Source organism: Thalia democratica, chromosome 2 (assembly GCF_965202585.1).
Source record: "Thalia democratica chromosome 2, ktThaDemo2.hap1.1, whole genome shotgun sequence".
NCBI classification, from domain to species: Eukaryota; Metazoa; Chordata; class Thaliacea; order Salpida; family Salpidae; genus Thalia; species Thalia democratica.
In genome coordinates, this window is record NC_139166.1 from 34840264 (window position 1) to 34984442 (window position 144179).

Consider the following 144179-nt stretch of genomic DNA (forward strand, 5'->3'; position numbering starts at 1 on the left):
TGCTATATATTATTGTTATTATTGTTTTACGATTCAGTGGTTAAAATGGTAAAACCTTAATTGTGTGAAAACAAAAATTAAACTCAATTAGTGTTAATTTAAACTACGTATGTTAAATAAATTGTGTTTTTACATTAAAATAGTTGTTGTATTATAGCTGTTTAGTTAAATCTTGTACCGCTTTGATTAAGGTTTTTCCTGACAAAAATTGATGAAACAATTTTGAAAATTTAATTGAAGTTGTTTACTTATTTATCTAAAAAAATGGTCTGTAGTTAATACTTAAAAAAATATTTATTATATTTAAGTTTGATAAGTTTTAGAGTTTTATTTTTTTTAATAGTTGCATTTTTATCTACTGATGAATATAATTAATTTTCTATTTAAAACAGTTCTAGTACGAGTTTGACTAAACTAATTTGAACTTAGTATTAAATATTTTTTTGATTTTATTTTGTTTTAATCGAAAACACTTTTCGTTAAAATAATAATGTTGATAATACATTATTTGAATAATAATTCAATGAATATTTGAAGATAAAGTTTCGATATAGTGGAAATGTCGAATGTAGTTAAAGTGTCACTAGTGTAGTTACAGTTATCTGTCTTTGCTTTATAGAGCTTGTCTTCGTCTCTGATAACTCCTGTAAAAAGTTTATAAATATTTAGTTTTAAATATGTATCTCATATCAATTATAAACAGTTAGAAAAAAATTAAAACAAATAGTGCGTACCTAACGCGGATGCCTACCTCTCAAAGTGCGTACCTTACCAATGTCTTTACTATTTAAAATATTTATTTGGACCTGTTAGTAAACATATATTGAATATAATATAAAATAAAAAAAAGTTCCTGCAAATAATGTTGAAAAGCGTGTGCCGTGTGTAAAACCGTCTATTGAATATGATAACTAGCTATGTAGCTACAAGAAAATAAACCTAATTTCGAAATTAATTATTAATCAAAAATATGACTAAAAAAATTAAAGTTATTATATCAAATAATACTGGGTTTTACACACGAATCGGGGCACACGCTTTTTAGCATTATTTGCAGGAACTTTTTTTCTATTTATAAGATTATGCAATATACATTTACTAACAGGTCCAAATTTCTGTGATTTCAAAAAGTAAAGACGTCGTAAGGTACGCATTTTGAGAGGTACGCACCCGCGTAAGGTTCGCACTATTAAAAAGAAATTTTTAACTCTTCATAATTGGTTTGAGATACTTATTAAATACTTAACATTTAAAAACTTTTTGCAGGTATTATCACAGACGAAGACAAGCTCTTAAAAGCAAAGATAGAAAACTGTAACTACTAGTGACATTTCAACTACGTTTGACATTTTTACTATATCAAAACTTTATCGTCAAATAAATAAATGTTATTACTTTCATTAAACATGTTTTTTATTAAAAGCAAATAAAAAAAAAGTTGATAATAAGTTTAAATTAGTCTAAGATAAGATTTTTATTTATTTATCAGTAGACAAAAATGCAAATATTTAAAGAAATGAAACTCTAAAATTTATCAAACTTGAATAAAATATAATAACTTTTTAATTTTAAACTACAGACCATTTTTTAAATAAATAACAACTTAATTTAATTTCAAATTTGATTCATCAGTTTTTGACAGAAAAGAACCTTGATTAAAACGGTACAAGTTTAACTAAAAAACTATAATACAACAACTGATCTAATGTAGAAACACAAATTTATTTAACATAAGTATTTTAAAAACTAACACAAAATGAGTTTAGTTGTTGTTTTTTGTTTTTACACAGTTAAGGTTTTACAATTTTAACCACTGAATCGTAAAACAAGTGAAATTAAACAATGATATATAGCATAAATTGTTAAGAATTATTATAATAGGTTTAACATATGTTTTAAACCAGTTAACAGTAAACTTAAACATATTTAACTGTACATCTGTATCAAGACTTCATTCGGGGTACACATGCTTAACTGTAATCAAACAATATATACACCTATTTGGGCACGACTGTTTTTTTTAACTCTTATTTGATTTCAATGTTGTTAGAAAAGTTTTGGTATACATTTTGTTTGTAATTTACCAAGTAAATATAGTATTCAGAATTTTTGTTTGTGTTAACCGTTAAAGATAAAAAAAATATTTTATTATATCGTAATATAGGGTTGGGAAACGTACAGCCCGCGAGCTGAATCCGGCCCGCAGAGTGAAAATGACCGGCCCCCGACCGTTTTTTAAACTTAATTGGAATCCGGCCCCAAATGAAAATGACCGACCCGCGACCGCGAGCGAAGTGACAGGCCCGAAAAGGGTGTAACAAATTTATTAACAATATATTAACTAAATTATTAACAATATAATATTACAATATAATAATAATATAACAATTTTTTTATAAAAATATGTGTCATATTTTTACAAAACAAAATTATAAGAATCTCACTTTAAAAAAATGCTAAAAAATTATTTTATAAATTAATATGTACTAATAATTACACTATTTTGCCCTAATATTTTTTGTTGTTCTAACTTAGTTGGAATATATTTTTGTTAAATTACCCTAAGCAATTTTTTTTTAAGTACAATGTTTTACATACGTACCTTTGTCAATTACAATGTCAACTCTATTTTTTAGACATTATCTATAATCTGACATGTCTCAATCTACATCTAAAGTTCTTAGACTTGGGAAATTTTGTAAAAATGAAGGATTAAAAAAAGCGATCAACTGTTTACATAAAATTAGATTCCGGCCGGTTCCAATACTTTTATTTAAATTAGAACCCGAGTCATTATTCGGCTGGATACGGATATGGATCTGGTTAATCGCTAGTTTAAAATGCTCCGGTCAGCAAAAGTCTAATTTTTTCTAGATCCGGCCCGTTGATTGAAAAACGTAAGCATGTTGTGTACGACTCGATAAGCAAAAGGTTTGATCTTACTCCAGGTATTTAGACCAAGTTTTTTAAGCGTTTCATATCGTTAGGTAAACAATATTATAAAGTATAAGCTTCAGCCGAATTTCTAAGCTAAGTAAAAAACTAACAAACGATAATAAATATAAATCTTTATTTATTTCAAAATGAACTATTACTTGTATCAGAAAATTAGCCTCAAAAATACTTTAACTTTAACCTTTTTTGTTTGAAAACAGCTTCTGTCCATAAATACTTGTTTTGGAAACTTAAGATTACATTTTAAGCGTAACTACTATATTGACTGACTTGACTTTAGCAAAACATAATATTTATTCTAAAGTAGTTAAAAAACTAAAAGTAGTATGAAAGTAGCTTGAAAGCTTGAAAGTAAAATTGAAAGTTTTATCGTATTATTAAGCACATACATACTGTGTGCAATAGTTTTTTTAATATGTTTAAACTATTTATCGAAGTTTTAGTTTAAATAAACAAGAAATTTTACGCATGCATAAACTTTTAGAGAAAATAAAATAAGTTAGTCTAATTTTATTGTTATATAAAGCAAAAAATAGCAATCTCTATAGTGGATTTTTTTTAATACACGTTTTTAATATTGTTAACATCAATGTTTTACTTTTGTTTCGAATAAAAAACTAAAAAGAGCGTAGCAGTCGCCTCTTAATTGCCATGAAACAGCTTTTTATAGCTAAGCTTTACTTAAATAATCATATTTAAGAAAATAATTTCGAAATTTCCAGGTTTAACTTTTAAGAAATGTTCAAATTATTTAAAACTAGTTTGACTTGAAACTATTTTAATACTCTTAAAACCTTAATTGTATTAAAACGATCTAATATTTTTAAAATTTAATTTTCGGCAAACAAAGCAAACGAAAAAAGAAACAAAATTAAACAAAAAATTTGAGTAGTAACTTTGTTATAAAAATATAGTATATTTGTTATACTTAATTAGCTTTAATTATTAATTTCAAGTTGTTTTTATATTTATTTAAAAAAATGGTCTGTAGTTTAAGCTTAAAAAGTTATTTAAACTTAGTTAGTTAAAACTTAAAAAGTTTGATAAATTTTAGAGTTTAATTTATTTTGAATAGTTGCATTCTTATTTTTATCTACTGATAATAAAAATTATTTTTTTTTTAAACAGTTCTACTACAAGTTTGACTAAACGTTGGTTTCACTAAATACATTACTAAACTTTTTTTAAATAATTTATTTGGTTTAAGTCAATTACATGCTTCATAAAAATAACGATAAAATTTTGATATAATAAAAATGTCAAACGTAGTTGAAATGTCACTAGTAGTTACAGTTTTCTATCTTTGCTTTTAAGAGCTTGTCTTCGTCTGTGATAATACCTGCAAAAAGTTTTTAAATGTTAAGTATTTAATAAGTATCTCAAACCAATTATGAAGAGTTAAAAATTTCTTTTTAATAGTGCGAACCTTACGCGGGTGCGTACCTCTCAAAATGCGTACCTTACGACGTCTTTACTTTTTGAAATCACAGAAATTTGGACCTGTTAGTAAATGTATATTGCATAATCTTATAAATAGAAAAAAAGTTCCTGCAAATAATGCTAAAAAGCGTGTGCCCCGATTCGTGTGTAAAACCGATTCGTGTGCCCCGATTCGTGTGGTTTTACACACGAATTGGGGCACACGCTTTTTAGCATTATTTGCAGGAACTTTTTTTTCTATTTTATAAGATATGCAATATATATTTACTAACAGGTCCAAATTTCTGTGATTTCAAAAAGTAAAGACGTCGTAAGGTACGCACTTTTAGAGGTACGCACCCGCGTAAGGTACGCACTATTAAAAAAAAAAGTTTCACTCTTCATAATTGGTTTGAGATACTTATTAAAAACTTAACATTAAAAAACTTTTTGCAGGTATTATCAGAGACGAAGACAAGCTCTTTAAAGCAAAGATAGAAAACTGTAACTACTAGTGACATTTCAACTACGTTTGACATTTTTACTATATCAAAACTTTATCGTTATTTTTATGAAACAATGTAATTGACTTAAACCAAACAAATTGAAAAAAAAAAAGTTTAGTAATATATTTAGTGAAATCAAAGTTTAGTCCAACTTGTACTAGAACTGTTAAAAAAAAAAATTATTATTATCAGTAGATAAAAATAAGAATGCAACTATCCAAAATAAATTACAAAAAAATTATATACGAAACAAAAATAAAACATTGGTGTTAACAATATTAAAAACGTGTATTAAAAAAAGCCGCTACAGAGGTTGCTATTGTTTGCTTAATATAACAATAAAGTTAGTTTAACTTGTTTTATTTTCTCTAAAAGTTTATGCACGCGTAAAATTTCTTGTTTATTTAAACTAAAACTTCAATAAATAGTTTAAATATATCAAATAAAATATTGCATACAGTATGTATGTGCTTAATAATACAATAAAACTTTCAATTTTACTTTTAAGCTTTCAAACTACTTTCATACTACTTTTAGTTTTTTAGCTACTTTAGAATAAATGTTATGTTTTGCTAAAGTCAAGTCAGTCAATATAGTAGTTACGCTTTAAATGTAATCTTAAGTTTCAAAAACAAGTATTTATGGATAGAAGCTGTTTTTAAACAAAAAAGGTTAAAGTTAAAGTATTTTTGAGGCTAAGTTTCTGATAAAAATAATAGTTCATTTAGAAATAAATAAACATTTATATTTAAGATTGTTTGTTAGTTTTTTATTTAGCTTAGAAATTCGGCTGAAGCTTATACTTTATAATATTATTTACCTAACGATATGAAACGCCTAAAAAACTTGGTCTAAATACCTGGTGTAAAATCAAACCTTTTGGTTATCGAGTCGTACACAACATGCTTACGTTTTTCAATCAACGGGCCGGATCTGGAAAAAATTAGCCTTTTGCGCACCGGAGCATTTCAAACTAGCGATTAACCGGATCCAACATCCGTATCCAGCCGAATAATGACTCGGATTCTAATCTAAATAAAAGTTTTGGAACCGGCCGGAATCTAAATTTATGGAAAAGTTGATCGCTTTTCTTAATCCTTCAACTTTACAAAATTTCCCAAGTCTAAGAACTTTAGATTGAACCATGTAAGATGTTAAAATAATGTCTACAAAATAGAACTGACATTGTAATTGACAAAGGTACGTATGTAAAATATTGTACTTAAAAAAAACTTTGCTTGGGATAATTTAACAAAAAGATATTCCAACTAAGTTAGAACAACAAAAATATTAGGACAAAATAGTGTAGTTATTAGTACACATTAATTTATAAAATAATTTTTTAGCATGTTTTTTAAGTGAGATTCTTATAATTTTGTTTTGTAAAAATATGACACATATTTTTATAAAAAATTTGTTATACTGTTATTATTTTGTAATATTATATTGTTAATAATTTAGTTAATCTAGTGTTAATAAATTTGTTATACCCTTTTCGGGCCTGTCGCTTCGCTCGCGGGTCGGATCCAGCCTGCGGGCCGTACGTTGCCCTTCCTTATATTACGATATAATAAAATATTTTTTTTATTTTTAACGGATAACACAAACAAAAATTCTGAATACTATATTTACTTAGTAAATTACAAACAAAATGTATACCAAAACTTTTCTAACAAAATTAAAATCAAAATAAGAGTTAAAAAAACAGTCGTGCCCAAATAGGTGTATATATTGTTTGATTACAGTTAAGTATGTGTACCCCGACTGAAGTCTTGATACAGATGTACAGTTAAATATGTTTTAGTTTACTGTTTTCTGGTTTAAAACATATGTTAAATAATTCTAAACAATTTATGCTATATATTATTGTTTAATTTCACTTGTTTTACGATTCAGTGGTTAAAATTGTAAAACCTTAACTATGTAAAAAAGAAAAAACAACAACTTAACACATTTTGTGTTAATTTTTAAAATACATATGTTAAATAAACTTATGTTTATATATTAAATCAGTTGTTGTATTATAGTTGTTTAGTTAAACTTGTACCGCTTTTTTCTGTCAAATTTGAAAATTAAATTCAAGTTATTTATTTATTTAAAACATGGTCTGTAGTTTAAACTTTAAAGTTATTATTTTTATTTAAGTTTGATAAATTTTAGAGTTTCATTTCTTTAAGTATTTGCATTTTTGTCTACTGATAAATAAAAAAAAAATCTTATCTTAAACTAATTTAAACTTATTATTTTAATTTTTTGATTTTATTTGCTTTTAATAAAATACATGTTTAATGAAAGTAATATTTATTTGTTTGTCGTTAAAGTTTTGATATAGTAAAAATGTCAAACGTAGTTGAAATGTCACTAGTAGTTACAGTTTTCTATCTTTGCTTTAAAGAGCTTGTCTTCGTCTCTGATAATACCTGCAAAAAGTTTTTAAATGTTAAGTTTTTAATAAGTATCTTAAACCAATTATGATTTTTTTATAATAGTGCGTACCTTACGCGGGTGCGTACCTCTAAAAGTGCGTACCTTAGGACGTCTTTACTTTTTGAAATCACAGAAATTTGGACCTGTTAGTAAATGTATATTGCATATCTTATAAAATAGAAAAAAAGTTCCTGCAAATAATGCTAAAAAGCGTGTGCCCCGATTCGTGTGTAAAACCGAATTTTAATTAGTATATCATTATAAAATTACTGTTGTTCTATTTATATTTATATAGGTGTTTGTTACTTTTCAGAAGTTTTGTGCATGCATGCATGAATATACTGTATTTATATAATTAAAAATACTTAGGTTTTATTAAGCTGTAAAAATTATATGGTAGACAAAATAAAAATGCACAATTTTAAATACTCAATTAAACTATTGAAACAAAAAATTGTTTAATTAGGAATGAATTATATGTTGTTTTTTAACTATATAATTTTTACACTAAGAAATGATTTATATACTGAATGTAAAACTTTAGTCAGTCCAGAGCACAGCCAATTTTTTTTTTGTGATTTTTCTATAATATATTTTTCACCATTTTAAACTTAGTTGCATAAATGTGTTTTAGTTCTATTAGTTTAATGAGGTTGCTGTGCAATAAAATTTTGTAGATTTTTCAAAACTATCAATTGAATTTTTAAATAATGTTTACTTTAAATAATGCTTATCATAAAATTAATAGATCAAGTTAGAAAGTAAAATAAAATTTTAAATAAGAAAATTGTTATATTAAAAAATGTATATAAAAGTCTCATAATAGATATTGAATACAAACATCTTAGTTTTTGTCTTTTAATTGCAGCAAAAATAAAAGCATAAGTATGACTTCTTATGTAAACAAAATAAAGAAACTGATGATTTCTTCTGTAGCAACAAATGAGGTTTGATTGTTTTATAAAAAATATGTTTATAGTTATAACAACAATTTATTTGCTTTTATATGCTTCTGTGTTAGACACAGTTCCATGGAGTTGATTCAAAACATTTCTGATTCATTTAGTTGGATCTTTTTAAATAAACATATTCTATTTAAGGGCATAGGGGGAAAAACTTTTTTTTGAAATTTGATTTTATTTTATGTAGTTTTTACTAAGCTACAAGATACTTTTTACAGATTTCAAAAATTCAAAATAATTTTTGAGATATAGCTGGTCAAAGTCGGAGGCAACAACAGGTTCCTAATGGGAGGCGCAAACTAAGGCAAATAAGTAGAAATCACTAACAATCTATTTTCTCCTAGGTTTTTTGAGATAACTACCTCAAATTTTCAGGAAATGTTCCTTGCAGTATTTAGAAAATTCTGTCAGGACAAATTAAAAAAAAAAAAAATTTATAACAAAAAAAAAATGTTTTTTTTGTTTATTTTTTATATAAAACTTTTACTTTTCAACTTTTTAAAGTTTTGTTCTAACAAAATTTTCTAAATATATCAAGGAACTCTTCCTGAAATTTTGAGGTAGCTATCTCAAAAAACATAGGAGAAGATATATTTTTAGTAAAATAGTCTATATTCGCTGTTTTAGTTTGCGCCTCCCATAAGGAACCTGTTATTGCCTCCGACTTTGATGGCCTATATCTCAAAAACTATTTTGAATTTTTTAAATCTGTAAAAAGCATCTTGTAGCTTAGTAAAAACTATAAAATAAGATCAATTTAAAAATAAAGTGTTTTACCCCCCATCCTATGCCCTTAAATTAGTATCTTCTTTGATTTTTCAAATTTTGGAACTTAACTGACCAGTAATTATACAATAAGACATACAAGACACACAAATTCAATAAAACTAAATGTATTTCGAACATTTCTCATCAGTAGAGTACAAAGCTAACAAGAGATAAAATTTTACAAACTTGTATAGTAACCAAGTAATCATAAAGTAATCAAAAGAGTAATAAAAGACAAAAGCAATTAGTAAGAAATAAAATCATTGATGTTTACTTATATTTATCATTAACTTTACTTTAAGGGCATAGAAGGAGGGTCCATCTTGATTTTTACAAGTTGATCTTATTTTTTATAGTTTTATCTGAGCTATCAGAAATTTTTAACTGCTTGAAAAAATTCAAAGTAATTTTTGAAATATAAGCAATCAAAGTTGGTGACCTCAATAGGTTCCTAATAGAAGGCACAAACCAAAAACGCAAAAAAAGACTATTTCATTAAATATCTATATTTTCCTTCATTTTTTCTAATCTTCTTCAAATTTTCACAGAAAGTCTATAATTAAATTTTAAAAAGATTGAATGCATGAATTTTTTTAATTTTGGAAAAAAAAATCATATAAAAAAACATATGTATTTCTTTCCATTAAAAACCCAGTTGAAGTGTGTTGATTTGTTAACACACAGAAACATATGTAGGTACAATAGAGGAAGATTACTGTATAATTTGTTTTTATTTAAATTCCAGTGAACTTGTTTCACTAGGATCTTTTGTTAGCAAACGATTAAATCTATATTTTGAACAGTTATAAAAAATTGCCTACTTTTTTTGTTTTTTTATCTAAATAAAAGATTGAGGTAACTGTAAAAGGAGATAAAATTGCACCAAGGCTCACTTTTGCACGAGCAGACAATTTTGCAATTTAAAAAAAAAACAATTTTTTTGTTAATATTTCTTTTATAAATATTTTTTTATGTTTTATTTTTTTACTACCACTGTTACCCCTAATCCTTACCCTTGTTTGGTAGCTTTTTTTAATTACTTTTTTTAAATAAATTTTTTAATTTTTTTTTATAATAATTTTTATTAGCTATTTTTATTTCTATTTTTACTATCACTGTTACCCCTAATCCTTGGTCAGTAACTTTTATTTATTTATTAATTTATCTTCTTTTTTTTTGTTTTTTTTACTCTCGTGCAAAATTCTTCCAGCTTGTGCAAAATTGATCCATGGCGCAAAATTGTCTTTGTGCAATTTTATCCCCTTGTGCAATTTAGTAACCTTGTGCAATTTTGTCTTTGTGCAATTTAGACCTGTTCCTAAAAGATTCAGTGATTCTACATTTATTCTAAAACTACAGTTTTGCAGTGGTAGTGCTCATCAGTCAAAACAAACATGCAAAACTACTACAAATAGCTGTATTTATATTGAAAACTGGAAATCTAATTAGGCATGTTGATTGTTTTAAGTAAAGTTAATTAGTTTGCTTCTGGCAATTAATATAAGTAAAATGGGTAGTTGTCTAAATTGCGCGAGTGCCCAAATTGCACAAGGAGACAAAATTGCACAAGTTCACAAAATTGCACGAAGATACTTTTGCACAAAGGCAATTTTGCACAAGCAGACATATTTGCACGGAGACAATTTTGCACAGGTTAAATATTTTTTTTTAATGTTTTTTATTAATTTTTTATTTATTTATTATTATTTTTTTTAATTACTATCACCTTTAACCCTAACCCTCGGTTGGTAAGTTTTTTTTTTTATTAGTTTTTTTTTTTAATTTAAATTTTTTTTTTTTTTTATTTGTTTATTTTTTTTACTATTACTGTTACCCCTAACCTTTACCCTTGGTCAGAAGCTTCTTTATTTTCTAATTAATTTTTTTTTAATATTTTTTTTTAATTATAGTTTTTTAGCTATTTTTTATTTTTACTATCACTGTTACCCCTAACCCTTACCCTCGGTCGGTAGCTTTTTTTTTTAATTAATTTATTTTATTTTTTATATTTTTTAAACTATAATTTTTATTAGCAATTTTTTATTTTTACTATCACTATTTCCCCTAACCCTTACCCTCGGTCAGTAACTTTTTTTTTTAAATTTTTTTTTTTTTTTTTTTTGGTTTAATTTTTATTTTCATTTTACTTTATTTTTTTACTCACGTGCCAAAATGTAATTGTGCAAAATTGTCTAAGTGCATTTTTGTACACTTGTGCAATTCTGTTCTCGTGCAATTTAGTTGCCTTGCGCAATTTAATAACCTTGTGCATTTTTGTCTTTGTGCAATTTAGACCCGTTCCCAAGTAAAATAGATTAGTAGATAACATAAACAAAATTCATGGTAAAAACTATAAGTATTAAAAATTTAACATAAATTAAATTTTGAAATATCAAAGAGAAATTTTTGGTACAAAAACATAAAAATAAGTACAACAAACATTACAAATTATATAGAGCACTTTGCTTTTGTTTATTCCAGTTTTTAAGTAAATATTTTGCTTGATGTCTACATGTGTTCATGGGTATACTATCAAAATCCACCCGCAACCCGCGTTTAAAATACACCCAATTTTTTTAAATTTTCTTTATCAAAAAATTTACTGATGCTAGGATAAAAGTTGATAAATTCAAATTTAAGCAGTTTATATTTTCCTTTTTTTTAAATTTCTGAACCAGGTTAAGACCTTGTTAGAGCTTATCCAATGATTAAATACTTTTTTGCATTTATTTTTTTGTTTACATTGTCAATTGTTCTCTTAGCAATAATTCTAATTTCTGAGCCTGTTGAGTTTATCAGTCTTGTTTGCATTTTGCGGTTGAAGTCATTCTTATGGTCTTTCAAGGTGACGTAACATTGTTTCAATGGGAGGATGCTTATTCTATCATCTAGCTTAAGTTTTTTAGCAATTTCAAAAGCCTTTGTATTTATTTTGTCAATTATGCTATTATTGCATTTTTTGTATTCCTCTTTTATTTTATTTATTAGCGTTATGTTGTAATCATGTTTTAGAATTTGGTAGAAGTTTGTGGTTTTGTCAGCTTTAACAAGAATGTCTTTTGATATTGTTATATTTTTTATGTATACCTCTATTTTCTTCTAAAACTCATTGTTAACTTTTCTGTATTTTAAGTTTTTGGCTACATTAAACATGTTGCTTTCAGATTCCTTCAGCTAGTTTGATAGTTTGGGGAGTAAATCTAGAATTAAATCCGTTTGTTTCCTTAAAGTTTTCAATGCATTGGCTTTATTTTTTGGTACAAAAAATATTTTTAGCCCGACCCTTCTACAGAATTTTTGTACTTGCTCTATCAATTAAACTTGTATTCATGTCTGTTGCTTACTGGAATATTCTTGCCTGAGTACCTCAAATTGATTTTTTTGTATGCCATATTTGTATTAGCTAGAAGGAGCTATGTTTATGTTCAATCACTTAAAAATAAGCTAATAACTCTGCTCAGTTTAAAAACTTTTTAAAAGCTTTAGATAAAAAATTCAGTGATTCTAGTTTATTCAAAAGCTAGGTTTTTTCTAAGTTTTTTTAAGTAAAAGTTATATTTTTTATATTTAAAACCTTTAAAATTCAAAGTTTCTTAAACTATAAAAGGAACGTTTCCTGAAAGTTTGAGGTCTCTAGCTCAAAGAATGAAGGAGAATTTAGATTTTAGTAATTTTTAAAATTTCTGAGAAAATTGACACCAAAAAATTTGCATTTGTATTAGAACTTTTTACAAAAATTATAATATATCAAAAGTTAAATACAGTTTTTTAATTCTATAAAAACTTGCTTCTAGTTTGTACTTAAAGCTTTTATATAAGCGACAATGTTATTTTTAGTAAAAAATGTTGAACATCTCCCTATGCCCTTCATATAATGACAATAATACGCCCTATAAAGTATTACGAAAATAAAAAAACAGTATAATCAAAATATTTTTGCTTACGTCAAACAGGTTTCCTTAAAAAAATACTATAGCTTCTAGTTTAATCTAATCGAAAACATTATTACAAGTTTTAATAGTTTTAAATCTATTCAGACTTTAACTATTTGCACATGTTGAGTCATTTACCAAATGTTCTGTAATGGACGAACATTTAGATGTATTTAAAACTTTGACCTGTGTATCATCCTTTTTTTCTGAAAATCAAAAATTATCTACTCTCTTCGGGACATGCTCTTTTATCCTTTTCCTTAGATGTCTTGTTGTCAATTCAATATAGCTTGCTTTACAATAGAAGTTGAATTGGTAAACTACCATACTGTTGTAAAGCAATCTATATTGGATTGACAACAAGACATCTAAGGAAAAGGATAAAGAGCATGTCCGAAGAGAGTAGAGAATTTTTGATTTTCAGAAAAGAAGGATGATACACAGGTCAAAGTTTTAAATACATCTAAACATTTGTCCATTACAGAACATTTGGTAAATGCCTCAACATGTGCAAACAGTTAAAGTCTGAATAGATTTAAAACTATTAAAACTTGTAATAATGTTTTTGATTTGATAAACTAGAAGCTATTTGTACCATATTAAGGAAACCTGTTTGAAGTAAACAAAAGTATTTTGATTATTCTGTTTCTTTATTTTCCTAATATTTTATAAGGTGTGTTATTGTCATTATATTAATGCATAGTTAATAATGATGTATTTTAACTTAAATGATTTTAATTGTTGCTAATTGCTTTTGTCTTTTATAACTTTTTTGACCATTTTATGATTACTTGGTTACTATATAAGTTTGTAAAGTCTTATCTCTTGTTAGGTTTGTACTCTATGATAAGAACTGCTCGAAATATATTTAACTTTACTGAATTTGTTTGTCTTGTATATCGTATTGCATAATCTTATTTTATTACAACAAGTTTAAATTATTTGATAATAATTTTTTATATTTTGAAATAACGTCAACTTATTGTGTTGCTTCAGAGTTGCCCAAAAAACCTGGAATCCTAGAAAAACCTGGAGTTTGACAACTTAGGCAAAGAAAACATGGAACTTAAGAAAAAAAAACCCTAGAATTTCCAACAAAAATCACTAAAAAATCTGGAAACACCTAGAATTTATAATTAATTTTATGCAAAGTAATGAAATTTCTTGTAGATGCAAAAAAATCTATCAAATAGAAAACTTTTTTTGTATCTGTAAATTTGTTTTTAAAAAACACATTTTAAGGCTTTAAGCATCTTTTCAATATTTTTTTTAATTTTTAAGAGAGCTTTGTACTTAAGATTTAATTTTGTTCTAAAAATGGACCAAAAAATTTATTTTTTTAAAAACCTGTAAAAAGTTAAGAAAACATGGAATTAAAAAAAACCTGTAACAACCCTGTATAGTATCAATAAAATATCTACCAAAAACACCTTTTTTAACTTGAGACTTACTTATAACTAAAAATTGTCAAAAAACTATGTACCAAGGAATAAGTTCTGAATAACCTGGAAGATGTTTTAAGTACCTGGAAGAAATTTAGAAAACATGAACAAAGTTAAAAAAGTATTTGGCAACCCTGTTGCTTTGTTTTCGTATTATTTTTGATTGTTTTATTGATCTTTACAGTAATAAATGTTTTAATAAAAGTTCCAATTGTTAAAACACGAAATTCAGACATATAGAAAAAATGTATAGCTTACTTTTGTAACTTCTGTTTTTTTTTAATTAGTGAAGTACAAGTGAACATCTCAGAAGGTCAATATAAAATGTACCCATTACTGTAACCCAGAAACAATTGAACAAATGATTAAAACAAAGTTTAAAACAGTTAAGCTTTTGAAATAAGACTTATACTAAAAATAGTGGCAAAAACTAAACCAATCAACTATCATTGGTCCTAATAAAGATGAAACTAGTTGTTTTTCCTCTCAGGTGCTGTTGTTGTTGATAGTGTGGTGAAGTTCATTGTTTATTATTGATGGCGAGAAACATCTTAGCTTTGTTGATTATGGCTGAAATAAATATAAAAGCTAATAACATTAGTTTTTGTAAAAATGTTTGAACTCTCCTATGTACTTGACAGTTACTTAGGATTTTTAAGAACTTAGAATAAAACTTTTATTTAGATGGTCTCTTTTGAATCTTTGTGGGCAGAAAATGATGTTGTATTTTACTTTTTGAGAAGATTTGGTTGTCCTCTTTGTAGATGGATCTCAAATGAGCTGAACAGTATAAATAGTGTTTTAGCTCAAAATAACACTAAACTGGTTGGAATTGCACCAGAAAAATTTGGTTTAGAAGAATTTCAACAAGGAAAATATTTTACTGGAGGTTTTTTTTCAATGTAATATAAATGTTTTTTGTACTGTAGAGATTTTTAAATTAACTAAACTGTAATTTTATTCCTAAAGGGCCTAGAGTAGCAACTACCTTTAATTGAGGGAAGTCCCCATTTTTAAGCTTTAAGCGTTTAGCTCTTAAGGCTTTTACTGAATTTACCTTACTCATTAGGTTTAACTTAGTAACTAATAAATATGTAATAAACTTAATATGTATATTTTCTTCAATTAAGTGAGTTTATTGAAAAAGTTGTATTAATAGAAAGTAGAAGTGATAAAGCAGCTAAATATATCAGTAGTTAAAACTGTGAAAATAAACACAACAACTATACACAAAACTCTACAAATAAAAATGTTCTTAAAATGTTTGAATGTCACAATCTTTATTACAAAAATAGGTCTTCTTAATAATTAATAGTCTTAGTATATGTTGTGCTTCATGCACAACAATGGCTAAACTGAGCATAATACAATAATACAAATAAACATAAAGTTCTTATGTAATGAAAATCATAAAAGAAGTTCTTAAATTCAATTAGTGTCTTAAAGCTGATTTGCCTTCCACACGGTCTTATGGCTAAGTGTGGCTAATGAGCATAATGACAAACATTGTTAAAGTTTTATTATGTGATTTGATAAACAATTGTCTTACGCCCCCTGGCGGTTATTTAAAAAACAAGAAAATATACATCTGCTACATAATGAATGTTTTAGTGAACCTAATAAAATATTTTCAATTTTAAGTTACATATACTTTAGTTTGTTTTAACTGTTTTACTAAGATAAATAAGATTAAATCTAGTATTTCTGATAATCTTTAAGATTTAAGTTTGGATGAAAAGTTTCCTATACCATATATTGCAATTGTTTAATAACAACTCACAAATATTTTTAATTTACAACATTCTAATTGTAGGCTACTATAAATAATTTTTGAAATTGATTTATTTCATGCAGTAGTCAAAAAATTATGATAGAAAACTTTTTTGTAATCATTATAAGCAGAGCATGGCTACAACAACTACTAAAACTGTTTTATTGTTTTTTTTTTATAAAATTTTCATAATTAAGTTTTTTAAGATTCTTTCCGAACGAATTTTCTAAATTTTCCAAGGAACATTTCCTGAAAGTTTGAGAGAGATTTTTAGTGAAGTAGTCTTTATTTGCCGTTTTAGTTTGCGTCTGCCATAAGAAACCTATTGAAAGCTCCAACTTTGACCTGCTATATCTCAAAAATTATTTAGAATTTTTGGAATCTGTAAAATGCATCTTATAGCTTAGTTAAAACTCTATAAAATATGATCAAATTGTGAAAAAAGTATTAACCCCCTATGCCCTTAATTACATAAAACTTTGTGAAATATTAAAACGTCCATTATTTGTGTAATAACTTGGTTTATGATCAGTTTTTAAACTTACAATAAAAACAATTAAATCAGTTTCTAGTTTATACAAGTTGTTGTTAATGTTTATTGCACAAAGAGGTTTTTGTTAGGCAGAGAAATATTTTTAATGAAAATATTATAGGTAAACAGCACATTTTATTAAATTATAAATAAAGCCCTTAGAAACATTGTTATATAAAAAATTCACAAAAACTTAATACTTGTAAGTATTATGAAATTAAAAGCATAGTTTATAATTGTAAAAGTTTATACTATTTTTGGGGATTTTAAAACTTTAAAAAACTGAAGATGTTTCAAACATGTGTTTTACTAACTGACTTAAACAAATAGACAACCATGCTCAAGTAGTCCACATATATAAGTCTACATATATAATTTTTTTAAGAAGTATAACTTATAAATAGTTTTTGTTGACTCTTAGTTTGTATGACAATTGAAAGAAAATAATTAATTTTACAAGTGAAAAGCTATTTGGTTATTTTTTTTAAATATGTAAAGTAGGAAATATAAATTTTAAGTTTAGAAAATTAAATAAACTAATATAAAGATTTGTATTTGGACGAATCAAAAAAATCTTATGTTGAACTTGGCTTTACAAGATTTTCATTTTTTGGTTCATTGGGAGCTGCTATTGCAAGCAGCACAAGAAGTATGGTAAATGAAGCAAAAATAAATGGAATAAGTGGAAATATACAGGGTGATACAAGGCAATTGGGTGGAATGCTTATAGTTAAAAAAGGTGAGCCTGTTTACATTTATTTATACAGGTTTATCTGTGAAATATTCAAATTACAGTAGTTAATTTTTTTATAATATTTTTAATTTTTTTATAATAGTATCTAAATTTATTATATATATTTTTTACATAAATTTGTTGCCATACTCTGAATTTTTATGTACTATTAGCAATATAACAAGAAATAAGTTAAATTTTGAACAAAAACGAACTTTTAAGATTTATTCTAATATAGAAAGAAAAATAAGGTTTTTATATAGTTATACTATTTCAAATATAATAAAATGCATAAAATCCAAGTAAAATGTATTAATAACAACCTTTATTTAAGAATGTTTCATACAACAAATTCAAATTTTCAAAAGTTTGTCTAATACAGATTTAACTTGATTAACATTTGAAAAAATAACTTATGCAGGTGGAGAACAGATTTTTTATTTTAAACAAGTAGAAGCAGCTGATTATGTTAAGAATAGTGAAATTTTAAAAGTTCTTGGTATTGAGCAAGAAGTGAAAGACTCAGAACAAGCTTCTAAAGTAGTAAGTTAAATAATTAGTTATATTAACTGTTATACAGACACATCTAGCAATATAATGTATGATTTTTAAGCAATCTTTTTTTTAATATATTTGGTTAAGTTTGTTCAAATAATTAAAAAATGGTTGTTAAACTTTTAAAATATAGTATTTGAAGACTAGTGTTAGTTTACTTCTAAATAAATACCTTATAACCCTCATTTCTAAAATAAATACATAAAAGTGGTTAAACCAAATTATATTTTAAAGATATTTAGGATATTCTTTTTCATTAAATATCGACTTTGAGTTTTCATTTGTTTTAAGTTATTCATAAAAATTAAATTTTACCATGTAAGTTTTAGCTCTGATTTATTATAGGGTTTACAGCCAAAATAAAATAAAGTATTTTACTTCAAATGATTCTGAAAAAAAAAATTATTAAAAAGGAACATATAAAAACAGGTTTGCCACACACTCTTAGACTATTTTAAAGTTTTTGAAAAATTAAGGTCAAAACTTCTTAGTTTAAATTTTTGGAACCTTGTTGAAAAACTCATGCTGACTCAGGCTGGTTAAGAGATGTTTTTAGAAACTAAACTTAGTTTTTTCATTAAAGTAAAATTTTTAAATTTTATATGTATATAGTTTATTGCAAATTGTCAAAAAGAAAAAACATTAAACTTGCTTCATAAAGCTAAATGATATAGTCTGGAGCTGTTTAGATTTCAAAATGAATAACATTAGTCTACAAATTACGTGAAAAAACATTTTGACTTAATTATGAAACTTTGAACAGAATGCAACTATTGCGAAAATTCAACTTTGTTCGAAATATACTAGAAATATAATAAAAAAACTACAAATATGTGAAATAAAATTTAGAAATTTAGATGTTTTTAAACTATTGAGAAGCTTTTTTATATGTAGGCAAGACGGTATGAATTCGCTTCTGTTGTTTAAGCAACCCTCTTTTTTCAACGCATACATAACGGCAGTTGATTATTTTAAGCACTGCCTACACACAGGGTTATTACGATATGTGCTCTTTTTATCACCTCCAAGTTATTCTAAAATCTATGTTCTTGCGATAAAGGGCCATAAAAATAATTTAAAAGCTAAGTTTCAATACCATGTACACTATCTCTAAAAGATTTTTATGGTTAGCATATCTGAATCTAAACTGAGTTGAGCATAAGCCGATGTAAAAACTTTTATAAGGTCAGAGTTAACTGTTGCCTTGTAAATGATATTCTCCGAACGGCAATTGCCTCCTTTCAAATCATATTTGCAGCCACCATCGAAATTACGAATATATTTCTTAAAATTTTTTTGCTATGAGCTTTTATTAATCTCTCCAAATTCGCCGTACATGATTAACTAATTCGCACATTATGCCTGTTGAAAATTTTTGACATTAGGTAGTTTTTGTTAAAATGTTTTTATACTAAACTTAAAAATTCTCTGCCGATGTTTGTTTTAACTGAACTGCTTAATGGGGGATTATACCAAATTATATTTTGTTTTCTTTTTTTGTTATTGTTCGTTAAAGTTTTTTGCTCAGGTTTTTCAATTTTAAGTTTATTATTGTATCCACATTGTTTAAATATTAATTCGTTATCAATTTTTGGTCTTTAAGAAATTATCTTCTTTACTTGATATTTTCTTTAAACGTTGATTTAATACATTTGCTATATTAAAATAAATGTTTTTTGGATGACTAGAGTTTTGTTAAAATACATAATTTTTGCGTTTTGCTTTTTATAAGGCATATAGGAAAGATCATACAAGCTTTGCTTCACATCTAGGTAGTCAGTTGTCACCATTGGTGATTCAACGGTGACTAGTAACCCCATAGACTAAAAGAAGGTATGCGTTTGTTTTTATAACCTTTCAATTATAAAGTTATAAAAATTAAACAATACTGCTAGACCATCGTCACTGTACAACCCAACTGTTTCTAACCCAAAAGTATATTTTAACCCGTCTAACAAGAAAAGTCCTACCAGTCCGCATAACTCTGTATCCATAAACGATCCCTGCGCTACATCATAATGACAGCTGGTGTTATTTGCTCTCCTTTTTCGCAACATATTTCCTTGTTCATAGAATACTGATTTAAGGCGATTTTTATTAGACTTCAATCTTCATAAGGTATGCTAGTATAATTACTAGCGAGTTTTAAATGATTTATGTTTATATAAACAATTCTTCACTGCTTTAAAGATAAAAGTCTAGTCGACAAACTTAAAAAAACTGTACGTTTGTTTTTCCAAACCAGTAAACTTTAAGACTTTTTTAAGACTTTGTCTGTATCAGTTCACTGCATAAGTTTAGATTTTAAACACACAGGTTTTACCTGAGCTGGTAATTATACTAGCTAGCGTACCTAATGAAGACTTAATTCTAATAAAAAATGCATGTAAATCAGTACTCTATGATTAACGAAATCTGTGGCGCAAAAGGAGAGCAAATAACACCAGCTGTCATTATGATGTAGCGCAGGGATCATTTATGGATACAGAGTTATGCGGACTGGTAGGACTTTTCTTGTTAGACGGGTTAAAAAATACTTTTGGGTTAGAAATAGTTGGGTTGTACAGTGACGATGGTCTAGCTGTATTGTTTAATTTTTATAGCTTTATAATTGAAAGGTTATAAAAACAAACGCATACCTTCTTTTAGTCTATCTTTTTGATGCAGCGCAGGGATCGTCTATGGGTGAAGAGTTATGCAAACTGGTACTGGTAGGACTTTTTCGCTGCCAAAAAAAAAACCGAAAGAACCTGAAATTTAAGAAATTTTGAAAAAATCTGGAGTTTCAAAAAAAATCATTAGAAAAACCCAGAAAAACCTTGAATTTTAAACTACTTTTACATATAAAGTAACAAAAATTCGATTAGATACAAAAAATCTTTTTTTATTATAATTGAAGTATATTCATTAAAAAACACGTTTATAGTAGCTTTAAAATATATTTTCAATCTTGTATTTTAAATAGTTTTATTACCTTAAGTTTAATTTAGACTAAAAATTGACCAAAAAATATTGAGAATGAAAGAAATTGAGAAAACCTGAAAGAAATTTGCAAAAAAATCTTTGGCAACCCTGTAAAAAGAGCATAGCCTATAGCCGATGGTAATAATCCGGTGTGTAGGCTGTGCTTAAAATAATCAACTGCTGTTATGTTGCGTTGAAACAAGAGGATTGCTTAAATAAGAGAAGCAAATTCATATCATCTTGCCGACCTTTAAAAAGCTTCTCTTAAAGTGCAATTAATATCTAATGATATAGTTACATATTTGTAAATGTAAATGTTTTGTAAATGCAGTTGTATTTGTCGAACAAAGTTGAATTTTGCACTAATTGCGTTTTGTACAAAGTTTCATGATTAAGTTATATTGTTCATTTTTCTGTAATTTGTGCACTAATGTTATTCATTTAGAAATCTAAACAGCTGTGTATAAGTATCATTAGGCTATATGAAATATATGCACTGTTCATTTTAAACTTAACTATTTGAAATAAATTATAAAAGTGCATAAAGTGAAAATTAACTCAGTTGGTTTATTTCTATAAATTATATATATATTTATTTTACTACAAATATAATTTATTGAACACAGACTTTTTAAAACGTTTATTGTACTTTGATAATTTTATTTTTAGACTAAACAACTTTCAATGGTTTTAAAACCATTTTCTTTCTGCTTTTTTATTTTTTATTATTTTTTGCATTCTAATAATTTGCCTTTGTAGATAGGCCTACAGAAGTGACAAGTACACTGTTGCGTTTTTCTTTAAATAAGAAGATTTAAGTTTAGTTTTCAAAGTACAATAACCTGCCAACTAGGAACGCATTTTGAACACAACGCAAAAGAGCGTACCCAAGCGACAGTGCCTACCTAGGAAAATTCGGTTTTTATTTACCTACATTGAGCCTAATGCAGACATGTTAGAAGCGGCTAAAATTTTAAAATTACTGTTAAAGCAAAATCCCCCAAAACAGAAACTTTCACCAGAAAACAAAACATATTTTTTAATGTATATTATAAGTCTTAAGTTTTTAACTAATATCAGGGTTGCCAAAAAACATAAAAACCTAGAAAATCCTGGAATTTGACAATTTATGCTAAAAAAAACCTGGAAAAACCTGGAGTTTAAGAAAAAAAAAACTTGGAATTTTTAACAATTTTAACATGTTTAGTAGTAAAAATTCGATGTGGCACAAAAAATCTATCATATAGATAAAAGTTTGTTGTCATCATTAAATTTTTTTTTATTGAAAAACACATTTAAAGTAGCTTTACACTATCTTTTTAATGTTGTTATACTATTAACACTATTTCTTACCTTAAACTTAACTTTAAACTAAAAATAGAACCAAATATGTGTACTTTTTAAAACCTGGAGAAATTTTTGAAAACCTGGAGAAAATTTGCCAGAGACATTTAGAAACCCTGTAATATATGTTTTTCTATCGTATATTTTGTTTATGTATATTTTACAATAAGGTGTACAATACACACACTTTCAGTAAAACTAAGTATGTTTCGAGCAGCTCTCATCAGTAGAGTACACAGCTAACAAGAGATAACATTTAACAAACTTATATAGTAACCAAGTATTTATAAAGTAATAAAAACAAAATCAATTAGTGAAATATAAAAAAATTAAGTTTACTTACGTTATAATTAGCCTACAGTTAAAGTATAAATTAATATAATCACAATAACACGCCCCATAAAGTATTACGAATATAAAGAAACAGTGTAATCAAAATATTTTTGCTTACATCAAACAGGTTTCCTTAATAAAATACAAATAACTTCTAGTTTAATTAAGTCAAAAAAAATAGAACAACTTTTAGTTGTATTAAATCTATTTCGGGTTTAATTGTTTGCACATGTTGAGTTATTTACCAAATGTTCTGCAATGGACGAACGTTAAGATGTATTTACAACTTTGACCGGTGTATCATCCTTCTTTTCTGAAAAGTCAAAGTTCTCTACACTCTTCGGGACATGCTCTTTTATCCTTTTCCTTAGATGTCTTGTTGTCAATCCGATATAGTTTGCTTTACAAAAGAAGTTGTATTGTTAAATTACTATACTTTTATTTAAGTTATATTGGATCTTTACCACTTGGTATTAAAAGTGGTTTTGACGTGAAGACAGTCCTTGGATTTGCTGCATAATAAGTGCTTCTTATTAATTGTCTAATTTATTTTTTAAACTTAAATTAATGAATGGGAGTTTTAAAGTAAATACACTTTTTTCAGGTCCTAGTATTTTTATTTATCCAACTTTTCAAATTTAATTTAATTGTTTTGTTAACTAACTGTTGTGGGTACTCATTTTAATTAATAGTAACTTGATCTAGTACTATTAACTAGTTTGATTTCACTTAGTGGCAACTCTAAGGAACAAATTTTATTCTATCTCCTGTTAGCTTTGTACTCTACTGATGAGAATTGCTCGAAATATATCTAGTTTTACTGAATTCGGGTGTCTTGTATTTCTTATTGTATAATTACTGGTCAGTTGTGTATATTTATGTTCAATCGACAACGTTTTTTACTCTATTTTATATTTCCTTCTACGTTTAAAATTAACATAGTACATATAACTTTGAGCTATTTACTTAATCTCAAGATAACTTTTATGACTTTAAAATTTTTATTTTTCTTAAAATTGTGTTTGTTTTCTAGATTTTAAAAGTTTTTGTTGTTGTAATATTTTTTTAAAAGTTTAAGCTTAAATAGTAGCATTTTTTTAACTAATTTTCTCTTACTACTTTCTTTTTTCTTTAACTTAGACTATTTTTAAGTCATTCAGCATGACTTTTGTGAAACTATGTTTTATGTTATAAATAACTATTATAAAATAAAGTAGTTTTGACAATTTTAGAAAAGATTTTACTATGGGAAGTTAACCGAAACAAAATATGCATAGCTGTGAATTGTGTTTGAATTCCAAAAGTTTAGATTTTAAGAAAAAAAAGTGTCGTGATCTAAAACCTAAATTATAGCTTTCCTTGATATTGTCAAAGAAAAATAAAGATTCGCTCTAGTTTTTCTGAAGGTCACTAGTTGATAAGAAATATGAAAAAAGTGTGTTAAATCATATTAATGGAAGATATTGTTAATCAAAAATGAAAATATAACAAAAGACTAGAATCGTTAATATTGCGGGTAAAAAACAAGTTAAAATTAATTAAGATGGTTTGTATTTAATACCTAAAAATTATAAATAACTGTAACTTATAGCTAAAATAAACTGAGAATACAGTAACATACAGTTATGTACAAAATATATATACTTTTCAGAATACACAAACAAGGTTTTTAAGTAGGGTGGAAATGTTGTTTATTTTCTTTATTACATACTAATTTTTTTGATACGGCTATATACAAATGAAATACTCCACCCACTGTTTTGCTTAAAATTATATTTTGTATTTTTAACTAAGCTAAATAAAATATTTGGTACCAAAAGAGAATTTTTTAATATTTTTGCATTAAATTTTGTTACAGCTATTATTTAAAAACAAAAATAAGTTTCTATATAGCTACAACTAATGAGTAGTATAAAAGAGTAATTTGTTATTTTACAGTGCAACTTGGAAGAAAAGAGTTGTGAATGAAAACTGTTCTGTAGCTTCCTTAAACTATGTCAACATTATAATGAATGCTTTTTTTAATTGTTTTATGTTATTAAATCTATTTCATTTTGGTAAGGTTTTTAAAGTTGAATAACAACACACATTTTTTTAACTTGATATTTATAAAGCAACCTTTACTGTAAACAATTATAACGTTTTTAATTACAAGACAGACATTAAAAAATTTCATGTACAGTCACCTCTCGCGAATCTACGCACTCGTTTGGTTACCACTCTCGCTTTGATACGCATTTTGGATTTTTCAAAAAAAAAAATTGAAAAACTTTCAGTATTGTCAATTTGTTTTATGCGTTCAGTTAAAAACTTTTTATATTTTTAAAAATGCTAACTAACTTTCTACATTTGTTTACATTTATAATATTATGCTCATTGACGGTTGGATAAACATTAGCAGTGCCTCAGTGTTCCATAGTTTTAACAGTTAACAATAGTTTCAATTAAAGTTCTGAAAGAAAAATCATTGACTAACAATTTGACTATAAATAATGAAAGTTTACAACACAATGAGTAATTATCTAAAGAAACAGCTAAAACGATTATTTTCAGCAAAGTACGATATTAAATATATTTATAAATAAAAGAATTTTCTTTATTATCATGCAAGACTAGTTTAATCTTAGGTAGGCAAGGAACAAAGTAGAAAAAAAGTCTTTGTTTACACACAAACAATTTTTATTATAAAACTTTTCAAATATATGTACAACTTGAATAAAAACTATTTTTGTAGACAAAAAAGTAGGAAAGTGCCGAACTATATTTAATAGAATGCATTATAAGAACACCGCCAATACAGTAGGTATATTTGCTACGTTTATATGAGCAGTAAAGGAGCCACAGGGGGCCATGAGGTCATAGTTTGAAATTTACACTCACTAGATATTCTCGAGTTGGTCTTAGGTGTTTTTTGTGGTAGTTTTTGAGTAATCTTGTTGAAGGGGTCCATATTTTTTTAATTTTTTTAAAGGGGGCCATTTTCAAAAAAGTTTGGGAAACCCTGCTCTAAAGTCACACCAGCTCAATAACGAAGCTAGCTGATGACAGATTGTTTTAGAAACCAAATCTAAATTAACTTGTAAATACTCTATTTGTTGTTTTAGACCTTGCCCAACAACAAAGTGTTTCCAATTAAAAAATGGATTTATTATTAAATGAGGTTCCATTATATTAGTTTTTAATAATATTTTTTTGGTAGTTGAGTTTTACGCCATTCAAAAAATTCTTTTGAGTCCAACTACATTAGTCATTATAATTTAATTGAAATATACTATTACTAAAAAAATCGTTTAATAACTGTCAAAGAGTTTAAAATCCTTTTGTTTTTATTACTTTTTTTTAGATTGTTTTATAAACAAACTTTAACTACGATCATCTTATGTTGTTGTCAGCAAGCTTAGTATTTAAATACTGGATAACTATGATTTAAATTTCGCGCGAGTCGCTGTATTTTAGTAAACAAAACGTCACGTTAGACAAAACTATATTTAGTTAAGCACCATAGCTTGAAACTAATTCAATAGTTATTTAATTATTATAGCTTTTAATAAAATTTTATTTGCACGGAAAAAACTGTAAGAAGTTTCTACTTTAGATGCCCCTTTTGGCTTGCGGATCTTAATATGCCGACATCGGGTGCGTTAAATTTCAAATTCCGACAATTCAAATAATTAAAAATGTTTAAGAGACCATATCTCAAAAATTATTATATATTTGAAAAATAAAAAATACGTATGTAGGTCTTATTGATAATTACTAGCTATCTTTTATTTTTTGAAGACTTTAGCTATTTTGTAAGATTTTTTTTAAAGAATTAGAGTTGTCGAAAATTTAATTGTCATGTAACTTCGCTGACTTAGTGCATCGTGTATTAAATTAAAGACTTAGGAGATCAATTTAACTAATATACATAAATTGCTCTAGTATAGCTTTTTAGAGCTTGTACTACCACTTAAAAAAAAGCTTAAGCTTTTCTAGTTTTTATATTATGCTTAAAAAAAAAAAATTAAATAGTTTAAATTTATTTTTTTATCATCGTAGTTGTGTTCTTCAGTATTTGATACGAATTTACAGTAACCTCTTACATCTTTACGCACTCTCGTTTAGTTACGCACTTTAGATTCTAAAAAATTAAAAAATATAATTTTTAACTTATATCAATATTGCACAAATCAGTATATCTATTACATATCATTAATATATCTTTAATACAATGCAAGATAAGTCTATCCTTATGTGGGCAAAGCTCAAATTAAAAAAAGTTGTAGTAACATAAACAATTTTTGTTAAACATTTTCTTATATTTTATAAATTTATGTTCAAAAGAAGAAATCCATTACAGCACCAAATGCATGTTTTTGTAAAAAGCTATAGAAACAAACTTTAATATAGACACCACGCCGTTTCTAAATTGTAAAAAATGCCGAATTATAAATAGAATTTGCTAAGTAGATTAGAATGTAAATGTTAAGTATCAAATAAGTTACATATAAACAAAAATAAAATCTACTTATTATTAAAGTTATTAAAATTTTTCTACAAGTATTATTATTTTATGTAAATTTAAATATATTTTTTTTATAGTATATGTATAGTTTTATCTTTAGTTTTACCATTTATAAATAAAGTAAACAAATTGTTAAATGTAGTAAGTCCCCAGTCTGCTTTTAACTAGAAGCAATATCATAAAACAGCTTTTATAGTAAGTTTATTTGATACCTCTCGTATCTTTACGATCTCTCGTATCTTTACGCATTTTTTCTATGGACACAATGTGCGTAAATAAGCGAGAGGTTACTGTATATACATATATTTACAATTTGTGATATAGAATTTAAAGTATACCATCAACCGTGCAAAAATACTTAAACAAACTACGCTTTTATTTATTTTTTTGACATAACTAAAAGTTGTATATAAAATTTATGTTTTACTCGCTTTTAAGTGTGGTTTTTTAGTTTTATAAAAGTTTGTATTTGTAAACAAACAAAGTACCTAATTCTGCTGTTTTCCTAATAATTTATTTTTGATAAAACAATGTGTGGTTAGACATAAGTTCCATAAAACATCACAAATAATTGTTTGTTACTGAATACAGAAATTATATGTCTTAAATGTTTGTTTAACAGTATTACTTTCAGAGGGTTACAAAAATCATGCAAACTTTGAATTTATAACTATCATTATTCTAAAAAAAGTAAACAACATAATCAAATTTTCATTAAATCTATTTATGTTTAACAACATATCTAACAATTAGTCTTTTAGTATTGCACATCAACAAAACTATAACCTATGAATTTTATAACATAGTACACCAAAATATATAGCTTAAAACAATACTAAATTAAAAAACTAAGAAATGTGTGCATATTTAATTTATAAAATGATCAGTTTGATAATATATTAAAAGAAAAAAAATTAGTTGTTGGTAAAATTATAGTACCAAATATTAATGCGTATGATAAATAAGAATATTTTCAAAATTAAATATGATAAACATAATTTTGTAAAGAAAAATAATTAAATGCAAAAAAAAAATCTGAATCTTTCATTAAAAGGAACGAATTATAGAGTAGTTGTTTGCCTTACCGTAAGCAAATTACTTTAAAAACTGTGTTGAGAATTTTGGTAAACATGTTTTTTATTAAAACTACGTGATATTAAATCTTACATGTTTCTGTACTTATAGATATAATTTGCAATTTAATTAATAAAAAAAACTTGCTGAAGAATGCGTATAGAACGCCGAAACAGTTGTATAAGGAAAAAAATAGTTTTGTTTACTAAATTTATAATCAGCACATACAAAAAGTGGAACTCTTTTAACATCCACGGAATTAAGATAAAATCATATATTCGTACAGTGTAAGTATACTTGTATAAAATATTTGTCCTTTTCTATTGTATGTTTATACATATACGTTTTTGTATAACAATAGTATAATATATTTACTTTGTTCTTTTATAGTTTTTTTTTTTCAAAACAAAGTTATACAAATTTAATTATTCTTTGTAATTTTATTAATATTACTTAGATAAAAAGAAACTATAATATATTACTACAAGTACATAAAATAACTAATGAATAATTCAAAATGAAGTCAACGTTTTTAAGAAGCTTGTGTACATTTTTTTTACAAAAAGTTTTACAAAAAATACAGCTAAATGTGTACATGAACGTGGTTAACTTCCCTGCTAAATTTTTTTTTTTAATTTTTATACTTGATGTTCAAAATATCGTAAAATTGGACCTAAAACTCAATCTGTGTCAGCTGCACCTTAAATGTTTACTGGTAGGACTTTTTATGGGTACTATTTTATGGGCACTATTTTATGGGTAGAATTGCTGCAATTAAATCTGCCCATAATTTGATGTGATGTCATTAAAATTATGGGTAGTATTAGGATGTTGCTGCAATTAAGTTGCTGCAGTTAAATAAAAAATAAAACAGTGTCTAGGTCTTTTATAAATACTATGGGTAGTTTTTGTAGTTAAGATTTTATAAACAAAAAAATGCAAAATCAAATAAACTAATTGTTTTATTTATATGTACATTTATTTAAACTATACTTTTTAAGCTAACAAAAGTAGTGGCTCGACTTATTAAAAGACTATGGATAAGTTTTTTATTCAAGATTTAATAAAGAAAAATAAACAAAAACTTGTATACACTTAAACCAACTGTTTGATTTATAAGTTTGTTTTTGAATTTATATTTAGTAAACTTATAGAAGTAGTGTCTTGGCCTTATGTGTGCTATTTTATGGGAACTATTTTATGTGTAGAATTGCTTTAACTAATTCTGCCCATAATTTGATGTGATTTAATTTAAATCATGAGTAGTATTGAGGCGTTGCTGCAATTAAACGAAAAATAAACAGTGTCTAGGCCTTATATAAATACTACGGATAGTTTTTGTAGCTAAGATTTTATAAACAAAAAAGTAAAAACAACTTAAATCAAATAAACTAGTTGTTTGATTTATATGTACATTTATTTAAATTATATTTTGTAAGCTAACAAAAGTAGTGGCTAGACTTACTAAAAAATTATGGATAATTTTTTTATTTAAGAATTAATAAAGAAAAATAAACAAAAACTTGTATACACTTAAACCACATGTTTAATTTATAATTTTTATTAAATTTATGTTTAGTAAACTTAAAGAAGTAGTGGCTTGGCCTTATGTGTACTATTGTATGGGCACTATTTTATAAATAGAATTGCTTTAATCAATTCTGCCGATAATTTAATGTGATCACGTTTAAACTATGGGTAGTATTGAGATGTTGCTGCAATCAAATGAAAAATAAAACAGTGTCTAGGCTTTATGTAAATATTATGGATATTTTTTGTAGTTAAGATTGTAGTTAATAAAAAAAGAAAAACTTGTATACACTTAAACCAATTGTTTGATTTATAAGATTTTTTTTGTAATTTATATTTTGTAAACTAACAAAAGTAATGGCTTGGCATATTATAAATATTTTGGATAGTTTTTGTATTTAAGATTTTATAAACAAAATAAAAAAAATTAAACTTGAACACACATAAGCAAATTGTTTGATTTATAATTGTATATATGTAATTTATACTTAGTAAACTTATAGAAGTAGTGGCTTGGCCTTATGTGTAATATTTTATAGACACTATTTCATAATTTGAACAAATTTTTAAAATTTTAATAAAGTATAATTTAAATAAATGTACATATAAATTAAAAAATAAATTCATTTGTATTTAAGTTGTTTTTTATTATTTTGTTTACAAAATCTTAACTACAAAAACTATCCGTAATATTTATATAAGGCCTAGACACTGTTTAATTGTAGCAACATCTTAATACTAACCATAATTTAAATGAAATCACATTAAATTATGGGCAGAATTAGTTGAAGCAATTCTACACATAAAATAGTGTCCATAAAATAGTACACATAAGGCCAAGCCACTACTTTTATAAGTTTACTAATTATAAATTAAAAAAATAAACTTATAAATCAAACAGTTGTTGGCTTAAGTGTAAACAAGTTTTTGTTTATTTTTCTTTATTAAATCTTAAATAAAAAAAAATATCCATAATCTTTTAATAAGTCTAGCCACTCCTTTTGTTAGCTTACAAAATATAATTTAAATAATTGTACATACAAATCAAAAAAATAGTTTATTTGATTTAAGTTGTTTTTCATACTTTTTGTTTATAAAATCTTAACTACAAAAACTATCCATAATAATTATATAAGACCTAGACACTGTTTTATTTTTCATTTAACTGCAGCAACTTAATTACAGCAACATCCTAATACTACCCATAACTTTATTGACATCACATCAAATTATGGGCAGATTTAATTGCAGCAATTCTACCCATAAAATAGTGCCCATAAAAAGACCGACCAAATGTTTACAAGTTTTCAATACAAAAAATGTTGAAAATTTGAATTCTAGAGCTGCATGAACTTTCAGCACCATGTGAAATAAATCATGATCGTTGTTGAAAATTTACTACAACGCGAGAACAATAAGACAAATTGAACTCGAGCAGAAGAAACTCGAGGAGGGAATACTCAAGTAGAGGCAACTCGAGCAGGGGAAACTCGATCAGGTACATATTAGTATTTTTTTTTAATTACAAGACAGATATCAAAAAAATTTATGTACAGTTACCTCTCGCGAACATTTGTTTACATTTATAAAATTATGCTCATTGACGGTTGGATAAACATTAGCAGTGCCTCAGTGTACTATAGTTTTAACAGTTAACAATAGTTTTAATTAAAGTTCTGAAAGAAAAATAATTGATTAACAATTTGACTATAAATAATGAATGTTTACAATACAATGAGTAATTATCTAAAGAAACAGCTAAAAAGATTATTTTCAGCAAAGTACGATATTAAATATATTTATAAATAAAAGAATTTTTTTTATTATCATGCAAGACTAGTTTAATCTTAGGTAGGCAAGAAACAAAGTAGAAAAAAAGTCTTTGTTTACACATAAACAATTTTTATACAATTTTTATTAAAAAACTTTCATATATATGTACAACTTAAATAAAAACTATTTTTGTTGACAAAAAAGTAGGAAAGTACCTAACTATATTTATTAGAATTCATTATAAGAAAACAGCCAATACAGTAGGTATATTTGCTACCTCTCCTTAAGTTACGCACTTTTGCTGTGGACACAATGTGCGTAGATTTGGGAGGGGTTTCTGTAAATTCTTAAAAAATAATTGTTATAGTTTAACTTATTTTGAAGTATAAATAAAGAATAATAACAAAAATACTTGATTATGTACAGCTTAAATTATTATTTTTTATTTTACTTTATCTGTTTGTAAGTTTTAAATTTTACTTTTTATACTAGACTGTTAAATAAAAAATATTTTTAGATTTTATAAAATCAACAAAAACATCGGCGAAAGTCAGCAGGGCAGGAGCAACTGGAGCAGGAAAAACTGGAGCAGGAAAAACTCGAACAGGAGCAACTGGAGCAGGAAAAACTCTAGCAGTAGCAAACTCGTTTTTTTAAAGTTACTTGCATGTTTTTTTTTTGGTTTTTATTACTAGTTAGACAAGTCATAAAGTTAAGTTAGTATATTTACAATTGTGCAAATACAGAAACTTACATGGACATAAATGAAAATAAAAGTAGCTATAGTTTTAAGAAAGAGTGATGATATACATGGGTATGAGATATGTGTTTTTTTTTTATAAATATTATTTTTTATTTTATTTGTTATTTAAAATATGTTCAATTTTTTTTTTCTGAAAAATTTGCTATTTCTTCATATTAATTACCTTTATGATTTAAATCTTAATGTTTCCAACTAGGGGATTTTTTAGTTTGGCAATGTCAATCTGCAGCACCCCCTTACAAAAAGACCACGCGGCGCCACTGGTTATAACACGTAAAAATGTCACAGACAATGAAATTAATTTAACCATAATATGCTAACTAGTTTATATTTTTACAAAAAAATTAGAACTAGTGTTTTTAAATACCTAAAACCAATTCGGTTAAAAAACTAAGTGTAATATTTTTTAGAAATTTGTGACCTTTGCTATCAAAGTTGTTATGTTTAAACCAAAAAAAAATTTAATATGATAAAATTTAAATTAAGAAAGTTTAAAAGATCGAACTTTATATGACTAGTCTAAAACAATCAAGTTAAAAAAGATCGACTTCAAAATGACTAAGTTTGAAACTTACAAGTTAAGCATTATCAATTTTGATATCAACTATTTTGAATTGATTGCGCTTAATATGGTCAAGTTTAATATGACCACGTTTAACAAGATCGAGCTAAAAATAATCTGAGTTTAAAATTAACGAGTTTAAAATGATCAAGATTTTGAAATTATAGTAAATCTACATTAAAATTGGTGTTTTAAAACTTGAAAGTAGGTTAAACTGGAAGAAGTAAAAATAAAAACTTCAAAATTTCAAAAGAACCATTAAAACTAATGTAATTTACAATTTGTACTTCATCAGTTTATTTTTTTACATCATTTGTTTTTCTTACAACATGTTTATTAGAACGCTAAAGTTTTCTGCTGATAATTATACTTATAGTACACTATAAAACAACCTTGACACAGTTTTATTTACGACAAAACATGAATAGTTTTATTTTTAATATAAGTCAAATTAAAAAAAAATCTATCTTCCTTATCTTATTTATCTTCTTTAATACTATTTTGTTTTGTTGTTTATTAATAAAACGGCAAGTATCCTCTCTGTTTTTGATATCAAAAATTTGATTATGTAAAACATTTTGAACAATCTGATTTCTAAAGTAAATCATTTGACTCTCTGTCATTTTCCGTGCCTGGTACTTAGCAGACATAATACATTTTTGTAAGTTTGATTGATATATTACGTTTTCTAAATAAGCTTTTACCGTATTATAAAAGATTAAACAAAATATTTATTGAAGTTGTGTATTTATTTATAATTGTTAACTATATTTAGATGACATCTCAAAGCATCAAATTATTATACTAATAAGTTACAATTCTTGAAAATAAATAATAATATAAAATATTTTTCAAGTTTTTATATTATTTTTATATTATTCAATTTAATAAAGATTTGAACATTATGAATTTTTAAAATCTTTTGAACGGAGTGAATTCAAAAACTCTTAAACGCACATTTATTGTTATGTTAGTAGATTTTGATACCTATACACAGTAATTTGAGTACAAAAATTTTTCTAGGTGACCAATTTTAAACAATAAAGTAGAAGTAAAAACGACTTCTTTATCTAAAGTTTGTTTTCAAGACTTCACCTAACAAAGTTTATCAAATTAAGCAACAACTTTTTTTTTTGGTCCTTTTTTCTATTTACCAAAATAGTTACAAAAACATTTATAACTTCTTAAAACAGTAAAATAAAACTACCTTCCAGGTTTTGTTATCACCATTTCAACTGTTCCACAACTTTTAATATCTTTTCAAATTTCTTTGTTTGTTATTTCCATTTTTGGGTTTTCTTTTTATCGCATAACTCGATATAACGTATGAATTTTCTTTAGTATGATCTGTTTTCTAAGATTCCAAAATTTTGTATTGATTTAAAACAATTTTTTACCTGTTTACCTATAATATTTTTAGATTAACTGTTTCTACTGATGATTGAACTTTGAAGGTCCTTCATTAAAAATAAACTGGAGTTTTCTTTTGACTAACAAAGCTCGTTTACTTCCTTGGCCGTTTTTGAATAAAATACTAAACTCTGTTATTTTTAAGAACTTCTTTTTTTAAATCATTTTAACCGATGCAATTGTTATGGTTATTGTTGACTTTTCTTGTTCTGTATATTCACTATAGTAAAAACACTTTAAGTATAAAATCTCTATTTTAAAGATAAGGCTTATACGTAGAATTATTATTTTATTTATGATAAGTTTATAGACCTAATCGTATATTTAAAAGTTTTTTGAAAAAAAAATGTGTATTTTCTTTAATTTATACACAATTTTATCAATTATCAATTTATTTAATTCAAAAAACTTTTGAAGCTAAAAGTAAAATAAAACATAAAAATATATTTAAAAATGTTGTAAACTTTTAAGTAAATTTATTATTTTTTCACATTAGATACATTATGAAAATATTTTCGACATAATTTAGTTAATGTATATTTATATAATTGATTCACATGTTACAATTAAAACCAACACAAAAAGTTCAAGGTAAAAATGCATTGTTCTAAATCTAAAAATATCAAATTAAGTGTTCTAACTTATAGTGTTACCTTTTAAAATCCAATGGAAGTTAAATAAAACAAACAATGACAACAGCAAATGATGGAAGTAAGTTAAGGGCATAGAGGGGTAAATTTTTTTTTTTACGATTTGATACTTTTGTAGAGTTTTAGTTAAGCTAAAAGTTGCTTTTTACAGATTTTAAAAGTTCAAAAAAATTTTAGAGATATAACCAGTTAAAATTGGAGGGTTCAATAGGTTTCAATAGGTTCAATAGGTTTCTTATAGGAGGCGAAAAATAAAACAGCAAATAAATCGAAATCACTAAAAATCTATCTCCTCCTAAGTTTTTTGAGATAAACACCTAAAATTTTCAGGAAATGTTCCCTGCAATTAAAAACAAAACGTTTCGCAACAAAGTTGGAAAAAAGAAGATAATAATTGTTATAACAAAATAACAAAAAAAGACAGTTTTATTTACAAACTTTTTCTAAAACCTAATAGTAATTTTATCAGTACGTCAATTGAAAGTTGTGGTTGCTTTAGCTAAACATATACTTTATAACTATGCTAAAATTACTTTAAGGACTTTAAATAACATTATATAACAACTGCAATTTTAGAAATATTACAAAGGTATCAGATTATTAATTAAACATTTAATTTAAACTTAAATATATTAATATTGATATTCATATAAAAACTAATCTAAACTAATATAAGCATGTTGATAAAGAACTAAAAAATCAAAATAACAGAGTATAAACATATATTACACTCTATAATTTTACATAATTTAAAGCCACGTAAAAGTTTTAAACTGATGTCTTTTTTAATTCTATTAATGTAAAAGTATATTATTATTCATTCTTTTAAAAATAAAAGTGTAAATAGTTTTTACAAACACATGTTATTTTATTCTTATTTTTACAAACAGTATGTTAAGTTTATTGCTTTTACAAACTAAATACATTTTATACGTGTATGTATTTTATAAATGCTTACCTAATAATTAAGGTTTGTTTTTTGTTAATTATTAAAAAATTTATACATGTAAAAGTAATTGTGTAATATAAAGAAAAAAATCATTTACTTTTTGTTAATAAAACGTTCAAAAATTTGCTTAACTAATTCGTTTAAAGACTACTAGAAAACTAAAATTAAGATAACTACTTGAACATTGATGTAATCAATATCAACAAAACTGTAATTAAACGTTATTTTAATAAAGCTGTTGAATTAAAAAAAAACTACATATTAAAAAATAAAGTCTTATCAAGTGTTTTAGGTCGTAAATAAAAAATGTTTTAAGATGATTTGTAATTATTTTATAGTAAAACACTAATTTTAAAAGTAGAAGAAAACTTAACTACCGAATTAAATTATTCAAGTAGATAATGCTAGAACAAATTTAACATTTAAAAAGAATAGAAATATATATATATATTTGATAATAAAAACGATTTATGACCTTAATTAGTAATGAAATGTTAAAAGTGTTTAATGTTGTTTATTTAAATTTCTAAAACTAATTTGTCTCATTAGACTTTGGAATTTTGCCTATGAAAGCCCAATAAATTTTCTAAAAATATTTTTAATTTACTGTTTTATTAGTACGAGTTTGGACACTACTGTAGTGTTAAAATTAGTTTAGTTCCAGTTAAAAAGTTCTCTGTTCAAAAATTTAAAATGGAATTAAACTATTCATATTATGAGACTTAAAGCTTCAGATTTTTTTCACAGCCTGAAGTATATTATATTGTAAAGTAAAAGTGACTTTTATACAATTTTATCCGTAGGCTTTTTTTATAACAAATTTATTTACAAAAAAAATAACAAAGAATAGAATTAATTAAATAATTTAGCAACTACTTAAAGTTTACATTATATTTCCTAAAATATTATGGTTATAATCAAAATACAAAAACTCAATGGTACATTAATTTTATTTCTTGAATTGTATATAAAAATAGTTTTTCAACAAGTTTTGTTTTAATTCATTAAAAACTTTATTATATATATATTTATCATTAGAAGTATAGCTAAAACACATTTTAAAAATATAAATAGTTAACTACTTTAATACATGAAAAAAACTAATGCAATAACAAAAAGTAGTAAAGTAAGTTGAAAGCAGTTGAATACAGTTTGAAAAAATACTAGGAAAAAGGTAGTTTCTTAAGTTTAAGAGATACGAAAGTGACACTTAGAAATACAGCAAAGTTAAATACCTTCAAGAAAATAAAAATTGCACCATCAATAAAGCGAAAAAAAAATCACTTGCTTCTTTAAAAAATAATTTGAGCATAAAGTGTATACAAACAGTTGTTTGTTACAATGTCGATACAACCTTTTTAAAAACTTTTATAACAAAATGCTAAAAAAGTAAACAAAATAGTTTTATTTAGTCAATAGCTAAAATATAATAAATTTTTATTGTAAATTTATTTTTTGATAAAACAGGATTGTTATTAAAATTAATCAAAAGTTTTCACAGTTCCCTCGTTGAAGAACCTTTATTTGGGTCTAACTTGTTCCAAGACCATTTTTGGCTTTGTGATTTTGGAGAGCATGGTTGCAGTTTTACTTCTTTTATTGAAGCAGTAAGACACGTCTTTTCTAGAACATTAACCACTAATCCGTTCTAGGATATATATATCTTATTTAACTTAAATGACTAATTTTATACAGTTTCTAAAATAAAAATAAAGTAATTATAATCAAAACTTATAAAGATTTGGTATTTCTTTAGTACCTCGCTAAAAAGGAAAAAAATATAAAGTTTTTTTTATAAAATACCTAATGATTTTTCAAAATGTAGCCTGTGCTAACTAACCTAAAAATTAAAATAAGTATATATATACAACTAACTGGCTGAACAATCCATTGTTGATTCGGCGATGGATCTTTCATTTCAGCAGGAAATTTGCATCTTTCGATCTCCAGTTTTTTACCGTTTGAACCAACGCATAAATCACGTGATCCGGGTTGCCGCAACTCTTGCTATTATTAAGTAAAAAGATAAACGAAAAGACTAATTAACTTATAGTTTGATAGCTTTATGTTTTGCATAAACAGTCTACTTCGAAAGTTTTATAGCTAAAATACTTTAAATTAAGTTTCTGATTAAATTAAATGACTGTAACAGTTGTTTATTTTTGTAGCATAGTTTAAAGAAAAAGCTCGAAACATTTTAAGTATTTAAACATTAAATTCAACTCAAAAGTTTAAAAATATAAAATTTACACAAAAAACTTCTAATATTTACTTTTAAAATTGCAGTGAAACATTTTTATATTCAAAAAGTATGTTTTTATTTGTATACCACCTGTTTAGTGTACTCAAAATATTGTTGATCAATATTTTCATTGATTTTACTTATTGACAAAAGTCTCCCTGGAATAGAGTCTGCCACAAAAGAGTCAATACACATGTTAGCTTCTGGCCCAAACTTGCAGCATAACTAAGTTATAGGAAAAAATATGAGTTTATCATTAAATATACTCCTTATATATTTTTAAAACTTGTTAAAATATACAAAACTTTTTCTTTTTTCTTTTTCGTAAATCATTAAAAATACCATACAACTGAAAAATAAAGTTAAAAACTAAAAATATCTAAGGCAAACGTTTAAAAAAAAATTGATCATGTACAACAAGATATTGTTGTAAGACAAAAAAGAATTTATAGTTACTTACATTATTTTAGTTATATAAATTATAGTAAATGAAAACTATTATAGATTTTTTCTAAGCTATATATCTATATATTAATACTATCCTGGTATCATTTTTCAAAGTAAGTAGGTAAAAAATGCTTAATCTAGTAAAAATATCGAAAAACAGTTAACATTCGATAAAAAGGAAAAAAAGAATAAAAGGTAATGATTTAAACAAAAAATTATTAAGTCATACTTACTGCTCCAGATTTTGCAGGATTCAGTTCTGGTATGTAAAGATCTGGGTAAACATTCTTAATATACCAACTAAAAGGCTTGCACTTTAAGTCTTCTTTTAATTTGATTCGCGATGATATATCATTCGTTTCCAACTGCAAGTTAATTAATTTTAAGTTTTGTAATAAAATAATGTTTCAATTACAATTTAACAAATTTTAAAAAAATTACAAATGTGCTAAAAATCTTTTGATTTAACAGTTGTAAGTCAACAGTTTTGATAATCAAAATTATGAAATTTGTACTTTAACTTTTTAAATTTTTTTTAGTTTATTGTGTATTGTAAAAAAGTTAGCTGTTAAAAATTTATTTTATACCATTAATACGAAATCAAATGCATCTTGTTGTAAATTAGAACAGTTTAATAATGTAAATCTAAAAACTAGTGGAAACAAAAAACAAAGAAACTGTGGTTTTAACATTTAATTAATGCTATAAAAAACTACCGTAATAAAAATGTTAATTTAAAATAATTTGTTTAAGCAAAAAGTTACGAATACATCCTTTTTGCTAGAGACTATATAGTAATATTTAAAAACTTTAACTACTTGTGAATTAAATTTTTTTTTTTATTTAATACTACCAAAATTATAAGTTAACTTATAAACAAACACTGGTTTAATAACTTTGCTTACCACTGAAATCTAAGAGTTACTGTTCAAAAAATATATATGATAAAACAATTACATTAAACCCACATTAGTACTATTTATGCACTAATAGTCTTAAAAATACAACTAAGCTGTTTTCAAAAATTAAAACAGCAAAATATTTTTTGAAAATATATTTAATATTTTTAATATAAAATTAATTTAATCAAAAGTATTTGATAGTAAAAAATTTAATGTATAAGTAAAGAGGTTTATGTACACTTTTATCAATGAATTGATGACTTATATATATACATTTTAATTTTAATTTTTACTAACTCTAATTTAAATTTATAAAAATAACTCTTACCTTAATAACTTTTGAAAATTTTTTAAATAAATTTAAACAAAATTAACTAAATTTATTTTTTCAACTATTATATTTAAGTTTTGTGGACCGTTCCTAGAACTGGACAAGAATTTTTGTTTTAAAACTTTAAACCTTTTTTACTCCTGGTGTTCTTTTGTAGAATTGCTGTTTGAACTCATCCATCCAAACATCAGATACTCGCTTTTTATTGGCTAATATAATTTCTTGTTTTATGTTGTGAACGCTTCTGCTTTTAAAAACGTGACCCACGTGACTGCAAGGAATTATTTCTACCCTACCTTCTTTACATAACCATGTCTGTAGATAGTCAATTTGGTAAAATAATGTAGTTTCTGCCAAAACTTTGCTAACTAAACAGAATAAAATGTATAACTGTTAATTAAACTTTTTTACAAACGTTCATGAAATTTTGTTCCTATTTAGGATGAATTAAAAAAATAATAATAATAAAAATGAAACTTATTAAATTGTCTATTGTAACTAATGATAGAAAGTCGGTATAAAATGCTTAAGTAACTCATATAAAGGATAATACTAAGATTAAATAAACCTTATCAGAAAGAAACTAAACAAATTAACTAAATGCTAAACTATTTTGTAACCTTAAAAGATAGCTCTAAATTCTCTCCTCCCATCTGATTCATTCCTTCATCAAAACCTCCAAGCAAAGTAAAAAATTCTTTATGTATTGCAAATACTCCTCCAGATAGTGTCGGAGAAGGTATTGGTTCGGAAGGACACTTGTTTGGATGTTGGAATCTATCCTTTTCTGGTTGAATCCATCTATATGTAAGGGACCAGTCAAATCCTCCACGCTGTGCCTTTTGTAAAAAACAATGTTAGAACAAAATATATAGATAGTAATAAAATAATAAATTAAAAGAATAAAAAAAAACATCAAAACAGTTTTTTTAAATATATTAATTTATAAAATAATAAATCGTTTTAACTTCAAACAAAATAAACATCAAAAACTATTTAGCAACCGTAGTCAAAGTGTAAGAAAAACTTTAAAAATTGTATTATTTTTTGATGAAAAATAAGTTTAAGTTAAAAATACTAAAACACTCAAGCTCCCATGATTGTTATATAAAGTTAGCTAAAAAATTAAGTATCTAGTTATAAAATTTATGTTACTTTACTTTAGTTACAAATTATAAAATTAAACCATAAGTATTTATTTTTTTAGTTATGATAATAGCATATTTACAACATAACGTGAGTACTTAATAAAATTTTTGATTAATTAACTCTTCAAAACCTAAAGGTTTAAATTTAATTTATCAAAACTAACCCTATGCATGGGAGTTAAAGAGAATTTTAAAGTATCAGGGTTGATTATTTCCATAATAGGTAGGGCGACAACTTTGTTATTTTCGCTAATTCGTTTCAACAAGTTTTCAGCCCAAGCTTCATAGCACTCACCTATGTAAGCACTTATAGCGATAAAGACTTAACGCTTTTAGTTTTTAATTTTAGAACTTAAAATAAAGATTAAATAAAACTTTGAGACAAAAAAATTATATGATTGGATAGTTTTTTTTAATAAAAGTTAAACATTCAAAAGGTATTAAATGAACTATGTTAAGTAACAGAATTCGAATTAATTTTTACTTCTTTAACTGAAAAAAATCAAAAGTGATTTGATTTTAAATAAAAAACAATTTAAAGGTAGTTATAAAATAAAAAAATCTAGTAATTAACATTTTAACCAAACTAACAGTGGCTATCAAGAAAAATGAGAACTTCTCCTGTAGCTTGTTCAACTCCGATTCGCCTTGCTTTAATTAGACCCTCCTGTTTAGGAAGTCTTGTCAGGGTTACCATATCTAATTCTTCAACTTCTTTTTTAACTTGTTCAAATAAATCTGTAACCATATTAAAGTTTTCAAATCCTTGTTTTATTATTTGTGTAAATAACACCAAAAGTCAGAACAAAAAAATACATAAGCTTTAGAGTCAACGTGTAATTGTTGATTGAAATACTCATGTGTCATCATGAAAATAATACCTTATCTAAAATTTTGTCTATATGGCAACTATAATAACAAAAATAAACTCTATACAGGCAGTACAGGCATCTTTAAAACCAGGTGGTACGGCCTCAATAACGACATAAAAATCCACAGAGATAACAGAACAGAATTATCCTAATACATATGGCAAATTAAAAATAAAAAATGACTACAACTTTAACTGGAAAATTTTGCACCACATTGGTGAGCTAAACAACCCTCAAAAACTTTGTCGCACGGGCATCTAAAAGAAAATCGAGATAGCGAACGCTGATAGAAGAACTAGTTTGAATAAAAGATTAGGATTACTTTGCAGCAGTAATTAACAAGATCCACAAAAACAGAGTCCTTCCAGAGACGAATCCATTTTTGAAACTTGGATCCGGTTCCAGATCCGAATCCTCTAGTTGCTTTGAAACTTGTTGGAATATTTAATGTAATTTTTTAAATTTTTCCGGGATATCTAGTGGAAGTTTCATATTGTTCCCGAGATGGTTTTTTTATTTATTCGCTTTTCATCACAATCTCCAGAGTATACTGTGTGTTTTTTTTTATTTAGTTTCCAATTTGCTGATCTACCCGGTCCAAAAAAATTGGTTCCGGTCAGATCCATTAGATCACTTATTTTGCAAGTACGCATTTCAATAAACTAGGTTTTAAAACTTTAATTTCAGTTATAAAACCAACATTCTAATCATAAATATCTGTAAGTTATCGTAAAACTAATTGTTTGGATATATGTGTTATAATTTATATAAACTTTAAATATTTTATGATTTTTTTTAAGAATCACTCGAAAAACAACAAATAAATCATCAACTAATTAAAATACATGAAAAAACATATGTTAAATGGTATCCAAATGTAAAACTAATTGCTTAGAATGTTGTTAAATTTTAACTCACATCAATTTTAGTTAGTCATAATCTCTTATATCCTTTTTAATACACAAAGCTATCTTTAATATCTAAATCAAGTGTTAAATATTTTTAGTAATAGTAAATTGCAAGCTTTCCAAACCACAGTTAGTAAGTAAACTTAAATAGTTTATGTATATATAAACTTTGAATAATTTCAGATCATTTTGTTTTAAACATAACTAATTTTTTTTTATAAATATTCAAAATACAAAGCTAAACGTTTGTTAATAAAGATTCTAGCGAACTTGCTTCAAGTAACTTCGCTCGAACATATAATAAAAATAACTTGCGCAGTACTTTTCTTTATTGAACTGACATATGTTTCTGTGTGTTAAACGAGTTAACACACTTCAACGGAGTTCTGTAATGCAATAAAAAACAGAAGATAAAGTAAGTGAGTATGTATGTGTATTTACTTAAGGTAAGCATAATTATTATAGATTAATAGTTAATGTACTACTGTTATAAATTGGGGAAAAAAAGAGGTTAATCAATAAGTATAAATAAACAAGTTTATAAATTTTATAAAAACAAGTTTTCACAGTACTCTTTCTTTATAAATTTAACATTTGTTTCTGTGTGTAAACAAATTAACACACTTCTACGAAGCTATGCAAGTCCAAGAGAGAATTTATTTATTAACTAGTATTTAAAGATTTACGTCTTTTTTCTAAATTTATAACAGTCGCATTATATAACATATAATGTATCTAACATTAAAAACATAGTTGTGCTTATCTTTAGTAAATACACATACTTTCTTAAATTAGCTCCTACTATTTCTTGCATTATTAATTTTTGTACAGAGCTCCGTTGAAGTGTGTTAACTTGTTCAACACACAGAAACATATGTCAGTTCATAAAGAAAAGTACTGCGCAAATTGTTTTATCAAAAAGTTTTATATAACTTTACATAAAGCAAGCCCAAGCTTTTACTAGTTTTTATTATTATGTATCTCCTTTAAAAAAATTCACCTAATTTTTTTTTTTTAAATCACAAAGTCAGAATTAACAATTTAAGAAAACACTTTTTGTTAGCATTTGTTAAAGAAAATTTTTTAAACTTAAATAGTAAATCTATATAGTACTTTGTTAGTAAGTTTCTTTTATAGATTCATCCAAAACAGACTTTAGATTCTCACCAGAAGTTTCAATAGCATTTGTTACATATATATAAAAACAACTTATACATGGAAGTTGTTTTTATCATTTAAAATAAATATTTATCTCTACAACAAAAGTTGCACAGAGAACTGTGTCAATTAAAAACAAAAACAAACAATTTTTTATATATATTGAAAATAAAACTGAATAATATTTTTTTGACTGAACCCATTTTCACTGAGTCCGCTTTGCAAGGCTTTTAAATAATTTATTTAAAAATTAGAAATTAAAAAAAGAACAAATATTTCATTTAGCTTGCTACAACCATCAGCTTTATAACTTTAAGATGTAACCCTCAATGTTATAAATGAAATTTTTGTTCTAGTTTAATTGAATTTCGCATTGTAAAATGAAGTATTTTAAAGCCTTTCCAGACGGGCTCAAAGTAAATGGATTTAGTTAAATAAACTTAGCTCAGTTTTTTTAGATATATAAAAAGAAATGTTTTTTATTTATTTAAAATTTTCACAGCTCTCTATGCAATTTTTTATGTAAAGATAAACACTTGTTTTAAATAAAACTAATCTTTTCTTCAAATTTGCTAAGAGTTATCAACGCAAATACATTATTAGGACTTAATTGAATAAATTTAAAATTTACGAGTAAACTTTATTATTTTACAAATATCTAATTTGGTACCTTGGTGAGAGAAGTCGTCAACAATTATAAGCTCTGTAAGTAGAATAGCAGGTACAGTTTCTAATACACTGTAAATTGTTCTCATTAATGTTGAATAAGCCTCATTTCTAAAAACTACAATTACCGATGTAGTTGGAAGTGGTACTTTAAATTGAATTTCCTAGAAAAAAAATAAATGAACAAATAACTTTTTATTACAACTACCCAAGTTTCATAGTAGAATATCTATTAAAAAACGTTTGTTATACTAGAAAATTAACTATAACTAAAGAATAATTTATACATTAAACTACTTAGTATATTTTTATAAAGCTATAAGAAGCTGTAACTAAAAATAAAAGTGAAATACTATTTTTTATCAAAATAAGCTACACCAACTTTGCAAACAGTTTCTCTGTGATCACCTAAGTTTCTATGAACAGACACAATGTCACTGACGAGCACATTGAAAGCGTGTCGTTTGTAACCTTCTTCTATCTGTTGAACGACTGAGGGACCCATTCTTTTTGGTATTTCAAAAGGATGACCTAATTCTCCAGGTGCTTCGCGATCAATTGGAGGTTTCATCAATACTGGGATAAGATGTTCCGGTAAGTAAAAGGTAAAATTTACTTTACCTTCTATTAGTTCTTCTAGACTTTCCATTGAGGCATTGTTTGCCTTTAAAAAAATCACAAAATACTTTTAACTCCGGAGTTATACATTAAAATACTATGTAGTAAACAAAACTTTTAAAAAATTTTTGAAGTTAAGCATTTTAATTTTTAAATGGCATCAACCTTAAGTGATGCATTATGTTAGCCGTTTAGTTTTCGAAGTTTTATTACTTAATATTTTTTTACAATTGCTTTGTTAGAATAGACATTTTGTACTCTTTTGTTAAGTTAATATGAATTAAAGTATCAGAATTTAATCATTACTTTAAAACTTACTAAAAAAGAAGACTTTTGAATTTATAGATAGTCACATTAAAACTTTAACAACATTTCTACAGTTCTGTCTATATTCAAAAACTCTAAAACTCAATTAATACTGTGGTAAATGAGAAATTATTGTGCTTGTATATATACTTTTAGTTTTTTTTTACACCGAAAATATTTTTAACTCTTCATAAAATTAAATTGAAAAAAACGAAAGTTTTCAGTTTAAACATTAGCACCAAAAAATCATAAATGTATGTTATTAATTTTAGTTTTGCTTATTTCTAAATTTTTAAAAACGGGAAAACATAGTTCTTCAGAGTTAAAGAGATTAGTAGTTTTTTTACAGCGACAATAACTAGCTGCAAACAAACTTTGGTATTTTATTATTATTATTTAGATGAACTGAAATATCTTACAGCGAAGAAAATGTCCTCATCCTCATCTCCTTCAACTGCAACGTCATCGACTAAAACTTCAGCACCAGCTATATCATCATCATCAACATCATCTTCAAAGTCTTCTGAGTTTCGGTCTTCAAGACCTTGATCTCGGGGTGCTTCCAGCTCATCGCTACCCTTAGGATTATTGTTTTTAAGCTTTTCAGCTTCTTCGTCGTCGACTGATAATGCAACAGCGTCATCGTCTGATGATTCTTTTTTTTTATCTTTATTTTCGTCTTTCTGCAAACAACAAAACAGGATAAGTTAATTCTAGCATTAAAACAAATGAAGTTTTCCATGCAAATATACGATATATAAATATTTTTCTGATAAATATTTTGTGGTATGGGTCGGTTATTTCAAAGTGTTGGTTGACTCATTTTAAATATTCCGTACCTAAACTTGTGGTTAAAGTAAGGAAAAAGGGCGAGTTTAAGTAAATTATTTTTCTTTTTTATTGCTTTTTAAAATTTTGTTTTACTTTACTTTTCTGGTTTTGACATTTACTTGTAGTGGGCGAATTTGAGGGTTGTATGATAATCTTGTTTTATGTTATTTTTTAACAATTAACAAAAAATTATACAAATTACCCAGTAAAAAAGAATCCTTTAACCGTTTAAAATAAGATTATCAAACATCATTAAATTCCGCCAACTACAAATTCAATTTAAAGTACTAAAAAACAAACAATAAATCTAAAAAGCCAGAAAAAATAATTCTATCTTGCCAAACAATAAACACAAAAGTAGGTACAAAAACTTTGAAATTAGTAAACTAACACTTTGGTATTAACCACCAATACCACAAAATATTTATTAGAAATGCATTTAAACCTCGTACAACTGAGTTAAAGATTTTAAAATAAAAGTTCTTAAATACAACAACACAACTTTAACCAAAATAAACCTCCAAAAAAATCATGCAACTACAAGAACGGAATATGCCACTAAACAACAACTTCTTAGCAAGCAACCTAATTTACCAAGCTGCAAAAAAAACATAAAATACGAAAATGTCTTACGCTGGCTCAACTAGCACAGTATTTATATGTTTATACCGGAACCATAGGATGAGCTAAAAAAATAGACTAAAAAGGTACAACACAGAGTTATAAAATTATTTACAGGATTAAAAGATGCGAAAAAATAATATAGTTTAAAATGGGAAACACTTTGCAGAACTAAAATAAAACCAAAAAAATAACAAAATGTGTAACTTATTCAGCATAGAAAAATACCAAACTGAGAAAATTAAAAAAGAACTAGCACTATAGAAAAAAAAAAAGAAAGGCAACAACTCTGCCTCCAAAATTAAAATATGTGCTTTAAAACAAAAATTAAAACTATAACTAATTGTAGAAGCAAACTGAAACTAAAAATAATAACAGAAATAACAAAATAACTTATTTAATAGATGGTATATTTTTAAATGGACTGACCGAAGTTAATTTATTCAATAAATCACGATATGGAAACGGGTCACTTTTGCACAAAAAGGCATTTTTGCACGACGGAAACAAAAAAAAGTTAATCAATAAAAAAAATTAAAGTACCGACTTTAGGTAAGGGTTAGGGGTAACAATGATAGTAAAAAAACGATAATAGAAAAAAAAGAAAAAAAACCGATAAAGGTAAAGTGTTGGGGAAAACAGTAAAAGTAAAAAAAAAACACAAATATAATAAATAAATAATAACTTGAAGAAAAAAGGTTTACCAACTAAGAGTCAGGGTTAGGGGTAACAGTGATAGTAAAATATAAAAACAAAGAAAAAAAGAAAGAAAAAAAATGACTACATAAAAGAAAAAGTCTGCATTTGTGTCTTCATGCATTTTTGACACCTACCCTCACGATATATATATAATATTGTATACTACTTGCAAAATTTTTTGAAGTAAGTATTAATCTCTGCAATAAAAACTGCATCGAGATTGTAAAAATCGTCAATCAAAAAACTATACTTAATATATATTCTTAACTTCTAAATTTTAAACTACAGTAACCTGCCAGCTATGTAAGCATTTTGAAAACAGCGCAAAATGCATACCCAACCGGCAGTGCGTACCTAGGAAATTTTGCTCTTTAATTACCTACATTATGCCTAATACAGACAAACCACTAAAGCTTACAAAATACTAATAAAGCAAAATTCCCTAAAACAAAAACTTTTATTATAAAAACAAAAAGTACTTATTGAAAGTAAACATATATTAGAAGTCTTGAGTATTTATTAAATAATATGCTTTTATATGTAATTATTTATTTATGTATGAATATTTATGTTTATATCCAATCACACATTTTTTAAATATGTTGTACTTCTATGTACCTTTAAAGTTTACATATTAAATGCCATTAATTACTAGTTTCACCAGGTCATAGGACTAAATATTTTAAGTAATTTTATTTTTATCGTTCAATAAACTATATGTTCAATAAACAATATGTTCAATAAACAAAGATTTATGAAAACACGTATCATACTTTTATTAAATTGTTTCTTCAAAAAAACTAGTTCACAGTTCTAAAATTTTACTCCTGCTTACTTATTATTTATAAATGTTTCCATTTTAACTTGCTGTCTTAGTAGAAAACAAATTTATAAAAAACTAAATTGTGAGCTGCTTTTAGGAGGAAATAATGTGGTGCTTATAGTAGACTGCTGTATTCATAGTCAATACTGACAGCAATGGATTTAAAAAAGAGTGCATAACAACTTGCATAACAAAGTTTACCTTTATCTTGTTTTGTTTTTATATTTTACCACAATATCGGGTCAACTAGGCTAATAAAGGTAATTGAGGTTAGCTATATATTTTTCAAAAATTAAGGTTTTTTTAGTTTTATATATTATAAAATATGCTTGTTTTTTTACTAATTTTCATAATAAAATTGCATTTAGAACACAGCGGTTTTCAGCTAAAAGTGCGTACAATACCGGCAGTTCGTACCTAGTGAGTGCGTACATAAGTGGCAGGTTACTTTACTAGTAAAAGTATTTTTAAATTTTAGGTTCAAAATATCTTCATGTAAGTTAAAAAATCATAAAGTACCTAATTAATCAATACATTAACAATAAAATAACTAGTTTTAATAAAAATACTAGACTTTTAAAACAGATATATATAGTTAAAGAGTAGACAATAAGTAAAACAAAAGTCTTATAATTTTAGATTTTATAATTAGAAAACTTATGCTTTAAAGCTTGTTTGTATGAAATTTTTTCTAAGTTTAACTAATGTACACTGCCAATACTGTAATCAATAAAACTAAACCTCTTTAGGATTAACATATTTATTTCTTCCTTCTTTGATTGCATCTACATCTTCTTCTTGGTCATAAAAGTTTTCACCTGTACCATCGCCATCAGCATCGTAAGTATCTTTGTACTCGTCAATGTAATCATCGTAGTAGGACATTGCAGAACTTCTTGCGTCGTTCGTGAACTTGTTTTCACTAGAACTTGATATGTAGATTAAAAAGAAGAGCACTAACCCACATGCTGCATAAACACCATACTTTATCATGCGTTCAGTACGCATCTTATGTTGTAAAATGGTCTGTAAAAAAATAATACCGGTATTAAATTTGAGAGCAGAAGTATAGTTAGTTACAATCTTTATAAACTTTTTGTTTAAGTTATAAAATATGTTAATACATTGTTCGTACAAAATCTTAAGTTTTCTTAAAAAAAAGTTTGGACCTTTACGACAATAATAATACAAGTTTATGTAAACTCAATGCTAGTTTTTTGATAATAAATTTATTTAAAAAGCTTCGAAAGTTATACACCAACAGCTTGCTTTTGGATAGGCCAGTTGGATCGGTAAAATATTATATTTAAAAATCTTTAGTTGTGCTCAAGAGTAACAAAAGTAAAAACTTTGGCGTTAACAACTTTTGGCACTATTTTATACTTAAAAAATTATATTTAAAAGAAACTATTTTTATAAAATACCAAACTCTTAATAAATACAACACCAAGTAAAGGCATGAAAAAAAACAAATAAACTTTTTTTGAAAAAATAGTAATAACTATATTTTATTGACTTTAATAACGTTTAAAAAACTTAGTAAACTTTACTTTGTGTAATTTGAAGGCATGAATTATTTAATGTTACATTAAGAATGTTAGACACAGTAAAAATTAATCTTAGATGCATAACTTTTAAGTAGTGTCATTATAAGAAATAGCTTTATAAATATGTTTTTTACGTTGTTTATTTCATTGTAAAAGACTTTATTGCCTAAAAAATATAAATTAAATCAATAAAACAGTTAACAACTTCAATTTAGTCACGTTTATTTTTGAAAACACGATGTATAATGATATTCTTGTATACAAAGTATACTTAAGTGTATAAAGTTTAATTTAATGTGAACAATTACAATGTTTCCAAGCTTTAAATTAAAAAAAAGCATATGTAAACATTACTTATCTTACAAACATAAATTTGAGAACTGTAAATAAAACAAAATAGTATTAAAACTGTGTGAACTAAACAGATTAAATACGTGTTTGAGTTTATGAAAAGCAGAAATAAATTATGTATTTAGCTGCAACTTAAGGTTTCTTTAAGTGTTGCAAAGTCTAAATCCTTATTTATAAATTCTCTGAACATATAATCCCATTTATTTTTAATGAAAAATTTTGTTTTTTTATTATAAATCTTCTAAACACAGATGACTCAAACAAAATTGATTTTTAAAATATTTATTAGTAATTTTATTTTTAATAACATTACAAAGTAGTAATAAATATTCTAAAATTTTTACTGATTGACTTGGTTCATAATATCGCTACTTGCAGCAATCGTACGACTTGATGTTGTATAAGCTACTACTACAGTGTTAGCTGAAGACCTCAGTTTGAGGCATTTTTTTATAGATACTGAAAAAATAAAAAACGAACTAATTAAAATGATAGATACCAACAAAGTTAATAAACTAGGTCCGGGCCATTTACGAGGTTTAGTTTTTTCTTCGCAACAGTAACTTTTAGGACAGCAAAATTTATCATTACTGCAAACATGGCAAGTTGTTAAATCACTTGTTTTTATTTTTTCTTTACAAGAAAACAAAAAAGATGTGTATTTATGATGCTTTCTATTTGAAGTGAAGAAGTTTTCGCATTGATGGTTGAACACAGCTTTTGTTATTTTCTTTGTGCTATTTGTATTATTTTCCTCGTAATAAATAGAATGTACATCATTTAAGTGGATGATTAAAACTATTGAGATATAAAAGATCATCTTGCTCTTTAAATTGTTAATACTTTTAAATTGTCAATACTTAAGTCTTAATAATTAGTTTAGTTAAGTGTTACAAAGTTATTTAAAAAAGTTTAAGTCAAAAACTTTTTTAAATACTTTACAAAACAATAAATAGTAAAAAATAAACCACACAAAAAAAACTTTAGATTAAAAACTGAGAAACCTCTGCAGGTGTTAGCAAAAAACTTTTGAACTTTTTTTTGAATTTTCAATGAAAAACTTTTTACTACTAAATATTTGATTTGTTTTATTTATAGGTTGTAGTTGTAATTAAAGCTTTTAATTAAAAATTATTTATATTTTATAATATTTTTTTTATTTAAGCTAATTCATAACTTAAATAAGTTTTTAGTATAATTTTAAGCTATATAACCGTATAAGTGCTAATTAATGATAATACTATTTCTTGTTTAATAAAATAAAAACTGAATTAAAATTAGTATTGCAGTTAAGTAGAGAACGAAACATTTTAATTTTTACAGAACAAATAAAAAAAAAAGTGTTGGATTGTCTAAACATTGTGTAAGATACAAAATTCTTAAATGTTAAACTTTAGGCTATAAATAAGCAAAGTTTTTTTTTAGCTTTTCTAATAACTAAGTAGGAAAACAGCTATGAAAAAATTTTCAACACAAGATATACTCTTATTTAAACATCAGAACAATTTTTTTAAATTATTATACTTTAAAACTTGACAATTTTGTTAACAACTTTCGCTAACGAATTTTTTTAAGTCTGATTTCGCTTTAAACTAATTGATAAGTTTTATATTTTACTTATTCATAATAGACTGACAAAATAAAACAATATGAATACAACTAAATTAAATCTGTAATGAAATTGTTGGTTTAAATCTGCTTATTAATTGATTTGTTAATTTAGTTTAAACTAAAGTGTCGAGTTTTACAGCGACGTGTCATAATCAAAAATCGATATTTAGCCTATTGTGACGTCATAACAATTTACAATCGTTTAAACAATGCGGCTTTTCCAATTTTTTTAAAATTTAAAGCACAGAAGTTTAAGAAACCAAAAAGTATTTATATTATGTCTTGTTGTAAATTTTTTTTATTCTTTCTAGTACTAGTAGAATGAAAAAGTTATAAAAAAAAATCTCATAATTTTGCTATTTTTTCAGTTAATTGCTCGATATAATTTATATTTTGAAATAGGTTGTAAATTTCATAAAAGTTATCTTCTAAATTAAAATTTTAAAGTTGTAAACTGCAGCTGCACAAAAAATTGTACAAAATTACCTTTAGAGTATAAAAAAAATAATTAATATTAAGTTGGAACGACTTCAAAGAATTTTTTGAAACTACTGTTTTACAGCTCAACTTTTATTTTACTTATATAATAAATTCATTAGAAAAAAACTTGCTAGTTCAAAAATGTTTATTAATAAAGTTTTTTTTTTGTTCAATTTTTTTTCCTTTAGTTTGTTGCAATTTAAATCATTAAAATTCAAATGATTTTTTTTTAAATCATGCTTCTAAACCGGGTATTGAACATCTGCGGCCTGCGAGCATGATTTTATTAGAAATTAAATGCGGCCCGTGAAAGCTAAAACCACGGCCCACGAAAAGTAAAATATGGCCCTTGAGCATGTAAGTTTTTAAAATTTACACTTGATACTATGGGATCTAGAAATTTTAAAACTTACACTAGGTACTATTAGGTTTGAGAGCAAAAAAAAACTCTAAAGTCTTATGTATAACTGACGAGATTATTTTTTTTAAAGTGACGTTGTACTACAACTGCGGCCCGTTTATTTTTTTTGTTTTCTTAAATTAGACCCACGACTACAAAGTACCTGCTTACCCCTGTTCCAGACCAGGTGTCATAAAATTATCTGCGGCCCGCGATATACTTTTCAGCTTAAAATATAATGATTTAAAATAAAACGAAAAGTTTGGTAGTGTAAGCTTACAATAAGACTCTTAGTTTATTGGCTAGTAATTGCTAGTGCTTTGTTGTTGCTTATTTTATCACATTTTTGGTTTGAAATAGTTTTCCTTATTGATTATTAAATAACTGCGGCCTGCAGAATTTTACTTTCATACAGTACGGTTCACGAGTTTTTTTTTTCCTAGAAAAATTAGCCCTTCACTTATAAACGTCTGTGGAATTCTATTCTAGAAGCACTTAAATAAAACATTTCAAAGTTATTATAAATTCTTGATAGGACTTGAAAAAACCAAGTTTAGTTTCATTTCTACACTTATATGATCACCATATTAGTATTTAAATTATCTTAAATTTTTCTACTAAAGTTTTAAGTTTAGTTAAATAGATTACTTGTTTTTATTTAGTATAGAGATTGGAATTTTTTTTTACATGGCGAGCCAAACTTATCAGAAAAAGTCGTTCAGGGTGGGTGTCAGAATGGCACAGGGTCATTTTAACACTGGTCCTCAATTTAGCACGGTTGATCCTTATGTCACGGAGGTCACTTTTGCACGGCATTTGAGCACAGGGGGTCAAACTTTTTATTAAATTGATTAAAAAACGAATGCTAATACTTTAAACTTGTAGAAGTTTAAGGTTGAATTAAAACTTATTTTATACTTCTAATAGTTTTAAAGAAAAACAAAACTCTATATATTTAATACTTTGTAGTTACAATAACATTCTTTTTAACACTATTTAATATCAAATCTAAAAATGTTTAAGTTTAAAACTTGTAAATCATATACATTTTAAATTAATTGATTAACACGATAAGATAATCAAATTAATAACTAATCAATACGATAAAAACAAAAAAATTAAAACAAAGCTGGGATTTTAAAGTCTTTGTAAAAATACTCAAGAATATAAAATAGCAAAGTTGTTTTAGAGACAAACTATTAATAAAACGACTAATAATCTTAATAAAAACAAATAAATTGACCAAAAACCTTAACAACTTTATACTAAGTTTTTTGAAACAACTCTATATTTTAAAGTAATGAATTTGATTTTATATAACATTAATTTTTATTTAGATTTGATGTAGTCTGTATTTTTTAACGTGAAAATAAATTTTTAAACTTATATTTTTAAGTAACATAATTAAAAACGTGTTGATTTATAGAAATTTTTCACAATAAGTATTTATACTTATTATAGATAAAATTCTCTTTTAATTTAAGTAGATGCAAAAGGTTTTAAATGTATTTGAAATAAATACATAGGTCTCAACTTATAGAGTAGAAATGATATACTTTATTTTTTCAAGATTTTAATTAGCAAACTAAGTTTCGGTCAAAGACCTCGTCAGTACTTATATAAGCTCTTATTCAAAAAAGATTCTATTTAAATAAGAGTTTATATAAAAACTGACGAGGTCTTTGGCAGAAACTTAATTTGCAATTAAAGTCTTAAAGAATAAACTATATGTATTTTAAATAAGCTAACAGTTGCATTTTATAATTTAGTTTGTTTACTAACACAGCATTTGTATTTTGTTAAATGTTTCAATTCAAAATATTCTGTAACTAAAAAACTTTGCAGCAATTAATTACTTATTTAACATTTATTTTTAGTTGAATATTTTTGAACAACATCTTTAATTTTAGTTTTATTATTTCCGCAACATTTTTATTATAAGCCTTTTAGTCAATACATAAGTAAATATAAAAGGCCGTGAAAAGTAAAAAAAGGAACTTTAATTTTTTTGTTTGTTTACTATGAACTTAAATTTATAAGTGTGAACTTAAATTTATAACTGTTTAAAACAAATGTAACAAACTACTATAGTTTTAGAACATTGAAATAAGTTTTTTGTTTAAATGATTAATATCAAAACAACAAATTATTTAATTAAAAATTTTATAACATAAGTAAATTTAACTTTGCTTTTAAAATTGTAACATTTTTAGGTTTCAAAATTGAATAATGACTTGAATTAACAGTAATATGTTTTAATATCTATACCAGTAAAACTACTTACACGTTTAAAAAAATATGTAGTGTTTGGTTAATCTTTTAAGTTCTTTTTGTTTATTAAACTTTGCTATATATTTTTTTTTACATCGTTGTAAAAACAGTTTAGTAATACAATTAAAAAACACATTAAAATAATTCCAAGATAAAGTTGTAAATTAAGCTTCAATTTTCTATAAATCTAATGCGTGCTTAATTTTAATTTTTTAATTTAGTTATTGAATACGTTCTTCATATATTACAGAGTTCTCATTATTTATAATTAGAAATATATTGTCGAAAAATTTTAAAATGAAGGTTTAAAAAAGTTTGGTTTGTGCAAAAATTACGCTCTGTGCAAAAAATAACTGTTAAAAAAGACGCTCCAAGCAAATACAGAAGAAAAAAAATATGGTGCAAAAATGACGCTTAGTGAAAACTGACGCCGTGCAAAATTGACCCACTGTGCTAAAATGACACTTTGTGATAAATTGAAGCTGTGTAGAAGTAACGCATCGTGTTGAAATGACGCTTCATGCTAAATGAACGGTGTGCAAAAGTGACACTCCGTGCTAAAGTGACGCTGTGCAAAAGTGATCCACCGTGCTAAAGTGACGCACCGTACTAAAATGACGCCGTCTAAAGTGACCCTCCTCGCTAAACTGATGCTGTGCAAAAGTGACGCACTGTGCAATATTGACGCCGTGCAATTCTGGATCGCGCCCAGTTGTTTGCAGGCTAAACTTGTTAAATATTTTTTTTACGAGCAAAATCTAGTTAAACCTTTTTAAATAAAATTGTTACGATAAAACCATTTAATAAGTACTACTGTGTACTAAAAATTAAGATTAAGTTAAGAGTTTATTTCAAAACACTTGTTATACAAAAAAATAAACTTTACTTGTTTTGTAAAAATTATTTTCAAGCTTAAGTTTAATTTTAAAAGAGATATTTTTTTGTATTAAAACTTCACAAAGTAAAATAAATGATGATTTGCTTATTTTTTGAAATATAAAAATTTTAAAAGTAACATGGTAATGCACGACTACAAAAAAAATATTAATAAAGTTATTATTATTATTATTGTTTTTGTTGTTGTTATGATTATTATGATTCTCATTATAACTGTTATTAATACTAATACTATTATTATAACTTAGTTTAAATCGCTTTTTTTTTTTGTTCAAAATATTTTAATAAAAAGGTTAAAGTATTATAACTTTTATACCTTCTGTAGTTGAAAAGAGGTTGCAATTTAACTAGTGTTTTTAAATACGAAATTAAAAGTTTTTAGGTTTAAAATATTTTATTTAAATATCTATACATTTTACCAATTTGAATTGAACTTTGGAAAACAAATTAAAATTAAAGTTTAATACATTTTTTAAAAGCTCAAATTAATTTTTAATCAACTAATACAATTTGATTAAAACATGCCTACCTTTTAAGTAAAAGTCTTGGATCATATGGTTTTTATTTAGATAATACTTAAATACTAGACTAAATTGTTATACCTAATAAGTGAAATTTGTCTATTTGGTAACTATATGTTTAGATTTCAATAGAAAAATATTTTGGCCAAATACAGCTTCAAGCCTACATAAAATCACGCAAAATGTTAATAGTAAAAATAGTTTTTTAAACAAACTGTTTTTTTGTTATATATATAATAAAAAATGTTCAAATTATAATTTTTTACAGTAGTAAATAGTTTATACAGGGCATGTAAGCGACTAAGAAAAAGTATGTTTTTTTAACAAGGTTATACTTTAACATAAGTTATTGAAAATATTTTATATAGTTGTATAGCAGACTGCCCTAAAATTGTAGTTTTAAGTCATAATATTTTTTTTAATTAAGCAAACAACTAATTTTATTTTAATTGGTAGTAAATGTGATTTATTAATTTACAACTTGTCACAAAGACTTAATTAGAATGTCGTTAAAAGAAGCTTCTTTAATGAAAGTATTGTTTTCTATTTTATAGCTCTACACCTTAAATCTGATATTGTGTCGTAGCAATATTTATACTTGAAACTAGGAATATAAAATGGTTATCAAAAAGTTATTAATACATACTTAATTTTTATCTTATCTATCACAATTTATTTTCTGAAACTAATAGTTTGTTATATTTGAATGTTGTTTTTAATTGCTTGAATTGATGAAAGTTTAAAAAAATACAAAAAGTTGAACACTATATTTTTACTTAAATTTTATATCAAGTCATATGTTTTGTTTTCATAAAAATGAATGGCCTTTTTTTGTTACAAAATTAATAGCTGTTTTTAGAATTATGAGGGTTTTGATACAAAATAAATTCGATTTAGCTTTTATTTTGTTGTAGCTTAAAGACTACCTTACCTAACCGTAGCTTAAAATAATCTTACTTTTGCTTTTACACTTTTTGTCTACCTACAATTGAGTAAAGTTCCTTTAAATTTTTATTTACTTTGATAGATATTTATTTGAAGTAAAGCTACAAGTTCTAATTTAAAAACAGTGCATAATAAATGTTTATTAACTGATACTAGAAATTATAATTGAATACTTTATGCAAGTTAATTAAGAGTTTTCTTTCACAAATACGATCTCAAAATTTATCAATTTATTATGACATAACAGAAAATATAATTCATAACTAGTTTCAGATGCTTTCAATAGCAAACAACACAAAAAAGTAACTTTTTTATGTTTAAATGAAACTTTTACATGTCGTTATGGTATTTGATTGATTATATTCATATAATACAGTATTTAAAAACTCAGTAAGAAAGCAGAAGCAAGTTTACTAAGATAAGTAAAATTTCTGATTAGTTTTCAGTAAATGATTAAATGTTTATTCATTTTTCTAGGGGTAGCCTAGGCACCAGTAGCTCGGAAACTAGTATACTACTCTAGATAAGATGTGTTAATGGCTAAAAATAGTTAAAACTCTATCCTTTTAAATTTCACGTTGTTAATATTCATAAAAACAATTCTAACTCTACCAACTTTTTATAAAAAAAAAATAATTTCAACTAAAGTTTTTAAAGATCTTAGAATTTACTATTTCTTAAAGTTTAAAATATAACCTCTGTATATATTACAGTTATAAATTTGCATCTACCGCCGCTTTCAAGTAATTAAAAAGTTTCTAAACTAATGATACAACAACTCTTATTTTATTATTTAATTTATTATATACATATAACTTTTATATTGCAGCTTTAGTCTGTTACTTATTTTTTGATAAGTTAAAAAAAGTTCATAGTAGAATCCAAATTCTTAAAAATACTTTTTAAAACTTAAATTTTATCTACTTGTTTAGTTTTTTTTGTCATATAAAATGTATAAAAAGTTGAATTATTTGCTAAAAATATTAGTAAATTTTAAATTAAAAAAAGTTTAAGGCTAAATTTTACCTTCTAACATAGAGTTCAATATATGTATATTTTATGTGTGTTTAATGTTAGACACTATTATATAATCTTTTTTTTAAATATTTTAGTTTAGGAAAACATTAATGTTGTAAAGTTTAATAGTCTTGTTTTCATAGAGTTTTTAATTTTAGACTTTAATTTAACTGTTAAGTTTATTTTTCATGTTTTACCTCATTATAATTTTGATTAAAGTTGGGTATGCAACTCGATAACCGAGAGGTAATTTTGTGTACCCAGGTCATTTTGAGTACCTTACTACTTTTTTAAAACTAGTGAACGGTAAAACTACAACCAATAAAAATTGTTTGGTAAAAAACTATTTATTAAGAGGTAATAACAGAGAATTTACATGCATTTTGAAATTGACTTTTTGCATAACTATTTTCTAAATTGTTGTATTAAATTATGGAAAAAATTCCAACTTGAAGATTTTTATATGACTAAATTTATAGAATCTTGATACAAATAAGTTATTCATTATTAAAACTATAAGCAAACTGTTTTGTTCTATTCTAAATCATTGGTTTCATGTGTAAGCAACGCCTTTTCATAGTAAGTTAATGAGCCCTTTTCTAGTATCCTAAGTATTTTTATATTAATTTGTCTACTTTTAATGTGCTTAGGATATGGATAATATATTTTATAACTGATTATTGCAAAATAACTTTACACCACTGTGTGCTGTTTGACATGTTTAATTTTGTTTATGCCAACGTATATATTTTTACTAATTTTTTATTTGTGTTCAGTAAAGTTAGTTGTAAAAAATTGATGTGACTTTATTTCAAACTTATTGTATTGTATCTTTTAACTTTAACTGTTGATAGATATATAAATATACCTACTATTTTTCTTTTCATTAGTACCTTACTTTTCTAACTAATATAAGTTTTAATTCATTTCTTATAATTCATTTATACAACAAACTTTTTGTGTATTTTATTTATCGTCTCTTTTTAAAATCTATCGTTTAGTTTCAGCGGAAAAGGTTAAACAAACGGTTTAATATAAGATAAAAACTTTAGAATTACACGAGTGTTTTTTGATGTCGTACGTCATCATCAAGTTGTTTCATTTACGTAAAAATAATAAAGTTATTTATTAATTATAAAACTAACATGTACTAAACTGTACAAAAGCTTAGATTTTACATAATAATGTGAAATACACATGTAGTTCAACAAAAGTTTCAATTCAGTAATGTGAGCCTTAACATGGTAGTTTATTTCTCCTGTTTTTTGATTCCGACTTACAGTGTTTAAACTATCAAACTTTTTAGTATTGCATAATTTACAACTAATATCAATCCATGTTTGTTTTTCGTTCTTTAATGTTTTGAATTTGTTCTAAATTTAGCAATTACGTTTTAAACAAAGTCTAATAAAGTCTAAAAAGTTATAACTATAAGTTACGTTTTAACCTTTTTACAAAAGCTAAATAAGTCACTAAATTTACAACATTTAATTAGACTACTTACTAGCAAAAAGTACACTTTTCTTGTGTTTTTTGTTGTTAATCTAAAACAGTTTTTTTTTTGAATGGGGCAGTTTTAGTAAGTCGGGGGCAATAATTAGTAAGGGTGCGGTTTTGAAATTTTAGAAAACTATAAAATAAATGAAAAATGTTCACTAAATATTCTTCGGCTTGTAATAAAGAGGAGAAAAAAGCTCTGCGGGATAATTTACGAGAGATTTGAAACTTATACTAGATATTTTCGAGTATTCCTACCGATCCCTGAATAAAGGGAGTGATAATGAAAATATAAAAATGAGGTTGGGAAAGATTGATCTAAAATAAGTAAAGTCTAGAAATTTAATGAACGGAAAATACAGTTAAGTATAAAATACAGCCTTAAGCTATAAACTAGGATAATGTGTATTAAGAAAATGTCAAATAATAAAGATGTTAAGTTGTCGTACTATTTTTGCTATTAATTTTTTTCATTTAATTTTACTTAAAAAACTAAGTTCAAAAAAATTAATTCAATAATTACTTTTGTTAGTTATAACAAAAATCTAATTGTTATTTGTGTTTAAAACTAGCAAAAATTTTAAATATATGTAATTAAAAATTATTTATCAGCAAAACAGAGATCATATACTTTTAAATTGAGTTTTTTAAGCCGACATCGTTTAAAAAGCAAAACAGAGCTTTATAATTTAAGATCAAAATTGAATAATAGAAAAATACAGAGATATGTATATATATATATTTTTTTTTCATAAAGATATGTAAAAATATCTAATTTTTTATATATTATTGTTATTGTTGTTTTACAAAGTAAGCGTTTTTAAACATCAAAATATTTTTATTATTAGATAATGACAGTAGATAAACAAAATTAAAAGATTTAAAAATAGTTCATTAAACATTAACAAAATAAAAATAAACTATGCGTAAAAAACTAGAGTAGTTTTAAGAAAACTCTTAAGTTTACTTATACTAATACGGTTATTCAGTATGTTTTACTCATTATTTAAGTTATTGTTATAGGTAGCGAAAAGTTATAACACAAAGTTTAACTAAAAAATATGTTTTACTATTAGTTTAAACATTTTGTCAAATCTTGCTTTTTCAAAGTTTATAGGTTAGTTTATTTGTTACTAGCCTAATTGTTTCAAGTTTTTAAACAAACATATAAAGTTTTTCTAATGAAACCTACCTTTTTAACTTTCATTATGATGATATTACAAAATAATAAAATGTTTAGCTGTCAATTTTGGAATGTGTATCATCAGTTTACTGCATCTTATCTGTTTTGACGTATGCTTATAGAGCTTTATTTTTTTCACATCTGCATAGTTATTATGGTAAATTTAAAAATATATGCGAATAAGTTTTTAAATTACAACTTATGAGTTTGTAGAAAATTATGAGTTTTAGTTTATAAAAGTATTAATTTTTAAGTAAAACAAACGTTTTATTTCTTTTTATTATAACTGAAACTCAAATTGATCAGAAAAAACAATTAGTTTGAAAAAACACTAACATAGTATTTATTACTTGTTTTGAGTATTAAAGTATTATAACTTTTTAATTTGTAGTGAACTTTTAAAAGAAAGTCCAAGTTTTAAAATATTTAACTGTTAAATTTGAACATCACGAAACTATAGTGCTCTAAAAAGTTAAACTAGAAAAAAAAACTAAATCCTTTCTGCCAAACGAAATGATAAAGCAGCAATAAAGTTCAATTAGTAATACCCAATTTTTCCATTAACTTTCTGAATCATAAATGGAACGAATATTTAATCTCTATTCAAATAAAGCAAAACTATATTTAGAAACAAATGCAGTTAGTTTTTTATTTCAAACATAAAAAAATATTAAAATAATATAAACCGTGCTAATATTAAACTTAAATGAATTTAAGAAAAGCAAAAGTTTTATCAAAACAAAAAGTTAAAAAAGCGTGATTGTTACAAATAAAAATGTAAAAAATAAAACAGGTGCAAAAACGAATTTATTATAACATAATGTTTTACAATGCGCAAGTCATAAATTATTTGAAACAGTTTTATGACAGTATTTTTTAGATATATAATTTTGAAATTTTAAATTAGTTAAGTCTCGATCGTTTTAAATAGTACAGTAATATTATAAATGTTCCTAGAAAACACAAACAGTTGTGTCATTTATTGTACTTACTTCAGTATTATAATCTTAAGAAACAGTTTTACTATCTATTTTTAACATATTGTTTTAAAATATTTATTGTATACGTTTTACGTAACTATTATGAGTAAGTGTGATTGGTTTATTATACTGCACTATAAGCTTTTTGTCCTATAAATTGAGAGCTGGTAATAGTCATTATTTTAAAATGTATAGATTCAATGAAAACCTACTGTCTACATATACACTACTTTAAAAGAGTTTTATTAAGTTTTATATTTAGTCACGTATATGTTTTAAACTTTTAGATAGTAATAATAAGTTAAAACGAATTTTTTGTGTAAAGGAAAAGCTTGTTTTGGTTAATCTAAGAGCCTTGCTTGTGTAAATCTTTAGAATTCCTTTATTTCTACTACTTAAATTAGTTGAAAGTTGTAATTTTATTATCATCAATTTGTATATGTTCAAAGTATTACTTGTTCAATTAAAACACGTTATAAACAGTTTTTCTACGAAGGCATTCCTATTTTTAAATAAATAGACTAAATTATTGAAAATAAAGGTATATTCTATATACTTATTCTACAAAATTTCACTAAATAATATTTTGAGTGTAAAATTGCTTAAAACCTTAACATTTTTTACACCACTAAAACGGTAGTCTTATTTTTCTTACTTTAACTTTTCAAATATATTCACGTGAATTCACTTTTTTTGTGCTCTCTCGTTTAATATTTTTATAAATTTTTTCAATTGTTTTATTTGTTAGTTTAGTTTAACATCTACCAGATAAAGGATACTTTTTTTTATGTTTAACATTGTTAACAGCTTTGAATGCTTATCATTTTTAACTGTTAAACTTATCTTAAAGAAGTGTGGTTTTGTTATTTTTTTTGTTACTTTTATTGAGATTTTTAAGCTAAAAACAGTTTAACCAATACATTATTAAAAAAGTTACTTATCAGTACCATTAAGCTTTAAAAACAATATTTTTCTAAATATTTAAAGCTAACGTAGACTTTGATTCACTAAAATATTATAAGTTATTTTACTTATTTAAGTACTTAGAGAAGTTTTAAACCCAGTAGGTGTTTTTATAACATATTAAACTTATGTGTTAAATTAATAACTTTATTACAATGAGTATTGTATTTATTAAGTTTTCTTTTAGAAATGTTTATTAAACTAAATGAAACAACTGAAAAATCATTCTGAAATTAAAATTGAAATTTATGAAACATAAAAAAAAACATGCATTTTTTTTGACAGAAACAAAAAAATTGTTAAAAATGTATAACGAAGCAAATTCGACTGTTATTCTTTCAGAAGTTTCATTAAATGATAATAGAAGCTTGTTAAATTATCTTGGAGGGGATAATGGTTTACCTGTTATGAGTAAGTATGTCGAAGATTTAAAGATGTACATCTGTTATTTTTTTATTGTTGTATAATTTAAAATCTTTAAACGTATTTGCATGATTTTGTTTGCTTTTATCAGTTTGTTTGTGCTTTTTTCTCAAAGCAAACTGTATTGTTATTGAAAGTACTAAAAGCTGTTTGCTTATAACGTTATGAAACCTTACCGGAAAAGCGTTCAGCAAAGTTTGTCATAAACTCATTTTATTCAAGCTACTTTTTTGTAACTGTCTAGTAAAAAATTCTCTTTTTAACTAAAATTTACTACTGCAACTTATTTTCTAAGTTTTAATGCACGTTTTGAAAAGGAAGGAAACAATGCTTTCATTAGAAAAACGAATAAGTTTTATTAAAATTCCCTTTTAATTTTTTTTTTAAAGATCAAAAAACTTTTTATTTACATTATAAAGTAAAAAAAATGGTCCTTATATCTATCAAAAAGGAATAAAAGATCTAAGTTCTAAAACGAAAAAAAATTGAAACTAAATAGCAGTTATCATAAAAATCTAAACTGTTTTTAACTAATTAAAGACACAAATAAGATGTTTTGTTACATGTAACTAAAAACGTTTTTTTAACTACGTGCTCTTAGAACTAGGAATACTATAGGCTTTAACATAGTATATTCAAACATTTTTAATAAATAAAACTAGTTTTTTTAGTTAAAACTTTGTAGTAGTTCTTTACGATTGCTATTTTTATCCTGTTTAGGATTATATTGACATTGAAACTTATAAATATGACGCATAGTTATTTTTGAAAAGTTTGAATCTCTACGTAATATTTAACTCAGTTTTAGAAATTTTATTGTGTATTTTGTTTAGTACTTATTGTATGATAAACTTCTTATAGTTTATTTCATACTGTTTTTATTATATCAACTGATGATAGATATATAAGTTTTTTAATTACTGTCAGTATTACACTATTGGTTATTAGTTTTACTAATAGAGTTTAAAATGTGTTCAAGAATTTAGCTTTTGTATGCAATTTTAGCTTATTTAAGCTCAGTAAAAGTTATATATAAACTCTTAGTTTAAATATCGAATGCTAATTTATTTTGTACCATAATGTTCTAAAACTGTTTGTTTCAAGCGTGTTTAATTTAGTTTATATTCTTCTTATAATATACTTGATTCCACATATCTTCATAAACATTCTGGTACTTAAAGTGCAGTCATCTCTAGCGAATCTACGCACTTGTTTGGTTACGCACTCTCGTTTAGTTACGCATTTTAGAGATCTCAAATAAAAAACTTAATGAAAAATCTTTAATATTTAAAATTTATTACATATACAACTGTAAATGGTAGATTCTTACTTATTCGTTTAGATTTTGTAAAACTATGTTTCTTGACAGTTGTATAAACATTTAACTGTACCTCAGTGTATTGTACTCTATGTTCATGCTCTTTATACCTTAGGTGTCTTAGCCCCTTTTATACCTTTAAGTCAAACTAGGTACAATGTTTAACTTCTCACTATACTTATGGCATAAAATTTCATTTCGTCTCAATAAAAATTTAGCTAGTTTGTTCTTTGCCAACCTAGGATTTGACTTTTCTTGCGTGGTATTAGACAAGTTTAATCTTAGGTGGGTAAGGAACAAAGTAAAAAAAATATTTTGTATACACATGAAAATTTTTAATTAAAAACTTTTCAAATATATGTCCAAACTGAATGAAAACTATTTTTGTAAACAAAGTAAGTGGGAAAGTCTCAAAACTGTATTTAATCAAATGCATTATAAAAAAACAGCTAATATAGTAGTTATATTTGCTACCTCTCGTTTAGTTACGTCGTTCTCTCATTTAGTTACGCACTTTTGATATGGACACAATGTGCGTAGACTCGCGAGAGGTGACTGTACTTATGATTTTCTTGATCTTTAGAACTAACTGTGTTATTAATTTAGCACAGAAAAACGCTGTAAATTTTTATTAATTTCAGTACTTAGGGAAAAAAAGGATATAAAATGTAAATTTTATTTTCTGTTTTTAGTGTTAAAGCAGTTATTTAATACTCAAACAGTTTTAATATTTTTTGTATACTTACAGTTGTTGCTACAGTTGTAGCTGTTGCTATTAGTGGGACAATATTTTTTGCTGTCAGTTGGTGCTACCATTTCTTAAAAAAAGAAAATACCAAATTTTCCGGAAATTATATAAAACATATTTTTGAAAGGTTTGTTTAAAGTATTTCATACATAAATAACTTTATTTCTAACAATTATCTAGTAAAAATACTTTCTGCCACAACAATGTTTCAAACTTTTTTTTAGAAAGTTAGTTATATTAAAGGTGTTATAAAAGCATTTAGTAACAAGTTGTTTTTTATTCTAGTTAAAAATTTTCTTCGATAACTGAAAAATTCTGCGTGCATAAGGTCCTAGGGCAAAGTATTTTGAGTGTTGTTTTTGTCGTTCAATAAACTATACATAATATTTACACATCATAATTTCTGTTATAAAGAGATTAACAAACTTGAAATCATAAACATAAGTAAATCATAGATTGAGAACAATGTAGACATTTTATTAAAGTTTTGTAATTCAAAAAAATATAAAACGTATTCCCTAATACAAAACTATCGTTGGTTTAAAATTAAACATCTAGTCGAAAAAAGCTTATAAAAGATGATAGTGCATTTATTTCAAACTTTTTTTAATGTTAAATTTTCAAAAAAAATTAAATAATAAGCAACTGTCAATGCTATCATTACAACTTTTACGTATTTAAGATTTCATATAAATAGTTATTTTCAACCATATACTTACTGGATTACCGCAGTTTGTTCCTACACTTGTAAACTATGTTTATATTCTACTAGCAGCTTATTCATTTGCTATTTTAAAAACTAACAACTTGTTTATGATAAGTAAGGGGTTATAATAATCTTGTAATTAAAATGTTAAGTCGTGCTTTACTCATCAAAAATGAACCGTAAATTTTATTGGTCAATACTAAACCTATTAATTACAAAACCTATCATTAATTTTATACTAACGTTAGACTAAAACAATCTCATTACTTGACAGTATGCGTAGTTAATTTTTTAGAAACAGTTTTACAAATACTACAAAGCAACTGTTATTATTGTACACTGTACTGTAGGGTGCTGATAAAATTACTTAAATTTTCAGCTCAAAATTATTTCACATGTAGGAATTATCACAAAAACACCTTGTGCAAAATTTAAGCTGATCTAAAAAACAACTTTTATGCTAGCTCTTTTTGATTTTCTGAAAACAACCCTAATGCAAACTGTATGGAACCTAAAAAAGCGACTTTAGATTTTTTTGTTGGAAATAGTTTATATAAGGAAATTATAACAAAAAACACATTGAACGTAATTTAAGAAGATTTGAAGAAATTTTTAAGAATCCATATTTGATTTTCAGTAGTATATTATCATTATTCGTTGTTTTTCTTTAATCAAAAAGAGTCTCCGTAAAACTTTCTTTAAGTTATCTTAATTTATGCACTATGTGTTTTAATAAAAGTTCCGATTTTAAAACATTTTAAAGCTAAAAACTCTAAGGTCAAAATTTTTAGGTCCCAAATATTTAGTATTGGAGTTGTTCTCTTATAATTAAAACGTGATAGCATGAAAGTTTTTTTTTAGTCAACTTTTGCACAAGGTGTTTTTGTGATAATTGTCACATTAAAAAAAAAAAAGAGATGACAACTCAAAAGTGGCACCTTTTATAAGCACCCTATTGTACTAGTAGTCTTCGCTAAAATAAAACATATATAAACTCTTTAGATAATATTATTTGTAAAAAAGATATAAAAAAGTATGGGCTTCACTTTGTACTTATTGTCATTTATGCACAGCGTCACTTATGTACGGTTCATTACTTTTGCATGGGTGACACTTTAGTTCGGCATTAATTTTGCACGGTTTAACGGGTAAACGGCAAGAGTAAATATGACTCTAAAGGTCGCTGTTGGTTGATTACGATGGGCTTAGTTTCAACATTCCCGATACATTAGGGCAGACCGGAGTCGTAGTAAGGCTCTGGTTCATTAAGAGCCTCATCCGTGTGGCTTATGCTGGACTCTTACTTAGAGCTCTTAGAGTGGATAAAGATCAGGCGTGAGGGACAAGGTCTATCGTGTAAAGTCAGAAATGAGGTAAAAGATTACGGTTGATTTTACTTTAGTTTAACCAAAGTCAACCGTGTAAAAACGACGCCGTGCAAAAATGATGACATGTGGAAAAAATGCGATAAAAATAGACGACACGTGCAAAAATATGACTCGGGAAAATTTGAAGACTTGTGCAAAAGAGACGCGCACATTTTGCACATTCCCAATACAGATTAATAAACAAAATGTAATAAATACTTATTTAATGTTTTTTTTTACTTATAAAAATTAAATTTGAAATAACTTATGTGCACTTCGGTGAACTGCACATATAGGTGTGGTGCACAGCACAGGATAAACTTTAGAAATAACTGGTATAAAACTTCTAATACTTGAAATAGTTTTATAAATAAAAAGAAATTGAAATTTTTATCTAAACATTTAATTGTACGAAAATATTTTAAAATTAACTACATAAAATCTAAAACTAACACCTTTATTTATTTAATTGCACGGTAGTACCGAGTCTTGTTTAAAATGTAATATATTAAAAAATGTTGTTGTTTCTAAAATAACATTATCTAAAATATAAATCTAATAAATGTTTGTACCATTATAACATTTTAATCTGAAATACTTGGAAAATATTCAAAACAATTTATATATCAGTATTGTTTAATAGATTAATAATAATAACTGTTCTGATTTCACTTGAACTAAGTCTGTAACAAACTGTTTTCTAGAACTTTAACATTAGATTAAAAAAGTGATAGTACGTTTTTCGATAAGAATTTCTTTAATATAATACATTTTAGACAAAATATATATGAATTGATTAATAGTTTTCAAGAACTTTACTAGGAATTTTGTGATATGTAAAGTTAAATAAAATGTATCGGTGTCAATAAAATTAAAAATTAAGAGATAGACTTGTATATCATTTGGAATTTATTTATATATATTGTATAAAAAGTTATTAAAGATAAATACACATTCTTGTTCGTTTACCAAAAACATCGGCTAAATTCGACAGAGCCTAAGCCTAGACTTTAGTGTGCCGTGAGACAAGCTTAAGTTTAACATAGGTTTGATCATACCAATTTGATCATCAGACCACAAGTCTTCGGTAGACTCAGACCGGTTTCGTTTTTATTAGACTCATCAGTCAGTCAAAACGGCATACAAAAGTTCAGATTTAGGCTCTGTAGATTTTCGCCGATGTTTTCGTTGATCGTATCTAATACGAGTGTACCAGATATGTAGCCCAGTGGACAACTAATTAAACTTTGCGCGGCAAAAGCCGATGCTGACGTCACTGATCAGTACCAATAAACAGTTAAGTGAGTAAACAGTAAACAACTCATCTGAGTGCATCATAAACTGTTTGGAGATCGATGACTGTAAGTTTTTCGGTTATGAATAACTAATAAGTCCTAATAAGGACGTAACCGGTCTCAGTCTACCGAAGGCTTGTGGTCTGATGATTAAATTGGTATGATAAAATATATGTTAAACATTTTTAAAAAGCTTTTTGGTGTTAAAATTAACACCTTTATAAGTTATAAATAAAGTTAAACCAAAAACTTAAGTCATTACTACTTTTATAAGCTGTATGAATGTATAAAAAAACTAAACTTAAATAAGTAACAAAATCTTAAAATAACAAAGTAGAGAAGAAGAAAAAAGACAAATATATGAACTAATAGACGATGAAGAATGTTGTATTTCATATGAACTATCTTAGTGCTAAGTTTTGGTTGTTGCTCTTCGATTCTTCGGTCCCAAACTGTTAAGATTACTCTTGTTGCATCGTTTTAAAATTCTAAAACTGTTTACAATATCCGAGTTCTGGTACGTTTAGCAATTAAATATTAAGTCGAGTACTGCACTGTTGTTTTTACATATGGTCGAAGTTCTTGATGTGATGTCTCTCCTAAATAGAAAATTTTCTGATTAACAGATAAAGTATATTTGTATACTACGTATGCACCGAACATTTCCGATCATTTTCTTTTGGTATTAGAACTTAGTAAGTTTTGTATTAATTTCACCAGATGAATTTTTTTGCTGTACCCAAAATCAAACGCTTAAGTGCGAAAGTACTTAAGCACATTTGGTTTTGACTGATACAACGGTTCATCGTGATTATACGTCCATGACTATATTGCTAAAGATGCTTTACTCGTAACACACTCTCCTAAGATCTTCAAACACCACTCAGTCAGTTTTAGTTAGTATGCTCAGATTTTGGCTCTACCGTCAGCCTTGAAAGAACTAAAACTCCTAAACTAAGGATTATAGACTATACCATAAACCAAGATCGATGGTAGTGACATTAAAAATGTGAAGAAAATTGTATACCTTGCCTCAAGTGTTGCTTCAAACGCATCATTGGACCCAGAAATCGAAAATCGCATTGGTAGGCGTCAGTCATGTTTGCTACACTAGCTGCAACAGTTTGAAACAACTCTCATTCTTTTACACTTGCTGTGCCTGTGTATAAAGTACTTTGCTATACAGTTGTAAAACGTTGACCTTTTCGAGTGTGCAGGAAAAAGAACTAACACCTTCAACCATATCCTTAGAATAGGACATTAACAAAAGAACACTAACTAAGAATTTTGTAGACCTAATGGTTTCACTACCTTTGTATCCTACTTTCAGGTAGAGCAGGCTTCGCTGACTTAGTTATGTTATGAGGATGGACGACGAATGAGTAACATAATTTCTGCTACATAGCAAGATGTTCATTGACAAACACAACTTTGGTCGTCGGCCTACAGTAAGTTTTGTGGATGTCTGTAAGAGCAAACTGACAATTCAGAGGAATTTGTTAATTACCGCGACAAGTAGTACCTTCTATCTAAAAAAGACTCAAAAAAGGAAAAGTTAAAACTTTAATAAAGACAAGTAGACAAAAAATTGGAATAAATTTATTTGTATATTTTGTTATTCATCTTATTTTACTTATCGTTTGTATAATCGTTTAGTTTGTCTTTGTTTCCATAGTACATTTTTTTACGAACAACACGCGTAGCTGATAGCACAAATATTATTATATTACTTTACAATTATACTGTTACAGTGTACACTGTGTATTAAGAAATATATATATATATTGTTTTTATTTCATACATCTTTTGATATGTGTGCTAAGTTTTTTATCAAAGTTCTTCAAAAAAATTAAAAACGAGTTAAGAATTGTTAGTTTTTCCTATAGTAATTGTAAGTTGTAGATATTATATAGAATCACAAAAACCCGTTCTGCTTTAATACATGTATGTTATATAACTTTTAAAAGCAAATATTTATATAAAATTAATTTCTAAATTAAATGTTTCATTACTTCGGTTTTATTATAAGTAGAGTTATAATACATATTACCTTTTTATTCTTTTTACAGTAGCTTTATCAACACCGCTATCCCACAAGCAACATACTTGTCATGCTGCTTAACAAGTTTTAACCATAAACATTAATGTTAAGCTTCTGTTTGATAAAATATAATTTGAAAACTTACTAACTGACAATAAAATGAGAACGAGGAAAATTGGTGAAATTTTTTAATAAAAAGTATGCTATATTATTTATGTTTAATTTACGATTAAGTTTTTTAAATCGTTCTTTACATGTTCTTGTATTTAAATAATTAAGTAATAATAAAAATGCAACAGAAATCAAAGGAAAAAGAATAGAGAATTCAATTTCAAAAAGTACGAAAATGAAAAGTTTATTACAATTAAATTAGAAAAAACAAGCGGTGTTTGAAGAGCTATATTAGTTTTGAAAAGAAAATGCTTTGGAGAATCATAAACTTTTAGGAAATTTTTTTGATTCAGTGTAAAATATTTTTGATGTTTCATAAAAACGCTTAAAAAGTTTCCTTTTTTACTTTCGGATGCTATTAAATTTTTTTAAAGTTTAATTTGTTTTAAGTATATTTGCAAAAACAGTTGACTAACATTGCAGTATTAGTTTTTACATTAATACTTTAGCTAGTCTGTAAAAGGCTTGTCTTTAGATTTTAGAAAAAATCGATTGTAATTTAAATAAAAACTAACTATATGATAAAATTTTAAAACTAATCTTAATCATAATTTTAATTAACTATTGTCTTTAACGTTTATAGTAGTATAGATTTGCAGTTTTTGTCTATATAATAAACTTAACAATTTTTTAAATTTTATCAAAATCTAAAGATTAAACAGAAGTAAGTAAAATAGCATAAAAAACAGTTAAAGTATACTCGTTTTTAAAACACTTAACAAAATTGCTACCGGCAGTTAGCATCAACATTTTTACCGCAAAGTTTTTGAATAAAGACGCGACAGATACTTCTGCTGACTAAAAGTGGATGTACCTGCAGTTTTAAAAAATAGATTTGCATAGGCGAGTAAGTTTTTTTTGTTTAGTGCAATACCCACGAAAAAAAAAACTAATTGTCATAAATTGAGCTTGATACGGACTACTGTGATGTAATTATAAAAAAGAAGAACTGTTTTTTGCACTAAAATACAATTATTATTAAATTTAGAGAAAAGTTTAAGTATTTAGAAATACTAAAATAGACTTATATTTAATCTGAGCATCTCATAATTGCTTTATGAAACTAAAATCTCCAACAAAACAATACAAAACCACAAAATTTATTAAAAAATGATTTAAAACACTGAAAATTTTAAGAATAGATTGTTTTATTACTAATTATTCATTTTTCTTAAAAAATACTTCAACAATTAGTTTTTTTTGTTTAAACTCGACTTATTTTTTATCTAAGTTATTGTTTTAATTTAATTCGTTTTAATTCAACGAAATTTAGTTTACTTTATAAGTAAAGAAAACTTAAGTAACCGTTTTACAAGCTTTTATTTTCAAGCATAGTAAACTTTTATACTCATTAGTTTAGATCATTAAATTTTCATCATAACAAACTAATAAACTAAAAAGTTACAAGTATATTTTGTGAAAAGCTAGCTAAACTATAAATCATTACTAACTTATTACAAACACTTTCGCACAAGTGTAATTTTAAGCCGTTTTATAAAATTGTCTATCAGACTATTTGAACCTTTGATAAAAAGTAAAATTATCATCAATAAGTTTCAAAATGTTAAATTCCAGTACTAAAATATTGAAACAAATTTGCGTGACTAAGATAAATAGTTTCAAAAGTCGACTTAACATAGTAGTGAGAATCTTTTAATTCTATTGTTTAACTACGTGTTCAAAGCTAAATTTAAATAACATTCACGACTTTCTTAAACAAACATTATTTTTTAGACCGATAAATCCTTATATATCTTTAAAATTATCTAGTAAAATTTTCTTATAAAATTCTACAATTTCTTAGAAATAGAAATTTATATCATTGAAGATTAATTAGCAACAAACAGTTTTTTTTTACAAATAGGCCTGGTCTAGATAGTTATAGATATAGGTTATATATAACTATTTAGTAGTTTTTAATGAATGCATTTATACTTTTTAGAAGTTTATTAAAAAAAAATACTTATATGTACACTTTGTAAGTCAGTCAACAATATTTATGTTAAAACTTAATCAATTGAATTAAAAACGTAATAAAATATTAAAACATATATATTTCAAAACATTTACATCTTTTAAATATATCTAGTAATGTTGAAAATTATTCTTCACTGTTATATTTTAAAAAGTTTAATAAAGAGAATGTTGAATAGTCGAGTTATAAACCAATAGTCGATTTTACACAGCATCACTTTTGCACGGAGAGTTATTTTTGCATAGTTTCAGTTTTACCTAATTTTTTCACTAATTACCACTTTTTTATGACTGCACTTTACACAAAGCGTTCTGTTTGCCTGGCATCAATTTTCTACTGATGCCATATTTTGCGCCATTCGTCATTTTTGCACGGCTGACTTTTTTCAAAAATTTGATAAAACTAAGTTTACAAAACATACCTAAATTCATATATATATATAAATGTATTAAATGTAAGTTTTACCTGTTCAAACATTTGTTACGTATTAATATAAAACTAAACTTGAATATAAATTAAAATAAGTTTGACATAATATTAAAATGAAACTAAATATAACTTAAAGCTAATTGAAAAATATTTTAATTAGAGTAAAAAATATGTATTAAAATTTGTTATTATAAAAATACGGACGATTCAGGGAACAAATTATTTTATTTAAGTTTTGTTTTTTGGACTAACTTTTCTGTTTTTACTTTGATGTTCATTGTTTTTATTTAACCAGGTCCGAATACCCACACTTAATTATACGCTGTTAAAGCAACAGTTTTTTTCAAAAGAGAGTCTGATAACACTATAACTTTTCAAGACAAGTTAACTGCTGACAGTAAAAGCAATACATTTTTTTTCATTTCACCTACAACATTTGAACCATATTTTAAACTTAGTTTTAATTTCAATTTTTAAGTTTACTACTTGCTAAAATAGTTCAAAAAAAGAACATAAATAAGTTTTAAAAAATTTTAGCCACTCATTTTAAATGTTTTTTTTGTAAAGGTATGAATAATTTAAAAGCTAAATTGACTTTCTTGTACAACTTAAAAAAAAAATAAAAACCACTCTAGAAAAAGAACCAGCACATACATTTTTCAACAAATAAACTCTAAGTTGTACGGTAGATTGAGCATGTAAGACATAAAGTTTTTATAATAAAATGTATAACAGTATTTACACACGAATCTCTGTACAAATTACGCAACAAAACAGTAGTTTATTTTATTTGTTAATTAAAACTGCACTTACTTACGATACGGGGCAAACAGTTATGAACTAAAATACTTTAAATCATTTTTTATTCTAAACTTTACTTTTATGTTAAAATAATAACATGCATTAATAGTTTTAGATTAAGTGCAAAAAGTTTTAAAGTGCATTAACATACAAATTTAAGCAAATTTTTATGCTGTAATGATAAGTTAAGCATTTAAATAAAATAAAGAGTACTAAAGCTAGTATACTGTTAGACTAGCTAAAAATAAGAAAACTATCAAACTGTTGTTTTACTTTACCAAAAAAAGTTTTCAATTAAAATTTGTTTTTTAAAGACTCTTGACATTTGTACACTAAAAACTTAAAAGTTTAAAATTTAATTTCATTGTCAAAAATCCTGGTTTGTTCGTGTTTTTGTGCGTCTATGTAATTATGTTGTATTTTTGACTTTAAATCAAGTCAAAATCATCTTTAAACTGATTTCTATTAAAAAGATTAGGTAAATATAATGACGTAAATATGACAAATATGGTATATTGGTTTAAACTTGATTGAAATCAAGATTTTTTTTACTTAAACAGAAATTTTCAATGAAACTTGTAAAATGATAACACAACGGGCTTGTTTTATGTCCACATTGTTTTGAAAAAATTCAAAAAAACATTTATATATATTTAAGTAACTTCATTAAACATTGGTAAGAAAAAGTTTTGATATTTCAGCCTTTCAGTATAAGTTAGACTAGCTTAAAAAATATTTTTAATTGACAAAAGCTTTTTGTTTAAAAACTTAAAAACTTTAAACAAAAATTTTTTGTGTTGCATTACAAAACTAAAATAACATGCCAAGTATTTACAAAGAGACCGATTACAGGTAATTTAAAAGGTAGTTTTAGGTTATTAAAAATCAATTAAGACGCAATACATAAAAAATTAAAATGATCTAAGGAAATTTCGATTTGTTTGTTGAAAACTTGCATGTTTGTAAATAAATTAATACATTAAATTCTTTAATAACCTATTTATATAATAGATGAATGAAATTATTTAAACTATTTAAAATAACTTATAAAAACGATTTATAATCTTTAGGCAGACAACTAGATTGTTTTTGTAACTTAAAAACTAATAAAAATTAATTTTAATTAGTTTTATTGTAACAATTATCAAGTCAACATACTTGTTAGTTTTATTAATTTATGACAATAACTAATAGGCTTAAATAAAAAACAAGGTATGTACTATTTGTTTTTGTTCAAATTGATATAAAAAATTTTTAATTGATATCAAAAGCAAAACAAGCAATTAGTTTTCTCAAACTTTGATAAACAAAATAACTTAATTTGATTAAAAATTAAAAATTTTGGTTTTATAAATAAGAATCAAATGTTTTTTCTATAAAAGTTTTAGTATATTTTCACTGCAACCCTTTAGAAACTTACTGTAGACATTTGAAATAAAACAATAATTATTTAACTAAAAACAATAAACTTTAGAAAAATACTTAAGTGATTCATTAGATTTCTGTAAAAAATAATCAACAAAAATATTTTTAAGTTTTTCTAGATTAATGTAAAATATTAATTAATGCAAAATTAAACATTTTAAATTACAAACAAAACAAAATGTTTAAAACAAACAAAGATACTTATAAATAAACAAAGGAACTTTATAGTCAAACTCTTTCTGCCTATATAATTCAGGTTTATTTAAAAATATTGAGACTGCTTCTAACCTAACCAAATCAATGGAATTTCTACATTTATTAATAACTATAATCTATAATAAATACTTACTATTTCACATTAACCTAGTTAAAAAATAGTTTTTGTTGAATGTTTTTTTTTCCTTTAAAATCTATTTCAAGGTTTGTTAGGTCATTTACGTTATAAATACATATTTCTCTGAATTACAAGAGCAACCAAAGAAAAACAATAAAAGTTCAATGTTTATTAAGTAAAAATAAATTAGAAAACTGTAAACATTTTTTTAAATATAAGCAAAAGATTTGCATTTATAATCTAAAATTGTATTAAACTTCTTACTATATTACTTATAATTAAAAATGTAAACTGTGAACAATTTCAAATAAAACAATTTAATCTAAAGCTTAGTTCAAAATTAAATTAATTTTATTTTTCATCATGGCCTGTTTGTCAACAAATAACCAAGTTGAACGGGGACGGGTCAAATACGCACGAAAGCAAATTTTGCACGAAGAGACTTTTGCACAAGGGGTCATTTTTGCTCGAGAGTAATAAAAATTAAAAAAAAAGATTAAAATTATAAATAAATAAATTACGGACAAAGAACAAGGGTTAGGGGTAATTGTGATAGTAAAAAAAGCAATATGAAAAATAAAAATAAAGACAAAAAAATATTAATTAAAAATATACCGAATAAGAGTAAGGGGTAGGGGTAACAGTGATAGCAAAAAAAAATTAATTAATAAAAAAAAAGTTAACGACCAAGGGTAAGGGGTAACAGTGATAGTAAAAATCGAAAATTAAAACAAAAAACAAAAACAATAAATAATCAAAAAAAAAAAGAGTTTTAACCCGTGTTAAAGGGGTAGGTGTCAAAAATTCACGAGGGGACACCTTTGCACGAAGGGTCACTTTTTTACAAAGACACTATTGCAAAAAGAGTAGTTGAAACTTTTTTTTTTACTATCACTGTTACCACTAACCCTTACCCTTGATCGGTTTTTTATTTTTTATTAATATTTTTTTGACTTTTATTTATTTGATTTTTAAAACTTTTAGCTTATATTTTTTACTATCACTGTTACACCTAACTCGTTACCTTTGGTCAGTATTTATTTATTTTTATTTAACTGTTCAAAATATATATTTAAATGTTTGCTAACAAAAGATCCAGGTGAAACAAGCTCACTGGAATATAAATAAAAACAAATTATACAGTAATCTTCCTTTATTGTACCAACATATGTTTCTGTGTGTTAACGAATCAACACACTTCAACTGGGTTCTGTAAGAAAATAAATACTGTAATGAAAGAATAGAAGCTAAAGTAGGTGTATACATGTGTTCATTAAAATTAAAATAAAAAAAATTCTGCAGATTTTTAGAGGTTAATAGTTAATAATAGGTAAAATACTTAATGTTAAATCCGACTGTTATAAAACTATACAGTATTTGTAATTATTAAGTCTAAATTAAGTATAGTAAACTAAAATACACAACAAAACAACAAATCATAACATAAAAAAAACCACTTACTTTAATGGAAAGAATAGCTAATTCAAATTTATTTTACCGTTGCCAATGATTAAACAAAATACATCTAATAATTACGTCACAATATATATGAACATTAACACAGCTATTTAATTTGTATTGTAAAGTTAGTTAATTTAGTCTTTTGTTTGGGAAATCAGTAAAGCGCTTTAATATGATTGTAGTATGTTAATCTACTTTGAATAATAAAAAGTGAAACAACAACCATTAATTAGTGAATCAATAAAATTTAACAATGGTAAAGACAATAAAAGTCACAGGAACTTGACATAACATTATATACATTAAATGTTTGTAATGATTAAATCTAAATTATAACAAAATCAAAGTTAGATGCAATTAGGAAGCAGATTTAGCTTAAATGTAAAAATTAAAAATATAAAATTTTAAAATTTAAGAAATCAAAGCACAAAATAAAAAACTTGTTATAACCTTACATAACAAGTTTTTTTTGTGCTTAGATTTTTAACTTTGATTTTGTTATAATTTAAGTTTAATCATTACAAACATTTAATGTATATAATGTTATGTCAAGTTCCTGTGACTTTTATTGTCTTTACCGTTGTTAAATTTTATTGATTCACTAATTAATGGTTGTTGTTTTACTTTTTATTCAAAATAGATTACATACTACTACCATATAAAGACGTTTTACTGATTTTCTTAAACATATAGACTAAATTAACTAACTTTATTATACAAATTAAATAGCTGTGTTAGTGTTTATATATATTGTGACGTAATTATTGAATGTATTTTGTTTAATCATTGGCAACGGTAACATAAAATAGAATTAGCTATTCTTTCCATTAAAGTAAGTGGTTTTTTTATATTATGATTTGTTGTTTTGTTGTGTATTTTAGTTTACTATACTTAATTTAGACTTAATAATTACAAATACTGTATAGTTTTATAACAGTCGGATTAAACATTAAGTATTTTACCTATTATTAACTATTTACCTCTAAAAATCTGTAGAAATTATTTAATTTTAATTTTAATGAACACATGTATACACCTACTTTAGCTTCTATTCTTTCGTTACAATATTTATTTTCTTACAGAACCCAGTTGAAGTGTGTTGATTCGTTAACACACAGAAACATATGTTGGTACAATAAAGGAAGATTACTGTATACTTTGTTTTTATTTATTTTAATTTACTTTTTTGTTTTCTTGTGAAAAGTTATCACTCGTGCAAAAGTAAGCCTACGTGCAAAAGTTTTTCTTCGTGCAAAACTGACCCTTTGTGCATCTCTGACCCGTCCCCGTGCAAAAGTGACCCGTCGTGCAAATTTGACAACTACCCAAATTGAGCATCCATGCTATTGCCTCCTGTGGTTTAGTTTGTTTCATATCTAATTAAAACATATATGTTTTAAAAATAATAAAATAATAAAGTTTAGTCAAAAACTATACTTATAAAGATCGTTAAGTATTTAATTGATTTATAATTACCAATATTGCACAACACAATAGTTTAAAAGTTTATTTGTATAGAAATTTAATTTTTGATTAGTTATAAGCAATTTTCTAAAATTTTTTAAAAGATTAATTTAGTGTACAGGAAATGTTCTAGCTTTAGACATCATACATCTGAGTCACTTTCTCATATTGCTTTGATTATGTAAAAATATGCTTTTTTTAACTATTTGTAATTTATTAAATCATAGTATTACTGTTTTGTTTGGAAAAATATTTTTCAGTTGAAACTGGGAATTTTTACTTTTTAACAAGTTTTTATAAAAATTATATATCATTTTTCTGGAGTTTTTAAAAATAATACCTAAAACTTTTCAAACTAGAACATTATTTATATAAAATTGTTTTTATTAAACCAGGTTTCGGCAAGCTGTGGCCATAAAGTATGTTTTTGTTTTAAATGGGATATGCTGCCCAATGAAAAGTAAAACCCGCGAAATTGGTACAGGCCAAATTTCGATAAAAAAAGATTGGCGGGGCCGCTGTTGTATTTTCAGTTTTTACTCTTTATAACAAGCCGAAATATCTAGTGTAAGTTTTAAATTACCCGTGAATTATACCTAAGACCTTTTTTCACTTCAAACTTAAGAGCTTTTAGCTTTAATTTCAAGAGTTTTCTTTCGCAGGCCTTATTAGGATGTTTGCGGGATGCAGATTCTAACTTACATGGGCCGCATCTCATTTAAAATGAAAACATGCTCGCTGGCGAGAACTTATACGGGTTGGTACTGTGCACAACTTGGAAATGTTCGTGGGTTAGAACTGAACGTGTACCGCACTAGATATTCTGGGATTTGAAATGAAAAGTAGAAAAAAAGTCTTAGGGAAATATCAGGTGAAATTCAATACTTACACTAAATGTTCAAGGTCTGTAATGAAGAGTAGAAACTACAACTGCAGCCCGCAATTTTTTAGTTTCCGATGAAGTAGAAACCACCAAATGCTTGCCGACCCCTTGATCTGATTTTTTAGATCTGCTTTTGTATATAAAATAACTTCCCTGTGTTTATAAGCTTTTTTTTCGTTTTTTAATATTCTCAACAAAGCTATTATTTTAAATGAGATGCGGCCCATGTAAGTTAGAATCTGCATCCCGCAAATATGCAAATGAGGCCCGCAAAAGATTTTTTTTTGAAATTTGAGGTAGATAATTTTGAGTTTGAAGTGAAAAAAGGACAACAAAGCTCAACAAATAATTTAAAAACTTCAGTTTTTTGTTTGAAATTTTTAAAATTTGTAATTACTATACATACATTTACTTCATTTCGATTAAATATAGTTATTAAAGTAAAATATAGTTTAAAAAGGTTTTGATTTAAAACTATAATAAGTTAGATAAAAAACTACTTTTATAAAATTATACTTTCTTTTGTATGAATTTGTACTATAAAGTTAGCAGTATAAATCTGCTGTGAACTACTATAAACATATTTATTGCAATTAAACTGAAAAATAAAACTCTAAATAACTTTTTTACAAGCTATGCACAAGACATAAAACAAACAAAAACTTTAAAGAAATCGTTAGGTAAAAGATTGTAAAAGTTAAACTATAAATGTTAAAACTTTTGTAATTTTTTTATAAATCGAATATATATTTTTTTAAAGCTAGGTAAAAAATTCTTGGCCAACGACGTGATATTTAACTAAAAAAACTGATACACTAAGAACATCCTAACACTTTTGTTTAAGTTTACAAATATACTCTATTTTGTTGTAAGAAAACTGCTGTCTAGCCATTATTAAACTTCCTCGGAAAGATATAAATCTGTATCCGTGATGTATGACTCGATGACTAAAAGGGTTTTCGTCAGCCAGGTCCTTTGCCAACACCTTTTTTGTCGCTCAATAAACAATACCTGTTCTATGTCTGTCCTATTACACCTTTGCTTTATGATACATTCATATACTTCATAAAATACTGTTGTCCTTAAAAAAAGTTTTCTGTTAACCTTGCCTGTTCCTAATAAAAGTTTTACAATCCAAGATTTAAAATTTTATTGTTTATTATTATGCAAAACGTGTTGCCAAATTAATACCTGTTAAAAAATGCGGTTGACCTTTAGCTATATTAAACATAAAAAAAGCTCGAACTATGATATTTTTAGTACTGTTATTTTTTATCCGTATAAAGCATTCTTTGTATTATTATTTACTTACTAATTAGAATGATTTTATTTTATAGATAATAGAAAGATAAAAAAACATGCACTTGTGTGTTTTTGTAAAAATGCAATAAGCTTAATTTACAGTACAAATTACTTAATTACAAACAGTTTAATCAAGTTTAGTACTAATATTGTTGTTTTCTGAAATACCTCGTAATCAGCTTTATTGAACTAATTTTAAATGGTTATTTTGCTAAGTTCTTATTTTTTCATATTTAATTATATAATAAAGCATAAATCCGGCCTAAATGATAGAGCACATTTAAAATCAAGTGTCAAAAATAAAAGCACAACTTATGCCATTTATGGTTTTTTTACATAACACAGTCACCTCTCGCGAATCTACGCACATTGTGTTCACAGCAAAAGTGCGTAACTAAACGAGAGAACGTAACTAAACGAGATGTACCAAAAAAATCTACTTCATTGGCTGTTTCTTATAATGTATTTGGTTAAATACAGTTTGAGGACTTTCCCACGTTTTTGTTTACAAAAATAGTTTTCATTTAAATAGTACATACATGTAAAAAAATTAAAAAAAATTATGTACATTCAATTCTATTTTTTTCTTGCCCACCTATGTTGATGAAGACCATCAATTTCAACGCACATTTGTGTTCCTTCAAAACTGTAGCTAGTGCTGGAGAGCACTACGAATAACTGCAAGTAACGTGCAAAAAGTGTCAACGTTTTATGTGCAAAGCAAGTTCTACAGAAGAACAGTTCAATGAGAAAAAACGTCAAATGACAATTAATGATATTTTTACTAAGAACAGCAAATAAAATTCGTGTAATGTGTATGCATTTTTTTAAATATCATTGCTAAATTTGCTGGAAAGTTAGTTTTGAGCCTTTTCTTTAGATAATTATTCATTGTGTTGCGAAGTTTCATTATTGTAAGTAAGATTGTTAGTCAGTCCTGTTTTTTAACATAATTAAAGTATTTAAGTTTATGGTACATCGAGGCACAACTAAATGTTTATCCAACCGTCTATGAACAAAATTTTTTAAAGTCTAATAAAATATAGGTAAGAATTAGCATTAAAGAGCTAAACATATTGTTGACTCAATACATACAAAAAGTTTATAGTTTCAAAGATTTTTAAAATTTTTACTATTGTATTTTTTGAGAATTCTAAAATGCGTAACTAAACGAGAGCGCGTAATCATACGCGTAGGCTCGCGAAAGGTGACTGTATATAAGATCAAAACCTTTTTTTTTTGAACAAGTACTGAAGGTAAAGGCGTGTGATGTAGTTTTGATAATCGAATAATGATATTACTAATTAATTTTACACTAAAATAACTGGTAATGTCACTACATACTAGTAGAAGTGTTAGGCTAAATAACATAGCAACAAAACTATCTAACGTAAAGCGCTTATGACCATTGTCATAATCAAATTAACGAAACTTTCTCCATCCTGGCTGTTGTAATAAGAATCTAATGACTGTAACCATTACAATTCGATCGACTAGAAAAAATCTTATTAACATCATTCAGACCTCCAAAGCTATTTGCTATTTCGCATCAAAATATGGTTGACTTTTTCTTTAATTAGAATTCAAATTAATCTCAACCACCTCATCAGCATTACAAAACTGCTATAAGCTCAAATGAAAACGATCTAGCTAAGCTCTACTCATAGGATAAAATTGTAACTTGTGATTGTTCTTAGTAGTATGATACTGGATCAATTAACCACACTTTTAATTTTGGCTACGGCAGCATATATAATCAAAAGCACAATTTCCTCTTTCATTACAAACCTTTCTAGGGAATGAGTGTGCCTCCGCTTGATTTGTATTTTGAAAAAAGATACATGGCCTTGTGCTTGTCATACACTATTAGACGTGCTAATTTACTAACAAAACCGATCTAAATAGATCTCCTTAGAGACGAGATGATGGGTGTCTTGCAAAGTTTCCCAGTGAGCTGGAGAAAAACACTGTGTAATCGTTTAACAAGTATTTGAGAAGGAACGCATTGGAAGCTTCATTCAAATTAGATCATAAAATTACAAAAGACATTAAAAGAGCATAAGATGCATAGAATTGGTACTATTTAGTTTCATTAACAGATAGCAACTTACTTTTCCTCAGACTTTAATGTTGTTGTTTTCAGTTTAAAAACAACCAAGATCATGTCTGAAAATATAAACTTACTACAATCTATATTTTCAACAGGATAAAAAAACACTTTTATAAGAGTGTAAGACTTTCAAAATGGCTGATACAAAAGTACTTATTTAACTAATTATTATAAACAAGTATAACGATTGATTAATGAAGTATAAAACTACACACATTATTCAACTTATAGAGAAAATAAATTTGAAAATGGAGTATAATAAATTACAATAACTTGTTAACAGTAACTTATATTTAAAAAAAAAACTAGTTATGTTATAATCATAAACCTTAGTTCACCTTTTATATAAAACTATAAAAAGTTAAGTAAATAAGAGCTATCCACAAGGCGGTAAATTTGACCTAATATTTGATAAACGTTATAAAACAAACAAAACTAAATGTTGTAATTTGAAATAACAACATTTAAATCTGAATCCACTTAACCTCATAAAAATTTGACAAAAAACTAGCTTCAGTATTTGGAAACCTTGTTATTTAAAAAAAAAGTAAACAGGCGCGAAGTAGACCTACAAAAAAAAATTAATAAAAAATCAAAATAACATAAATTTTTATTTATTTACTTAATGAAACTAGTTGAAGTTTCTTCAAGAGACAAACTGAGTATTCTAACTGTGTCGAACTATTTATGAAGAAAATTTTAACAGTATTTTTATCAACTGTCTTTAACTGTAATGTTTGAACATAATGCTATTATTAAAACTATAATCGTTTACATAGATTTTAAATTTGTCAATCAAAATTCCTAAGCTTTTACCATTGCGTAAAATAATTGTAAGCATTTATTTCAAATTAAATTATGGTTTTATTTGGCTATTTTTCTATTTTTATTTTTTATTTAACATAACTTTTTTAAAATAAAATGTCTGGACACTACAAAAACATAGCAATATTTTATTTATAAACATTAGTATCACATACATATAAAAAAACAACTGCTGATTATTAAAATATTCAGCGAAAATGATTGTTCAACTTCAAAGAATTAAAAGCAAAAAGTTAAAAATCAAGCATAATTAAAGAGCAAATAAAAATTTGTGTTAGTGAAAAGCTTTGAATTTAAAAATTGATTGAAATAGAGTGATTTTATATATTTATTCAACTTAAACTTTTTAAAAACAGCTAGCTCAAATGATAAATATACAACCTTAGCAGCTAACTAAAAACAAAATAATGCTAACAAAATTTAAACTTTATCTAACAAGAACAAATCGACAAAATTATAAACTTGCTTAAAATAATTGTTAACAGTAGACAAGATTTATTCTGACAGATGAAAAAAAAAAACTTGTGCACCAATAAGATAAAAACAGGAACAGAGTTTGAAATCTGCATGAAACATAAAAATACCGAAAACACTTTTTGAATAAAACTCAAACACAAAATAAAGTTACGTTGAACTGTCCAAAATATTTTTATGTATAATGTTATAATTCTCTTTTAATCGTCGAGGCTTTGGAACAGGAACATTGTTCTTTTTCAGATATTGAGTAGGACTAAAAAAAATCATATTATATTATTTAAGTATATCAAATTAACTCATGTTGTATAAAAAACAACATACATAATTAAGTAAGGAATACTAACAAATGTAGTCCGAGATTATTTTAATTCCGAAATTCAAATTTTAGTACACTAAAAATAGTAGATAATACCTGCAAAGGTATTGTAACTTAATGGCATATGGGGGTCCAACTTTTTTTTTTTACTAAAAATAACATTGAGTCTTATATGAAATCTTGAAGTACAAACTACAAGCCAGTTTTTATAGAATAAAAAAATCTTATTTAACTTTTGAGATATTGTAATTTTTATAAAAATTTTCATATACAACATGGACCGCAAATTTGTGGGGATCAATTTTCTCGGAAACTTTAAAAATCACTAAAAATCTATCTTATACTTCATTTTTTGAGCTAAAGATTTCAAACTTTCGGGAAACGTTCCTTTTATAGTTTAAAAGACTTTGAATGTTAGAATTTTTCAAATATTATAAAATAAAATTTTTAGATTAAAAAAAAAACAAAAAAAAAATAGGTGGTTTTTATTTTTTTTTTAATTTTTTTTTTCAAAATCAGAAAAATTCCGGCATTCAATTTTTTTTTTAATTTAATAATACACTTTCTGTGAAAACTTGAAGAAGATTGCTTAAAAAATGAAGGAGGAGATAAATTTTTAGTGAAATGGTCTTTTTTCGCTAATTTAGTTTGCGCCTTCCATTAGGAACCTATTGAGGTCACCGACTTTGATCGCTCATATCTCTAAAACTACTTTGAATTTTTTCAAGCGGTTAAAATGTTTGATAGCTCAGATAAAAATCTATAAAATAAGATCAACTAGTATAAATCAAGGTGAACCCCCCTATGCCCTTAACTTTTATCGTAAACTACCAAAATTCTTAAGTTTTAAAAAGAGCAAAAGTGTTTATTGAAAACAAAGTAAGTTCAGTTTTAGAGTAGTTTTTAAAAATTTGCTGTTTTAAATATGATGAATAATGAGAGAAATTTACGTATTTTAATAAAAATTGATAACATAGCTAACTATTTGAAACAAATAAATGCGTACTATACTAAGAAAAAGTACTTAAAACATCTAAATTAACTAGTAATATCAAAAGAAAACATATTACTTCCAAATATTACTAATAATTTTTATATTTTAATTTCTAGCTTACTAAAAAGACCTTACTTATACATAACTTTCATTATTTTCTATAAAAGTTTTTATTAAATTAGTAATAGTTAAAATATTTTTTCTAGTTTATTTTTAATAACTGACTTTTTGATGCTATTTTGTTCGTTTTTCTTCACTTGTTGAACCGGCAATGAAGTCTGTCTGTAGTGGGTTGTGACGTCATTAGAGGACTTGGTGACGTCACAAAGCAGACGAGATGATGAGGAACGTGGATGAGGAAGCGGAGGAGAACTAAGAAGACTTTTTGAAATAACAAAATAATCTAATGAAGTCTCCTTGTATTGTGATGTAATCATCATTTTGTTGTTATTGGAGTTGCTAAAAAAATTTGATATCATAGCAGTGATTATTAAAGTTGTCCACAGTAAATGATTAAAACACAGTGCACACAATTAAACTGCTAAAACTTGTCTTATGACCGCTCAGTTTTCTTTATTTATATGAAATAAATTAAAACTTGTTAAGAACTTTAAAAAATAGAATACAAAATAAGTTATTTTGGTCATTTATTTTCAAAAGTATTTTTACAACTCACAAACAATTTTGAGCACTGGTAAATAATTTTCAATGTGAATAATGCACTAATGTGAATATGTACAAAATTAAATAAAAATCATTTAATTCTAAGTTGTGACATTAGAGCATAACATTACAACTTGTACATATAGAGCTTTATAATATATACTTATGCTTAAAATTGATTTGCATACTTTTCAGATTTAAAATAAAATATACTTTAGAATTTCATAATTTTTAAACATTATTTACAATACAACCTAACCTGAACATTTCAAGAGTAAATTCTAAAATAAGACGGATAAGTTTAAAAAATACAATTAGGTTTAAACTGTACTAACTAAAAAGAAAACACTGGCGATATTTATCAGAGCTAAAGTCTGGATTTTTTGTGCCGTGAGACAAGCTCAAAAATTGTTAACAACAACTTTTGATCATATCATTTTGATCATCAGACCAAACTCTGGTGAAAATCCAGGTTTAAGTTGTGATTAATTTTTCCAATGTTTTATTTTTGACCTCATCACAATGTAGCGTTCCAGTTGTCTTGCTACTAAACTATATATTTTACGTAGCAATGAAACAACCTGACGTACACTGAACATAGCAGCAAACACACTTTATGGTAAAACATTAAACTTGTTTGTAAATTTGGGGATTACAGTTTTATTACATTACGACTAACTGACGGGTTTCAATGAATACGAGCCTGAGTCTTAGTCTACCAAGAGATTTGGTAAGATAACTGAAAATATATGATTAAAACTCTAATTATTCTAACTTAGTTAGTATTGCTGTACCTTTTAACATGAATTTTGACTAATTAAAACAAAGTTAAATATTTTTTTATCAGATAGGTTTAGGTAACTATTTTGCTGTAAAATAGCATTACACATAAAATAAATACAGTATCAAAATAAAACATATATTCATACTGCTTTACAGTGTTGCCAACGGTTTTTTGTAAGTTTCTTCCAGGTTTTCTGCATTTCTTTAAGGTCTTATAAAAACAAGATTTTTGTCTATTTTAAGCATGGTTGCCACTGATCAAGCTGAGAAAAATTTCCTGACTTTTCCCGACTTTTTACCAAAATTTTCTTGAATTTTCTAAATCAAACTCTTAAATTAAACTTATTCTAAAATACATGATCTAACACTTTAATCTATACAAAGCTTTCAATATAATTTTAATACAGGTTAAAAACAACAGCTTTTTGCTGAATTCTATCATCAAACTTCCAGTACATCACTTAAACCATATGTGTATGATTGATGTTAGTAATAAACAGCTGTATCAGCAAAATACTTGTATTATTACCTTATAAACACAGCTTGTCTGAAAAAAAACACAATTTTTTATCATTTCGTAGTATAAATGTATCTAGATAAACAAATGACATATTAGGAACTTTAAAATTAAAACCTTAATTTAATAACGAACTTTCACAACTAAAATCTTAAAACAATTACAAACTTTTACAGTTGAAACCATAATACAATAAAGAAAAATTTTTTTTTAGAATTTCCTAGCATAAATGTATCTAAATAAACGAAACGACATATAAGGAACTTTTACAATTAAAACCTTAAATCAATAAGGAACTTTCAAAACTCAATCCTTAAAACAATAACTAACTTTTACAATTAAAACATTAAAATAATAAAGAACTCAATCAAATACTTTTTTTTAAATGTATGTACTAAAATTTATTTTCTCCATTTTTTATTAGCACTTCAACCTCTTCATCTAATGAAGATATGGTTTCCTTCATCTGGTCTGCATTCCGCTGAATTTTCTTGGCAATTAAAATCATTTGCCTCATTTATTTAAATCGCTCTCATCTGCTGCCCCTACACTTGTTGAAGAGAATCTTTTCTCTAAATCAAGCCACAACTTGTGGACTTCATTTCTTTTCTTTGGGCACTCATTTATTTTTACCTCCAATTTTGCTGCCTCTGATTCCTCCTCATCCTCCATCTCTTCCTGCCTTTGTTCTTTTAAAAATGCTTGATATCTGATTAAAAAAAAATCTATATTCAAAGTATACTTAAACGAATTTTAATTATAAAATATTACTCTAACACTAAAACGTACCACTCTAAAAATACAACATACCTTGATCTTGCGGTGGCTACCGACATCTGCATATCTTTCGAGACGTTGCATAGAGATGTAAGCATAAATGTAATCTTTAATTCTTCTTCTGGATTTAATATTTTCTTCTTTAGTTATCTTCAAGCAGAGCTTTGTTAATACTAAACCCTCGTTCAACCTCCGCATGTCCATTGTGCAAAATAAACAATGGTTGCAACAGTTTTCCGAGAGAAGATTTGGTACAAACTCCTAATGTTTCAAAATAAAACTGGCCTAAACGATCTTGACTTCTCTTGAAGCTTTTAAACTTTAATACATTCATTGGGCAATTTATCAAAGTTCTAAATTGATCGATGCTCTCATCACCTTCAGTGTTGGAGCACATTTTTTGTTTCGTTAAGGAGTGCACAATATTGACAAAACGCTTAACCAGAATTGTGACTCCTAATTTGTCTAGGTTATGAGGATTTAGGCATGACATATTTTTAACAAATCTAGTTCCAATAGCCATTCTGCTCCGGAGACTTTCAACGGCTTTTATAACAAATACTCTACATTCTTTATTAAAATTTAAGATAAAAATTAAAGTTTTGTTTCTCAACTAGGTCTTTTTTCCTCAAATTTGAAAGCAAATTTTTGGCTGCACAACCAAGATCAAGGGCAGGTTTCAGGGAAGCTTGATCATTCAATTCAATCTTGAATAACTTGGGAAGGCTGGGGTTCGAAACTACACCGTCTTTCATAAAGATACACAGCAATTTAATTACCAAGCACGAAATGTCCTTATGCAAAAAGGCAACAATAGGCTGGGTACTCTGGTATAGTGTTAATATATACCAGATGAAGGCATTGGAAATAAAATTAAATATTTTTGTAAATTTCTAGGAAAATTTTGAAACTTTTTTCTGACTTTAAAGGACTTTTAATTAATTTTTACCACTTGAAGGATTTGGAAAACAAGGAATTTTGTAAATTTAAATTGACAAAATCTGACTTCTTTTAAATTTTATCAAAATTCTTGACTTTTTTTCAAAACCCCCCATTTTTTCCTAATTTTTGTCATTTTAAAAAATTTTTCCTGACTTTTCCTGATTTCCTGACCGAGTAGCAACCCTGTTCAAGTACAAAATTAAACTTAAGGTTTAAAAGCTGTTTTAAGTAGTGTAATAACATTGAAAAAATTCTGCAATGCTTTGTTAAATGTACCTTTAATAAAAAAAAACAACGATACAAATTTTTGTTTATTTATTATCAAGTTTATAATAGATTATACGTAGTTAACTAAAATTTTGTTATTTTTAATGTAGAAATTATTCTAAAATTTCAGGTTTCTCCAGGTTTTTTAGTGATCTTTGTTCGAAATTCCAGTTTTTTTTCAAAATTTCTCAAATTCTAGTTTTTACTAGTTTTTTTTTACCTAAACTATCAAATTTCAAAGGTTTTTTGGCAACCCTGTTTTAAGAAAAATGTAAGTTTTCATTAGTTAAGCTTTTTTTAAACCTTAAAGATATATTGCAGAGCTTTTTAATATTTTATTAAACTTATATATTTTTGACACAACTATCAAACTTGTAAAATCGATTTGATAATTATAAGGTCCCTTTGATTAAATTTAAATTTATAAACAATATTTAAACAAAAAATTTACACGTTGTTTTCTTCTTCGACAATGACGCAAGTTTGGGGACGATTTCTGAGAGGTCTCAGCTTTGTTACTAAGCATTCTTTTGGGATAGGACGGAAACACCCAGATGGAACTGAAAGTGGTCGGCTTTCGTTCTGATCACTGTAAAAAAAACTCCACAAATGATTTTTAAATAGTATTTATACAATTATTTATATATTAAACTGAAAATTACTTATACTTTGTAACAAAAACTAATTAATTTACATAAAAAATTACAGAGCTATAGTTGTTTAAACAAAAAAAAAGTTCCATTAAAGTCTCGATTTAGACCAGGGTTTCCCAAACTTTTTTTTTAAATAGCTCCTTTGAATAAATTAAAAAATCTATGCCCCCTTCAACAATAGTACTTAAACTATTATTAAAGACATCTAAAACCTTTTTTTTTTGTTTAATTATCATCAACCTCAGAATATCTAGTGTAAGTTTCAAATTATGACCTCATGGCTCCCTGAACATCTGTCATGGCCCCCAAGAGAGTCTATTGGCCCATTTTGGAATACCCTGATATAGACTGTATAACAATTTTATTAATAATATTTTTATTAAACTATTTTTACTTGAAACAAAATTATTACATTATACAGTCTGGTTAATATTTAAACAAAAACTTAAAATATTTATAAATGAAATTCAATGATTTATTTTTGAACTAGTATATTTTGTAACTCCCCAACTCCGATATTTAATCAAAAAATCAGCTTTTTGTTCCAAAATAACATTATCGTACAATGATTTCATTTTTACTTGTTAAATAGAAAGGAAATGAATAAAATATTGATAGTCAAAGTATAGAGTACGAAAGAAAAAGTTGTTGCTAAATTTTCAATAACTTTTAATATTTGTATTTTGAATTTAATATTAACTTATTTGAATTTAAAAAATCGAACCTGTGCTGATTGTTTGCAACTAAAACAAGTTGTTTCATCATGTTTGTGTTGATACTTTGTTTATTATGAGATTCTTTTGTCGCGGCTTTGTCACCTGAAGCAGCCTCGTTGCATTCACGAACTTTCGTCATAAATGTTTGATACCTAAATTAGTTTAGGAAACTTGATATCAATAACTAAGATGAGTAAGTCAACTAAATATTACAGATTATAAAAACTCTTCTAATTAATTACATAAAACTATACAATAATCCTATATTATTTCTTTTTTACCAAGGTATTTTTATTTTTTATCATGAGACCTTGTAAAACCTTAAGCATTGAAAAAAAAACTGTATTAATACCAATTCAAGTTAATTTTTGAGCTTTTGTTTTCCTTATTCAATAAGTAAGATCTCATTAAAAAAATTTTGTAATAATGTTTTAATGATTACCTTACAACAAGCTAGTACACTAAATGTATAGTTAAAACAGATTTGACACAGAAATCAATTCAAATTGAAGATTCATATATTTTTAAACTAACATGTTATATCCGCAGCATTAAATAATGGGAAAAATGGCTAATATTATATTTATTATCAGCTAAAAATTGAAACTTTGAAGACTAAAATTAAAAAAAAATTGCTTTGTTTGTTTAGAAAATGTTTGAAGTTTAAAAAGTGTTTATTTCTGGTTATAAACAGATGTTAATTATTTTATTCACTGTTAAGGCCATATCATAGGCAAGGCATTTTTATAAAAACTAGCAGAGATTCTTATATAAAAACTGCAAGCTTAACTACTTTAATTTTCTATAGATTATAAAAATTTTACTTAATTTTGTTTAAACTTTTTGTATTTAAACATATAGAACGCCAATTTTTTTAAATCTAATTTTCTTGGAAAACAAAAAAAATAGTAAACGTTTATCTTATTTTGTTTTTGAGCTAAAAATTTTATATTTTAGTAAATACTGCTTTTAAAACCTTACTCATTGGATTTTTAAACTTAACTAAAGATAAAAACTTTACAACAAACAATCCAAAAATATTTTTTTTTAAGTCAAAAGTTTAAAGATATTCAACAGACTTTTAAATTTTTTTGTAAAAATTATTTATTATATAAATTTATAATATAAATACTACTATATTTTATATTTAATTAAACTCGTAACATTTCTAACTAAAAGGAGATATGGCATTTATATGTAGAAAACAGATATAATTTTTGAACAAAACAAGTTTTACAATAATACAACTCTTTTAGCTGTTCAACACTTAATAATCAACTTTAATTATAACATAAAGCATTTTGTCACCAACTTTATAGTTGCATTTCTTAGTATTAAGTTTTGTTAGTTGGTTTTGAAAAAAATAAAAAATAAAAACCATTTTTCATCTTGTAATGTTGAAGATCCGCTACAACCAATCACGGTATGTCTTCTGTGAAGTTCCATATCTAATAATGAGTTTGGTGAATGTTGTCTATGTAATTTCACTTCTTGTTTTTCGTTTTCTTCTACTGATCTATAGTTTTAAGTATATAAAACATTCATTTAATCTTTTTGAGATAAATTGTTTGACATTAAATAATCTTACACTTTTATACTACATCTTCATCCTTATTAAAAATATTTTTATACAAAAATGTTTTTTGAATAAAAAGTAGTAAAAAAACCATTGTAAATAATAGACTCAATTCTTCAAAATTTAAACACCAAGCAAAATATCTTTTGTTTATAAAAAAAAAACATTTTTAAATATGTTAAAAAATACTTACTTATAGAGAAATATAACAAAATGTTAGTTTAGATATGTTTAACAAGAAATGGAGTTCAAAAAAATAAAAATTATTTTACCTGTAAATAAATAAAATATAGACTGTAATTTAAGGTATATCTATGTTTATTTAAATACAAATTAAAAATAGTAATGATAATAATCATCATAAATGGATATAAAATAAATTCAGAATCTAAGCTAACAAACTATCTGCTTTACCAAACATTTCTTGGTCTGTTTTTTTGTTTTTTAAGAGTTGAGACACTTATTTTCAATGAATTTTACACCAATTTTTATTTATCAAATTATCAAAAGCTGTCCTACTCTTGTCTTAAAAAATAGACTACTTATATACAATTGATTTTTATGTTTTTTAAGTATCAAAAAATCATAAAAACCTACATTCAAAGTCCAAAGAAAAACTTTGTAACCTACGGATGTAGGTACCTTAGATAATAAACTTAACTTATACTAAATAATGATAAATAATGACTAATACTTAGGGCTACTCTATATAAAACTAGTCATGACAATGAATGAACATGTTGTATTAAAGAACGATTGCGAACACTAATAAAAATATAAATAATATCATACTTTAAAAACTACTTTAAATGTAGTCAAAACTTTACACACGAATCAATCTAATAGGAATATACTTTAAGAATGTATAAAACAAAATAAGATACAACTACTTCGGATTTAAATAAAAATTAATATAAAAAGTAACATTGTTAAACAAATACTTTAAATAACACAAGAAAACAATATAAGTGTCTATTCAACATAAACAACATCTTTACTGCAGCAGGCTGTGGCTAGGATCTCCTACTACTTTCTGTGGCTGGTTTATATAGAAGCGTTCTTAACTTTTTGAAACGTTACATCAGTAATTTTATGTCTGCACTTTATTTACTTCTTATAATAACTGTATTAAACTTGCATCAATATAAAACTTGACCTTGCAAGCTTTCTCTTAACAGTTTGAATCAAAATTGATTTTAGCTCAAAACTTTCCATCAAATCTAAACAGTAATCAAGTGCAACTTGATATCCTGTTACAACTTAATTTACATATTTTTCTATTGAGCATTTAATTTATTGACATAATTTTTTCATATACTTATATTTTAGTACTATGAAATTTTTATATAACACAATCTCCAACAAAATTTTTTTTTATATAAAATGTTCCAACTAAAGATCTACCACATCCACTATCCGGATCCGGTTCTGGGCGGATCCGGTAGATTAAACTTTTAATATTACGCATCAAAAAGTATATCGGGATCCAATTATTTAACACGATCAATAGTCATTTTTTGTTAAAAAACTTTTAAATCGATAAACGAACAAACTAAATTTACCACAGTGTTTTACATATCAGTATTTTTTATTGTTATAAGTGATGTATAGTGTAGATTTACTTATATTTGTTTGTGTTTTCTCGTTGCTATCAAAAAAAAAAAAAGATGAAAAAAAAACAAAGGTAAATCTTATAATATCTCTTTATTCGCAAACCATAGGCTGTATCAATAAAAGCATGTTGATTGATTAATTCATAGTAATTTAGTTCCTTTTTGACACGACAAACTATCATATTTATATGTATTTTTTTTAATTTTAATGATTTATGCCGTTTTATTTGACACAATAAATCAGTTTTAGTACACCTTTTTAATCTTCTATAATAAGGTTAGGCAACTACTCTAGTCGGAGGATCCGATATTGAGCGTTTTGTAGATACCAGGCGAAATTTATTCGACATTGACTTTTGCAGGACGCTTTACTTTATAAATAATTTTTTTCCTAGAAAGCTTTACTAATAGGATACAAAAGATAACAAATTTAAATTTTTCACTTACAGTTTATTAAAATTTACACTTTTTAAAGCAATCAGCATTGTTTAAAATAAACAAATGTCCAAAACACAATTGACAAAACAATTTAACTTATAGATTAATTAATTAAAACAAAAACTTAATCAGTATCATTTATTTACTCATATTATATAGATTTATTTTAATTCAAAGGTATCCAGACTAGGGCTTCTTTTTTTAATAACTAAAATGAGATTTCTTACTTTTTTTGTTAGATCTGGATCCGGCCGGATCTTAATTTCAAAATTAGATCTTGATTCAGTTCTGGCAGCATCCTCATTTTTTGGACTCGCTAGATCGTTAGGTTTAACTAATATGTCTTGATAAAATACAGGGCTCGTACACAGGGTTTTAGACTAAGTTGCCTAAATTGACTGACTTCTTCCTAAAACTTGTTGGTTGGCGCTCATTTGGGCTTATAGTCAGATGAAATTACGTAGCTTATCATTTTGGTTGTAATTTCTTAGTCTATTAATGGTAATGTAAGGACAGTCCTCCACCTGTCCTTTTTATAAAAGCATATTCTTAAAAATATTTACCGTTTTATAAAATAATGGCATTTTCTAACCTTTAAAATATATTTTTAAGCACTTAATTAAAGCATTTCCGCGCAAATGGAAATTTTTCCGAAAGAAAAACGATTTTTCTTTTGAAAATTCAGCACAAAACGACAAGTTTAGCTGAACTGCCGCTTTTAATGTTTGAGTAGTCTAGGCGTTTTTTCAAATACAGAGCTTCAATTACGCCGACTTAGATACGTCAAAAGTCACAAAAAAAGTGCTAAAACTTCTATATTTAATATCGCCGTTCGGGATAACCAGTCGAGCAATTTGACGTTCACCTTAAGTTCAACACGTACTTCAGTATATTCTTTGGTCAATTGCACCGTGTATCAAGTATTCCTTATCGAGTCTAGCTAACTTCTGAGTTAGTAAATTTGTTTTTGTATTTTTTTAACTGTTTAAAGATAGTTAGTATTATCTTTACGTTTTTAAGTGTGTTGTAAGTAGTTGTATCGTTTTCTAGTGCCTTGTTAGTGTTTCTTGGAATTTAATAATAAATTTGTTAGTGTGTGTTACTTATTTAAAATTTGCTATAACGTAAGTATATAACCTATATTAATATTTATAGTTTTAAATAGTAAGAACTATTTGTTGTTTGGAAGTTATTTAACATATATTTGTTTAAGTTAAAATTAGTTTTAAACTAGATCGAAAACTTAAGTTATTAGTCTATGAGTTTTCTAATACTATTAAAGTTATTAAGTACTTTCTCTTAGGGTATTTTAACTTAAATCGATTTCGCCACGAAGACCTTGTATTATTTCATTATAAGTTAAAATACAAGTTTTGAGCTTAGTGCATTTATACAATTACTTAGTTTCCGTAGCGCACTAATGATATTATAACATTTAACTTCCCTATTTCGCTCCCCTAACATGTCCTTTACCCATCGTAACATTATAGACCTTTTAGTCATAATGACCCTACGTCAGATCTCTATGATATTAGGTCAGATGGTTATAGTCAGACTTTTATGTACACTTTTATTTCAAATCATTTTATTAGGTATAACCCCTAAAATATCTTAAGGATTTGAGTTGTTTGAACGTTAATTGTCATCTAACCGCTACAGACATAAATAACAATCTAATTTCAGAGTTTTAGCTCACAGAGTCTTGGGCTACAAAAACTAAATGCTATTTTTAGAATAAAGTTCTTAACTATTTAATCTCAACTACTTAAAACAATAAAAACGATTATAAATGATTCTCAAATTTATTCTAAAAATTCAGATATATTCAAGCATTTGTATTGACTAATCCGAACATTTTGACAATATTGTCTTTTTTTTCGTAAAACTACGGTTACAAAATAGTTTTGATTTGTAAAGAAATTTTGAATTTAATGGTCTACTCAAAAATGTTTAAATTTTATTTGATATATCAAAAACTTTATAGCATTTTAACTAACAACAACTACAAATTTGCTAAAAAAATTAACCTGAGTTGGTCTGATTTATCCTGACGCGTATGAACCCTATTCGTGGTTTAAAATAGTTTTAAAGAAAATTTTTCATAGTTTTAGTAAAATATTAAATAGAGAAACCTGAGGGAGTAGATATTCTGTAAATATATATATTTATTTATACATTACTTTGAACTTTTATGTAAATTTACCATATACAACTTTTAAACTTAAAAATTTATAATGTAAGAATGCTTAAAGTTTTAGCTTATTTTCATGTGTACTTTGAATTGTGTACTGTCATATTATATACTAAATGAACTGATTGAGGAAGATCTAATCTGTTATTCAGAATAGTGAAACAACTGTTTAAGATAAAAACGTAGTGTTTATTAATATATACCGGCACCTACAATTCGTTGTAGAGAGCCTAACATTAAGTTAATATTAAAAGTACATATATACACATGTGTGTTTGTATTTTACTCAAAATAACATCATATCTAGTTTACATAAAGTACAAAACTGTTTGTTTAATATCCTAACTATTGTAATGTTAATTAGTTACGCAAACAAACTTAAATTTACATATACTTTTATTCATTTTAGTTTCAAAGTAATTTTATAACTTGATTAAAGTAAACACAATAAACACTAAGATATCAGTGATAAAGTTAATTTGTTTGTTTAATAATAAAGATTAATTACTAAAAAGTAAAAGGGCTAGATAATTTTAAATACAAGGATAATAATATGCCAAATAAATTTTAACACAAAAAGTACTATAATTAAAAGTTAAAGGAGTATTGATTAACGTTCGCTCACACCGCTTTTTCTTTTAGAAAATGTTTCTTTTTATCTTTTTTCTTAAAGTTTTTAATTTTAACACTGGTGTATTTTACCTTTTTTTTACTTTACATGAACTTTGTTTACTAATATCTCAAACTAATTTTATTTTATAATTTAAAATAATTCATAAGTTTTAACTCTTAAGTTTATATAAAAATCGTGTGACTAATCGTTTACTGTAATTACAAAACAGTTTTAAAATACACACCAACTTTTAAAAGTTGTTTTAGTGATTTTTCAAAGTACTTAATAAAAAAAAAGCTATTAAAACGAACTTTGGTTTGTAAGGTTCTTGAGGAGGAGGAGGAATCTTTAGAGAGTCAATAGCATTGCTTTCATGAGTTTCGTTGTTGGTTGTTACGACGTTGGCCCTTTCAGTTAGTCTCAGCGGAATCGGCTTTATCAAACTATTATCTGATTTTCGGATATCATTATTTTATTTGCCATTCATAATTGTTGTACGAAAATTATTTAAAACAGTTAAATCGCCACTACACATTATACTTGTTTTAGTGCCAAAACTAAAATACTTGATATTTAATCAATTTTTATTATTTATAAACTTGGTTTTAATTTAAATAATATATTTAGTAATTTTAACTATTAGAAAAAGTCTTCGATTCTTAAAAATTATATTGTAATAAAGGTAGATAAAAGTTTACAAGTATATTAAAACTGATATTTTTCAACTTTCAAATAAAAAATATAAGCTAAAAATAGCCATTAAAAATATTTGAATAAGTCCTAAGTAACATTAAAAAAACTAAAAAATTATTAATGTTTACCATTAGGTGTTGAACTGATTCTGTTTGTTTGGTTGTTACCGCGGTGATATGACGTTATAGATCGAGTGAGAGTTCCTGGTTTGTTGTGATTTAAATTATTGTTGAGTGGTGACATCATTGAAATTTTGCACACGTCATAATGAGGAAGCTTTCTATTTTAATGGAATTTTTTAGCAGCCTATAACGCCGTTTACTTAAACTCTTTTTTTATTATATATAAATTAAACTCAAGCTTTATTTATAAAAAGTTGCAAACAAATTTTTGTTTTCTATTACCTTAAGTTTCTAATTCAGTTTACAAGTATATTCTTCTTTTTAATTGGTAAACTTTATTGACTAAACTAGTTACGGGTATTAAAACATTAAAATAAGGATTTACCTAACATAATTTTGTGATAAACGCATCATAAAAAAGTGAAATCAAGTTAGATACTAGAGATAACTACTCTTTTTTTTTGCACAAAATAAACTTAAATTTTAAGTCTTGTCATGAGCTTTTTTTAACCCAGTTTTACTAAACTTTGAAGCAAAAATAGAATACAACAGCTTGAATTTATTAGTAATATTTATAAATTAAATTTTTAATGGTAACCATAGCTTAAAAACTTAGATTATAAAATCCTGTAAATTTACAATGCTAAACAAGTTTAATTTAAACTTTATTTTATATAGACATTCTTAATTTGAGCTTTTTTACATGTTCCTTGGCTCGCCTTATTTTTCTAAAATTTTTAGACCTGTCTGAGTTCTTAGCAAACTGCCAATGCTGTTACAATTTATACACTGTTTTTGTTTTCATGAAAAATTTAAATAATCAAAAAATAAGTCAAAAGAAATAATAAGTGTAAATTTTTTTCATAATTTTGTTAAGTATCATTTTAACCTATTAATGTTGTTTGTCAAATCATGATTGGATTTTGCATGTCCCACATGCGATGATGGTCTGTATTCATGGTTACCGTGGTAACTGTTTCCAGGAGGAACTGGAGGTGGGTACCGAGGACAAGTTAAATCTGAGTTGGCCATATGATGGTGCCATGTGTTGTTTGTTTCCATTGTAAAGGACGAATTTCTTCCGACCATTTTGTTTTCAGGGATTAGATATTTGTTGCCATGCAAACCAGATGAATTGTTGAGCGGTTTTGTTGATGGACACCTCCAAATTTGTTTTCTAAAAAAGTATAAACTTCATTGATTTAAGGATTTTAACAAAAAGCATACCTTAAAATTTAAAGTTTTAAATTCAAAAAATATTATATTAAAAACTAGTTATTTGTTTTTTAATTCAATAAGTTATTCTGAAAGTTTGTTATACCTGTAATACTTTTTTTTTAATAATTATAAATAATAAACTGTTAAGTGTACTACTTGATACAATTTTTATAGTGGCTTACTTAATGTTTGTTTAGTTTTTTCAAGTCTTCTATATTTTTTTATCAAAAGCAAAACAGATTTTACTTTGAAACAATTTTGAGTATTTCAGTTTTTGTAAATAAGTTTAAGTACAACAGCAAGCAAGATATAAAAAAGAAAAGTTTAATGTATTTTTAATCTTTTATTGATCATTAAATCTATTAACTTTTTCATTAAAGCTTAACACTGACTTTTTTAGAACTCAAGCTAATGTAATTTAAATAAATAAGTTGCATTCTTTTAATTTTTTACTTAAATAAAAAAAACATTCAAATTATCTTACTTTTATATATAAAAACTATTATTACAAATATCTTTGAGCTTCAAGATTGCATTCTAACAAGATTTCAATAACAAGCAAAAATTTGTAAATGTATCATGAAACTAATACCAGAAGCAAAATTTAATTATTTTAAAGTTTTTAATTTGATTTCTGTAACAATTATTGCATTTTAATTTATTACAAAAGCACTAAATAACGTCACTGAAATAATACATTAAAATACGCTTTGCTGGTACAAAATGTTGAAAAGTAAGTGGTGAAAACACAACAAAAGAACAAACAAAACATGTTATGCACTTAATAGAAGCCATTGTGCATTAACAAATACAAAAAACACGTTTTAAACAATTTAAATAAATGCATTTTAGAATAGTTCTTATTAACTACTTGTTTATTTTTTGAAGTTAATTAAAAGTACCTATATTAAAGGTTCTTCTATATTTGACTGCATTTTTAAAAATTCATTTGTAATCATTATAATAAAAACACTTCTTAACTGATTTTGTTTCTTTATCTTATAATAAGTTAGTAAAACGATTTTTAATCTATACAACTTTTTTCTAAACTTTCATAATACGTTTTAATATTTATATTTTGTATAGTCATAATTAAAAATATTTTGAATAGTTTTTCAATTCATTGACAATAAACCGAAATTCATTATTTTGTACGATATTTTCTTTCAGTGCTTGTTTAGATAATTGGTAAAATAATTCTTAAAAATGATAATAATAAAGATAGATTTTCAAAAGCTTTGGTCGTTCAAAAATATATATGTTTACAAATTTGCACTTCTAATGTTAATTGAAATATTGTAGTTTTATTTATCTTAAAAGTGTAAAAAATAAGTTTTATATATTCATAAATTTTTTGCTTTTAAGGCAGCAATTAAAATTTAATAGCTATAAAAACAACTTATTAAAACTTAAAGTTGTTTTATTGATAACAGTATTCTTCTAGTCTTAACAGTTATAAAAATGGAAAACTTTCTTAATTTTTTTTTACTAAGCGCTTGATTAATAATCAATTCCGTTATAATAGTAAGTTTACCTAATAATAAGTTATAGGCTTTTTAATATAAGAAACATCTTAAAATATTAAATAAACTTGATAAATTGTATAGAGTTAATGATACTTGGTAAAAACTATTAATTAATCTGCACATACCATAAACATTTTTACACAAAACTAAGTAGCAATCACATTTAGGTCACTATTTAACATCAGTTATTTTACAGTAATTTTTATACAACAAAATAAATAATTATTTTTGATGTCAAAAATAAACAAAGCAAAGAGTTACAATGAATTTTTATAAAAAAATGAGCAGGTAGAGAGACAAACACATATTACAAAAAATACCTGTATAAAGTGCACATCATAAAACTATTAGGTACGGAGCAACGGTAATGGTTGATACTGTTTATATTTAATATATTAAAAACTTTATAGTGAGTCTATACAATGCTATAAGTTTAGACTTAATTTGTGTAGTTGGCAAACTTTAAGAAAAAGTTAATTGACTAATTAATACACTCTGTTATTTTTAATAATCATTTTAGTTACAAAAATATTTAAAGAACTTAAAGTGAGATCTAACTACATCCTCCTAAAATGACGTTTGTAAGATTAGAAAAATTATATAGCAAAAACTTGTGGTATAAAGTCAAGAAAAAAATTACAGGCTATGTATGTATTCTTTTGTAAATACATAATCAAATTAAAAACTTGGTTTATACTTCTACTGATAAAATGTTTTTTATTTAAATTTATATTTAGATGTAACTATAATCTACATTACTAAATAATAATACTAGTGTAGAAATTTAAAAACAGCAACTTGAAATATAAAAATAAATTTAAAAGTGACCAAATGCGAGCAAAGAGCAAAACAAAGAGCTCATGTGGAAAAATAATCGATAAAATTTGCAGTTTTACGTTATAAACCCTTGTTTTGAGTATTTGACAGTTTATTAGAAAGAAAATCACAAGTATTCTGTATAGTAGTTTTGGATGTTTTTTTTCTATTTTAATATTTATAATACCCCATAAATATTATAAACTACTTTTTTTTTAATCAGTCGTTTAAAAACACTATAAGACTTTTATTTGAAAATCACAGCTGTAAAAGCAAAAGCTAATGTCTACGAACTTGAGTAAAAAATACTTTTATTGCATAATACTGAAGTAAGTTAAAACAATCAGACACAACAAATTTTATGTTATCTAAACTAATAATTATAATTTTTATAATATAAATGTTGAAATCTTTAACTACCTTTAATTTAAATAAATAACCTTGGTTTATTTTTAACCATAGTTATCGTTTATAATTTAGTTATAAAACAATGTTTTTATATTAATTAAGGTTCACACAACAAATAAACAAATATATCCGGGGTTGCCAAAGGTATTTTGATTTTTTTTTAGGTCTATTAAATTAAGTAAAAGTTTTTGTCCATTTTTAGTATAAAATTAGGTAAAAGATTAGAAAAATTCTCAAATAATTTTAAAATACTGAAAATATACTGTGATGCTACTTTTCATGTGTTTTATATTAGACAAGGCACAAAATGACACAAAAAATATGTGTATGACAGATTTTTCGTACATAATCAAATTTCATCATTTACATGTAAAAATATTAAAAATAAAGGTTTTTTAAGAATTTTTTGTAAAAATTTCTCAAATTTAATGTTTTTCAAGTTTTTTTTTGCCTATATTGTCAATATCAAATTTTTTAAAGGATTTTTAAGGATTTCAGGTCTTTTGTTAACCCTAATTTATCTTATTGGCGCAAACATGAAAACTAGTTAGCTTACAAAGTATTTAAATTTTAATCAAATAAATTATTAATTTTTAATAAAAACATTAGCATTAAAAATGTATTGATATTAATTATACCGATCATTACAAGTAAGACGTCATAAAAAAATTGATATAGCTACATATTATTAAAGTTTACATGCTCAACAATCCTTTATTTTCTAGCAATAATTTTATTATTTTGTTAGTACAATCTAAGTCAGAGTTTCCCAAAACTTTTTTTTAAAGACCCCCTTTAAAGAAATTTAAAAAGCTATGGCCCCCTCCAAGAAGATAACCCAAAAAAATTACTATTAAAAACACCTAAGACCTTTTTTTCCTCTTCATCTGCAACTCCAGAATATCTACTGTAAGTTTCAAATTATGACCTTATTGATTATTTAAATCCATAACAAAATTTAGAAATATTTTCATTCAAAAAGTTATATTTACTTGTTGCAGCAGTTTTTAGATTGAATTTGAGGTCTTTTACGTAACAACAAAACGACTTGTTGACAATTTTCCTTCAATGCAGCCACAAGTGAGGTTAGCGTCCAACCTATCTGCAAATCAATTGAGACTTACTGTAATTAAAAAAAAACTGTTGTGTCTCGTCTTGTAAACTAAAATTAGTAACACATAATGTAATCCATTTATCTTAAAGTTAACATATGTCAAATTTAACGCAGTCCACTTTTTTTATAGAGACTTTATTTACAGAGAAAATATTCATAACTAGTATCTTAAGAATTAAGTAACTTAAATTTATACTTAGTTAAAAAATTCAAAGTTTCAACGAAAATATTTTCATTCAAATAATAATTATTTTAACCTTATTATAGGTTAAATTCACATAAAATTAAGCCATACTAATATAATTATAGTTTAAAAATACAAATTACACATACTATAAAACAATGACTTATTTAGTTTTAGACTTTAGCTATCGTAATATTTTTCAACTTACCACAACTTTGTTGTTAACAGCAATAAGCTCATCTCCACTTTGTACCATCCTACACTTTGAAGCAATGGAGTTAGCGCGAGTTCCAGTAACTACGTGATAACCCTCGAATGTTACCTTTAGAAATAGGACATTTAGCAATATATATATATTTTTTTAGTATAATTAGTTATTTACAGTACTATCATTTTTAATTTTATACTGAGTAAATATCATTTTAGTGCTTAGAAAATAGAAAACTACTTTTTTCATACCGTTTTTGGTACTAATAGAAAACAGAAACTAAAGTGAAAATAACAAACAAAACAACTCGTTAAAAGTTGAAAGTAAATAGATTTAGAAAAGTAAATTTCAAATATTTATTAAAAAGTATTTGTAAGCACTATTCAAAATTAACATAGATTTTTACAATTTAAACAACAAATAGTTTAGTTATTATTGTACCTTAATGAAAATTCCAATACCATGCATCGGGTCAATATCTCTTAACAGGACAGTTTTGTACCATGATGGTGATGTCACTGTTGCTTCTTGTGACGTAATAATACTGTTAATTTTAATTGATACGTTAAATCAATATAGTAGTTTTATATTATACACTAATTACATGGTTGCCACAGATCAAGCTGAGCAAAATTACCTGACTTTTTACAAAAATTTTCCTGACTTTTCTAAATCAAACTCTTAACTTAAATTTATTATAAAATACATAAACTAACACTTGAAACTATATAAAGCTTTTAATCTAATTTCAATACAGGTTAAAACAACAGTTTTTTGAATTCAATCATCAAACTTCAATTACATCACTTGAACCACCTGTGTATGATTGATATAATTGTAATAATCATCTCTATCACCAAAATACTTGTATTATTACGTTATTATCACAGCTTGTCTGAAAAAAGACACAATTGTTTAGCATTTCATAGCATAAATGTATCTAAATAAACGAAATGACATATAAGAAACTTTTACAATTAAAACGTTAAACTAATAACAAACTTTCATAACTAAAATCTTAAAACAATAACGAACTTTTACAGTTGAAACCTTAAAACAATAAAGAACACAATTTTTTAGAATTTCCTAGCATAAATGTATCTAAATAAACGAAACGAAATATAAGGAACTTTTAAAATTAAAACCTTAAATCAATAAAGAACTTTCACAACTAAAACCTAAAAACAATAACGAACTTTTAAAATTAAAACCTTAAGACAATAAAGAACTTAGTCTTTTAGAATTTTTAAAAGTAAACTTTAGTCAGACTTAGTATAAAATTGTTGTAAAACAACCTAGAAGGTAAAAATATCTAATAACAAAAAATATTTATCTAAAACATGCTTTACTTATATAAATTGTTCACTTAGTTTAAAAAGATACTACCCAAACTATTTAATATAAAATTCTTAAACTAAAAATCAATTAAAAAAGAATATACTTAAGTAACTGTAAAAAATACATAAAAAAGTAAACTATATATCTGTTGTATAAAATATTTCCTCTTATCATTTAGTATAAAGTTTGTAACAAATAAATATACTCTTATTTATTTTAAAAACTTAAGTTATTCTACAAAAAATACAAATAATAAGTAAACTTAATCTTGGCATATACCTCTTTAATAACTTATTTTATAAATTTAAACAACTTTGAAAAAAATTATAAAGAGGTAGAGTATACATATCAGCTTGTTACATTAAATACTAAATAAACTGCCTAAATATAAAGAACTCAATTATTTACTTAAAAAATAACACTTAGATTCTAAAATTATGCTAGATAAACTGTTGTGTATGTATCACAGTTTCACAATGGAAGTGTCCTTGCTACAGATCATCAATACTTAAATGCTTACAAAATCTGCTTGTTCAAGTAGAATACTTGTTCACTATGTTAATAGAAAAATTTTGCAGTTTTATAAAAGATATTTTACTAATTTATACCAGATGAAGGCATTGGAAATTAAATAATTTTGTAAATTTCTAGGAAAGTTTGGGAATTTTTTTCTGACTTTAAAGGATTTTTAATTAATATTTACCATTTGAAGGCTTTGGAAAATAAGAATTATGTAAATTTAAACTGACAAAGTCTGACTTTTTTTTTAATTTTATCAAATTTCCTGACTTTTGTCATTGTTTTTAATTTTTCCTGACTTTTCCTGATTTCCTGACTTTTCCTGACCATGTGGCAACCCTGTAATTAATGTTAAACGTATTTTAAAATTCTAAAGTATCCTAATAAAAATACTGTTGTTTTATTCAAGTATCTTTTTAGAAATCATCATTAGTGCTAAAATACAAAACTAAAGACTATGATAATCTTTTTTAGTTAAACACTTAACTATCGCAAACTAAATCTTTACGTTTCTATTACAAAATAAGTTTATCTTTAGGTTATTTTTGACCCTAAATAATCCCTTACTAACTTGTTTTGATCAGCTTTAAAATACAAAAAAAAAATACAATAAGTAAATATTTTTTAAATAGGAGCAATTTGTTTGATAATTTTTTAGTAATTAAAAAAATATTTGCCCGGATAACTCACTTTATGTAAGTGTTATACTAAATTATAAATATCTTAGAACGCTATTACAAACTAGCCTTTGAAGAATAAATTAATTTATGTTATACAAAATTTAAAGAAATAAATAAAGTAAACATAAGTATAGTGACATAATGTGTAATTATGAATTAAAGTTGGAGACATAACGTTGAAAACAATTCGTGATAAGCTGTTTGCTGATACTTCAGACCATTATTACAAGCATTTAAAAATGATAACAAAATTGAGTATAAATCAATAAGTTACCAGAAACTTTGTGTCTGACTATTGTTTTTATAAAGCTTATTTTGTTTGTTACCGGTTAAAAGGCTTAGCAACTACTCATATTTTCAAGTAATTTTTTTTACCTATTATATATCAAAGTTTTTTCATGTTATACAGCAGTGGTCGGCACGGTGTACACTGGTGCACACTAGTGTACATGAAATTTCTTTTAGGGTGCACGAGACTTTTGGGGTGCATGAAACTTATTTTGGGGTACATGATTTTTTTTTTCGTGCATAAACTAAACTAAAGTTTTTTTTTTCAAATGTTTTTACATTTAAGACATATTCAACCTTGAGATCTAATTGACCATTTTGTTGTTAATAAAACGGCCATTTTTGTACTTTCCTAGTTCTATTCTGTTACATTATGTAAAAATTCCTCCACCCAAAGAAAAACCGAAGTGAGCAAATCTCATAGATTCTTAAAACAAAATAAAACGGTTAGTATTCTATTAATGTTTAACTTTATTAAACTCTTATTGGTCAAAAGCGTTTTGCTACATTAAAAATCACTATATTAATCAGCTTATTAAATTGATATTTGACAAAAAATTAGTTAGGCCAAAAAAGTTCAATTATGTTTTACTTATAATAAAATAAAAGTATAGGAAGGGTCAAATAACATTAGGGCTGTCACATACTTAGCTTACTAATAAAAATTAAGTCTAGTTTTAAATCATAAAAAACCTAGACCAACTGAGGCTAGTTTTAATATATTTACAAAAACTCAGCTTGACTGAGACTAGTTATAAATTCATTGAAAATCTTGGGTTTATTTTAATATCTTTTAAAAATCTTCAACTGTTGCTTTACTTGAATTTTTTTAATTTATAATTAATTATTAATATTTAAAAATTCAAGATCTATAAATATCTAATTTTCATTGTAATTTAAATTATTTTTTGCTTATATATAATACTCTCTAAATCTAGCTTATGTACTAAGTCTAGTCTTTAGTCACTCAGGCTTATTTTCTGAGTGATACAAGTAAAATATTGTTGTAAAAATTAGATCATCGAAGTTAAAATTTTATTGAAATGGATAGGGTAAACTGGTAAATTTAAAGTTAGCGTGTAAAAATTAACTAGGTGTTACCGAATTATTAGTAAGAAAAAACCATTAAAAGTGTTTACATATTCTTAAACACTAGCGGCGCTAAAGAATGCAATTTGTGATTTAGGGTTCACGGATTCGAAGTAGCGTGCCGACCACTGTTATACAGTATACAAAATATTTCAAAATTTTAAGTAGAACATCACATAAATAAAGAGGATTTTTGAAATTAAACATTTCGGACTATAGTAAGCAGAAATAATGGATAATTTTTAAAATATCAAGTAAATTAAACTACAATTTTTGATTCCTGAACAATTCTAAGATTTATATCCCTGCTTGTAGTTATTTTTCATCAAGTTAATTTAAAGTTTTTTAGTAGAACTTTAAATGGTTTACACAGCATTTAAAGACTTAATATATAACTTAACTATCTATAATTTATTTTTCAAAGTGTTAGATTGAAAATAAAAGGTTTCAACAAAATCCATTTATGATTAGCGGTTAGTAATTCATAATATTGTAACTTGTTTTAAATTAAATAATTTAAAGTTCTCGACTTAAATGATTTTAAGGAGATTTTCATCCAATATTTCAAAATTTTAGTTAGTAATTTATAGTAAATTAGCTAAATAAACTTGCGTTTATCACTTTAGTAACAAACTTAAACTTATATTTTAATAATCGTTTTGATTACTAGACAAAAGATTCTATAAATTTTTGCAGGTTCATGTTATATGACAGACAAATAAATTCTTAAGTATTTACAACCTAACTCAAAGTAAGTTTAAATCTTTAACATAAAAAAAACAAAAATATATAAGTACTTTATATCTACATTCATTGAATAAACTAAAGTTAACGTAAAAATATACTCGTAATAAGTTAAAACTAATTAAAATACACTGTTTTGGTGTTTCATTTTTTTTTATTAGCAAAATATTAAACGAAAATATATAAGTATTTCGTTTATACATTATTATAATTCACTTACAAAGCATAATTAAATAGTTTGTTTATTAACATTTTCATTAGTAGAAATCTAAACAGTAAATACTGTAAAAACAACAAAACAGCTTGTTTTTACGAATTTCTTAGGTGTATACAGTAGGCAAAATTAATTCTTGACTTTTCTGTTAAATAACTTTTAAAAAAACTTTCAAATGTGGAGTTTACTTTTGAAATTTACAAAATAATGTTTACGACTTCATTTATAGCATGATTTCGTAATGAAATATCTATAAAATAATAAAATACTTACCAATCGCACGTCTCTTTTATTTCTTTGCAGATATTTAAGGAGGCTTCTTCTATTGTACAAGCAAATACACTCTAATTTGTTTTAATTGATTATTTAATGGTAACTAAAACTAGTTTTTATCCTTAAAGATTTTAAATGAATACATATATAAAATATTATTTCAAAAGTTATAAAAACTAATTTAATATGTTTTATATAGTTTGTTTTTGATTATCTTTAAAAGATTTACACATCTTTAATACTTCAACTCTAACTTTTTAAAGTAATACTAAACCTCAAACGTAGTAATAAATTATTTAAGTTGTTTGCTTTAAAGTTAAAATTATGTAAAAAAATTCAAGTGCACACTCAAATAAGTCAGGGTTATTGCACTATACTATTTAGTGTAGGAAAAAAAAAAATTATTACAAAAATGAATATGTTTTAAATAAGTTTTAAGTATCTTTATAATTCTGTTTTTAGTTTATACAAAAAAATTTTGTTCAAAATCCATTTTTAAGATTTTAGAAAATAACTATTTACTATCTTTTAAGCATATAAAAGACAAGCTGAAAGCCTTAGAACTCGTTTTACTTAATAATTCAGTCATGATTTGTTTACATAAACAGTGAAAAATTATCAGTAAAACAGTCTTTAAAGTTTCTTGACTTGAACGATAATCTGATATTTAAAAAAAAACTAATTTTATATATTTGTAAACAGAATCATGATCCTTTCACACAAATACATAAACTTTTTTATGGAGTGTTGTAATAAATCAAGTTTAATACATTTTATTAGAATAATTCATTTTCATATCTTATATTAAATATTTTTTTATAAATAAAACAACGCGATTAATTCTATAAATTAAAATAGCTTCTGTCTAGAATTGTAATAATGCATTAAGTTAAAAGCTTTTCCAAAAAACATAAACATATGTTTGGAACTTAAATAGTTACAGAACTAGTATGAGATTAAAAAAAATAAATCAAACAGTTTGTAAAGCTTACACATTCTATATTATTCACAAAATAGAACAAAACTATAAGAATAAAAAAGTAATTTAAAATTGTTTGATTTATTATAAAGTAAAAAACAGTTAATTATAAATCAAATAAAAGTAAACAAGTAACCTGTTGCATTGTAGTGCTTAGTTCATAACACAATTTCACCAGTCGACTTCTTATATCTCTAAATTCACCTCTATTACTAAAAGGAGACCTAAATAAAACAATATTGATGTCAAGCTGTAAGAAAGAAGAAATTAAACCTGCGATTTTTATTCAAAATTCATCTAAACAACTTAAGGGCATAGGGTGGTTCGACATTTTTTTTTACTAAAAATAACATTGAATCTTATATAAAAGCTTGAAGTACAAACTACAAGCCAGTTTTTATAGAATTAAAAAAACTTATTTAACTTTTGAGATATTGTAATTTTTATAAAAAGTTTCCGATACAACATGGACCACAGGTTTTTCGTAGTCAATTTTCTCCGAATTTGAAAATCACTGAAAATCTATCTTCTCCTTCATTTTTTGAGCTAGAGACCTCAAACTTTCAGGAAACGTTCCTTTTATAATTTAAAAGACTTTAAATGTTGGAATTTCGAAAATGTTAAAAAATAAAAATTTTATATAAAAAAAAAAAGTAGGTGTTTGTTTTTAATAAAAATTTTATTTTTCAAAATTAGAAAAATCCTGCATTCAATTTTTTTTAATTTAATAAATAATACACTTTCTGTGAAAGTTTGAATAAGATTGCTTAAAAAAATGAAGAAGGAGAAAGATTTTTAGTGAAATGGTTTTTTTTTGCGTTATTAGTTTGCGCCTTCCATTAGGATCCTATTGAGGTCACTAACTTCGATCACTCATATCTCTAAAAATACTTTGAATTATTTCAAGCGGTTAAAATGTCTGATAGCTCAGTTAAAACTCTACAAAATAAGATCAACTTAAAAAAAATAATAATAAAAAGGTGAACTGCCCTATGCCCTTAACATAATTTATTTGAATGATAAAAATCATTCAGTTTCTTAAACCTATACCTTTATGTTAGTTTGAGCTTTTCTCATGGCATACGAAAATACAAGCTAAGGCTATGATAGAATTTCGAAGATGCTTTCTTTTGTAAATTCAACAAAATTAAAAACTGTTTATACTGCGTCTATAAAATAAACTTTTTTTTTTCTGTAATATGCATAAAAGTTTTTTGATCCTAATCATTTTAAAACTCCTCATCCTAAGTTTAACGAAAATATTTTTATTGATATTGAAGTTATTACAACTAAGTATTTTTTAGTTTTTAGTTTTTTCGATCAAAAACTAACTATACCATGAACTAACGATGAAACTATACTAGATACAAAATTATTTTTTTAAGTTTTTAAATTTTTAAGTGAATTCCAACTTGAATTTTATATAACAACCATGGTTTTAATAATTTATCTGAAGCTTATTAAGTACTACATTAATTATGCATAAACACTACCATAAATACTTTTTTAGTATAGCTTTGTTTAATTGATTAGAAAAAAACATATATTAATCTGTTTTACTCAAGACACCATGCAACAAAAGTATCTAATAAAAGCAATTATCATATGAGTCATTTCAAAAAAAGGAGTGCAACATTATAAACTAATTTGTGTTGATATCTTAATAGCAAACAAAGCATGTAAAAGTTTGCAAGAATAATTCTTGAAACAACTTAATTTAGATACAAGTTGTTAACTAATTAAACTTTGAAAATAAACTTTTGATAGAAAAAGCTATATTTCAAGCAAAGGTAGTAGTATAAAGAACGGCTGACTTGATTAAAATGTTTTTGCTAAGCCGGGTCATTTGTTTATTTTCTCTTTTTAATTATTGATTTTTATGCTTAAGTTTTCGTTTGTTGTTGCATTGCACTCACTTGAAGCATATGTTTAACTTTATTGCAATGTGAAAAACTGTAAACTACTATACACTACAATATAAAAATATTTTAAGTCAAAAAACTTCTAATAATTTAAGCAACACCTTTTAATTTGATTTATTATGGATTTAAATTAACTATGACCACTTAAAAATAAAAGTTAATTGATTTTATAAGTTTCTTTAATCCAACTTGCTTAATGAACAATAAAACTATTAATATTTTATAGAATAAGCATTCATTTAACATTTGAACAAAAAATAATTCATTTGCTATTTATAATCACTTTAATTGAGACAGTCTTAGTCAATAAATGCTGTTTGTTGATAATTATTGAGCATTTGGCTTATTTTAAAGTATATCTTTACCATTTGATTAAATTTGAATACTTACTAGCGTCTTTATGAAAGAACAAAATCTTTAAATTACCTTTCTAGCCATAGAATGACTTGCTTTCCTTCCTCAAGCACTTCACCTGCTAGTTTAAGTAGTTCATTTGAAGCTCCTTGCTTTAAAGATCCTTGTGTGACATCGTCAAGTAAAGTCTTTTGTGACACCATGTACTGTTTGAATGTAGTACACCTAGTATCTAACTTCAATGCACGCTTCTTCAATGTTTCATTTCCAAGTTGATTGTTCTAAAAATGTTTCTAATAAAAAAACTACTATTTAAATACACTGCAATAAAATTTATTTTACTTTAAAATAATTTTACTACTTCCTTTTTTCTATACTTACTTTTTAAATATATATCGCTTATGTTTTGTTTTGACATGCTTAAAATCAACATTATTTTCAGTCTATATAAACAAAATTGATTTTTATAGACCAGTGGTCTTCACAGTAATTGAAATTTTGCACCCTAGCTCTGGCCTACCCAAAAATACACAAAAACTATTCGAAATTTTCCCGTTATTCATAGTTAAAATTCCAAAATATTTAGTATAAGTTTCAAAATTAATTATAATTTCATGCACCCTTACATAAGATTAAGTTTCATGCACCCTTCAAATAAAACTTGTGCACCCAAAATAAAATTTGTGTACAATGTGAAGACCACTAGTAGAAACAAAAAATACTGCTTAATTCATTAGCTGTAAAGAGATGATTAAGAAACACAGTGTGCAAACTACTTTTTTTTTATTAATTAACTAGTTTTGGTGTCTTGGCTGGCACGTAGCTTAGTACCGTTCTGCAAAAACGTATACAATATTCTAAATAAAAAGACAGGATTTTGTTTAAATTTTTCAGCTTAAAAAGACCCTTCTTAGCTTTTATTATTTTTCAATACTTATTTTTGTCCTCCTGATAGACAATTTTGAAATATAAACACTCTTTAGCACTTTTAGTGTCTAAAAAACTAGACAAATTAAATACATTTAAAATATATACATTTAACTCAGTTCAGATTCTCTTGATCAAAAAGCAATGCGTTGTATAAAAATCTTTTTATAAGCTATCGATTTTATTAATATGAATGAATGTGAACGCGAGAACAATAAGACATATAGTTACAAGTTGAGCTGGAGCAGAAGCAACTCGATCAGTAAAAACTCAAACAGGGAAGCTTGAGCAAGGCGAATTGAGCAGGAGCAAATCCAGCAAGGGAAACTCGAGCAGGACTAGTGATGTACCGGACTCACTATCCGGGTTCGGCCGGATATTGCCATTTTTGTCTGATATCCAGATCCGGCCGGATTCTAATTTGAAAAAAAAGTCCGGATCCGGGTCCGGTACATCACTAAGCAGGACCAGAACAGTTTTATTTGAAAAAAAATTAGATATAACTACTAAGAAAAATAACTTTCAAAGTTTTTTTTATAAAGTAACTTTTATATTTTAGAAAACAAATATTCTTTTACATCGACAAATTGATGTACTTGAAAAGTAAAAACGTATAACTAATTCAAATTAAAAGTTTTAAGTTTAAGATTTTTTTTGTTTCTCCGCATCTCCTAACAAAAAAATCATGCTATGCCACTGTGTGTAGCAACATAAACTGCCTTGTACACAACTACTTCTCAAACATCAATTTTCCATTTATTTTTGAAGTTTAACATAACTGCATACTTTAATATAAAACACAATAACAATATAGGTAGTATAAATTTCCCTGTTCCCTATATTACGTCATCATGCGTCGTCCCTTTTATTTTTGTATTTTGCAGACTCGGAACTTTTTTGAGCTAGTAGCTACATCCCTTGTATTATTTTTCTATTAAACAGTTTATTGTGAGAAAGCACTGTTTTATTATTTTTAAAAGATGGAAACAGCACACCAAAACCAGCTAGTAAACAAAAAAATTATAACCAGCACTGTTTGTATTTTTTAACCTATAACAACAGAACTTGTAACAACAAAAAAGTATGTGTTTTAACTATTTCCAATGATAAAAAATGAAAAACTGAATATATTCTAAAAAAGAGGAATTTTTCAATGTTTAAAAAATAATAACTTTTAATATAACAACTAAAAAGTTCCTTAAAAAAGGTCAATTCTTTAGCTAAAACAAGTATTGTACTAACAGAGATCATGAATGATATTTTTTAGATTCAAAACTCTTATTTACTGCACTTACCAAATATTTGAGTAATTTGACAGAGTCTAGAATAATTTCTTGATGTCCAACTAAGTGAACACCTAATTGGTGAATATTGTCACAATTAAGATTTATCAGATGATTGCCATCTACATTGTGTTTTTTGAAATTATCAACATAACGCTGTATACTTTCATCTAATCCTTTTAAAATATTTTATTATTTTAAAGATACCTTTAATTAAATAAAAACTTACAAACTAAAATGAATAGATTGTAAGGGCATTTTTTACAAAAATAAACAATAGCTCTTGAAGTAAAGTTGAAAGTATAAACAGTCATTTTTTATAAAACACAAAAATCTAAATAAATTTTCGAGAAAGAGTTGATTTTTGTAAAAAAAATCATAATTTAAATTAAATCAAAACACTTTTTTTATTGAAGTATAAGAAAGTGCAAGTCTCAAACACAAGATTTTAATTTAGGATTTATGGATTTAAAATAATTTTATCTCTCAGCATAGTTCAATTTTACCGAGGCATTTTATTTTCTACAACTAATTTGTAAAAGAAAGGGGAGCAAAACACGTTATACTTTAGCAATACAGCAGTAACATAAGTGAAACAAATTTTTGTCTTAAAGTATTGAGTACAAAAATATCTGCAATCGCAAGATTGAGTTAGTAACGTTTATATTTATTTTTAATCTTTTAGTCAATTACTATCTAATATTTAGGTAGCTGTCTAAATTGCACGAGCGTACAAAATTGAGCGAGGGGACAAAATTGCACAAGTTTACAAAATTAAACAAAGACACTTTTGCACAAACAGACAATTTTGTAATTTATTTAATTTTTTAAATTCTAACATTTTTATTAATTTTATTACTTCTTTAATTTTTTTTTTTTTACTATCATTGTTACCCCTAATCCTTACCCTCAGTCAGTAGCTTCTTTTTTTTTTCATTATTATTATGTTTTTTTTTTTATTTATTAGTTATTTATTTATTTTTTTACTATCACTGTTATCCCTAACCCTTACCTTCGTTCAGTAACTTTTTTTTTTTTTTTTTTCAGTATTTTTTTTCTGTTCATTTTTCATTTCTATTTTTTTTCTGTACTTTTTTACTTTTGTGCAAAAATTGACCCTTGGTGCAAAATCCTCTTCATGCAATTTAGTAACCTTGTGAAATTTAGTCTTTGTGTAATTTAGACCCGTTCCCCAAATATTTAGCTGAATATATGCTTAAAATATGAGATTACTTTTAATGAGCATAATTTGCCATTTTACTAGGTAGTATAAAATAAAAAAACATATGACATTAAAAATTTTAAGATAGTATAATAAAGTTAATTTCAACAGCTTTTAATAAATAAAACCTGATTCGGAAATGAATTAAAACTGATTTTAAAATAATGTTACTATTAAACTATATTCTTACCAAAGAAACCCTAAAATTACTGAGTTCACTACATGTTATAAAAAATAAAAACCTATAGAATGAATCAAAAACAATATAAAAGTGTATGTAAGCTATAAACATTAGAATTTAATTAATGACCTTTCTTAAAATAAAAAGAAAGTAATAAATAACTTAAAACTTAAAAGCAATTGAATTAAAAGTACATACTATACTTAAAGGCATGGGGGTAAACCACATTTTTCACAATTTAGAATTAATTTAATGAGTTTTAGATAAGCTATAAGTTGCTTTTTACATATTTTAAAACTCAAAATAAACTTTGATATATAGCCGGTCAAAGTCGGAGACTACAATAGGTTGCTTATGGGAGGCGCCAACTAAAGCGGCTTACTTCTTCTTAAGTACTTGCTAACCCAAATACAGTTATTAAACTTAAATTTAACATTCTTGACTGACATATTTAACATATTCTGACATACTTCCAAAGGAATCATCAGTGAGATGGGATAAGGATAATACAGTTCTTTATATATGCTTAGTAGTTCTTTAAATGGACACACTAATAAAAAAAATTTGACAAAAGAATACATTTGGTCTCATATAAAGGAGTTGATGCAAAGAATCTCTACAAAATTAAATTAGTATTTTACACAAAAACTATAAAACTTAATAGAAACTGGACTTAGAACTCAAAAAAAACATGGCTTTTTTCTAACTGAACAGAATTTTTTCCGTCTAAAAGGTATTTTTGGAATACCTTATTTATGAGTTTTCAAAAGTATAGTTTGAAGCATTTTGAACCAGTTGGTCTTTAAAACTAGTACAAATTTTAGGAATTATTAGTAAAAAGACTCTTTCAATTCAAACAGTTAAATCAGCTAAATTAATTGGACCTAACTTTACAAATTTTTATTTGTAGTTTAATATAGTATTCATGTTATATGTGTACCTAGGTTTATTTAACATTACAAAAAAAAAATTAATTACCTGTCTTCAAGATACTAATTTGTAGATTATATTTTAAAATTATATTGAATTATAAACAGTCAAATAAATTTAAATCTTATCTGTATTGCAATGTACTATTGTGTTGTACCATTGGTATTTGAAAGCTAAATTATCCCCACCAAAGTTGTAGTATAACTTTTAATTTTAATTAATACTTTAATACCTCAGTATTGTCTTTTAAAATTAAACTACCCCTATTTCTATTGTTTCATTAAAACAGCTTAAAAATAGGTGGTTTGAAAAATAATAACCCACTCCTAGCATAAAAATTGCCAACTACAATAAAAAAAACGTATTTTCTGTGTTTAAATTTTATCCTGTTTTTTATTAAACTTTTGTTTTCCAGAGTTTTTCTGTGTCAAAGGAATTCATTAGTTTAATTCAAACATATATCATAAATAAAATAGAATTTACAAACAAGTTTTTACTGAAAAACTACTCACCTTTTAACCACTCAACAACCAGTGAGTTTTTCCACTTTGATACCAAAATTATATCCATGTTTCATTTAGATTGTTTTTGTACTAAACATCATCTAAAAATATAAACATTTTGAATAAAAACAACTGTTTATAAATGATTACACTTCAGTATAACTTCAAGTTTTTACTTTGATTGAAATGATAATAAGTTTCAAATACATCACTGTTATAGCAAATTTAGATACGGTATCAGAACTGCATAACAGCTTTGTTTTTTGCTTGGCTCGGATTTTTAGCATAAAGATAGATAACTTTTATAGTTGATAAAAAATGCTCTAATTATTAAAAAAGTTTACAGGCTGAGTAACTTTGAATAAATATAATAAAACTTAACTATAAATATTAAAAACTCAATTAATAAAAAAACTATAAAAACTATCTATATGTTGTAAGCAAATTTTTACTGCTAAATTAAGCCTGGTTGTAGTAAATTGCCACCCTTACTTTAGCACAAAGATTTAGAAAGAAGTTAATCAAGAGTTAAAAGTTAAGGTTAGCAGGAAGTTACATTAAATATGTAAAAACTACCTATTTTTATAAATCAAAATTAATTTAGCACTTAAATTTATCATTTATATTAAGAAATTTATTATTTGTTCACTACTATTTTCTTTTTGTTCTACAACAATTATGCTAAAGTTTTCATTAAGATGTTTGTTAATAATAATAACAATAAAAGAACTTTTAGGAATCTTTGAAGAAAACGTCATTTATTTTTTAATAAGACAAAATTTAGACTTAGTTTTAAAAACATCTACAAATATTTTGAAATTTAAATATGGTTTAAGCACTGCAAAATTATATGTAGCTATATAACAATAATTAAAAACAGTAGTTTTAAAAAAATTGTTAACTAGCTAAGAAAACACATTACAACATGATTAATTATATAGTGTTATAAGAACAAGGGTTGCAACTCTTTAAGTCAAAAAACTATCCTGATTGACCTTAAACTATCCTAAATTATCTTGATTTTCGCCACCCATTAATAACAATGACAAGCATTAAAATTATTCCAATAATTTACTATTAAAACTTTAACCTCTTATGTAAAAGTAAAACAACATTATGTGATACTCCTTTTTTGGCTTTGTTACTGAATACAAAATAACTATAAGGTAAAACAGTCTAATTTATCTATAAATTAACAACACAAGAAAACCATTATTTTACTAAACTTTAAAAATAACTAAAAATTTAAAGATTATTAAAACTTTATAATGCATAGTTAACTTTATATATCTAACTGCTTGTGTTTAACATAAATTCAAATCATGGTAATAACTAATTTTAGTTTTAAAACAAACAAAAAACTACTTGAATAAACAGGTATAATTAAAATTAATTAGAATATATTTGCAAAAACCTGCATTTTTGCAAAATTTGATGATAGAAGTAAAAGCTGACCTTGGAAATGGTCAGAGGAGACTTCTTGAGGAGATTAGAGAACTGAAGGAGCTCACAACCCAGAAGAAGAAAGTTATTTAGTTAGAAGAGTCAGCTATTTTTTTAAGTAGTGGCTATGAAAAAAAAGAAAATAAAAATTACAGAATGTAAATTAAAAAATTAAAACTCAAATAGAATTGTTAAAGGCAGCCATATTAAACTATCTGAAACTGCTGGTAAAGTTGAGTAGGGTGGTGATTTGCTTTAGAAGGTAAACCAGATGAAAAACTTTTTAAGAAAGTCAGATGTTGAAATACAAGGGGCACCAGTATCAGACAATGAGAATTTAAAAAGTTTGGTGAATACCACATTAAAAATAGTTGACCAATGTAGTTATAGAAAGGAGATTGTTTCATTTAGAAGGATGAAACTAAGTGGAACAGCTGAATATAAGATGAAGGTATTTAATCCTATTTTGGTTAAGTTTAGATTGTTTAAGTAGAAGGTTAAGTTAAAGAAAAAAAAAAAGTTGGCAAATGCTCAACTAAATCATGGGTATAAATTTATATATTACAAATGTAGAGAAGGTGTACATCAGAGTTTCCTCTTGGGGACCATGACAGAAATTTAGGAAGACATGAGGTCATAACTTAAAACTTACACAAGATATTCTGGAGGTGATGATGAAGAGCAAAAAAAATTCTTAGGTGTTTTTAATGGTTATTTTGAAACTTACGCTAGATATTCTGGGGTTATGGGGGCCATAGATTTTTCAATTTCTTTAAATAGGATTTTTGAAAATAAAGTTTGGAAAACCCTAGTGTACATTAACAAAAATATGACACCATTTAGCTGGGACCTTCTTTACCATACAAGACAGTTCCAAAAGGCTAATGGCTGAAAGTTTTCTTGGTTTAGTCGCCTGGAAGGGTTGTATTGATGAGAATGAAAAAAAAAAGCAAGGCTGTGGACTATTGAAAAATTTGTTTCAAAAGATTTTCTTCTAAAAATAAACATAAGTATTGGAAAAGTTGTTTTAAATGGAAGCATTGAAAATATGTTAGTACATCAAATAAGAATTTTACAAAAAAAAAGTGTCATGTGTTTATATATGTATGGTTAGTTTTAAGTGTGATCATACTAATTTATGGTTAGATAGTTTCCATTTGTTCATAATAAAAACTGCTTGCAGGGGTATGCATGTTTGCTTATTTTCTATCTTCTAAGTTTTTGCGATTCATTTGTTAGTTTTATATATATTTGGGTAATTACCTAGCATGTATTGCACAAATATTGAGATGAAATTAAATAGTTAGCCTTACATTCATATTTACTTGCTTAAATAAGAATTTACAAAAACCTTTCATACTTTAAACCCCACCTCTATCACAAAAACTAGCTTAATTTGAGATAATTTTAAGTTGTAAGTTAAAAAATAAAAACAATCTTTAAATTTGGTTTAATTTAACAATATGATACTAAACTGCAAATAAACATATGCATAACAAACACTATAGCCTTAAACAGTTACTCAGTTTACAATTTAACCTATAACTATATTCTATATTTATAATTTTATATAGCTTGTTTTCTAGACTAAAATTATGGTGAAAAAGACTTCATAAACAAAAGTGTACAAAAGACTAACTATACAATTTCAGCTTGACATTGGTGCAACATCATGCGGTAATTAACTAGGATGATGTTGCACCAATATCAAACTAAAACTATATTCATTTTGATTAGGCTCTAAATCTAAACTAAACCCTAATTTTAGAATGTGCTTATACCAACATAAATATATCAATAAAACAAGTTTCATTGCTTAAGGTACGCACCAGGCACGTTGCTTGGTATAAAATCAGCGGTAGCTAAGCAGTTAATAAATGCAATTACAAAGTTTTTATCAGTTATATCAAGTACTTTTTCTTTAATTATCTATTAGGCTAACTTTATTTGTTGAAAAGGCAACAATATTAGTGTTTTAATGCTAAACTTTGACCTTAAGTAATTCAAAAATATGTAAAGGCTTAAATAAGTTAATGTTTATTAATTAAAATCAGTGGTAGCTAAGTTGTTAATAAACACAATTACAAAGTCTAAAGAAGTTTGATAAAGTAATTTTTCTTTAATTATCTATTAGGCTAACTTTCTTCTTCCAAAAAACCAACTATATTAGTGATTTATGTCAAACTTTGACCATTAGTTACTTAAGTCAGACACACATTCGAATACAAGTTCTATATTTGACTTTCCCCTCCATTACTCACTTTAAACTTTGAATATCCTTTTAATATTTCGTACTTACAATTTAGAACATCTCCTCTTGCTGTTAGTATAATATCTAGAAAAATGAAGATTATTGACGTCATAATCGACTGTATAAACCTAATACTTGTAAAAACACCAAATTATCGGAAAGACCCCTCCATTACTCCTTTTACTCTTTGAATATCCTTTAAATATTTTGTACATACAATTTAGAACATCTACTCTTGGCGTTAAAATAATATCAATAAAAAATGACAATTTCTGACGTCATAATAGACTGTATAAACAAAATACTTGTTTAAACACTAATTTTTCAGATTTACCCTGCTTAATCTTATTGCAGGTTTCCAAATGGTTTTAGCATATTTTTTCCAGGTTTTAACAATTTCTCCCAGGTTTTTCTCAATCTACACATTTTAGTGTCTAATTTTGTTTTAAATTAAATTTTAAGGTAAAAAACAGAAGTAAAACATTTAACAATATTAAAAAGTTATCTGATAGCTTCTTGAACTAAGTTTATAACAAAACAAAATTTGAAAAATAAACTTTATTTGTACAACAGAATTTGGTTTCGAATCGGCATTTTATGCGTAAAATTTGTTTAAAATTAAATTTATTTTTCTGGTTTTTCAGTAATTTTTGCTCAAAATTCTTTCTTTTTTTTAATTTCCCTAATTCCAGGTTGTTTTTAACCGGAAAAGACTAGTTCTAAGTTTTTCTTAGTTCTTTTCAGCAACGCTGATAATTCTAAACTTATAAGTCTGAAAACAACTTCCAAAAACAGAGTTTTGCAAACAATATAAAAACTAATAATTTACTTTTTTTACACCAGTAACTAAGTTTAAGTAATTAATTAATCTCAGATTTTTGTATAACCGCTCTGACTTTTTTATCATACTTTTAGTTTATCACTACAGTTTTTAATCTTTGATAGTGAACCAATTTTGGTGAATATAACATTCTGGCTTATTTACTGCAAAAAAGTAAAAAAATAACATTTTTTAGCATGCAATATTAAACTGATTTTTTAATTCATCTTATTTTTGTGTACTTTTTGGAAAACCTGTTAGCTAGAGAAAAAATATGTTTAATTAAAGCTGTAATGAACTGCAGTAATAATTTAAATTAATTTGGTGTTTTTACGAGTATTTGGTTTTTACAATCAATTATGACATAAATAATTGTCATTTTTTTCTTGATATTATACTAACGCCAAGAGGAGAGGTTCTAAATTGTATGTACGAAATATTAAAAGGATATTCAAAGGTTAAAGTGAGTAATGGAGGAGAAAGTCAAATATAGAACTTGTATTCGAATGTGTGTCTAACTTGAGTAACATAATTCAAAAAATATGAAAGCTAGGGTTTATTTATGAATATCAGCGGTAGCTAAGCAGTTAATAAACACAATTACAAAGTTTGAAGAAGTTTGATAAAGTACTTCTTTTTTAATTATATATTAGGCTAACTTTATTTTTGAAAAAGCAACTATAGTAGTGTTTACATGCCAAACGTTGACCATTGTTAAATCAAAATTATGAAAACTAGGGTTTATTTATAAAAAATCAGTGGTAGCTAAGCAATAATAAACACAAATACTAAGTTTGAATCAGTTTGATAAAGTACTTTTTCTTCAATTATTTATGAGGCTAACTTTTTTTTTTCCGAAAAAGCAACTTTACTAATATTTTTATGCCAAATTTTGACCATTAGTATTAAAATCACTAAAAACTTAAAATCATTAGTATTTAAAAAAATAATAAAAAAATATAAAAGCTAGGGCTTACTTATTAAAATCAATGGTAGATAAGCAGATAATAAACCTAATTATAAAGTTTGAAACAGTTTGATAAAGTACTTTTTCTTTAATTATCTATGAGGATAACTATATTTGCCAAAAAAGCAACTATAGTAATGTTTTTATGTCAAATATTGACCACTGATGATATTAAAAAAATATAGCTAGGGTTTATTAATTAAGATCAGCAATAACTAAGCAGAAATAGAACAATTTTTTTGTACAAAAAGTTTACTAAAGTTATGTATTTGAGAAAAAATTTTAACTTTGTTTAATTGTTTTTTATAGCATTATTAGGTTTAAATTAAACTCAGATAATTTTTTAAAGACTTTAAATGAAAATAATATATACAAAGTTAAAATTGTTATTAAACTATATTTTCTTTTTATTTATTATCTAATTTAATTTCATAAAGTTGTTTTACCAGTTTAAAATTGTCTAGTCAGATTTTTTCCAGTTTAAAATTGTCCAGTTGAGCTGGTTTTAACTGTTTTGGTTTTTAGCTGAATATTGAGCTGAAAATTTTGTCCAGTCGTATTTTGTCCAGTAAAAAACGACCATAAAAACTTATAGGCTGAGATATACAAAAACAAGCATATTAGGTTTAGCTTTACTAATTTCTTAACTTAAAATTGATAAATTATAGATATAGTTTTGTTGTACAGTAGATGCTAGGGTGCTTATTTTTACAGCTACTTTTGATTTTCCAGCTGGAAAAAATTTATGTTTTGAAAATATCATAAAACACTCTGTACAAAATTTTAGATGATTTTGAAGAAACTTTCACCTTGGCACCATCAAATTTTCTAAAAACCACCCCAATGAAAAATGTATGGAATTTGAAAATCGAGACCTTATATTTTTAAGGTCAATTTTTTTATATGTGGCTAATTGTTGCACAAATACAATGTGAACAATTTAAAACAACTTAAAAATAAATTTATGGTGTAATTTCTTGATTTTATGAAATTTTTACATTTTTTGTAACTTTTATTGATTTTCCAGTTTTTTTCCAAAAACAGACTAAATATTATATATAGATTGCATCTATTACTGACCATAAATTTACATTAATCTATAGCATTTATTCTAATTTTTAATAAACACATATACACACCTACTTTAGCTTAAATTCTTTCCTTACATTATCTACTTTATTACATAGCTCCATTGAAGTCTGTTAACAAGTGTTAGTTTAAATTTGTTATTATATATTCCAGTGAAGTCGTTTTGCTAAAATCTTTATTAGCAAAGGATTAACTTTAAATTTTGAATAATTAAATAAAATAACACAGTTTTGTAACTGGATCAACTAAACTTAATTTAAGACTTAAAAAAGTATGTCCAGAGATGAAAAAAATGACTATCCTCATATTTTTATAAAAAACAAAACTATCCTGATTCAGCCAGAGTTATAATATCCTGAATTATACTGAAATATTAAAAAACATTTGAGTATCTTAAGTCATAGGACTAATACCATGTAAAATGTTATTACTCTTCAATAGCTTGGTTTACTTTTTTAAATAAACGTAATACTTCTTATAAAAACTAATTGAATGGTATAAAGTTTGCATTGTATAAATACTTACTAATGTTTGTTTAATCTGTGAGTCATTTTTGTAAAGCAGTCATGTCAGTAGATTAGCATAAAATACTCTTTCAGATGAGCTAAATTTGTAAAATGTGATTTTAAAATATTATTGTTTATTGGTCTAAATTGGATTAATTCACTCAATATGAAACATTAACTACTACTGTTCAGCGACCACTTTTTCTGCAAACCTAATTCCTGTAAAACGTTTAAAAATATTTTTATATGTCAAAAAAAAAAAATATAGGAAATTTATTAACATAAAAGAACTTTAGAACAATAAAAAGATCATCAAATACAACACATTTATTTACTAATAGAGTAAACAAAACAAATAGGGTTTAATTTAAAACAAACTTGAAATTTTTTTTTAACAATTTTCATAAGAAAGAAAATAAAGCTTAACTCAACATCACTTTTTAAGTACAAATACGTTTCTTTATATAAAACAGAAGTTAGGCAGACTTTTATAGTTACGGGTCATATTAGCTTTAAAAAGTCTTCGCCAGACGCCGTGAAGTTATATTGTTGAATTAAAAGTTGCCTTTATTTTGTTTAAAAAAAATTATTAATTTTATAATCAAAAACAAATTATACAGTAATCTTCCTTCATTCTACCAACATATGTTTCTTCTTCAAATAACACCTTTGGCTTGGCGCCTTCTCACCTTTCATACTTTTCATTCACCTTCCACACACACACACATTCACTTAACATATATTAATATAATTATATATCCTAAATTCATAAGTAACATATAGTTTTATTCATTTATTATTTATATCTATTTCACACAAGTCACTTTCTATTCTCTGAAATTTCATATATTCACTTTACCTTCCGACTATAATTCTTCACACCTTTATATGTTAAGTTTCAAGTTTAATTGAAAGCCTGTATTCAAATCACAGATAAACCGTGCTTTTTTACCTACTACGCCCAAGAAAGCTAGTAGGTTTTTTACTGCAGGTTTATACTTAGCATATGACTACCTTGTTGTTTTACATTTTAATTTTCATATATAACACAACTTACTTATTAAATATTTAAAATATCTGTATGGGATATTTAAATCAAACAGCCGACTCCTACTTTACCAACTAATTATTTTATTAATTTTTAAAATACAATATATATTTAATTTAGGTCATTATTATTTTATGTATGTCGCTGTAAATTAATTATAGGTCAGTACATTGTAAGCCCAATAACAATTTTGTTTTTTGTGTTTTGTTTTTTTCTTAAAGTTTAATTTTTCCATTTTTGATTTTTACATTTGAACTAAATCTGCTTCCTAATTCTATATAATTTTGATTCAATCATTACAAACATCTAATATATAATATGCATGTTACATCGAGTTTCTGTGACTTTTATTGCCTTCAGCGTCGTTGAGTTTTATTAAATTTTATTGATTCACTAACTAATGGTTAATGTTTTATTTTTGTTCAAAATAGATTACATAAAAACTAAATTAATGTTCTTTGCAATACAAATTAAATAGTTTAAATAACCTCATTTACATTGTGACGTAATTATTAGTTGTGACAAATGTATTTTTCATTAGTTAACAACAATAAAATTTGAATTAGTTATTCTTTCCATTAACGTGAGTTGTTTGTTTATATTATGTTTTGTTGTGTAATTTAGCTTACTTTACTTATTTTAGACTTAATAATCACAAATATTATATAGTTTTATAACAGTCGGATTTAATATTAAGTATTTCACCTATTAATAACTATTATCTGTAGAAAATATCTTATTTTAATGAAAACATGTATACACCTACTTTATTCTATGCTTCTATTCTCTCATTACAGTAATTATTTTTTTACAGAACCCAGTTAAAGTGTGTTGATTCGTTGACACACGGAAACATATGTTGGTAGAATAAAGGAAGATTACTGTATAATTTGTTTTTATTTATATTCCAGTGAAGTTACTTCACTAGGATCTTTTGTTAGCAAACAATTAAACCTATATTTTGAACAGTTAATTTTGTAATTATTGATGTTTAATTTAAAAGCACATTTGTTAATTTTTATCATAAAAATTTGTTGTTTTGCACAAAGAGTTTTAAAACTGAAAATATCTTGTTAGCTAGAGACTTTTCTTACCAAGCCGTATTTACCGACCCTTTATATAAAGATCATTTATTTCATAATTTGAACAGTAAATTAAGATTGCAAGTAAATTAAACAAACCAATACTTTAATAATCTTAAAAAGGAAAATAGCAAAGGATTATATAACTCTTCGTTTATGACTTTTATTTATTTTTTTAATTTGTTAAAAAGTTAATTAATAAACAAACTACATCCATTTTATTATAAATATGATAGATAAAAATAATATAACAAAACTTATAACGATTTATGTAACTTTAACTTTTTTACCAAAAGAATTTTAAAAGTTAAAAGAAAAAGGAATTGAGTACAGTACAGTTCTTTTTTTGCGGTCGCACAACTTAAGAAGTTTTTTAGTTAAAAGTGTTTTTTTATCTAAATAAATTAAAGATAATATTTTAGATAAAAATTCTAATTCTTAAAAATTCTAATTTGTTTTCTGTTATAAAAAAAAAAGTGCTACTAAACTTAAAGCTCAGTCGTGACTTTAATAGTCACTAAAATTTGCTGAGTCACCAAAACTAAAAATTTTTTTTTTCATAATTTTTTATATTTTTAGTTATTTAAATTAAATTTTTGATAAATTTAAATATGTTTAGGTAGGGTGAGTTAGGGATAAGGGTATAAATAAATAAAAAAAGCTTTTTTTTTAATTGGCTGATTCAGCAAATATGCAAATGAGGCTGAGCTTTAGGATTACTTTCTAATATATATCCAACAGATGTTTTTCTTGAAATATGCAAAGCAAAATGAAAATTCTTAAAAAAAAATCCTTAGTTTGTTTTAAATTAAACCCCATTTGTTTTGTTTACTCTAGTATTAAATAAATGTGTTGTATTTGATGATTTTTTTATTGTTCTAAAGTTCTGTTATGTTAATAAATTTCCTATAATAAACTTGTTTTGACATATAAAAATATTTTTAAACGTTACACAGGAATTAGGTTTGAAGAAAAAGTGGTCGCTGAACAGTAGTAGTAAAAATTTTTAAATTAAGTGAATCAATCCAATTTAGACCAATAAACAATAATATTCTAAAATCACATTTTACAAATTTAGCTCATCTGAAAGAGCATTTTATGGTAATCTACTGTTTTTAATCATATTGGACAACAAAATTTGCGCATATAAATACCAAACACAAAATTATTCAGATATTGTTTTTGCATATTTCTTAGTCTTTACAAATTCATAAGCAGTTTTCCGCTTAATCAAATCAAAAGCGGTTCCGACTCGCCTAAGCTAACTCTTTAAAGAAAAGTTGACATAACGCTAACAATGCTATGTAGACTAAACAGCAAATACTTAATAAATGTTAGTTTATTTTAACTTAATTTTTTAAGCTCTAATATTTTTATATCTATTTCCTCAATTAGATCGATCAATTATAAGCACCAGAATTGCAGAAAACAGTATATCTAATAGATATATCGTTAAATTAATGTTAACAAACAAATCTAAACTTTTGTCAAAGTCTAAAAATTGGAATACAAAATTAATCTGGACAGATTTTGTTATTACATTAGTTACCAGTAATAACGCTTGCGGAGGAACAACGGAACAGTTGCTCTTCTTAGTAAAAAATGAGAAGAATAAAAAACAAAGTTTACAAAAATATAATTTTTATCGTTTTAGTTTTTAATTAATTCCTGTGCTAAACTTGATTTTTTATAATAGTGTATACTTGATATTTAAGTAGTTTGTGGAGAGATACATATCGGGAGCGTTGGTCGTTCTGAAAAACAGTTCAATGCAAAAATCCAATAAGAGTTTAATTACTAGGACCTTGAATAAAAGAAGCTCCTTTTTCTAAAATATTGAATGTTGAGTATTACACTAGGAAACAAGGTATTTATTCAAGAAACCAAGCCATTAAACTAAACTTATTAAATAAAAGTATCCCAAGATTATAAAGACGTTTAAAAAAAATTGTAAACATCACAACAGTTTTTATTTTAATATAGTGTAGGTCTCACTATACTAAACTTAGACTAATTTAGGTTTAAATAAACTGAAAAGTTTTACTGTATATAAGTATTTTTTTTATCAGTGGACAAGAGAAGCATTACTATTTGCTGTTTCACAACAAACAAAATTAGATATTAATTTGTTTTTCTTTTTTGACTACATTTACTAAACTAAGCTGAAAATTGATAGAGATTAATTTATTTGATATTCTCTATATTATCAAAAATACTAATTACATTACGGCCGTTATAGTGACGTTACAAAGTTTTGTTATGTTTTTTTAAACATAGAGCTAGTGCATCTAGCTTCAACTGGTAGCTAAAAAATTGAACTTTTAAAAATATGTATAAATTTTGTTGAAAGCACTTGAATTTTCTCTATTTTCGTAACTATCGAGCATTCGTCGAAAACTACGACTGTTCTAGTGACATTAAACTTACGAAAATATGTAACACTTTACTTAAAAGGTAGAACTAGCACAATTTAAAGTTTCGATTTGTAATTAAAAAATTAAATGTAATCACAGTAATAAAAAAGTTTTTGAATTAATGACTTTGTTGTATAATAGCTTTGTTATTTAGATCAGTGGTCGTCAAGCTAATCAAACTCTGTGTACACCAAGCTGCAAAAAATAAAATCGGTGCACCCCAAGATCTAATTTTAATAAGAGCCGCTAGTGGTGGGACTACGTAAACACTTTTATTAGTGCATTTCACCTTAAAAATTATAACTCAGTTTGTGTTTACATGCAAACCATTTAACATCTGAAGCTGAAACTTTTATTTGATCCTCTTTTTAATTGACCTCGTTATTTGTTTTACCTTATTTTTACAATGATGTTTAGTAGAATGGCTTTGTCTTACATACTTATTAATTGAACACTTCTCCGCAATTACTACAAAATCCCCAGTTCAGTATTCTTAAAATACTTTGTTAAATATCAACTACATACTTAATATAACTCTATGTATTTTTTTTGTAATCTCAAAATTTCGTGCACCCCAAAAAAAGTTTCGTGTACACTAGTGTGCACCAGGGGTGTGTCTAGACTTTTTTCAAAGGGGTTCAAAATTTTTTTTTGTTCTTAATTTCTTGCTTAAGTATGCACTGCCAGTTAAGTACGCAATATTTAGCCGAAAAACTCTATGTTTAAAATGCTTTTTTCTGCTTAGAAATTAATAAAAAAACATATAAGTAGTAATGGGAAAATATTGTATTTTTTATTTTTTATACTGTATTAAATTTAGATAAATTAAAATTAAAAGAGCCGGAAAAAAAATATTTATAATAAAAACATTTTTTCAACTAATTTAATCAATAAAAATTTAAATTTCATTAAAAAAATGAGTAATTACTTAGGATGATGTCGCACCAATATCAAGCTGAAATTATATTAAATTCAATGTTGTTTTTACCATAATTTAAGGCTTAAAAATTATGTTTTATAAATACATAAATAAAACTTATTTATCATAAACCAATAAAACTTAAATATTTAATTGCTTTTATTTTTAAAATAAAGCAAATGATACAATAACTTATATACATTAATTTACTGTAATATAAAAGTAACTAAGTATTTTAGTTTATAACAAATAAATTTAATACTAACTATGTATTTATATAGCTTGTTTAAAACGAAGTGTAATTTTAGATCAATCATACCTAAAATTATGGTTCAAAAAGATATTAAACACAATGTAATTTTAGCTTGATATTGGTGCGACATCATCCTAGGTAATTACCTTAAAATATTTAGACTTTTGCAACTAAATTAAAATACCTTTAAACTATAATTAAGTGTTTGCTTAATGGTAGAGGAATTCTAATAATGATTTTGAAATCTCTCCGAGTTAAAAATTTCAAAAAATCAAAAACCAACTTTGTGGACAACAGATATACAAAAATAAAACAACTTAAAAACAAAATACTAAAATACCATTAAATGATAAAATAATAAACTGCCAGGTGGTGTGTATTAAATTGCCCAAAAAAACATTTTTGAAAACTCTCTAAATTAAACTTTTCAAGGTTTAAACCCAGTTGGTTGACACATAAACAAAAAATATAAATTTTAAAGTACAAAAGCTTTACACAACATAATTATATACAACTTAATAAGTAAAATAAAATTTTAGTGATTATATTGGAAATTTTTTAAGTAAAATTGTACTTACTAGTTCAAAAACAATACTGTATCAAAATTTATTTACACTAAGTAACAATTTATAGTGGAAACTAAGAGCATCTTAGTAAAAAGTTTCCTAGAAAGAAAATGCTACTTTAAAACTTTTACCTATTATGACGTCACAATTGAAATTTTATTTAAAATCTATTTCAGCTGGGGAAAAACGAGCATTTTTTGTTAAGAAACTGTTTAATCTTTCAGTGTTATAAATTCAACATTAATTATTCAAAGTTTATCAAATAACCAAAACAAAGTAAATATACAACGTTTTTAGTGATATTCCAAGAAACTTTTTTTTTCTTTTCTTTTATTTTCAGGGGGCTCATAGGAAACAGGAAACCAGTCAAAACACGCCCCTGGTGTGCACCAGTGTACACCTTGACGACCACTGATTTAGATAATAGTTATTTTTTAAACGATTTAATGTAATTATATGATTTTAAAAAGTTCTTAAATTGTTTTTTTTTTAGTTTTAAACTGTTTAACTGTAAATTTTTTCGCATTCTCTATTAAACATACTACGCGTCACTTGTCACTGGGGTAAAAAGAGCAGAGCTTGTACGCTTGTGCCGGGATTATTATGGACCTTTCAATACGGGAACGGGTCAAAATTGCATGAGGGCACAAAATTTCACGAAGACAATTTTGCACCAAGGGTCAATTTTGTACGAGTTACATTTTTGCACGGAGGGTCATTTTCGCACGAGATAAAAAAAAAACAGAAAAAAAAAACAGAAACAAAACTAAAAGATAAAAAAAAAAATAATAATAAAGTTACTGAACGAGAGTAAGGGTTAGGGCAGGGGTCGGCAGGCAGTTGGTGCTCGCGGGCCAAATTTCAAGTTTCAAAAACCTTCGCGGGCTTAGTTACATTTAAATAGTTTTTAGTTTTAGTTTTAGTCACACTTTCAGTTTACTTATATTGAGTTTATTATTCTGATTTGCTTTTGGCTACGCATATACTATCTATTTAAATAAAAAAAAAAGGATTTAAATTTACAATGACTAATATAATAAAGTCTTAATAAAATTTGTAATATTTTACACAATTAAACTTTAACTTAATATTTTATTATTTTACTTGCAACCTAACTTTCTATTAAAACCAAGGTTGAATTACTTTATGAGACACTTGGATACATTTTTTATGTTATCAACTACTTTTACATACAAAAAAAAATTAATCATTGAAAATGAATTTTAACAATTTGCATTCTTTAAAAAATTCGGTAATTACTTAATTAAAAAATTACTTAATTTGTAATGAAGAAATCTAAATTTTGTTTTTTACATAAACATAATAAGCTTATTACTAATTTAATAGTATTTTACATAGTTGTCACTTTTACAGCAAAAATGTTTAAGTTGTATAAAACCAGTCTAAGTTTGTTAAAAGTTAAAAAAACTAAAAACCTGCTGTTAGTAAAGCTTAAATAACTAATTAAAATATAGTTAAATTTTAAAAGTACAAAATATGTACGTAGCCTAGAATAAGTTACAATAAATAAACTACACTAATATCATAAAACTATTATGAGTATTCATATATTTACTTGAAGTAATTAAAAAATAAGCTTCACACAGACCTGAGTTTTCGAAAAAGGCCTTAAACAGGTTTAACTTAGTCTGAGTATACAAATTTCTAAACTAGGCAGTTTATTTTGCAACCCTGTTTAAAATAAAATTTGCAAAAAAAAAACGAAGTTTATTAAGAGTGAATTAGATAAACACAGAAAAAATAAATGTTATAAGTCAGCTTGAATGTACAGTTAACTTTTTAAAATATTTATAACGAAAAAACAAAAATTTATTAAGCAATTATGTAACAAAGAAGAATTTTTTTTTAGCATTATAACAAATCTTTATCCGCAATAAAAATAGTAAATATGAAATATAAGACGAGCTATAAGAATCAAAAAACGTTAGTGAAGAGTTATTGCAAGAAACGAAAAAAAAATGCTTACGTCAGTTTAATAAATAACATGATTATCTTCAGTAACTACAGACTGATCAGAAAAAATTGACAAAATGTCTATAAAGCAGCAAAAGTAACTAATAAAAAGGAGATACCGTTTGAATTGAAAACTTTTTAAAGCATTTTTCTTACCAACTTAGCTTGGTATAACAAGGAAAACTAAGTTATTCTATGAAATGTGGTACCATATTATGACACTCGAAACAAAGTTAAGACTATTGGAGTTTCAGATAAAAGAAAACAACTATAAAAATTTACACAACCTTTGAAACATTAAACTATCAACAGATTTTAAATTTTTAGATGCAATAAAAAACGTATCAGACAATTTTTTTTTCTACAAATTTTTTACCTTCAATTGTTAGAAATTAAATTCAGATCCTACAAAAAATACACTAAAATAACATAAGTTAAAGTGTAACGTTCATATACAATCAAAGATTTTTCGTGATATAGCTTGATTGCAGTTGTTTTATTTAAAGTTGTTCCAGACTTTTCCAGGTTTCTAGGTATAGTTTACAATGATAAATAATGATGAACTTCAAAAACTTTATAAGTTTCAACCATGATAAATATTTTTTTTTATAGTGTATCATCTTTTATCTAGCTTATTTTATAAAAAAAAAGTTTTTCCTGTGTTGTATAAATACAACATCAAATATTTGTGCTATTTACAACCCTAAGAGAGAATGTAAACAGTTCCTGGGTTGTCAAAGGTTTTAAAGAAAGTTTTTACGTTTTCTGAATTCTTTCAAGGTTTTTGAAAATACAATTTTCTGGGTCTATTTTTAGTACAAAATTAAGTTTAAGGTAAAAAAAAAATTTTAATCAAGATAGCAACATTAAAAAATGGTGTTAAGCTTTTTAAAATGTGTTATTCGAAAAAAATTTGTATTGTAGATTTTTTGTGCATATTAGAATTTACAATACTTAAGCTAAAAACTGAAAAAAATGCTTAAATCGGTCTGAGATTTGAAATGTCTTCAAACTATCCTGACAAAGTCCAAGTTTGTGACAAAGTTAAGTTGCCTAATTGCTGGAATTACAACTATTTTTATTAACAATTTGTAAATTTAATAAATTTATCACTACTAATTATAAATATCAATATATAATATATTGTGCAATTTATAATATACAATATTTAAATTGATTACTATGTAAGTAGGTGTTTTTAAATGTTTTTGTGCACATTCAGATATAACTTACTGTGATAAACATTTTACATGTTAAACAAAATACCTGAATTGTTAAGGATGAAGTTTTAATTAATTACTGTGCATTACATATAAACACTATGAAAATCATTTGCGTTTAGTTTATTTACTAAATAAGAATTGTTTATAAACAACCTTTGAAATCCAAGCACTTCTTTTTTCAGCTGAAAATTTGCTGATGCAATAAGAAATTATTGTGAAACTGATAGAATCATCACTTGAAAAATGATAATTAGTCTTTTTAACAACTTTAAATCAAAGCAATAAAGTCTTTTAGATGTTTTAAAATGATAAACAGGGACTTAAAACGATATTAATCAATTTAAACTAAATTACCAAAACAAAATTCACCAAAATTTATTTTTGCTCAGCGGGCCACATTTGGTAGCTCGCGGGCCGCAGAAATTTCTCTCGCGGGCCGCATTCCATTTAAAAAAAATAACGTGCTCGCGGGCCGCAGATTTACCCTTCGCGGGCCGCATTTGGCCCGCGGGTCGCAGTTTGCCGACCCCTGGGTTAGGGGTAACAGTGATAGTAAAAAAAAATAATAATAATACAAATTGTTATAAAAAAAAATACTAATTAAAAAAAAAGCTACCGATCGAGAGTAAGGGTTAGTGTAAGAGTGATAGTAAAAAAAAATAATTAATATAAAAAATGAATAAGTTACCGACCTAGAGTAAGGGTAAGGGGTAACAGTGATATAAAAAAAAAATCAACCCGTGCAAAAATGTCTCCGTGCAAACTTGTCTGCTCGTGTATAAGTATCTTCGTGCAATTTTGTGCCTTCGTGCAAATTTGACAGCTACCCCAAAATACATGTAAATTTCTATGCTCCTTGCTAAGGCTATAACAAGCTATTCTATTCCTTAGAAAAAATGTTATAATGATTCTAAAATTTAGAAAATTATTTAGATATTACTTTTTTTATTAGCATAGTCGATCAACAAATGTTAACACGGTTCAGATTTATAAACTGGAGATTTTGATTTATTACAACGAAACACTCATATATTGTAATAACATGCTAGTAAAACTACTAGATTAAATCAGTAAATATCCAACTAAAGCAAATACGTAAAGTCAAAACAGTTGTTGCTTACCAAACGTTAGAATTCTCAAACATTGCACAACAAAATTGCATTGAACATACTTGCGCATATATTAGCCTTTAAAGATTACAGAACTTTGATAAGGTTACTTTTTGTAAAAAAAAATACTAAGTTTTTTGTTTGTAAGTGTTTACCTAAGAAATGCGTGAACAACAGAAAAATCACTGTATTTTATAGATTAAGAAGAGCAATGTATGTATATGACAAAAACAATACATTAGGATTACTTCATACATGTTTTGAACTTAAAGCTTTATGCCTCAAGTCTTCGTCAGACTTAAATGTATTTTAGAAGTTAGTATTGAAGTTAATAATTACACAACAATTAGGCAGTATGGCGTAACAAATTTATAATCTATTAGCCTAGTTTAATAGAATAATAATTTAGTGAATATCAGTTTTTTATAAGTATTTAATTTATTTTGTTACTAAGTCATCTATCCAAGAGCACCTCCTCAACAACCCTGTTTGTGCTGAGAACTACCTGGATAGTAGGTTCGAAATTCTATCTAGAGCGAGAAACACTTACCATCTCTCAGTTCTGGAATCTTTGTATATTAGAACTCGTGAGCCAAAAATTTGTAAACAAAGAGATTTTTCTAATTTAAAACTTTATAAATAGCGTGTTTTAGTATTATTGTTGTCGTTTATTGTCGTATTTTTGTAATGTACTTTTTATTTAATTTTGTTTCAGATAAATTTTTACTATCTTAAATGTTTTTGTTTTAACAGTTTTGTTTTACAAACAACTTCAAGTCAGCTAAGTATAATTCATCTACAATTTAAACATTTTAAACATATTTTTATGCTTTATTACGTAACAATTTTTAGCTAGGTATTTCAAAATTACTGTTTATAACTAAATTTGCACTATATTAGTGTAAGTTTTTAGCAAGTTTATTCTGATGAAGAGCTCAACGAAATTAATTAATAAACCTTCTTTAAATGAGTGACTTATGTTTAAACTTTTTAGTAATCAAGTTGTTTGTGGGATTTTTCTGTACGGTTTTTATTACGTTTTTATTAAATGATTATTAACCTTCACCAACTATACCAGCTTATACCAAATTAACAGTCTTTAAATAAAATTAATTCTAATATTACAATAAAAAAACAGCAAAGTCTTCGTACAGCGTTTTTAAACTACTTGGCCACTAGATTTTAATTTTAATACATCGTTTTATCTAATATAAAAAAAATATTTCAATACTAACTTCATAAATAAAGGTTAGTTCATAAGCTTGTAGCACAAAACTTTAAGACCGAACTTATGTAAACTATGCCGTTTATTTAAACCATGAAATGTATACTATATATTATTTCACATTTAAAAAGCGTATAAAAGTGGTTAAAATAGAAAAATATTTAAAATAGAGAAATGTAATTCACCTAATTATAAAGTTAAAAAACACTTAAACCTGTATATAAAAACATTTTAAATAAAAAATATCGACAAATACATTGCATTTTTATTAAAGTAAATAAAAATTCAAAGCACATTTTTAAACTACTATTGTGTTTAACTAAGCTATAGAACACGGGTCGGCAGGCACTAAATTTTAAGTTTCAAAATCTTCGGTGACCTCAGTTTTAGTCACATTTTGTTAATATTTAGGTTTTAGTTTTAGTCACACACAAAATAAAATCGTTTTGGTTTTATTCAAGGTCTTACTGTTATTTGCTTTATTATATATACTATACACTATCTTTGTAATGGGACCCGATCACTTCTAACCCGATCACTTCTAACCTGATTTCATTCTTACCCGATCATTTCTAACCTGGTCACTTCTAACCCGATCACTTCTAACCCGATAATTTCTAATCCGACCATTTCTAATCTGATTTAACCCGATCACTTTTAGTCTGATCGTTTCTAACCCATTTTACTTGTTTATTTTATTTTTATTTTTTAATCTGGATTTCATGCAAAAAAAAACTAGTATTAATAAAGTTATTGAAAAGAAAATTTTAGTTACTTTAAAAAATAATGATATTTATGTGTTACGTAAAAAAATTTTTAATAATAATTTCTAATTTTAGTATTAACTTAACATAATTTCAATTATTTTTCATTATTTTAAATGTTTTAGTTTTTTCAATCTACTTTAACAGACGTTTTTCGTTAATCATATACAATTTACTAAATCGTTTACTTAACAATATTTTTAACTCTTCTTCGTAGGACTTTAAAGTAAGCAGTTATAACTATATTTATTTTGGATCTTATTGTAATTCACGTGACTATAATAATTTTAAGATAAGCAAATTTTAAAAAGTATTACCTTTACAGTCGTAATATTCAGATAAAAAAACCTTTATATTACAGTCTAAAAACTACATTGTAAGTCTTACGTAAATATTGTATTATTGCTGACTAATGTATTAATGTTTTATAGTAGGTTAGTTTTAAGTTTCTTTTTAACAACTTATACAAATTGTTCTTTAACTTGCATAAGCCTATTAAGATAATTGAAAAAATTAAATATTTCTGTTATATTAAGTTGAAAAGCATGATTTTTAGATATAACCTAGCTATAAAAACAGTTATGTCATATAACAAACCTAGAGAAAAAAAGTCACTAATAATTAAACAGACATTTTTATTTGTATAACAAGTCTGAGGGTATTAAATCTCGCCTAAGTAATCTTGTTTAAAACCTTCAGTTAAGCTTATATATTATACGAAATGTTTCAATTACGACTTAAATTAGTACTTTAGTTGACAAATATTTCTTTTGCATATACTTTATTATGAACAGTTGAAATAACGTAAGTAAAAACGAAATAAGTACTAAAAAAACATTTTGAAATACAATAATAAATTAGTTATAGTAAAACTAAGTATAACTAGGAGCAGAAGCTTGTAAAAACTGCATCGAATTTTTTGTTTCCCTTAACCAACTATTTTTTCAGACGATTACACACGCAACATATTTAATTTTTGTTTATTACAGTAAAGCCAGCTTGAAGTCTATTTACTTTATTCGCGGTGTTTTTTTGTATCTCTAAAGTTCTATAAATGTCATGAGTTTTTTCTTCATTAGAAATTTCAACCTTTATTAAAGGTTTCACAATACAAACTACTTTTAATAGTTTATTATAAGTTTTTAAGTTATGTAAGTTAATCTAATAACTTATATTTATAATTCATATTTAATGATCGCTAAATAATCTAAAGTTTTTGTGATTGTGGAAACCTATGAAATAATAAGTTTTAAAAGATATCAAGAAAATAAGTTCTAGTAAATGACAGGTTCTAAATATTAAAAAACGTGTACCTCTACTTTTGACTTTGTATTAAACAGTATACACTTTCGTTTTTAGAACTTAGAATTTAATGATGATAATTTATAAACCACCATACTAATTACGATTACTAAATTTTATTAACTGTATTATTTCAAGTTTCATTTATACTGAAATTAATATTCTTAAAAAGTTGTATTTCCTATAAATTCGACCTAAATTTGAATGCAACTTGCCAATCTGGTCTCCATTACTAAAAAGATATATATTAACTGTGTAGAATCTCTTAAACGAAAAAGTACAGAATAGTCTTTAACCGCTGCAATACTCATTATATTTCTTACATTGGCGACTATCAAAACTTAATATTTAATCTTTAGAATACTGAAGACTTATACTTTTCCAAATGCTTTTTAAAACGAATTAATTACAGTTAATTTATAATCTATTTTTGAACCTTATTAAAATAATTAATTACTTCAAAAATATATCGAAAAATGCATGCGATCATAACTATCTTTCAGTTTAAATGTGGAATAAGCTTTTAAACAAAACTAATCTTTGCAAAAAACTGAAAAACTTTGATTTAAGTTTACTTGATTAAGATAAGATATTTTATAATAGAAACTATCAGTAATTTAACAAGTTTTAAACTTAAAAACCATTGATTTGATATGTAGGATTTTGATCATTCTATAGTTTGATTTTATTAGCTGTTAAGTTAAAAAGTCAAGTCTATACGGTTGATCAACAGCTGTGAACAAGTCGTTATCATGGAGGTTTATTCGTGTGCTGTTATTAGTAGTATAAAACCTTCTTTTAAAAGCCTCTTTTATATTTTCTGCCATGGTTGCTAAGGTTGTAGAACTACTTTGACCTAGTGGACTATAAGCTTTATGATAAAAAAACGTTTTTAGTACTGCTGCATGCGGGATTACACTTGACAGCAATGCGTTATTTTTACTTTACTGCTGCCTTACTATGTAAAAGGTTTTGAGCAGCTCATTAAGGAGGCTAACAAATTTCCATTCGTTAGCTGTATAGCTGTAAGAATATTTTTGGGTTTAAATTTGTTGTTAGCCACGTAGTTCTAGACACTTGTTTTTAATTTTTCTAGTCTTTTCAGCATAAAGTAGGTTTAGTTCAACCTTATTTCAACATCTTGCACAAGTAGCAAGGCTTTTTGCATTGACACTGATGAACCTTAAGTGACCTGGATTTTTTTAGTTTTGCGCCCGCTGTAGAAGAATGTGGCCAACAGTTTGACGGTAATTTGCTATTAACACACTTATGTTATTTTCTGAAAACAGTAAATCCTTAATTATCAGTTGAAGCGTGTGAATGAAACAGGGTGCGGAACAGGATTCTAAGAACAACATACCAGCCTTCATGTTAAATAAATTGTCGCGCAGAAAGTTTTGTTGAACTATTGCTGCCTCTGAAAAGTTTCAGAAATCAAATATTAAATGAGCTGTATTTATAGAGCTTTTATTTTATTAGATTTACTTAAATGACAATAAAATAGTTAAATAAATATTGTAAAGACTTTATACAAAATTAAATACATTAACTTTAAATATCACAGATGTTCTTGTGCTAAAACTTTATTTCAACTAACGGCGTTTCACTGCTCTCAAATAAATTTAAGAACAGATCTACGGAGTCTCAAAAAGCTCTAAGAATAGAGCTTATTCTTAGAGCTTTTTCTTATTTTCTTATTAGAGCCTATTCTTAGAGCTTTTTGAGACTCCGTAGATCTGTTCTTAAATTTATTTGAGAGCAGTGAAACGCCGTTAGTTGAAATAAAGTTTTAGCACAAGAACATCTGTGATATACATTCCGATAAGCTTAGCTTATCAGGATCTCCAGGATTTAACGCCTTATAACGTTACATCTTATTAACTTTAAATATATATTTTGTATTAACGAAATAAAATATTTTGAGTTTAAAAATAGAATTGGATTATAGAGTCAGTAGAAGATTATAATCTGCAAAAAAATTTAAATTAACAATTCACTATTTTTACTTTAACAGATGTATGTATCTGTATGCAAAGAACAAATAATTGAATTACAGTAACCTCTCGCTTACTTACGCACATTGGGTCCACAGAAAAAGTGCGTAAAAATACGAGAGATCGTAAAGATATGAGAGGTACCAAATACAGTTACTATAATGGCTGTTTTTGATATTGCTTCTAATAAAAAGCAGACTGGGGACTTTCCCATTTTTAACTGTAACTGGTGCTGGAGAGAATTACGAAGAATTGAAGGCAATGTGAGATAAATTTTAACGCTTGCTGTGCAAAGCAATTGTTACAGAAGAATAACTTAAACTAAAAAACGTCAAATGAAAGTTAGTGATATGTTTACTAAAAAAAAACAAATGAGATTCGTGTTATTTGTAAGCTTTATATTTATAAAGTATCACTGCTACTTTTTGCTAGGAAGTTTCATTAGATTTATTTTTCAGATGTTTATTCTTATATGGGGCAAGAGTGATGTATCATTTATTAGCATTTTAAACTCTCAATATTTAATTATTTCTTTGTTAAACACAGCCATATTTCTTTCAGAATTTAAATTTAATCTCTTATTGTTAACAAAATTTCTGATATACTGAGGTATAACTAATTTTTTGTCAATTAGTAAAGGAACATAAGTTTATAAAGTCTAAAGATATAAAAAGCTAATTTAGCATTTAAAAACATATTTTAAATTAAAAATATACAGTAAACCTAATTTGTGCTATATTAAAAAAATAAAAAAAATATTTTTTTTATATATCACAATTGGCAGGTCCGGATCCGGATCTTGGATCAGGTAGATCACTACATAAGACATACTTACACAATTAAAAAAACAGTATTTAAAGTAAACTAAAAAAAAAAAAAAAAAAAAAAAACTAAACTAAAAATATAAAACTATTATAGTTAACTGAACGACAAAAAAAAGAAGCTCAAAATTTTTTGCTCTAGGACCTGGGGCACAATAAAACCTTTCGGTTGTAACAGTTTATACAAGTTAGTATTTTAAACAAACTTTTGTTTACAAAGCTTAGGCTTATAGACTTTTATAAAAAGATATTCTAAAACACTTAAATGGTATATGTTGCGTCCTGTAGTTAAAGTTGTAAATTTGTTGTCATTATAATGTTTGAAGCATTCCGGGTAGTTTTGTAAGTAAACTCTAGTTGCCGAAGGTCTTTTGGTTGGTTTATTACCTCTATTGGCCATCCAGTATCTGAGAGATTTTGATACATGCTGATCCCTTCTCAGATGGAATCTCTGAGAAGTTCTCCCAATATATACACTGTCACAGTGACACTTAAACTGATAGATAACATTATTGTTATTAGGGTCGGGAATAACATCTTTAAATATTCCATTTAGAGGTTTTCTAGTGAAACTGATTTGAAGATTAACTGCTCCTAATGTACTATTGATTGTGTGTTTTACTTTATTTTCCAGGAACTAAGCTTTATAACCAAAATAGGGAAGTCTTAAGTACACTGGGCACTTTTTCTGGCCCTGTTTTGTAGGACTAGTGTGTTTTATGACGGTCTTGTCAATAATTTTCTTGATAATATCCGTTGGGTAACCTAATGAATCAAAAAAAGTTTTCCGTTGGCTGCAGTTATTTAAAAATCTCTATAAATAAACCATTCAAAGGGATACTGTTACTTGGTTATATACGCGGGCATGGCAATTACTGATTTAACGCGCTATTAAAATAATATCCTTATATAGTTTTACCTTACTTTTTAGACTAGTGTTGTTAATTATTTAAGTAGGTTTATGAAACGTAAATTATACTTATACTATTATTCTAATAAATTATAAGTGTTGATTGAACCTAAGCTGCTATTTATTGAAATAGGTTTACTAGCCGTTAGATACTTAAACTTAACTATTTGTTTAATAGAAATCGAGTCTGTAAACTAAAAGGTGTATAAGCAATGAATAAGTTTACGAAAAATACAAGAAACTGTACTAGAAACATAACACGGAATAAAATAATTTGATTTAAAAGCCATCATTACGCTAGTAATGATGGTGAACACATAACTTTTTATGGTAAAAACAATACTGAAATAAGTGCAAACAATGGCTAATAGTTAACTCATGCGTCAAAACTAAAAAGCAACTCAAGAGCCTCGCTCAAGCGTAGCTCGAGCTTTTAAAGTGATAATTTTAGAGAAGAGAAAGAAAGAAGGCCACTTTCCACCACTAATCGATGCAACGGCATTACAGTAATCAACATAAAATACTATTTTAAGCCAAAAATATTCTAAAAATTCAATAGCAGAATACTAGTGATAGTAGTTATTAAATTTAGAGCCTAAATTTAAGCTTTTATCACAACAACTTTTCTTATTAATGTTTTTGAAAAAGTATATTTTGAGCTGAAAAGTACTTTGCGGGCCGCATATTTTGGCTTTGAGGGCCGCAGTTTGCCAACCTTTATTCTGTAGCTTATTTAAACACAATATTAGTTGAGAAGTGTGTTTTGAAAAGTTTTCTACTTCAATAAAAACGCAATGTATTTGTCGATATTTTTTATTCAAATTTGTGCCTCAAAAAAATTATTTCAAAACATTTTAGGAAGCAAATACTTAAAGTTTGAAAACTTTTTTTATAAAGTTAACTTTTAAAAATAGTTTTTAAAATCTGTTGATTTTAAAAGTTAAAAAAAATAAATTTAAAGGTTAAAAAAAATTAAAAAAAGATACACCATTTTTTTAAAATTTAAACTTCATAAATCCTTATTTCTTATTCAGAGTGATCTAAGTCCATAATTAATAAAATGAAACCATATTTTAATATAGCGGCTTAAAATAAAAGACCCCATTTAAAAAGATTTATATAATTTAGCAACCAGTTAGAATTATTATTGATAAAAATATTATCTTTGTGCTGAAATCGCTAATTGTCCCTGCTTTGTGATAACAGTAAACTTATTTACAAATTAATTATTTTGTAGCACTGCGAAGTTTAAATTTGTAATAAGCAATATGACGTTTGCTTAACGACTAATTTTTAATACAAAAGCTGTTTTTGTTGTAGCAACGGGCAGTTACAGATGAGCTCTGATGAATGACATATCATTTTCTCCCTCTTTGAATTGAATCTTTGAGTGGAATTCAGTTAAGCGTTTGAAATTTTATAAATTTGTTGCTTTAAAAGAAAGTACCAAATAATAGACTTTGTTGCTTACCAAAACTGATCAAACGAGCTCAGACTATAATCTTACAATAAGCCGACAATGTCTGAGACGTTGGACTTAGAATGATTTAGCTGTGACAATTTTTCCAACTTTACCCACAAACGGTCGCTTCAGTACCTTGTACTTAAGCCCGCTTGGTTAAGATCACAACAGCGGTTTCTCGCGACTACTCATGCCTGATGAGTCCCATGTAGGACGAAACCGGTCGTAGCATTGTCTCGGATGCTGTTGTTGCTGATCTTGCGCTGAAGTTCATTGTTTATTTTTTATTAAAGAAAGTACCAAATTATTAAAATATTCTTTAGCTTGATTAAATTTTTGTACAATTTCACTTGATTTAATACGTCTTTTTTAAATAAAATTTGTTATTAAATATTGTATATTAAACTTTGCTGTGTAACTTGTAACCAGTTACATTTAATTTAAGTTATCATTTCAGTGGTTACTACACTAATAGAAATGATTAAGTCAAAGATGAGCTTAAGACAAAAAAAAATAAGTTTACAGGTCTTGCAGATACTGAGCCATCAGTATCTGCTGACTTAATCTTTAGTTTTTATAAAAAAGATTAGCA

The 144179-nt window shown here is 25.4% G+C and overlaps 5 protein-coding genes and 1 long non-coding RNA gene across 7 annotated transcripts in view; 2 read left to right on the plus strand and 4 right to left on the minus strand.

Annotated features, from left to right (window-relative positions):
• Window positions 1–8179: 8179 nt before the first annotated feature.
• LOC145829610 (prostamide/prostaglandin F synthase-like) lies at window positions 8180–25476 on the plus strand. Its single transcript, XM_082937454.1, has 5 exons — window positions 8180–8254; window positions 15096–15300; window positions 17262–17453; window positions 17869–17990; window positions 24582–25476. The coding sequence occupies exons 1-5, from the start codon at window positions 8195–8197 to the stop codon at window positions 24609–24611; spliced, it is 609 nt and encodes a 202-aa protein (XP_082793580.1). The 5' UTR covers window positions 8180–8194; the 3' UTR covers window positions 24612–25476.
• An 11377-nt stretch (window positions 25477–36853) lies between these two features.
• LOC145850005 (polypeptide N-acetylgalactosaminyltransferase 6-like) lies at window positions 36854–49455 on the minus strand. Its single transcript, XM_082955139.1, has 12 exons — window positions 49175–49455; window positions 45879–46142; window positions 44918–45199; window positions 44540–44699; window positions 41523–41669; window positions 41096–41226; window positions 40404–40622; window positions 39913–40098; window positions 38784–38915; window positions 38194–38328; window positions 37737–37868; window positions 36854–37509 (listed from the first exon to the last, which is right to left on the minus strand). Exons 1-12 carry the CDS (start codon window positions 49439–49441, stop codon window positions 37357–37359), a joined length of 2208 nt encoding a protein of 735 aa, XP_082811265.1. The 5' UTR covers window positions 49442–49455; the 3' UTR covers window positions 36854–37356.
• A 13930-nt stretch (window positions 49456–63385) lies between these two features.
• On the plus strand, window positions 63386–71580 carry LOC145830051 (uncharacterized). The gene is made up of 3 exons (XM_082937944.1): window positions 63386–63507; window positions 65586–65712; window positions 71294–71580. Exons 1-3 carry the CDS (start codon window positions 63402–63404, stop codon window positions 71385–71387), a joined length of 327 nt encoding a protein of 108 aa, XP_082794070.1. The 5' UTR covers window positions 63386–63401; the 3' UTR covers window positions 71388–71580.
• Window positions 71581–84294: 12714 nt separating this feature from the next.
• On the minus strand, window positions 84295–117548 carry LOC145829367 (uncharacterized). 2 transcript variants are annotated; one of them, XM_082937135.1, is made up of 17 exons: window positions 117455–117548; window positions 114622–114785; window positions 112472–112680; window positions 110260–110347; window positions 109145–109215; window positions 104441–104543; window positions 104000–104113; window positions 103486–103595; window positions 101590–101646; window positions 99415–99702; window positions 98532–98683; window positions 98022–98160; window positions 92658–92795; window positions 91288–91431; window positions 90362–90499; window positions 86187–86420; window positions 84295–84904 (listed from the first exon to the last, which is right to left on the minus strand). In XM_082937135.1, exons 1-17 carry the CDS (start codon window positions 117510–117512, stop codon window positions 84799–84801), a joined length of 2313 nt encoding a protein of 770 aa, XP_082793261.1. In that variant the 5' UTR covers window positions 117513–117548; the 3' UTR covers window positions 84295–84798. The 2 variants fall into 2 exon arrangements, with proteins under 2 accessions (XP_082793261.1, XP_082793263.1); XM_082937137.1 differs by lacking the exon at window positions 101590–101646.
• LOC145829827 (uncharacterized) lies at window positions 88093–89611 on the minus strand. The gene is made up of 2 exons (XR_014369584.1): window positions 88735–89611; window positions 88093–88633 (listed from the first exon to the last, which is right to left on the minus strand). It is a non-coding gene; the product is annotated as an uncharacterized LOC145829827 (long non-coding RNA).
• Window positions 117549–143775: 26227 nt separating the features above from the next.
• The window catches only part of LOC145828557 (uncharacterized), a 2876-nt gene continuing 2472 nt past the window's right edge, over window positions 143776–144179 (minus strand). Inside the window, exon 3 of the mRNA XM_082936312.1 lies at window positions 143776–143850. Coding sequence (XP_082792438.1) covers window positions 143776–143850 — 75 coding nt within the window. The remainder of the gene's footprint in view (window positions 143851–144179) is intronic.

Coding starts and splice junctions, on each gene's coding strand:
- LOC145829610 (XM_082937454.1), top strand. CDS start 8,195: ATGACTTCTTATGTAAACAAAATAAAGAAACTGATGATTTCTTCTGTA. Junction 8,255..15,095: donor CTTCTGTAGCAACAAATGAG/GTTTGATTGTTT, acceptor ACTTTTATTTAG/ATGGTCTCTTTTGAATCTTT. Junction 17,454..17,868: donor AATGCTTATAGTTAAAAAAG/GTGAGCCTGTTT, acceptor TAACTTATGCAG/GTGGAGAACAGATTTTTTAT.
- LOC145850005 (XM_082955139.1), bottom strand. CDS start 49,441: ATGCGTACTGAACGCATGATAAAGTATGGTGTTTATGCAGCATGTGGG. Junction 40,099..40,403: donor ATTTAGAGCTATCTTTTAAG/GTTACAAAATAG, acceptor GACTATCTACAG/ACATGGTTATGTAAAGAAGG. Junction 37,510..37,736: donor AACAATGGATTGTTCAGCCA/GTTAGTTGTATA, acceptor TATATATCCTAG/AACGGATTAGTGGTTAATGT.
- LOC145830051 (XM_082937944.1), top strand. CDS start 63,402: ATGTATAACGAAGCAAATTCGACTGTTATTCTTTCAGAAGTTTCATTA. Junction 63,508..65,585: donor TAATGGTTTACCTGTTATGA/GTAAGTATGTCG, acceptor GTATACTTACAG/TTGTTGCTACAGTTGTAGCT. Junction 65,713..71,293: donor ATAAAACATATTTTTGAAAG/GTTTGTTTAAAG, acceptor AAAATGCAACAG/AAATCAAAGGAAAAAGAATA.
- LOC145829367 (XM_082937135.1), bottom strand. CDS start 117,512: ATGGATATAATTTTGGTATCAAAGTGGAAAAACTCACTGGTTGTTGAG. Junction 104,114..104,440: donor GTATTGGAATTTTCATTAAG/GTACAATAATAA, acceptor CTATTTCTAAAG/GTAACATTCGAGGGTTATCA. Junction 84,905..86,186: donor GAACAAAATAGCATCAAAAA/GTCAGTTATTAA, acceptor GATTTTTTTTAG/TCCTACTCAATATCTGAAAA.